Here is a 144,179-nt window from a genome sequence, read left to right on the forward strand (position 1 = left end):
TGAGAGTGTTATAAGAATAGTGGCACAATCCCCAAACTACACAGTCATCAAAGACATACGAAAACTAAGACCATTCCATGATCACAATGCACGAAACATTCACCAGTTCCAAAAAATTCAGTGATCGATATAACGATTGACAAACGAACACACGTGAGACAATGAGTAGGAACACATACCCACTCTATATTCAGTTCCGTAATGCAACTGGAAAAAAGTTCTGCATTGGAGCACATTCAGACCTCGCAACAGTTAAAGTCCCATCAAAAGTTATAGCCATCAGTGTTCCGCCACTGTCTGCCTCTCCATTGGCCGAAGATCGTCACCACCAAAAAAACATCGTTCTTATATTCTACAAACATAGTTTTGCCTCAAGCTTTCCGCACTAAAGTAATATATAAAACAATATAGAAATAAAAAATGATGAGCAAGCACAGTCAAGTTAAATAACAACAGACTGTTGTTAAATATTGTTTAAACAATTATTTATGTATGCTTGACAGAAGTGTCTTTGGTATTCTTTTCAATAGTGGTGTCAGCTAACACATGCATGTAACTACTTTTAATTTACATTGTTTTTTTCATAGTGGCTGTATTTATATTTAAATACTATATAATAATAGATAATATAACCTATTCGTTAAACAAAGTAAAGCATGGCAGGCTATGAGGTACGCGTGTATTCAGTTACCATGTTACTGTGGAGGTTACGATATTCTGAGGGACATTTACATAATGAAAAGGATATAAAACGTAATAAATCAACAAATGAAATATTAATAAATATGTAGCTTTAGTGATGTTAGCTATAGTCCAGCACTATCATCTGAGATGTCGTTTGTTGAAATCTCAAAAAACATTAAAAGCTGTTGCTTCTAAGGTAAAAAAAATTAAAAGCTGTTGCTTCTAAGGTAAAAAAAAAAAATTTGCATTCAAGACGGTTTCTAAGGTACTGTGTGAATATATTCAGTCACTGTAAATTATTATTCTCTGTATTTTTTTAAGATGTTGTTGTCATGATACTGTTTCATTGGATGCACCTCCTTTTCTAAGCTCACCGATGTATTCAGATTTGCTTTATTATGTAACAACGATTTTAATTGTTGAATTTCTAAGAGCTGTTAGTAGCCATTTCTCAGATTGTCTCACACCCTGCCATTTCTGGTGCACCGTACTTCCTTCTGCTAAGTGAGTGACCATTGTTCACATGCTTTTGGGATTTACGTGTATCCTGCCAAGCACCGTTTTCCTTTGTACCATCCCAACTCTAGATGGCCTCCTCAGTGGCCTCACGGTTCTTTCGTGAGTTTATGCGTGGCGCACACAGGACCCTGAGCTATTGCAGCCCATTCTTTCTTCCTGGGCTGTATTTTTCTCCCCTTGCCACTCCCTGTCCTCACTGCTTCCCTTTTGCCCACTGCTTCCCCTCTCTCGGTAGTCTTTCTTATGTCGACCCTCCTAGTCACATGGTGTCCTGTATGCCTTGCGGTTTTGTGCTCTTTGCCTTTTCTTGTTCATACTTTTTTTTTGGCGTTTTTGGACCCGTCTGGGGTTTGACCTTCACTTCTAAATTTCCTCTCTGCAGTGTGAGCCATTTGGGGAAAAACTCTCTACCTAGCATCTATGGTGTGGCTACCTCATCCTTCTTCCTTCTCCTCATCCTTCCCTGATGTAGCTCCCCTCCACTTAGCCCACCAATGTCCTGCTAGGTCACCAGCACTTGCAGTCAGTCTGTGTGGTGGAGCTGTTATGTAGTCATCTGGCTGAGCCCCCTGACAACACTTCTGATACCTACGACGTTGCCTCCCGGTGTATGCCTAGTAACGGCTGCTTGTCATTCTGGAGAATCAGAACTCCCAGCAACGGCCACTGTGCCAGATTGTCTTTGCAGTGGATGGGTTGGGCCCATGGGGATAGCCCCTGATTGGAGAGGGTGGCATCATGGTGGAGGCTTTGTGTATTAAATGTATCAAGCTCCAAAATACAGGCTGCTCTTTTGCAATCATCTCTTCAGTTGATAATTGATCACTGAATGCTGCTTCTTATTATGCTGAAGCCTTCCCTTCCCTGGCTACACCCTGGGAGGAGGGCCAGGCTCACCAGCTTGGGGTGAAACACTTTACCTACTACCTGGTCTGCACTAGGTCATAGGGGGCACATTCACTGCCTCACAGCCGTTATTTTTTATGGAAAATATCGAAGATAAGTTTGGCAAAGTGGAGCCTCTCAGTAAAATGCAGTCGAGTGCATTATTCATCAAAACTTCTTCTGTTGCATCAATCTGCAGCCCATCTTGCTTGTGGCCATCTTGGCGACGTCCTGGTATCCATTACTCCTCACTAATCTTTGAATATTGTTCAGGGAGTCATTTTCCATAGGGACCTCATCCTTCAAACTGATGAGAACTCTGGGTCGATGTGGGACAACAAGGCATTCATTTTATTGGGCCTGTTCAGAAAGGCTGTAAGGACAATCATACCATACCAGCACATTTATTCTGGCTTCTGAGGGAGATACCCTCTTGAAGAAGGTCGAGATTATGTGTTATAAGTATGATGTGATGTTGTACATCCCACCACCCAAGAGGTGTTTTTGGGGCTTGCAGTTTGGGCATGTCTTCCCAGTATACGACAGACCCTCTATGTGATGAATGTGGACACCCAAGCTATGATGGGAGCCACTGTGTTCTGTGGCCCATGTGTGTTAAGTATCACAACTGCCACTCTCCACACTTAACAGTTTGCCTGGCTCATAAGAAGGAAAAGGAGGTATAGGAGTATAAATACCTTGATCGTTTACCTTACATTGACGCTTATCAGAAATATGACCAACTTTATCCTGTGTCAGTGACTTCTGCCATTGCCTCTGATATGTCCTTCTCCATTCCTGCCTGTTCCTTACCCCAGCCCTGCCCCCCGTCCTCTCCCCTTTCCTGCAGTTCCCATATCCTCCTTTTCAGGTGCTGCTCCCCATCCCCAGCTAGAGAAGCATCCCCTTTCTTCAATGCCTGTCTATGATGGGGCTCCCTCCCAGGACCCGTTCCCCAGCATCTCTCAGACTAAAGGCCTGTTCCCACAACTCGGTCATGGAACACACAGTCAGTGTGTCCAAAAGTCACCCACTCTCTTTCAGTTCTGGAACTTGCAGAAACCTGCTCTCTCTGTGTGTGCTACACTCCTCAATCTCTGGAAGAGAAGAAGAAGAAGAAGAAACATGTCCTAGGACAAGGTATCCCTGGTGCCCCTGGACATGCCACCTCCCTCTCACAACCTCTTATATATGGATGTTGCCCCATCCTTGATGGTGATGAATGGTGACCCATTAGCATGATTGGCCCCAGCTTGTTCACCTCCCATTCAGATATCCACTACTGCTGTCACCTCCCGGAGCTGCAATCACTTATTACCTTTTACTTGGCAGCTTGTGTCATTCTCCAGGAATCTAGTTTTACTGATGCTCACTCACCAACCCTTCCTGGGTTTCATGCTTTCTGTCGGAACTGGATTGGCCCTCTGACGGCTCCTGGTGGCATTTGCATGTTGGTCCGTATGAATGTTGTTAGTACAGTGATCCCCCTTCCTACTGTGTGGAAATCAGTTGCTGTCTGATTTCAGTTGGACTCTAGTGTGTCAGGGTTTGCAATCTATGTCTCCACCCTAACAGGCTACTTACATCTGCTGTCATAATTGCCCTCCTTCAGCAACTCCCCCCTCCATTCTTCCTCCTTGAGGACTTTAATGCTCATCACCCTTTGTGGGGCAATGCTTTTTTGTCTAGTCAGGAGCTCCTCATTTATCAATGACTTGCAGATCACGACCTGTGCCTTCTTAATGATGGCTCCCCACCTCATCTTAGTGCCACATACGCCATTTCTCTGCCATTGACCGTTCGCTCACTTCCCTCCCCTTCTTCCATCTTCACATGGGTCACCATATGATGACCTCTGTGATAGTGACCACTTCCCATTGATTTTCTCGTTCCCTTCTCACCTCCGAATGGCCAGCTTATCCAGCTGGGCTATTCATTCTGCTGATTGGCCTCTGTATCCCTCCCAGATCTTGTTTACATCTTCTCTGTCAGGTTGTATTAATGACGTTGCACGTGATCTGTCCAATAAGATAAACTGTGCTGCAGACATTTCTGTTGCTGCCCGATCTACAGGCTCGGTTCGCCATTGGTCAGTTCCATGGTGGAGCACAGCCCTTGCCACTGACATACAGGATCGTCATTGATCCTTGCAACATTTTAAGTGGCTCTTGTCCTCTGCAGGACTTATTACCTCAAATGTCTTCATGCCAATGCCTGTTCCTAAATCAAACAGAGGTGTGTTTGGAATGCTTTTTCTCCTCTCTAGGTTCTTTTGTTCCTTTGTCACAGATGTGGGCTCCACTCAGCATCGCCGGCCAGAGTGGCCATGCGGTTCTAGGCACTACAGTCTGGAACCGAGCGACCACTACGGTCGCAGATTCGAATCCTGCCTCGGGCATGGATGTGTGTGATATCCTTACGATAGTTAGGTTTAATTAGTTCTAAGTTCTAGGCGACTGATGACCTCAGAAGTTAAGTCGCATAGTGCTCAGAGCCATTTGAACTATCCACTCGGCATCCTCCAAGGTTGTTTTTTATTGGAAATTTGTGTTAAGTTCCTATGGGACCAAACTGCCAAGGTCATCGGTCACTAGGCCAACTTAATCTAACTTAAACCAACTTACACTAACGAAAACACACATACACCCATGTCCAAGGGAGGACTCGAACCTCCAACGGGAGCAGCTGCGCAAACCGTGGCAAGGCCGACCTGCATGGTTTCCAAAGTTGTCAGTGCAGTCTTCCATTTTGGGCATTACCCTTCCAGGTGGCCTTTGTATAGACCCATCAGTTCTTGAGGAACACCTCATGGCCCATTTTGGGATGGTATTGGCGTCAGACTCCTATCTAGCACCTCTTATCAGGCAGAATCCTACAGTAAACCTTTTATAAAATGGTAGCTTTTTCTGGCCCTTTCTTCTTCCCACGATTCAGCACATGGCCCTGATTCCAGCAATACCCAGTTGCTTCAACTCCTCAAACTTCTACAACCACAACATTCCTACAGGTGTTTCACATTATTTGGCCCCAAGGCATTTTCTCCTCTCAATGGAGAGACAGTGTTTGGTTCCTGACCTTAATCCTGGCTGAGATCTGTCATCCCTTGGTAGTTACCAGCCAGTCAGCCCTACCAGTGTCCCCTACAAGTTACTAGAATGGATAGTTGCTCATAAGCTCAATTGGGTCCTTGAATCTCGCATCCTTTTATCTCTTTACTAATACAGCTTCCTGATCAATCATCTGCTTCAATTGGAAACTGAAGATTGACAGACCTTTTCTCAGTGCTGCCATCATGTTCCAGTTTTCTTCAAGCTTCTTAAGGCCTATAACATGCATTACACACTGCAGGCGTTTACAAGGTGGAATGCGAATGTGGAGAGGCATACATCGGCGAGACTGGTAGGCCAATAGCAACGCGCATTCGGGAGCACGAGCGTTATATTCGTCTAGGGCACCACAACAAATCCGCAGTGGCAGAACATCACCATGACTGCGGAAAAGAAATAAAATTCGGTGAAGCCTGTATGTTGGCCAAGCAGCCAATTATGACGAAACGCAAAATCAGAGAGGCCATCGAATTACTTAAACACCCTAACAACATGAACAGGGAGGATGGACTCAGGCTTGTACCACCTTGGCTGCCAGCTATCAGAGCTCAACAGACCGCACTGTCAACACGAGGCACGAGCTCAACCGGCGAGTAACTGCTGCCGCGCGGCCGATGTCCAGCAGTTGGTAAACAGCAGCAAACTTCTCATTCGACGGTGGCCACCAATCATGGCCTTCATTTTCTCATCGCTATTAGTGGACTTGTGGCCTCTGCCAGACCGTTAGTCACCTATGGTCTGTTTGTTGATGACGTTTGTGTTTGGGCTTGGTTCTACGCGGAGGACTCATGGCCTTTTTCGAACAACAACTACAGGGTGTCATCTGGCGTGCTTCCACTTAGACATTGTCGCATAGTTTTCAATTTTCTTCCCTTAAGTCGAGGATGTTGTATTTCTGTCTCCATACTATGGTCCATCCTGATGCAGAGCTCTACCTCGACGCCAAGCACTTGACTGTGGTCACCCAGTTCCATTTCTCGAGGCTTCTTTTTGACAGCAAACATATCTGGTTGCCCCATATCCCTCATAGGCTGTTGGCTGTTTGCATAAACTCAACATTCTTCGCTTCTTTGCCCATACCTCGTGGGGCATGGGTCGTTCAAGCTCTCTCCACCTTTACTGGGCATTAGTTCTGCCTCGTCTGGACTATGTTGTTAAGTTTATGGCTTAGCTGTGCCTACCATGCTGCTCCTTTTGGATCCTGTTCACCATCATATCCGTTTAGCCACTGGTGCCTTTCGCACTAGCCCTGTCAATAGACTGCTGCTTGACACTTGGATCCCCCCCTCCCTTTTGGTTCATCGGTCCCAGCTCCTGGTTTCCTATGCCTTCTCTATCCGCTCTTCCCCTGCTCACCCTTCCTATTCTATTCTTTTCGCAGCTTCAGGCTGTCGCCCGCCCAATGCCCGCCATAGGGTGGGCTTACCGATTGGGCTCTGCCTCACTTTTCTCTACTGTGATTTCCATCTGCCGTCTTAGTCCTTTTGACCACATTCTCTCTTGATCACCGTCTCCCCCACCATCGGATATTTCCTCAGCCTCAGATTTGGATGGCTTCTGGGTTCTGAAAGCCTACATCACTCCAGTGGTGTTCCACTGTTTGTTCGGAATGCTCTTATGGAAGCTTCAGGATGCCACTGTCACTCTCAATCCACTGATTACATGGGTTATGCCTTCACGTCTTCTGTTGGCGTAGAACACCATCTCTTGTCTGCCACTTGTGGGATGTTTATAGCAGTGGAATTGGTTGACACCTATTGGACCATCTGCTTTATTAAACGATCCTTCCTCACCTAAGTTGTATTATGTATGGACTAAATGAGTGGCCTTCAAACTATTGCTTGCTATTTTTCCTGCATGCCTTGGTCTGAGCCATCCACGACCTTCACGCCAATCTTAGCAATGCTGCTTGTTGAGTTGATTTACTTTGGGTTCCCTGCACATAGTTATCCAAGGTAATGAACTTGCTGATCTTCTGGCTGGGGGGGGGGGCACCTATCCCCCATTCCCCTTGACACTTCTGGGGCAGATTTGCGGTTTTACATGAAATCCCTTTTTTATCATTAATGTGCCGACTCTTGGGAGGCTACACCCCTGTCTAATAAACTTTGTGCAGTCAAGTGAACTCCCACCACATGGTGTTCTTCCCTCCACCTCTCCTGGTGAAACTCTGTCATCCTCTGCCATCTTTGTACAGCCACACCAGATTGACCCATGGCTTTTTACCCCACAAATAGCTGCCCCCTCACAGTGATCCATATTTTGCTAGACTGCCCCTGCCTTTTGGATAGTCGCACTAAATATGACCTCCGACCTTCCTCTCCTGGGTGTTAGCAGCTCACCCTTGCATGGTTATGTTTGTCTTATGTTTTCTCTCTGAACATGGTTCGTTCTCTCAGGTTTAAATCCTTGAATTTTCTTTGAGAATTGGAGTCTCTCATCGTTGACCTTGCTCCCAGGGTCATTGGGTTCTCCCTCCCCTTTCTCTCCTACATTTTGCCTGCTTTTTTTGTAGTATTTTGTTTCACATTTTCGTGTGTCTTCATCCCCTGGTGTTGTCCCTGTTGTGCCAGGACCACGGTATGGTGTGGGATCAGAATGGGTCGGTGGCACTGCTGGTGCCCCAATGCATGTAGCGTTTCTGGGGCGCCCCTGGTCTCACTGTTCCCTCCCCAGCCCCTCCCCATTCTTTCCTCTTCCTGCTGCCCATCATTCCTTTTACCTCTTTGTCTGCCCATTTTCCCTTCACCTTGACTAGACTGTGCTGCTTGTATTGTTTCTCCCTTGGTTTCTGCCACCGATGACCTTGCTGTTTGGTCTTTTCCTCCCCAATCAATCAACCAACCAGCCAATTCTAGACAGTCGAATTGGAATTGCTCACCCACATTGTGTAATTATATGACTACCTTCTAGGTACATTCTTCTCCTTCTTCTTCTTCTTCTTCTTCTTCTTCTACTCTCCCTCTCTCTCTCTCACTCTCTCTCTCTCTCTCTCTCTCTCTCTCTCTCTCTCTCTCTCTCTCTCTCTCTCTCTGTGTGTGTGTGTGTGTGTGTGTGTGTGTGTGTGTGTGAGAGTGAGTGAGTGAGTCAATGAAAGCTGCTGTTACGTCACTCTGGAGCCTACTTGACATAATAATTGAAAAGCGCTAGTTTGCTTTCGGCTAACAAGACAACCGACTGGCAGAACGTGATTAGTGTTGGATATCTTCAGCTGTTTGACGACGGTTACCCCCCTTTTGGTATCAGAGGAAGTGACTAACTAACCTGTGGTAAGCTTCCAGAGACGTCAAAGAAGCATCTCTAAAGGTTAACTGGAGAGTGTAAGATGACTGCTTGAAAAAAATTGATAACCATGCAAAGGTACTTTCATGATCAATTTAATTAATTGGTCAATATATCTGATATCACGGATGTGCTGCCAGGCTGGTAGAAGCATGGGCGAGAGTAACACAGATATGATTCGCGAGTTGGAGCTGTAATCAGGCGTTTTTTCGTTGTTGCGAGATCTTTATATCAAATTTCAACCTCCTACCTACAAAGGACAGTTGACCACCATAATAAAACCAGCTATTTTACCGAATTTATAAAGCAATGCATAGTCTTAATCTGATATTTCCAATTCCTCTGCGCTGCTTCCTTAAGAGACTTAGTAGATGATTAGGCATTTAGCTATTTTAAGAGAGTTCGAAAGTGAGGAGGCATCCTGTGATAGAAGCACAACATACTCTTAGCACTCCACCATGACCCAAACCTGAGTTTAATATTCTAGTCCTGTGATCTAGTGAGCGAATACTTAGAGGAATATCGCCTATCCTATCGACAAGAACATCCCCATTTCGGGTTGGATAAATTGGCTTTTCTAAACTGGGGAGTGTACGTCGAGGGCGGAAACCAAGTCACACCTGTTTTGTGTCACAGTGTGCTGCGGTCAGCAGCAGGAGAGGGCACGAGGCTTTGGCTGACCAGAAAATGTGGCTTAGCCTCATGTGACCACCAGACACAATGAATGCTCTGACCTGTTGTCGGCTCCTGTCTGCAGCTGTAGGGACAAGTGATGGTGGCACCCTCTGGATGGGTGAATAGCAAAGTAACCAGTATGCTGATTGAGTGGCAACAGAAGCAGACGTATGTGTTGTGTGACAAGATTCAATGCAGTTTCCCAAGAGGGGGGCAAAAGACTCTGAACTAGACAGGGGGCGACAAGAAAGTGTGCCTTTTCCCAGAGGGTTGGGACAGGGAGGAGGGGAAGGGGAGGTGTGGAGGTCTCTCAAAAGGATGGAGTATCCGCAGGAAGTCATAAATCAATCTCAGGGAGTCATAAATCAAGTAATATAACAGTAGGTTAAGCAGACAGAGTATGCTTTCCCCTCAATGTATGCAACCCACACAAACAAAATGGTCAGGATCGGCATTGTTCCAATACTATTACAACATGAGACAGTATATGGCTGTGTCATGTGGTGTTCACCTGCTTGTCAACTGATGTTGCTTTGTACACCCTGCCTACACTGCTCAGTTGATACTGGCACGAAATGCCTTTGGTGTTACTTGATTTCGATCTGGTCCATTGTACTGTATGGCGCTGTTGTAGTGTAGTGTCACCAAAAGTACTACGTACATTCAATCTGTTGGTAGTCCATAGACTGCAGGTGCTGTGTACAGTACAATGGTGTACTCAAAAGGTGAATACACAGATATACAAGTCAATGGCGCAGCAGTATGTAATGCATGAGCAAGAAGAAGGTATATGGAAATGTTTCCAAATAGAAGAGTACCAAACCATCAGACTTTCACATCTGTGGACAGGCGTTTAAGGGAATACTGTATTTGTGCTGCACTACGGTAAGGCCATCCTCAACTGGATGGAGGGAGTGTTGAGGATATCCTGGAAATTGTACATGATGATCCGATTATAAATAACTGTCACATAACTGCCACAGTACAGGTTCTTCAATCAACCGTATGGCACCTGCTTCAGAGAAAGTAATTACACCCATTTCACCTGCAGAAGGTGCAGGAATTGACATTTGTCAACTGCTCTAGACATTGGAATTTCTGTCAGTGGTTTATCGAGCGCCATGCTACTGATCCACTGATCAGTTATTGAATTCTGTTTGTGGATGACAGCTGCTTTACCCATGCAGGTATCATGAACGCTCATAACATGCATGTTTGGGTGCATGAGAATCTCGTATAACTACAGTAGAGGGACATCAGCATCGTTCTACAGTGAACATTAGGTATTGTAACCCAACAGTAAAGTAATTATAATATTCACATTTAGTGTAACCTCCCAACAGAAAATATCTCGTTTAAGTTCCCAATAAACAATTTCTTTCCAATAATAAAATTTCAAGTTTTAATGTGACCTTCCATTAAAGATTGAATGCATATCGAGATTAATAAGTTTTGACTTCAGCAGCGCTGCGTCATGGCCCAGTGAAATCATCCTGAATAAATTGAAAAATTCTTACCTCACAATGATGTCGCCGGATAACGCTATCTATATATCTGCTCCTATAAGAAATTTTTGGCACAGTCCAGTGCAATGCTGGTCACTAGATTTTGATTTGTAGGAAAACAACTGATTTTCTTTTGCTTAATCAACATGAGTATGCACAGGAAAAATTCGTAAAATCTTTAAACTCAGATAAATGACTGGCAAAAGTTTTCTACAGAACAAAAGCTATTATTGAAACATTTCTGCAAGGAATTACACGGGACTTTAACATTACAATTGTGGTTAAATTAGTTGTGGCAATTAACATATGCGCGCTGCAAAATAGAACAATAATACTTTTTTTAACCTTATACTACATCGCTCAAGCACGGCCATCGTTCTGCACGACCGGCCCAACACAAGTCAACCACTGGACTGCTCTGTCAGAACTCCAGGCCTCAAGTGCTCTGTGCGAGCTGCAAAACACGACTGCTCTCTGCGAGCTACTACACTTGACTTACTGCCAACACTGCTCTGACGTGCGATTCTATTGTAGCAAATATATTCCTTATAGCAGGCAGCGCGTGAGCAATCCATCGAAATTACATCGGCTCAAGTGCGCTAGCGAAAAGTAATGAACCTCTTACAGTATGGTATAGTGAACAGTCAGTTACTCGGACCAAAGCGTCTGTCTGGCAGAGTGTATCAACAGTTTTTGGAACATGACTTGGGTGACCTGCTTCATGATGTCTCACTCGCTATACGAATCAACTTATGGTATATGCACGATAATGCCCCTGCACATATCAGTTGGGAGGCAAGGGTATCTGAATGTTGCTTATCCTGGTAAGTGGTTAGGTCGTGCAGGACCATTTGCTTGGTCCATCACGTCTCCAGATCTTGACTCCCTGGTCTTCTACCTTTGGAACGATCTTAAGGAGGTCGTGCATGGTGCTGCAACTGAGAATGTAGCGCAAATACAGTAACGAACTGAAAAGGGCTGTGCAACAGTACAGAATGAGTTGAACGGAGCCTGCAACATTCCGAGAGCAGTAAGATGTCAAGCACCATACTGTCTTCATCTACATGGACATAATTTTGAACATGTTCTGGGGTAAATATACAGTACATAGTTGTGTTGAATTTCGGGATCCTTCGTGTCATTGCTCTCTGAGAAGAATTAATTTTGTGTTCTTTGTGTTGCACTTGTGATCCTTACTCTACCACATAGCTCTGAACTAAAGCAGTTTCAGAGAACACTTTTTGTAACTTCTACGCTTATTTTAATGCATACACTACACTCACGAATTGTGTACAGTTACTTCTCAGTCACCCTGTATATGATCATACCTACACTGCCTGACTTAAAAAGTGAAACACCCAGAAGAAATGGTTGGATGTCAATGTAACTTCGGTCACGTACACACCATTGGCGGTTGCAATTTTCTGTGACAGGTGAAACGGCCACCAGAGTACCTCAGTGTTGTTCGTGTTCAGTGCTGTTGCCAGATCTGGCAGGGTAGATAAAGGGCGTGAACGGCGTCATATGTTAAGTGACCACTGTGAAGGACACAGAGATGCAGCATACTCATATGAGACAATGTTATCAGCATCTAACATAATTTCAAAGGTACTTCATTGTGGATGTCCATTTGGTCGGCTAGTGGAATTGTGCAATAGCCAGATTTGTGCGGTATTCAGATGTGACAATGGCCTTATTTTTTACTGCAAGGGAACTTGAGGCCTGGCATACCAAATGGTTCAAATGGCTCTGAGCACTATGGGACTTAACTTATTTGGTCATTAGTCCCCTAGAACTTAGAACTACTTAAACCTAACTAACCTAAGGACATCATACACATCCATGCCCGAGTCAGGATTCGATCCTGCGACCGTAGCGGTCTCGCGATTCCAGACTGTAGTGCCTAGAAACGCCCGGCCACTCCATGTCTGATCATCGTAAGGGAACCCCTTCACATCCGCGCCTGCCACTGGAGAACAAGTAATGGACTGCCTATAGTAAGTACTCTGTGTCACCCTGCGCTTTGGTCGGAGACTGCGAACATCCGGACTATGGAACTACCGTTCCGTGCGTAGGCTGCCGTTAACACCGTTACGCAAACGGTTGCGTTTGCTTTGGTGATAGAATACGGAAGAGTCGCCTGTAAACCGATGCATCACAGTTCTGCACTAACCTGATTGACCATCGTCGCCGAGCGTGGCGGTGACATGAGAGGAGGTTCCATTCTTCCAATCTTTTGTAGACGTACAAGTGTGTTACATCTGACGGCAAGATGAGAGTAGGCGTCGGGTATGACTTTAAATCATGACTGTTAGTGACAGGGATCTCCGATGCCAGAACGGTACGTTTCGGACATCCTTCGACCCCATGCGTTACCTCTCACGCGAGGGTACTGAGCTGCCATTTTTCAGTAGGACAAGGCTCGTCACTAACTGACACGTGTCCCTATGAACTAAAATGGTTCAAATGGCTCTGAGCACTATGGGACTTAACATTGGAGGTCATCAGTCCCCTCCCTATGAACTGTCTGCGAGATGTTGAGATACTCACTCTGCAGCGGAGTGTGCGCTGATATGAAACTTCCCGGCAGATTAAAACTGTGTGCCCGACTGAGACTCATTCTGGAAACATCCCCCAGGCTGTGGCTAAGCCATGTCTCCGCTGTATCCTTCCTTTCAGGAGTGCTAGTTCTGCAAGGTTCGCAGGAGAGCTTCTGCAAAGTTTGGAAGGTAAGAGATGAGATACTGGCAAAAGTAAAAGCTGTGAGTATCGGGCGTGAGCCGTGCTTCGGTAGCTCAGCTCGTAGAGCACTTGCCCGCGAAAGACAAAGGTCCCGAGTTCGAGTCTAGGTCGGGCACACAGTTTTAATCTGCCAGGAAGTTTCAGTTGACGCCTTGTTTTTTTACGCAAATAAGCCATTACTTACAGTTATTCCACTTTTTGGCTGGCACCCGTCTTTCCTCTCATGTAGTCACATGCTGAAGGTCACATGGTAACTTCACTTATGAAACATAAGCATATTTTCATGTTACATACTTTTTTCTTCAAAATTTTCAAGTTCTTTGCACTAATTTCTGTGGTGCGCTATTAGTCTTATGTCACTAGGTGTAGATACTTTACTGAAAAATGTAATTTAAAGTCGTAACTACTGTGTGTTCGCTTTATGTCTCTTCCTATTTGGTTAGTTTACGTACGTGTTGCCAACTTAACGAAGTGTACGCCGAAAACTAACGTCTGTTCATTTCTATTCTTTTTGTCTCTCTCTCTCTCTCTCTCTCTCTCTCTCTCTCTCTCTCTGTGTGTGTGTGTGTGTGTGTGTGTGTGTGTGTGTGTCTATTGAATATGAATGAAATAGCTGTCAGAGAGAGGTTGAAAATTTTGGTGCTCAGCTCATTTTGGTTTAGGTTTAAATGTTCTGCGAGGCGTTTATGGACGAGTGAATAGAAAGGGGTTAGCTGTATTATTACGATAACAATCCTTTGTTGGCGTGTTTTCTATTATTTTATCTATTAATATAGACAGTGACTTGTTTGTTATGCCTGCTTGATCATTCAGCAGGGTTTCCTCTCCTGCTTTGGTTTTTTGCATGTGATCATTTTCTTACAGTGGTAGGAGGGGCTTTTTATTGTTGATTCTAATTATTTGCATGTATTCTTCTCTACAGGTGGTTTGTGATTGTATTGTCATTGGTGTTCGTAAAAGTGAAGTGGTTTGTCCCATAGTTCCGGGTTGTATCTGACAATTTTAGTTACTATATCTACAACTAGTGACACAAGACTAATAGTGCTTCTCAGCAATTAGAGCAAAGAACATGAAAACTGAGAAGAAAAAGTCCGTAGCTTGAAAATGTGCTTATGTTTCATAAGTGAAATTATACTACCGCGACCTAAAGCATGTGACCAGATTAGAGGAAAAGTACATGCCAGACAAAAACTCGAATAACTTCAAGTAATCACTTATTAACGTAAAAAAAAGAGGTGAACTGTTTTATAACCTACAAATATCGCATATCCAAACAAAACTGTACCATTCTAGTTTCCACTGAAGATACCCCAAAGTAAAAGGCTTAACACGTCTTGAACAAATAAAATACGCTGCAGCAAGAAAAAGGCAGTTTTTATTTACCAACCGAATATTTCTGTGCTTGCTGAGGATGATGGCCACACAAAGAGACTTGTTAAACTTACGTTGATAAATTTCAGGTTACGTCTGTCTGTGTGGAACTGAATAAAAGCAATTTTATTTTACCATACGCGTTTCGCCTTTACTTACTGAAAGGCGTCTTCAGTGATAAGGTTTGTAGATGCGCTTTGCATGTGTGCTTATCTTGCTGGTATAGCAGTATCTGCAAGCCTTGCCACTGATAATGCCTTTCAATAATGAAATGCGAAACATGTATGGCATAATAAAAACGGTTTTATTCAGTTGCATGTAGAAAGACATAACTTGACAGTTATCAACGTTGTATTACGCGCAACTGAGCAAGGCAGGACAACTTAATTAGAGTGAAAGTAAAGTCTAAATAACTTTCTAGCGGCAACCACTCATCTCAAGCAGGACCCAAGCAGTTTTAACATCGAAAGTTCTCGCCCATTTTTAGGGACCATGAAGAACATTTACAGATGCCACTGGCAGATCGGAAGATCTTGCTGCACCTAAGCAGAAGAGCTCTCACGATGACGATGCTTCTGAAACCCATCTTGAGTAGATGGTCGATTATGCGTGAAAAACATCCTCGACGTTAGCACTCAGGACCTTAATGACCTGTACGACAGACGGTGTGTCGTTAAGGTGTGATATTCGGCTTATAACAGAATTTTAGACTTCGATGTGGTAGGAGTAGAATCTCTGGAACCCCTCAGAGATTTGAAAGTGTGGTACCCTAACCTTATCTAGGTCACGCTGAGTAAGTTCTACGTGCGGTTGCCGATAACGACGATTCTTCGCTCTCGCCCAAAGGCTCAAATGGTTCAAATGGCTCTGAGCACTATGGGACTTAACATCTGTGGTCATCAGTCCCCTAGAACTTAGAACTACTTAAACCTAACTAACCTAAGGACATCACACACATCCATGCCCGAAGCAGGATTCGAACCTGCGACCGTAGCAGTCGCGCGGTTCCGGACTGAGCGCCTAGAACCGCTAGACCACCGCGGCCGGCCGCCCAAAGGCGAGAAAGAAAAGTTTAGAGTTTAACGTACTGCCGACGACCGTGTCATCAGAGACGAAACAGAAGCTCGGATTGAGTTACAACGAAGAAGGAAATGGGCTGTACCCTTTTCAACGCAACTGTCTTGACATTTATCCTTAAACAATTTAAATAAACCGTGGGAAACCCAATTCTGAATCGCCGGAAGGGGAACTTAATCCTAGCTCTCCCGAATGCGAGTCCGGTGCCGTATCATTGCGACATCTCGCTCGGTGTCCAGGAATCACTGCTGGATGTCGTGGCCTCTTGTACGAGAAACACGTTGCCTTGTCAGGTGCGGGATAGCCAATCAGGTTACAGTCGTTAGAGCCGACTGACGCTGTAAACAACCGGCACTTAATTGAACCGTGTCCACACCTTCGAGTTCCTCATACAACCCTGAGCCCACTACGAAAATGGCATGGTCATCGATCTCGATTTCAGTCTTCAGATCTTCACCACTCGTCTCATCCAAAACGATGATGCGGTTAAACCACTTCTGAATGTTTTGAACCACCCGAGACACCGTGTTTTGAGCACGTTTACTGCAAGCTTCGACAAGAATTCGATGCGATTCTGCAGCAATTTACTTCAAACGATTACAAAAAACCAATGCTGTCCGCAAATTTAAGTTCGTAAGTCACATGGTTTTAAACAGTTACCGATGTATGGAACTTGGGTTACTGTGTGTTGACATTCGTCATCAGTCCCTACAGGAAGCAGATGGCGCTGCAGACGCGGTCTCACGACCCCTGCTATGACGGCTACCATCAGCTATAGGAAAATTCCGGTTTCATACTTCTACACCTGGTATTTACTCGTTCTGGATGCATATGGGGTGGCTTGTCTTAGGTACTCCATCCTGTGTAGCAGAATTGACATTTATTCAAGGTGTGACCAGAATTAATTAATGACAACAGTTTCTCTTCGCTAAGTATAACTCGATCAGTTTCTCATCCTTGAAGACTAACGATGAAAAGGGTCACATTTACGGAACATGACATATGAATAGATTGTAATCAACCACATTTCTTTTTAAACCAACAAACAAAAGACTGTTGACATCATTCTTTCATAACACGCCAGTCTTACTCATATGTGTCTAGGTTCTGCAAGGTCAGGTACGTATTGGCGGGAATCCAGAAATGGCTATAGATGATAGTACGGCGCTACGTCGTGTAAACAGGCTGGAACACATTATGGCCATTGTCTTACAAATAGTCGGAATAACGATGTTTTTCGAGTCGCGCACAGTTCTTGCTACAAACAAGCACTGTCTTGAATGCTTCCGCTTTTGCATCGCAGGTCATCCGAAGCTCAAGAAATACTGAACACATTTTAACAGTGCGGCTAGTTTATTGGAACTTTTTCCGTTGTAGACTACTTAATATCAAACATTTATAGTTCTATATGAAGTCAAACGAAGTTATGAACGGGGTCTTTCTGTTTACAGTTTTCTCACAAAAATGTGAATAAGACATAAACATGCCTGTAGAAAATTAAATTTTTGATATCCTTACCCGTGAAATAACTACGACTGCATACCTGTACATGCTGTGAATGGGCAAATAGTCAATTGAAAAAAATGGAGGAGGCAGGTATATTATAGAAATTTAATTTCATAAGTCGGTTTAGTGATTCTTATCCATGTCCCAGTGAAATAAATTCAGCAATTAAAAAAAGCTGTGTTTGGTTACGAGTGTTAATGTGACAGGAACATGCAATCTCTACTCGACCCACGTATGTAATGGTAAAAAATATCACTTCGCATTTAAAAATTAAAAAAAGTGTTTTGTCAGTAACGAGGGTTGAAGTAATTCTGTAGCCATTACTGAAAAAAATATAAAAGTAAAAGATTTCCACTGCGCTGGCAGACGAGCGCAGTGTACGTTGTAGTTGGTTTGTTTAACCAAACAAGAAATAATTTTCATCTGGCAAACGATTTATGAATGTGGCGTATTTGCTATTCATCACAAATGCGAAAGACATTTCATGCTGCTGGCAAGTGTTTGCCTTAGCCCTAACATACCTATGTGCACTATACAGACTTCATTGTATGTTTTCCGTGTCTGTTGCAAAGGTTGTTGGAAAATTAACAAGACAGGCAGTTGTATGAGCAATTTCTTGATCAGTGCATTACTAATTCCATTTAGTTCGTGATAAACTGCGGGTTGGGTAAGCCGCCTTCGAGCCAAGCTCAGATAATCCGAAATTGTTTTATCTGCTGTTACTCGGAAAACAGTTTTTTGGAGGATTGGGCCTTAGTTTATTGTAGATAAAAGCACTGCAAACATGGAAATCATCCACTTTGCCGGAATCTGAGGACTTTTTACTGTGGTGCGTGATTAAGGTTGACGTATAGTCACCAAAGATTAACACATAAAAGCGGCAATTGAGAACGCATGAAGCAGTTAACTTGCGGCTACTATCCTTTTTACACTGAAGCGTCAGAGACACTGGTACAGGCATGCGTATTCAAATACAGACATATGTAAACAGGCAGAAGACGGCGCTGTAGTCGGCAACGCCTATATAAGACAAGATGTGTCTGCCGCAGTCGTTAGATCGATCACTGCTGCTATAATGGCAGCTTATCAAGATTTAAGTGAGATTGAAAATGGTGTTATAGTCGGCGCACGAGCGATGGGACACAGCATCTCGGAGGTAGCGATGAAGTGGGGATTTTCCCGGACGACCATTTCCGTAGTGTACCGTGAATATCAGGAATCCGGTGAAACATCAAATCTCCGACATCGCCGCGGCCGGAGAAAGATCCTGCAAGAACGGAACCAACGACGACTTATGAGAAGTTCAACACGACAAAAGTACAGCGCATCCGCAAATTGCTGCAGATTTCAATGCTGGGCCATCAACAAGTGTCTGCGTGCGAACAATTCAATGAAGCATCATCGATATGGGCTTTCGGAGCCGAAGGCCCACTCGTATACCCTTGATGACTGCACGACACGAAACTTTACGCCTAGCTTGGGCCCGTCAACACCTACTTTCGACTGTTAATGACTGGAAACGTGTTGCCTGGTCGGACGAGCCTCGTTTCAAATGGTATCGAGTGGGTCGACGTGTGCTGGTCGAATCCATGGACCCTGGATGTCAGCAGGGGAGTGTTCAAGCTGGTGGAGGCTCTGTAATGGTGTGGAGCGAAGTTGGAGTGGTATGGGGACCCTTGATACGTCTAGATACGGCTCTGAAAGGCGACACGTAACGTAAGCATCGCTTATCGTGTCTGATCACCTGCATCCATTCGTGTCCATTGTTCAAGCCGACAGACTTGGGCAATCCCAGCAGAACAATGCGACACCCCACACGTCCAGAATTGCTAGAGAGTAGCTCCAGGAACACTCTTCCGAGTTTAAACATTCCCGCCTGCCACCAAACTCCCCAAACATGAACATTATTGAGCATATGTGGGATGCCTTGCAACGTGCTCTTCAGAAGAGCTCTCCATCCCTCGTACTCTTACGGATTTATGGAGAGCCCTGCAGGATTCATGGTGTCAATTCCCTCCAGCACTACTTCAGACATTAGTTGATTCCATGTCATGCCGTGTTGCGGCACTTCTGCGTGCTCCCGGGGGCGCTACACGATATTAGGCAGGTGCACCAGTTTCTTTGGCTGTTCGGTGTATATAGCCATCATACACCGTATGGCTTAGAATATTTGATCCTATGTCTGCCCCGCGATTCCATTCGTGTATACAAGGAAGGAAACGTGAATGCCAATATGCCTCCAAACACGTGTCCATCTCTAACATGGGACTTACGAGAATCGTGCGACAGAGGAATAGGAACTGTTGCACTTTTTTGGTCTGAATATCTAAATATAAGCGACAGAGCTTCGCGGGAGAAATTTCTTCTTTTTGCCGAAGCTCCCCATTTAAGTTTTCTGATCATATCTACTACATATCTGTGTGGGATGTACCACCCTATTCCAATCTCAGCAACGCGTTTCCGACTTCTTTCGACGTCTTCCGTCAGGCCCACTTCATGGGGACACCGAACGCTAGACTTTACTGTAGAATAGGTTGCAATAGAGCACTATATGCGTTTCGTTTAGCAGATACGGAATAAATCTGTGTTTTATTCGCCGTTCCTATCACTGATTTCATGTGATTGTTCAATTTAAAAATGTTTTGTACTGTTGCTTCAAAACAAGAAACCTTTGAGAACCACGTCGCTGCTGCTACAATATTACTGTTGTATTATTGCGTTTGTATACTAGCACTGTCTTACATTTAACGACATTTGAAAAGAACTGAAAGTGGAAATACTTTGTAAGTTGTTCTTTTCTTTCTCGTACCATAGAGCGACATTACTTTCCTGTTGACAACACCATCCTCAGAATATAATATGAAAGGGCTGCTCATCCAATCTATTAACTTGTCTCCGTACATATGTTTTGAGGGCATTATCAGTTACGTTACATTTCCTTGGGCCACACCTGAAGTTACTTATGCCTTCGTAGAACATTAGCCGTTTATTATAAGGCACTGATTTTATTAGTGAAAACGTTTTTATTTTACGCGCTGTGAAATCGAACGTCTTTCGCAAATCTAGGAAGATGAGCACTTCCCAGGTTTTAGATAGTTACAGACTCTAATGGTGTACTGATGAAGAAGGCGAACACGTTGAACATAAAAGGAAATGGAGTAAATGTGAAACCATGCAAGAAAGTTGAATGATTTTTTTAACATATAATTTTGCTAGGAAAAAAGGAATTGCCTGAGACTGCAAGTAAATGGTCTTCATTTTACTAAAGCATAACCGATTTGCAGATTATTAGCATCATCACATATACTTGATACATAAACATCGATGGACGTGCGGCATGTTCACTTTAGGATCAAGTCTCACTGACATCAACTGACCTTCACTAAAGTGCACTGTTATGCTGGGGACTCACAGCACCACTCATAAAGCGTCACCCCAAGCGGCTTGTGTGAGACTGGAATAGGCACCAGTGTGATTCAGCAGCCAGCCAACTGGCATCTGGAAGAAATGGTCCTAAAATGAACATACTGAACATCGATGTATCAGGTACATCTGATGCTGATGCTGCGTTGAAGTTGATCATGGTATAGTAAAATGAAGTCAATTTATTCGCAGTCTGCGACAACATCTACTTTCCCAATTTGTCGTACGAACTGCGTTACTCATAGCCCCAATATAATTTATTATTTTACAAATTTCTGCATCACAAAATAAGACTGTATTAAGCAAAATTTTTACGTAGTGCCTCCTTGTCTATGAAGAAAATGACGGCTTTCTTTTCTCTCGCGCTCACGCACGTAGCCGGTTCGCACGGATTCCAGCTGCGCCGTCCTTCGGCGGCAGGGACGAGGCAGCTGTGACGTCAGCGCAGAAGACACTGCCTCCGGCTCCAGTTGGCCACTGCGCCGTGAGATGTCGCCGCGGTCAGCAGCGGCTGCGTGGATGACCTGCCAACTTTTCCGGGTGTCCACACGCACCGTAGCGGCGAAGTGGTCTAGATCGTAGTGCTCTCTACACCAGCTGCATCATGACGAAGTACTTTGCAGCGACATTCAACTTGCGTCAGCTGTTGATGGTGTCGGTGCTGTTGCCCCTGCTTGCCGCTGGAGCCACGATTCCTGCTAGCAGTGAGTATTCCCTCATTCAACGACTGATTCACCTTTTTTTTTCGCTCGCTGCCTTTATGTCGCTTCATTGGCGGATGTCTAGAACGTATATTCGGGAATAACCGTACTGATGACAATCTTGTTCTGTTAAGAGTTATATGGCCGTTGTACACCTGTCTTACTGAGAAAGGCCGGTTGCTTGTAGCTGATGCCGAGGCGAAATGCTGCTTCAATAAGCGGCGAGCAAACGAGATTTGATCTTGGGAAATATTGTCCTACGAAATATTTTCCTGTGTAGCTACAAAGATGCTGGTATCTGATCAAAGTGGCCTCGTGCCACCAAAAGTCAGCGATTCATGACAATTTTTACCTGTCATTAAAACAAAATATTTAAAATGAGATTGAATTTCTGGGAAAATTTACAGTTACACATGTATTTTAAACGCTGACGATTGTGCAGTTTGCAACTTGAAGACACAAATTGTACCTTGACTGCTGATTATTAGCTACCTTCATTGTGGTGTCTGTGATATGAAGTGACGTCCGGTACAAAAGAAATTCCCAAGCCAAGTCGCCAAAATTTAGTCTCAAGACTTTTCTTCCTCTGGTGCTACTACTTCATTCTCACCGTTGCCTTGACCTAGCAGAACTCGGATGAAAATGCAATCATCTGGTATCATATTTATTTTTCATTTACTTCACCGGAAATGTTGGTCCCCAGGTCCTAACCTACGACTAACAAAAGTTTTCTTACGTCATACAAATGTAAACAAAGGTTTTTTTAATGTGTTCAGTAACTGTAAAGTATTTTGGACTTCATACTACTGGCATTAACAATACTACATTCACGCCATTGATTGCAATAAACACAAGAACAGTCACTTTGTAGCTTTGCAAGTGTCACGCCTGTAAAAAGCTGTACGCTAATATACGGACCACCTCTGTAAAGCTTCATTTGTTTTAAAAAACTTGAACTATTATGAGATGAATTGTCATTAAGCTCTACAGACATTATTGTATTTCCTGGCTTTAGAGCGACAAAAGATCATACACAAACAAGGTAAATCTACTTTTTGTGTTATCAGGACAGCTTAGTTAATATCTCGCATAAAACTGTACTTTTACGAAGTTCAAATAATCTAACTACAAAGTCAGCATCTCATGTTAAAATTCATATTGTCAGGTCCTCGTTCAGTGTTACAGTAGGACTGAAATCCGACCGTTGCATGCGATACGTGTATTGTATCACGTAAACAGGAACTAAACCCATCTCTAGTCCTCCGTAGGCATGTACTGGTTTATCAGTAGTACGTCCCTCTTAGGAAAGTCTGAAACGGATAGAAATAATGTCCATGACTTCGTTCGTTGCACGTCAGCAATGAGATACACCTACACGTCGAACGGAGACACGACGACAGATTTGGCACAGTAGCACATAAAGGTGACAGAAATAGTGAAGAATATGGTAATAAAAAGTTTCCGTGGAAATGTCATTAACGATTTCAAACATATTAAAGACTTGAAAGCATCAGACCACTACGCGAAACGAGAACTTTCGTCGGGGACGTAAAATTTAACTGTGGAATTCGCATTGTGTTGAAATAAATTGACAAATTTTTTAGCTTAAACTCAAAACCAAACTATCACCTTTAATCTAACCTAATCTCACCTCGGATTATGCTACAGGTAAGTAATTCACGAAAAAGGTCTTTGCAAATATACGTGTTGACGAAACTTCAGTGCACCTTAAATCACCCATGTGGCAGGAGACACGTTCGAACTCCTGTCTGAGCCATGGGCGTCCGCAGAAATTCTTCAAAGAGGGAGAATAACACGAAAATGGTTAATTTCGACTTAACTGGATCGATGTGTTTGAAAACCTTTTGCTCCAATAATTGCATTTGACAAGAAGTACACAGAACTTTTAATACAATGCTTTAAACGACTAATAGTTACCCACTTATATTAGAAAGGTAGTTTACATTGATCCTGACCGGTAAACATATTTAGGTAGTGTATGTTTTTACGTTACTAATATGAATGTGGATGCTAGATTTTAGATTCCACTATCTGAAATTACATACTCATACGATTACATTCAGGATCCAACGTGTTATGAAATTAAGATACAAAATATTCACAACTTTGTTAAAATTCCGATAATATCCGGCAGAAACTGGAAAAATAAAAACCTGCAGTAAAAAAAAGCACAACTGAGTAAATCCCGTTTGATGTCAACAAATAATGGCAAATCAGTACTCTCCGAAGTGGAGTAACAAGGAATACGCTTTGTAACAGGCTTAGTCGACATTTCAGGCATATGACAGATGTTTGCATACAAAACTTCATACTTGATCATGTTAATAGATTTGTTCTCTTATTTTTGTGCTTAATATCAGCGCTGACTGGCGTAGCTAGAGTTGAATAAAAGGTTTTGAAAGCTTTTTAAGTTGGTCAGGCAAAGTATGCGACTAGATCAGAGCAACCAAGACTTCGGCTCGCGGGTCGCGACAAGGAATCAGTGCCAAAGGCTCAGCCTTGTTGCATATTTCCCCTACCGCCACGACATGCTGTCGGAGAACGAGGAGAGGGAAGAGGGGAAAACTGCGAACGCGCCGCATTTAAATGGCACAGCCCTTCATACGGCTTCGTTTTATATTTCACATTTGCCAACAACGTAGAACACAAACCAAACAATTTTTCAGCATAACTTTTGTGTGTTACGAACTTTCGGCATATGGACAGATGCTAACAATTTCAGTTTTGCAATGAAGTTTCCACGTAATTGTGACTGACTTTGTTTCATAATCGCAAAAAGGTCTTTCAAACAAATGTCAATCGAAATATTGCAGTACTTCTGGAACCTCATTATAAAGACTTAAAAACTACGCCTGTGTGAAGCAATTTAGATGCCCTGGACAGTTTTAACGTAAAGACATGTCATTATAACTGGAATTACCTTGCAGGTCAGTCATCTACGTCTGCACGTAGACAGGGATGTCTTCAACTGAAACGGCAAACGGCCTCCTAAAACGGCTCGAAAAACAGATGTAAGGTTGACCGTGTCCTCAAAAGTTTTATAAAACCGTTGTCGTCAAGGCCACAATGAATTCTCAAACCTCAAGTTTTCTGTAACGCCGGTGAGCTTAGGGAGCTGGACCTTCACCCTCAGAATGTGTCCCGTCTAGGCCACGATTTTCTTTTTAAATTCATCCTCATCTAATTGGAAAAAAGTTACCTTGCAATGTGTTACTGTGGGCAGTCTGTATTGAGGTCCACTTAAAATGCAAAGTCTGCAATCCGTTCGGAATGTACTAATTTTCGTTCCTGCACTCCTTTTGCCTTCACGAATTTAAGTCAGTTTAAAATAAAATAAAATCATTTCAGGCATGTCCCCCTTGACTTGCAGTAATACATGAAATCTCCATACCCTTACTTCAGTTCCATTGAAAACTGTTATAATAACGATGAAAAAATGAGCAACTTGCGAAATTTTACTGTGCATACCACCATTTTCTTCACGTGATCCTTGCCTACAAATTTAGCAGTGTTCCTTGATGTACAAAACAATGAAACGAGTCTGTCAATCGCTAACATTTTTTGTTCTTTCGTTGTCACTTAAATCTTCAAATTCTTTCTGCATGGTACAGTACTGTCGTTCCATAGCAAATATGCAGTACCAAGCCGGTTATGCGAATTTACGGTTCTCCTCTGTGTGCGTACTGTGATGCGGGAAATCTAGAAGTGATCAGATATAAAAACTTGATTCACATTCAAACGCTACATTTCCGACCATATTTTCCTTATACTGGTAAGTCCATTCTACGACCCCGAGAAGCCTGTAATAGGAATTGAAACTCTATACACATTCATTCAACTACTGTTGTGCCTGACAATTTTTCAAGTAATTGGTGTTCGGTAGTAAGTGCTTCCCCCCATGAACCACAGATCTTGCCGTTGGTGGAGAGGCTTGCGTGCCTCAGCGATACAGATGGCCGTACCGTAGGTGCAACCACAACGGAGGGGTATCTGTTAAGAAGCCAGACAAACTTGTGATTCCTGAAGAGGGGCAGCAGCCTTTTCAGTAGTTGCAGGGGCAACAGTCTGGATGATTGACTGATGTGGCCTTGTAACATAACCAAAACGGCCTTGCTGTGCTGGTACTGCGAACGGCTGAAAGCAAGGGGAAACAACGGCCGTAATTTTTCCCGAGGGCATGCAGCTTTACTCTATGGTTAAATGATGGCGTCCTCTTGGGTAAAATATTCCGGAGGTAAAATAGTCCCCCATTCGGATCTCCGGGCGGGGACTACTCAGGAGGACGTCGTTATCAGGAGAAAGAAAACTGGCGTTCTTCGGATCGGAGCGTGGAATGTCAGATCCCTTAATCGGGCAGGTAAGAAAATTTAAAGGGAAATGGATAGGTTAAAGTTGGATATAGTAGGAATTAGTGAAGTTCGGTGGCAGGAAGAAAAACACTTTTGGTCAGGTGAATACAGGGTTATAAATACAAAATAGGAGTAATGCAGGAGCAGGTTTAATAATGAATTAAAAAAATAGGAGTACGGGTAAGCTACTACAAACAGCATAGTGAACGCATTATTGTGGCCAAGATAGACACGAATCCCACGCCTACTACGGTAATAAAAGTTTATATGCCAACTAGCTCTGCAGATGACGAAGAAATTGATGAAATGTATGAGATACAAGAAATTACTGAGGTAGTGAAGGGAAACGAAAATTTAAGTCGTGGGTGACTGGAATTCGGTAGTAGGAAAAGGGAGAGAAGGAAACGTAGTAGGTGAATATGGATTTGGGGGGGGGGGGGGGGGGGGGGGGGAAGAAATGAGAGGAAGTCGCCTGGTAGAATTTTGCTCAGAGCACAACTCAATCATAGCTAACACTTGGTTCAAGAATCATAAAAGAAGGTTGTATACATCGAAGAACCCTGGAGATACTAAAAGGTATCAGATTATATAATGGTGAGAAAGAGATTTAGGAACCAGGTTTTAAATTGTAAGACATTTCCAGGGTCAGATGTGGACTCTGACCACAATCTATTAGTGATGATCCGTAGATAAAACTGAAGAAACTGCAAAAAGGTGGGAATTTAAGGAGATCGGACCTGGATAAACTGAAAGAACCAGAAGTTGTACAGAGTTTCAAGGAGACTATAAGGGAACATTTAACAGGAATGGGGGAAAGAAATACAGTAGAAAAAGAATGGGTAGCTTTGAGGGATGAAGTAGTTAAGGTAGCAGAGGATAAAGTAGGTAAAAAGACGAGGGCTGGTAGAAATCCTTAAGTAACAGAAGAAATACTGAACCTAATTGATGAAAGGGGAAAATATAAAAATGCAGGAAATGAAGCAGGCAAAAAGGAATACAAACGTCTCAAAAATTAGATCGACGGGAAGTGCAAAATGGCTAATCAGGGATGGGTAGAGGACAAATGTAAGGATGTAGAGGCTTATCTCACTAGGGGAAAGTTAAATACTCCCTACAGGAAATTTAAAGAGACCTTTGGAGATAAGAGAACCACTTGTATGAATATCAAGAGCTCAGATGGAAACCCAGTTATAAGCAAAGAAGGGAAAGCAGAAATGTGGAAGGAGTATATAGAGGGTCTATACAAGGGCGATATACTTGAGGACAATATTATGGAAATGGAAGAGGATGTAGATGAAAAGGAAGGTACGATACTGCGAGAAGAGTTCCACAGAACACTGAAAGACCTGAGTCGAAGTAAGGCCCCAGGAGTAGACAACATTCCATTAGAACTACTAACGGCCTTGGGAGAGCGAGTCCTGGCAAAACTCTACCAGCTGATGAGCAAGATGTATGAGACAAGCGAAATATTCTGAGTTCAAGAAGAATATAATAATTCCAATCCCAAAGAAAGCAGGTGTTGACAGATGTGAAAATTACCTAACGATCAGTTTAATAAGTCACAGCTGCAAAATACTAACGCGAATTCTTTAGAGACGATTGGAAAAACTAGTAGAAGCCGACCTTGGGAAGATCAGTTTGGATTCCGTAGAAATATTGGAACACGTGAGGCAATACTGACCCTACGAGTTATCTTAGAAGCTAGATTAAGGAAAAGCAAACCTACGTTTCTAGCATTTGTAGACTTGCAGAAAGCTTTTGATAACGTTGACTGGAATACTCTTTCAGATGCTGAAGGTGGCAGGGGTAAAATAGGGAGAGCGAAAGGCTATTTACAATTTGTACAGAAACCAGATAGCAGTTAAGAGTCTAGGGACACAAAACGGAAGTAGTGGTTGGCGCAGCCTCTCCCCGATGTTGTTCAATCTGTATATCGAGCAAGCAGTGATGGAAACAAAAGAAAAATTCGGAGTAGGTATTAAAACCCATGGAGAAGAAATAAAAACTTTGAGGTTTGTAGAGACGATATAAAATGTAGACGGGCAAATGCAAGGAAAGAGTTTCTGAAGAAGAGAAATTTGGTAACATAGAGCATAAATTTAAGTGTCAGGAAGTAGTTTCTGAAAGTATTTGTATGGAGTGTAGCAATGTATGAAAGTGAAGCATGGACAATAAATAGTTTAGACAAGAAGAGAATAGAAGCTTTCGAAATGTGATGCTACAGAAGAATGACGAAGATTAGATGGGTAGATCACATAACTAATGAGGAGGTATTGAATAGCATTGGGGAGAAGAGAAGTCTGTGGCACAACTTGACTAGAAGAAGGGATCGGTTGGTAGGACACGTTCTCAGACATCAAGGGATCACCAGTTTCGTATTGGAGCTCAGCGTGGAGGGTAAATCTCGTACAGGGAGACAAAGAGATGAATACATTAAGCAGATTCAGAAGGATGTAGGCTGCAGTAGGTACTGGGGGATGAAGTAGCTTGCATAGGATAGATTAGCATGGAGAGATGCATCAAACCAGTCTCAAGACTGAAGACCAGAACATGATATAGATTTTTTCTAGTTATCGATTTTCTTTGATGTATCGTTGATTTACTGTGTAACGACTTCGCCGTGCCGACACTTGTCGCCGTATCTTTATGGGTATCTATATTCTTCGCGGTATCTATTTTTTCGTGGTACCGATTTTTCCGAAGTATACATTTTTTCGAGGTATATATTTTTTGACGTTTGTTTTTTGTGTTATTGATTTTGTCGATGTATCGTTTTTATGGATGTATCGTTATTACATGAGGCATCGATATTTTATGAAGCATCGAAATTTTTTTAGGTATCTATAGTTTTCGATACATGGTATTTTTCAAGCCGATTTCCGAATGTCTATTTTTTTCCGAATGTCTATTTTTTTCCGAATGTCTATTTTTTTCCGAATGTCTATTTTTTTCCGAATGTCTATTTTTTTCCGAATGTCTATTTTTTTCCGAATGTCTATTTTTTTCCGAATGTCTATTTTTTTCCGAATGTCTATTTTTTTCCGAATGTCTATTTTTTTCCGAATGTCTATTTTTTTCCGAATGTCTATTTTTTTCCGAATGTCTATTTTTTTCCGAATGTCTATTTTTTTCCGAATGTCTATTTTTTTCCGAATGTCTATTTTTTTCCGAATGTCTATTTTTTTCCGAATGTCTATTTTTTTCCGAATGTCTATTTTTTTCCGAATGTCTATTTTTTTCCGAATGTCTATTTTTTTCCGAATGTCTATTTTTTTCCGAATGTCTATTTTTTTCCGAATGTCTATTTTTTTCCGAATGTCTATTTTTTTCCGAATGTCTATTTTTTTCCGAATGTCTATTTTTTTCCGAATGTCTATTTTTTTCCGAATGTCTATTTTTTCCGAATGTCTATTTTTTTCCGCGTCGGTTTTTTTTTTCCGCTGTCTCAATTTTCTTCGATAGAAAGTGGGTTGTGTGTCATTTTGGCTCAGTAGGAAAAGCGGTGCCTCTCGATTTAAAGACATAGATTGCCATAAAATCGTATTTACCCCTTATTTCAAAAACATTTATTCAGGAGCTGCTTTCAAACCAAAAACTTTAGTACGGCAAACTCTATAATCCAGGCGGAGGCAAGTGCTCCCTCTTAGTGCCATCCATCCTTCAGTCACTTACACTACTAGTTTTCAGTTTTTCATAAGAACCATGAACCAAGCACAAATGAACGCTTTCCAAAAAAGAACGATCAGCAGTGAACTAGTTCCCAAAGATGAACGAGATTTCCCATCTCAAGATATCGATATTACTCGATGTCGATTTTTTCGAGATATATATTTTTTCGTGATTTCGAAAATTTTATGGTCATATGGTCTTGCTTCAATGCCAGAAACTTCTGCCAAAATGCAAGAGGAGGATCGACACTTAGTATTAAAGGATTGACAGTTCACCTTGTAGCTGTGAGGTAACGGGTGAGTTGTGGCGCCCTGGAAATACTCTATGTTCGGAGTTGGCATGGCCGCAATGGGGTCTCTTAGCAGCCACATGTTGCCGAACGTTAGCTGGAATAGATCGGCTGCATGGCTGGGAATTCCATGGTGACGCTGTGTCGACGGAGACAGGTCGGGAGTGCCAAAGGCGGCGGACTTGGTGAATCCTTAATGGCAGACATTTCACAGTTCGTATACAAATTAAAAATGCAATCAGCACATGAAAATAACCGAAAGAGAGGTCCATTGGAAGAATACTCAGAAGTGCAGTCCACTCAAGAAGGGGAGAGGTTACAAAAACAGTGTTCGACTGATATATTAATAATATTGCTCGTCAGTCTGGAACCCTTAGCAGATAGTGTTAATGGATGATATAGAGAAGATCCGAAGAACAACGCGATTCGTCACAGGTTCGTTTAATAAACGCGAAAGCTTCATGTAATGTGCATCCAGCTCCAGAGGCAGGCGCTACAAGAGACGTTCATCACATTGTGGTTTACCATAAAAATTACGAAAGAATAAGTTTCTAGATCAACAAACCAATGTATGGCCACCTCCTACTTCCATTTTTCTAACACAATGAACATAAAATTAGAGACATTCGTGGGCACAGGGGGCATACCGGCAGTAATTATTTCTACATCTACATTTATACTCCGCAAGCCACCCAACGGTGTGTGGCCGTCGAAACTCTCATGTGTCTACTTCCTCACGTACAGTGTTTCTAAGGGGTGAAAATGACGAGATATGATTGTCTTCTCAAAAATCAAAGTTCAACTGTCAGTTTTTTGTTCTGAGCAGTGGTTAACATTTAAACAAATATCTATACTACAATATAGACAAGTCGTTGCTCAACGTTGCTATCGAAACTGTCGAAATGTTCTTGTCCTATTTACTTCAAATACTTGCGCGATGCTCTAATATTCGATCAGACGAATTGTTGTTGTGGTCTTCAGTCCTGAGACTGGTTTGATGCAGCTCTCCATGCTATTCTATCCTGTGCGAGCTTCATCTCCCAGTACCTACTGCAGCCTACATCCTTCTGAATCTGCTTAGTGTAGTCATCTCTCGGTCTCCCTCTACAATTTTTACCCTCCACGCGGCCTTCCAATTCTAAATTGGTGATCCCTCGATGTCTCAGAATATGTCCTACCAACCGATCCCTTCTTCTAGTCACGTTGTGCCACAAATTTCTCATTTCTCCGATTCTATTCAATATCTCCTCACATTAGTTATGTGATCTACCCATCTAATCTTCAGCATTCTTCTGTAGCCAACACATTTCTAAAGCTTCTATTCTCTTGTTATCTAAATTATTTATCGTCCACGTTCCACTTCCACGCATGGCTACACTCCATACAAATACTTCCAGAAATGACTTCCTGACATTTAAATCTATACTCGATGTTAACAAATTCCCACCTTTTTGGAGTTTCTTCAGTTTAAATCTACAGTTCATAACCAATAGATTCTGGTCAGTCCACATCTGCCCCTGGAAATGTCTTACAATTTAAAACCTGGTTCCTAAATCTCTGTCTTAACATTATATAATCTGATACCTTTTAGTATCTCCAGGGTTCTACCATGTATACAACCTCCTTTCATGATTCTGAAACCAAGTGTTAAGTATGATTAAGTTATGCTCTGCGCAAAATTCTACCAGGCTGCTTCCTCTTTCATTTCTTACCCAATCCATATTCACCTACTATGTTTCCTTCTCTCCCTTTTCCTACTCTCGAATCCCAGTCACCCATGACTAATTAAATTTTCTTCTCCCTTCACTACCTGAATAATTTCTTTTATCTCTTACATTTCATCGTCATCTGCAGAGCTAGTTGGCATATAAACTTGTACTACTGTAGTAGGCGTGGGCTTCGTGTCTATCTTGGCCACAATAATGCGGTCACTATGCTGTTTGTAGTAGCTTACCCGTACTCCTATTTTTTAATTCATTATTAAACCTACTCCTGCATTACTCCTATTTTATTTTGTATTTATAGCCCTGTATTCACCTGACAAAAAGTCTTGTTCCTCCTGCCACCGAACTTCACTAATTCCCACTATATCTAACTTTAACCATCCATTTCCCTTTTTAAATTTTCTAACCTACTTGCCCGATTAAGATATGACATTCCACGCTCCGATCCGTAGAACGCCAGTTTTCTTTCTCCTGATAACGACATCCTCTTGAGTAGTCCCCACCCGGAGATCCGAATGGGGAACTATTTTACCTCCGGAATATTTTACCCAAGAGGACGCGATCATTATTTAACCATACAGTAAAGCTGCATGCCCTCGGGAAAAATTACGGCTGTAGTTCCCCTTTGCGTGCAGCCGTTCGCAGTACCAGAACAAGAAGGCCATTTTGGTTACTGTTACAAGGCCAGATCAGTCAATCATCCAAACTGTTGCCCCTGCAACTACTGAAAACGCTGCTGCCCCTCTTCAGGAATCAAACGTTCGTCTGGCCTCTTAAGATACGCCTCCGTTGTGGTTGCACCTACAGTACGGCTATCTGTATCGTTGAGGCACGCAAGCCTCCCCACTAATGACAAGGTCCATGGTTCAGACGGATATGTATATGAAAATGTGCTTTTCATGAAGTCCGTCAATTTCTAACTAAAATTGGGAGTCATTTAAGCCATCTGACAAATTGTTTCTCCCATACAAGTTCTTTTTCCTGACATATAATTTAAGCAAAAATTGTATACACAGCTGTGTGTTCATCCTCGCAGACTGTTTTCACAAAAAACAGGAAAGTTTTATTTATGGCTTATCGGCTTACGATTAGAATCCTACTAAGGAATCTGAATCGTCCGGAGCTGTATAATCCTACCCACTTGCAGATTTAAAACTATGCGAAATACTGTCAATTAAGTTACTGTCACAGATCCAGCCCTAAGAGAGAGGTCGCTCATATCCTGTATATCAATAACCCCTACAGATTTCTACATCCATTTTATGCGATGTAAATTACCAACCATAGATATGTTGGCAATAATAACAAAGCTAAAAGTTAGAGGAAGGAATGTATGGACAGGCAGCAAGGTGAAAGAGATCAGGACGCATTCCCAACTCCTTACATATTTAGAAATTGCTAAGCATTGTTGCGTTCGCTAGTTGAGTACGCAAACGTGATATTTATGGATTTTGTAATGCAGTTGTTGGAGCTGCTTGTGAAAAACTCCGTAAAATCCGTTAACTACAGATGACAATATTACAGAATTCTTTTATTTCTGAACCTGGTGATGGCCCTTCTAATCCTTAGCCTCTTCCAAAAGCTTTTAGCCATTTCAAAACTGATATTAATAATTTGTTTGCGCGACTCAACATTATGCAGAAAGTTAAATCGCCTATTCTTTGTGTAAGCGGTAACGTTGCCAGCAAGCATATCGACAGATTAAGCAAGTGAAAACATAAACATCCTACTAAATGGAGATAGCCTTTTTAGAACATATCCTGATACCTGTGATTTCATTGTTTTGAGAATCATTTACCTTTAAATGTATGCAGTTTTGCATACGCTCCAACCAGTTCTGCAAGCATGTTTCCCCGCTTCTATGTTACTACCTAAGTAACATGGATGAAGGAGGGCTCAGGAGCTTCTTCAGATGATAATAGCTATCCTGGCATGTTCTGTTTCACTCGAGGAACTTCGGATTCATATGCGAATTAAATATCCGTCGCGACGTTGTACAGGCCTAAGCATTTGATATTTCCTCGGTCGAATTATATGAGCTTTTCCTTACGCCAGTCGACAAGTCTGCTTTTCTTAACACAAACTGTGAGCAATCTACAGGGAACGAGCGTTTAATCGCAGCTAAATATTTACGCAAAACCTATGTACTGCAGTCTGAATATTACTAATGAGCTTTCCATCTCACGGCGAGTCACAAGTCAGTCATCGACCTTCCCTGGAAAAACCAGATTTTGGTCGAACCCACGAAATTCATAGCTGGCGGAAGCACGACCATGACTAATTCTGCGAAGTATCAATCGTTACTGAAGGCGCTAAATTTCCAAAAGTGTACTTTTACACACACTGTTGTTGAAATATCGTTCATGACAATGTCATTCCATAGAAATTTATTACACATTTATTCTTTAAACAGGTTTATCGGCTACCATTGTTTAAAGAACAACAACAAATGACAAATTTTCAAACAGTGAATCTCAAAAGTGCCATTTAGTAGTTAATAAAAACTTGTAAGATGACCCTCGCATCAGTACTGTCCTATCGTCAGAAAATGCAGCAACCTGAGGTACGTTCATACGGGCCATAAAAATGGCGTATTGCCGAGAATACGTCCCGACAGTGTTCCCAAACATTGTGGCCATACGAATTGCAGCCACAAGTCCGGCAACATTGCCTGCCACTACAGTTCGTCAGTGTTAGCAGCAATATATGTCCAGAGTCAAAAGTTGTACGAGCTACAATATGGGTGCGAAATAGACGAAACCGAGGAGATAATGGAAATGTGTACGGCTCTCCTACATTTGCATGACACAAGAAAAAATTTTAGCAAGAAAAAGAGAAGGTTGTTTTTATGAAGCGAAATACTTCCGAAACTTCAGGTTGTGAAGTGATACTGCATACATTTTCCAGGACGTCGCTTAACGGTTTAAAAACATCGTTTAAAAGCACTTAAATAATTTTCAACAAATGACTGCTCACCAGTTGCAACCAGATAAAGAAGTCTTCAGTTCTGGCTAGCGATGAATCGTACATGAGTTTGATGCATGTCTTGAAAGTACACTTCTTACTGATATTCCCCTTCGTTCAAAGGAGGCTTGCAAAGCATTTGTAGAAGGAATCAGTACTTATCAGCTCGATATAACATTCAATTCAATTTCATAAATCAGTTATATCTACGACCAGAATTACAGGACGTGAACAATAATTACACGAATGACGTAATAAAAAAAAGACCTTTGGCAAGTTCTTGCCCTCTGAACAGTGCAGCTTCAAATTAGTTCAAATCTCCTAGAACCTATGTAGAGTGAAATTATCGCTCATTACTGGATATCATCAGTTACGATACCGGCAGCAAAAAAGTTGTTCTATTTTTGATATTTGTCAATGTTCTGTGTGTTCGATTATTCGGGTCGATGTACACGTCTCATTTATGGAATTCACGGTATTCTTGTTGTTTCACTCCTACCTTCGTGTAGACACAAACCAATGGTGCCTCAACGTTCGCGCACCATATTACACACTTAAGCTAAATAAAAAGGGGCAGAAAGGTTCATTGTTTGGTTGTGCGAGTGAGGGGTGGGTGGGAGAGAGGAGGAGAAAGTTTATACACACGAGGACACTGACAGGTAAGGACCGACCACACTAAGTATTCTCCAACTTTGGTTGGCAACACCAACACCTCTTCACCTACAAGCAACAGCCTGGTCTATCATCATCAGTACTGACTGACCCTACCCCAATAGAGCCATGTACAGCTGCCACTTTGGAGTATTGTTGCCACACATTACCGTAAAATAAGGCCTGTGTAAACCAACCTCCACAGAATCACCACGGATTTTTAAAGGAATTGTAACTGTAAGCATCGTTGAGTGCATGCTCGTGGAGAGCTTCTGTATAATCCCATGAACACTATCATATGATTCGTCTGTCTTCCTGTTGTTTACTCCTCACTTTACCAAAACGCGTTTGAAAGCGTTAACAAAGAATGTGCTCTTTCACACTGATTGTTGTAATGCAAGTACGACAAAACAATAGTGAATGGACTGTTACTTAGTGAGTGCGCGCCAGTACATAGTCATGTATCCATAAGTGTCGACCCATAGTTGTAAAATTGGTTAGTCGGAGTAAAGCTAAGGCGGTAATGCAGTTAAGTGATTTTTCCACCGAGCTACAACCGGGCTGCATTGCACGGAGTAGCGTTGGTAGCGTGCGCACCTCCGCATTATCTCACAAATTTTTCACTTACCACTAAACAGTTGCCAGATTAAAATTTGCTTGTAAGCGCCTGTGCATGGCATAAGAAAAATGGGCACCGCAGATAGAGCTCAGCTGAAGAATCTGAACAGAAATTTTGGTACTTACATCGTGTAATATATTATAGGGAGAAATAAATCACCTTGTCAACAGGCCAACACAAGATGTTCGGGCGTATCAGGCAGATGGAGCCAAAATTCAGAAATTCAGAGAGACTGAGTTTACAGTATCACTCAGAACACTAACGCCGGTATTACACTATCAAATTTCTTTGTCAAAGATTTGATCAAAGATGTGATCAAATATTCCTCAAATATATTTGACAAAGATCTTTGACGTGACTCTTAAAAGGGGTATTACACTGTCGTCTTATTTTTCGTCGATGTTCAAGATGGCGGACATCTTGTTATTAATCGCAGCAGTTGCATGTGCCACAATTGCTATGTGCACATGCGGAAGAGAAGCGGGGGAAAAAAGGAAACGTAACTGAAGGAAGCCGTGGGTTTTACGACGACACGATAAAAGCATTCAAAACTTGTTACGATAGAGGAAGACGTAAAGTCGTACATGAATTACTTCAGAATGGATGAGCATACATTTCTGTATGTGCTCAGTGAAGTGTATCCTCATATCACAAAGCAAAATACTCATTGCAGAAGACAGTCTCACTTAACACTCAGATTCTTTGCTACAGGAAAGAGGTTATGTTTGTTGTGTCAGGTCAGGTCTCCAATCTTCTTAATCTATTTTTGTATTCAGGGTGCCTCCCGTTGTAAAGCGCCTCATCAGCTTCATACATCTCTTTATTTTGTAGTTGTCGGTAGACACCAATTGTATTTACTGGAAACGTTTATAAAAACAAGACGACAGAACGCTGCAGCGAGGCCCTAGAGTTGATCAAATATTTGACGACATTTGACAAAGTTCCCTATTACACCATCAAATTTCTTTGACAAATATATTGGACAGACATTCGATAACTCTCAACCTATACAAAGGCGAAACTTGTTTTTTCCCGTATACAGTGTGGTGCAGAAGCGTCTGAAACATATTATTGTCACCTCCGCAGTTGTCACCCGTACGAAGGAAACTAAGAAGTGGCAGCAGGTTTTTCTTACACGACCTCTAACAAACCTTCGGCATATCAAATTCTTAATATTAACCCTCTTTGGAGTTAAGTTCTTACAGAGCGTAAATAACTGTTTATAACGTGCGGTATAGAGGAAATAAGTGACGAATAATTTAATGTGACACGCTTCTTCTCTGTAAAACGCGAAACAACTTCAAATTGGCTTACAAAAGCCGCCTACGCTGCGACGCATGTGCACCAATCGAGATTTTGAATAACCTCCGGCGCTCCCACGTCACTGTCTGTCTTCATAACTTCATTTTTTTTATTTTGTTAACATCAGTAAGCTATGTTCACTGGGGAGGATAATAAGACTTTCCAAAATGTTACGCAAATACTAATAATTTTCACAATTATATCTAGACTTAACACTTAATAAGCACATAGTGTAATAGTAATAATTCAAGAGAATATGATTTACTTGCTAATTTTGAGATAAAATTTACGCAAACGTCAGTTTTACAATGTTTGTGCAAGATCAGGGTAGATAAAACATTCTTGGACGATTTTAATGCAAAATCGAATTAAGCTTCACAAGACTGACGACGTGAGTGCGCGGAGGTACTCACAATCTCGTGTGGCTTTTTCTGGTCACTTTGAGGTGGTTTGTAAGGCTCAATAGAAAACGTGTTGTACAGCCAGGCCCATTAGTAGTCGCTTCCCACAGCTTGGTACACCCAGGCGTCAGCTACTGTTGTTGTTGTTGAGGTCTTCAGTCGTAAGACTGGTTTGATGCAACTCTCCATGCTACTCTATCCTGTGCACTGTATTCATCTCTTGGTCTCCCTCTAAGATTTTTTACCATCCACGCTGACCTCCAGTGCTAAACTGGTCACCCCTTGATGCCTCAGAACATGTCCTACCAACCGATCCCTTCTTCTAGTCAAATTGTGCGACAAACTCCTCCCCAATTCTATTCAATACCTCCTCATTAGTTATGTGATATACACATCTAATCTTTAGCATTCTTCTGTAGCACCACATTTCGAAAGCTTCTATTCTCTTGTCCAAACTAGTTATCGTCCATGTTTCACTATGGACACTCCACACAAATACTTTCAGAAACGACTTCCTGACACTTAAATCGATACCCGATGTTAACAAATTTCTCTTCTTCAGAAACGCTTTCCTTGCCATTGCCAGTCTACATGTTATATCCTCTCTACTTCGACCATCATCAGTTACTTTGCTCCCCAAATAGCAAAACTCCTTTACTACATTAAGTATGTTATTTCCTAATCTAATTCCCTCAGCATCACCCGACTTTATAATACTACATTCCACTGTCCTCGTTTTGCTTTTGTTGATGTTCATCTTACACCCTCCTTTCAAGACACTATCCATTCCGTTCAACTGCTCTTCCAAGTCCTTTGCTGTCTCTGACAAAATTAGAATGTCATCGGCGAACCTCAAAGTTTTTAATTCTTCTCCATGGATATTAATACCTACTCCGAATTTTTCTTTTGTTTCCTTTACTGCTTGCTCAATATACAGATTGAATAACATCGGGGACAGGCTACAACCTTGTCTCACTCCCTTCCCAACCACTGCTTCCCTTTCATGCCCCTCGACTCTTATAACTTCCATCTGGTTTCTGTACAAATTGTAAATAGCCTTTCGCTCCCTGTATTTTACCCCTGCCACCTTCAGAATTTGAAATAGAGTATTCCACTCAACATTGTCAAAAGCTTTATCTAAGTCTGCAAATGCTAGAAACGTAGCTTTACCTTTCCTTAATCTTTCTTCTAACATCAGTCGTAGGGTCAGTATTGCTTCACGTGTTCCAACATTTCTACGGAATCCAAACTGATCTTCCCCGAGGTCGGCTTCTACCAGTTTTTCCATTCTTCTCTAAAGAATTCGCGTTAGTATTTTATAATCTTAGACGCGTCGCCACTCCCAGCTTGGCGCTCCAAGCAGCGGACTGTGTCGCTTTGGCCTTAAACCAGCCCTACACCACTGTGGTACGCTGCAAACTATTACCATTCACACCCTGTATCGTAGCTGGACGTACAGACCGGGCCGAGAAAATGTTTGCGGACTTTGAGCAACGGTCACGCAACGGTTCAGAACATCTTCCCTTAGCTTTCACTGCTGCGCTCTCCAGAAATAGCGCCAATGAAACGTCATCTGACGTTCACATCTTGTGCATTGGGAGAAGCATGAGAAGTCTCAGAAATGAAAACAAGCAGTCGATTAACTTTGAAAAGTCTATTGCCATCACACTCAAGTTAACTTCTCTCACAAACAATAGTGAAAAGAACCTACAGTGTCTTAGTACGCAGAATCAGTTTTTTTGTTCGAACATACGGATTTTTTTTATTAGTATCTAAGCACAGCAATTGCTGTTTTTTGCTTTCACATATTCTATGTGCCCTTAGTTCTTAGAGAACCTATTCCCCTTCCAAATTATTATTTCAGTTCGTCAGCACACACTGCGTACCATGTCTCCATTCTAGGTTATAAACACTGCTCAATTTGACAATCATCTGCATTCACTACAGCCTGGAACCTGGCTACAGATAAAATTACACAATCGTCCAAGCACTTTACGAACGTGGACCACGGCATGCTTAGCTGCCCTGACACAGCTTTTTCACTTGATGAAAATTGCACATTGCCTCCAGTATTCTCAAGAATGCCAACAGCATGAGCACTATTGCTGTTGTTTTGATGCCCGCATATTGTGGTCGTGCGATAGCGTTCTCGCTTCCCACGCCCGGGTTCGATTCCCGGCGGAGTCAGGGATTTTCTCTGCCTCGTGATGGCTGGGTGTTGTGTGATGTCCTTAGGTTAGTTAGGTTTAAGTAGTTCTAAGTTCTAGGAGACTGATGACCATAGATGTTAAGTCCCATAGTTCTCAGAGCCAATTTTGTTGTTGTTTTGATAAATCAGCTTTACGAGTCAAGCCTTGCTGACCTTGTCAGGACCACGTTGACTGTGTGAATCCGTAATACACGCTGACCCTTTTTTCAACACTGTCGCCGTAACCTTATCGGTCCCTAACAGCAAGTATGACACCCTACAACAATGCAAATAGTGCAGTGCACAGTCTGAAACTCATTCCTATAGAGATGGGTACCTGTACGGTAAGTTGTTTCCCGTTTACGCTGGCTCAAGTAGTAAAAGTTTAATTACAACCATCAAGTTCGTTGTTTTCCTTGGGAAGAGTTTCCATAGCGCCATAATGAGGTTGCAATATTCCAAGCAACACATCTGCTTGCAAGGCTTTTCGATTGTGAAACTAAATAACTCAGGGTTTCGTGGCAATCTGAGTGACGCAAATCTGCAAAACTGTCCACATCCCTCTGTATGCTGACGGTTTGTGCCAGATGAAATTTGTCTCCATTGCGCCAAAAATAATTGAATAGGCCTACTAAAAAAAATCTGGTTTGTTTGCGATCTATGTTTCCGAAAAATATGAACTATGAAAAGATTCCACATCCGGAGCTTTAGCAGTTTTGCCCTCAACCCCTCACTTCCTGCCATACGGCGTGGCACAGAGCGGGAAGTGTGCACTCTGGGAAGAGCAACTGGCAAAAGTGCCTGCGCACTGCACGTGAGTACAGTTCTTGGTTATCCCAGAGTTACAGGGTGAGTGGCAGAGGTTTCACATAAAAAACCTAATGGATGTATTCCCAGAGATTTGAAAGTGAATTAACATCGAGGGAATTTGGCGTTGGAAGTACTTGGAAATCTTCATCCTGCACTGCCAACCACATTCGTAGGCTTTCAGCTGTATGCCAAGGTGCATTTCTTTTTCTTTTCTTTTCTGTGGATCCTATTTGCTAAATTCGCTATGATGCGAAATGTCAGGCAGTTTACAGTAAGATATGCTTTCTCCATTAAAACATTACCACATGCTCGACACTGACGTAATTGAACTTTTACTTACATTATCTACAATAAAACTTCAAGAATATAACATAACCATATCGTAAACATTATCTACTCAGAAATTCGTCTGTGGAGTAAACGTCGTTACGAAGCAAGAAAGATTTCAGTTTTTTAAAACTATTTATTGTGTGCGGGAACCATCGATTCACGAGGCAGATCTTAAGTTTTCTGGTTTTACGTCTATACTGTATTTTCCTCCTCTCAGTGAAAGAGTAAGGTCAAGCTGCAGGTCAAGGAGCTTATTTTTGTTGGTCGCGTTAAGTTTGGCACTCTTATTTACCAATTTTGACTTAATTCTTCGCAACCACCTTTTGTAACCCCCCCTGCGGTTCGGGGGTAAGAATAGGCCCGCGGTATTCTTGCCTGTCGTAAGAGGCGACTAAAAGGTGTCTCACACTTTTCGGCCTTATGTGATGGTCCCCTGTTGGGTTTGACCTCCATCTCTCAAAATTTTCCTAAGAGCGAGCCGATTGGGGAAGGGCGCCTTACTTGGTGCATTGTGTCCATCTTGCGATCAGACCTTTCGCCAGCTTATACACCGTTGAAGGCGACGATAGACCACACGTTGCCTAACATCCAGCACAGTAGCCAGTCCGTTGTGGTGTGGCCCCATGTACCCTGTTGGTTGTAGCCCCCGGACAACACTGGGATCGCTCTACTGATGCCTGCGCCGTTAACTCCCCACGTATGCCAAGGAGTAGATGCCTATCCTCCTGGGGTTTCGGGACTCAGGGCAACGGCCATCCTGCCAGGTGGCTCTTGCAGTGGCTGGGTGGCGCCCGTGGGGAGGGCCCTTGGTCGGAGTAGGTGGCATCAGGACGGATGACCCGCAATGAAGCGTGGTACATCGTCTCTCGCTGCTGGCCAGCCGCCAGCAGTCTCTAAGCGTTCTCGGGATCAGTTTAACGCTCAGAAGTACGATCCGAAAACGTTCCCCTCCCTGGCCACACCGTGGGAGGAACGTAAGTCTCATTATGGCAATAGCAGTTATTCGCCCCGATTCTTAGTTTGTACGAGGGCTGATGGGGAGTCTTTTTTTCTCCACAAAGCCTCAGTTTTTCGTCGAGCATTTAGAGGACAAGTTTGGGGAGGTGGAGGGCTTGTCAAAAATGCGCTCTGGGTCAGTCCTGATACAAACGTCATCCTCCGCCCAGTCACGACGGTTACTCGCTTGTGACAAGTTGGGGGATGTTGCCGTTACGATCACACCCCATAAGAGTTCAAATATGGTCCAGGGAGTTATTTACCATAGGGATCTTCTTTTGCAATCTGATGAAGAGCTGCGCGCCAATTTAGAGCGCCGAGGTGTACATTTGGTCCGGCACGTTCATCAGGGTCCGAAGGAAAATAAGATTGCTACCGGTGCCTTCATCTTGGCCTTCGAAGGGGATACATTACCGGAAAAGATCAAGATGATGGTCTACCGATGTGACGTTAAGCCCTATATCCCTCCCCCGATGTGGTGCTTTAAGTGCTGGAAGTTGGGCCATATGTCTTCTAGCTGCACTTCCAGCCTCACATGTCGAGATTGCGGACGCCCATCACATCCCAATACTCCATGTGCCCCGCCTCCCATCTGTGTCAACTGCGGGGAGCACCATTCACCTTGCTCGCCAGACTGCCGAATTTTCCAGAAAGAGCGTAAAATCATGGAATACAAGACCCTGGACCGACTGACCTATACTGAGGCCAAAAGGAAATACGACCGACTCCATTCTGTGAGAATGACATCTTCCTACGCTGCTGCTACAACACCTGTGCTAGCCCAGTCTGTTCCTCCAATTGTGGCCGGATCGACGAGTAGTACAACTCCTCCTGCCCCCTCGCCAGTGGGGGCCTGGGCCTCTACCCACTGGGCTGCTCCTGCGCCACCTACCTCAGGAGCAACACCATCCCACCCATCGGGGACGTCTGTCCCCACTTCTAAGCTGGAGAAGTGTCCAACTTCTTCGGCTTCTCACGCTCGCGAGGGGTCCATTGGGTCCCTACCTTCCCAGGTTTCCGCCAGCGCGAAGGCTGACGACCGACAGTGGCGTAAGTGCCCGCAATCAACTGGTCGTAGAGCTTCACGATCCTCCTCCGTCCCAGAGACTGAATCGGTGAAGCCCTCCCAGCCAGTGCGACCAAAGGAACTGCGTGAGAAACCCAAGAAGAAGAGCTCTCAGCCTGAGGAACTCGCGGTGCAGCCATCCCACCGCAACCTTCCCGCTCTGCGTCTGAGGATGAGGTGGAGATTCTGGCGTGCGCTGAGGACTTCGATCTCGCCGGTCCCTCAGATGCCATGGAAAGCACTATCCCCGGTGCCCAATCGGAGGCAGCAGGTGACCCAGCGGCGTAATCTTCCTTCCCAGTCCCGTCACGCCTTGCTCAGCCATGGTCAATACCATCCTCCAGTGGAACTGCAGCCGTTTCTTCCACCATCTAGCTGAGCTCCGCCAACTTAACAGCCTTTCACCCTTTCCTCTGCATTGCTCTGCAAGAAACTTGGTTTCCGGCAATGCGAGCCCCTGCCCTCCGTGGCTATCGGGGTTATTTTAAGAACCGGGCAGCTTATGAAAGGGTGTCTGGTGGCGTCTGCATAAATGTCGCGAACTCTCTTCACAGCGAGTCTGTTCCTTTCCAAACACCTTTAGAGGCTGTCACTGTTCGGGTGTGGATGCCACAGGCTGTTAGCGTCTGCAGTCTTTACCTTCCACCGGATGGTGATGTTGCACAGAATGCCCTGGCTGCTGTGAGAGCACAATTGCCGCCACCTTTCTTGTTACTGGGCGACTTTAACGCCCATAACCATCTGTGGGGTGAGTCAGTGGCAGCAGGTCGAGGCGACATCGTTGAGCATTTATTGGCGCAGCTCGATCTCTCGATATTAAATGATGCCTTCACACACTTCAGTGTGGCACATGGCACATACTCCGCCATTGATCTTTCGATCTGTAGCCCTAGCCTCTTACTGTCTGTTCAATGGAGAGTGCATGACGACCTTTGTGGTAGTGACCACTTTCCGATCTTTCTGTCACTGCCACAGCGTCAATCTTCTGGGCGCCCTAGCAGATGGGCTCTGAATAAGGCTGACTGGGACTTGTTCTCCTCCACTACCGCTATTGAGCCTCGCTCTACCGATGACATTGATGCAGTGGTTCAATCGGTCACCACCAGCATCGTTACTGCTGCCGAATCTGCCATTCCCCGTTCTTCTAGGTCCCCTCGGCGGTGGACTGTGCCTTGGTGGTCGCCTGAGATCGCTGAAGCGATTAAAGCTCGCCGGCGGGCGCTCCAGCGTTACAAGCGACATCCCTCAATCGAACACCTTATCGCCTTCAAACAGCTACGTGCGCGAGCCCGCCGCATTATCCGCCAACGCAAGCAGGAGTGCTGGGAGCGGTATGTGTCCACAATTGGCCTCCATGTCACTCCATCGCAGGTCTGGGCCAAGATTCGCCGCCTCTATGGCTATCGGACCCCTGTCAGCGTCCCTGCGCTCTCACTGAGTGGAGCAGTTTGTACTGACTCTGACGTCATTGCAAACCGCTTGGAAGAGCACTTTGCTCTGAATTCCGCTTCTGCCAACAACCCCTTGGGCTTCTGCTCCATTAAAGAGCGGATAGAACGTCGGAGATTTTCGCACCCACCAACCTGAATTGTACAATGTTCCATTCAGTGAGTGGGAATTTCGCAGTGCCCTCGCCGCTTGTCCTGATACCGCTCCTGGGCCAGATAGCATCCACTCTCAGATGCTGAAACACCTTTCAGTGGACTGCCAGCGACGCCTCCTCGACATTTACAACCGCATTTGGGTCGAGGGTGAGTTTCCCGTTCTGAAACCAGGGAAGAACCCTTTGGAGGTGGACAGCTACCGTCCCATTAGCCTCACCAACGTTCTTTGCATGTTGCTTGAACGGATGGTGAGCTGGCGCTTGAATTGGGTACTGGAGTCTCGGGGCCTTCTGGCTCCGTCTCAGGGTGGGTTCCGTAAAGGCCGCTCCGCCGCCGACAATCTGCTGAGCCTGGAGTCGGCCATCCGTACTGCCTTTGCCTGCCGTCAGCATCTGGTCGCTGTCTTTTTCGACATGCGGAAGGCATACAATACGACATGGCGTCATGACATCCTTTCTACGCTTCATGGATGGGGTCTTCGGGGCCCTCTGCCGATCTATATCCGCAATTTTCTGTCGTATTGTACCTTCCGCGTGCACTTCACGGCCTCATATAGTTCCTCCCAAGTCAAGGAGAGCGGTGTGCCACAGGGTTCTGTTCTTTGTCTGTCTGTTTTTAATAGCCATTAACGGGCTCGCTGCGGCCGTGGAAAATTCTGTCTCCGCTTCCTTGTATGCTGACGACTTCTGCCTTTACTACAGCTCTTTTGGCATTACAGCTGCTGCACGTCAGCTACAGGGCGCAATCCGCAAGGCGCACTCTTGGGCTGTAGTGCATGGTTTTCAGTTTTCGGCAGCCAAGACCTGCGTTATGCATTTCTGCCGTCGACGCACTGTTCACCCGGAGCCGCGGCTTTATCTTGACGGCGAGCATCTTACAGTGGTGGAGTTACATAGGTTTTTGTGGGTGGTTTTTGATGCCCGGTTGACTTGGCTGCCTCATATTTGGCAGCTTAAACAGGAGTGTTGGCGGCATCTAAATGCTCTACGATGCCTGAGCCACACCAGGTGGGGCGCCGACCGATCTACTTTCCTACAGCTTTACCAGGCGTTAATCCAGTCTGGACTATGGGAGTCTGGCTTATGGCTCAGCATCCCGATCTGCGTTGTGCGGCTGCTGGACCCACTCCTCCACAGCGGGATACGCCTTGCCACTGGTGCCTTCTGGACCAGCCCTGTGGACAGCATACTTGTGGAGGCAGGTGTCCCTCCACTGCGGTTACGACGCCAACAATTACTGGCTGCTTATGCTGCCCATGCTTTTAGCTTGCCCGGGCATCCAAATTATCGTGTCCTGTTCCCGCAGTCAGTCGTCCATCTGCCAGAACGTCAGCCCTGGTCGGGTTGTCCGATCGCCGTACGTGTCAAACAGCTTCTCTATGGGCTTTGGTGTTTCCCTGTACCACCTCCTTTCCGGGCCCCTCTGTTACACCCCCATGGTGTGAGCCTCGCCCATGCCTTCGGCTCGACTTGGTACGGGGCCCGAAGGACTCAATCCCTCCGGAGGCCTTCCGACGCCGCTTTAATTCAATCCTGGCCAGGTATCAGGGCTCTGGCGTTGTCTACACCGACGATTCGATGGTTGCTGGTCGTGTCGGTTATGCACTAACTCTAGGGGACCATTCTGAACAACGTTCATTACCGGCTGGCTGCAGTGTTTACACTGCTGAGCTGGTCGCCATCGTTCGTGCCCTAGAGTATATCCGCTCCTGCTCAGGTGAGTCCTTCGTTATCTGTAGCGATTCCCTGAGCGGTTTACGAGCTCTCGACCAGTGTTTCCCTCGTTCTCGTCTGGTGATAGCTATCCAGGAGTCCCTGCATACTCTTGCCCGTTGCGGCATATCTGTGGTCTTTGTTTGGACCCCGGGCCATGTTGGGATACCCGGAAATAAAACTGTTGACCGCCTGGCGAAAGAGGTCACCAGTGCACCATCTCTGGAGATTAGCCTCCTGGCGACTGATTTGCGGGCACTATTACGCCGCAAAGTTTTCGATTTATGGAACACTGATTGGCGCAACCCGCACATGCCAAACAAACTCCGCCGTATCAAGGAGTAGACTACTGTGTGGCGGTCATCCATGCGAGCCAACCGCAGGGAATCAGTCGTCCTTTGTCGGCTCCGCATTGGCCACACCCGACTCACGCACAGTTATTTACTGTGTCGTGAGGATCCGCCTCTTCGTCGTTGTGGGGCGTCCTTGACGGTGGTCCATATTCTGTTGGAGTGCGCCCTTTTAACTGTGCTCAGGCAGACTTTTGCGCTGCCTGCTACGTTCTCTGCGATTTTATCTGACGACTCTTCCATAGCGGACATAGTTCTGCGTTTTATTCGGGCAGGGGGATTTTTCACTTAATGTGTGTTTTTGTGTTGATTCTGGCCTATGGCCTACGGTTTGTCTGATTTTTTTTTCGTGTGTTTCTTGGTGGTTGGCTTTTCCCTTCGTTTGTATGGTCGGCCAACCACCGTCACACTCTGTGTGATTTTAGTTCGTGTTGTCTGGTCTTTGTCTCCGTTTCTCTTGTTCTGTGTCGTCTGTCTTATCGTCTATTGATCGTTTTTATTCTCTGTGGTTCTTTTTAGTATTTGGAAAAAGGGACCGATGCCGTAGCAGTCTAGTCCCTTTAACCCCCACAAACCAACCTTTTGTAACGTCCCCTTAGAAAAATTATGAACTATGTTATCTGATTTTCAAATAGCTGAGCAAACCTGAACGTACTCGGACATTTCTCTCTTTACTTATTCTGACCGAGCGACGTGGCGCAGTGGTTAGACTACTAGACTCGCATTCGGGAGGACGACGGTTCAATCCCGCGTCCGGCCATCCTGATCTAGGTTTTCTGTGATTTCCCTAAAACGTTCCAGGCAAATGCCGGGATGGTTCCTTTCAAAGGACACGGCCGACTTCCTTCCCTAATCCGATGAGACCGATGACCTCGTTGTCTGGTCTCCTCCCCGTAAACAACCCCAACTTATTGTGATCATCACAAAACTGACACACTATTTTTAGCGCAACGCAATCTGAATTTCAATAATCCCTACAAAATAATGGCCCCTGACTAACAGTAACCTATACCTTTCATGAATCACTTACCTGCGCAACGCTACGCGCTGTTGACATCCACCAGTCCAACACTACACAAGCGAATGTTCCAACAATGCCAACCAGCCACAGACTGTACACAGCACAATCAGTGATTTTCATACAGAGCGCTACGTGGCGTTACCAACATAAAAACCTAAACAGCCTACTTACACTTTTCTTATGAAGTGTATAATGACGCCGTTAGTAAGCCAGATTTTTTTAATAGATGTGTACAAGAGATTAGACAGTGGACATAACATGTTATACTTGCAGCACACTTCTGCGTAAGGCATACTTCAGTAAGGGTGTGAAAAGCGACTCAAATTTAGATAATTGCTTCACCAAAATCGACAGATACACATATTGCTTAGCTTAAGCGTTAAATATCTAAAATTATTTTGATAATTCAATCCTCGAAAGGACAATAGTCCCCTTCGATGTGGGGCTGGGTCTATTAAAGCCTTCCACACAGATTAATGGTGTTAAATAATACCATAAAAGCATTCTCCGATGCGGATGCCGCCATACCGCTAAATTTTTTTTCCAAGTAACGGGTTCAAAGTATTTGTTTCCTAATTTTTATCGCTGTGCGCGCACACTTTCGTCTTAGAAATTAGCCTGTCAACAGCAGTCAACTTCAGTTATTATTCACTCCGTTCAGACGCTGCACTGTCGTTAGCACATGTATTTATATCCTCCACTAGCGCTGTAGTATGACACACTGTTCAACAGTATGGTGGGATGAGATATTATAGTACACATGCATCCTGTCCCACCACCACCACCACCTCCACCACGAATTGTAAATTACTTTAGAGGACTACTGGAAGAGTCTGACTATAATTTCAATGTCTTGTTATGTTTGGTCCCCCCCCCCCCCCCTCCCAGCACGGTTAGACTGCTGTGCGTGTGCGTGTGCGTGTGCGCGTTTTACTTTCACTTCCAGTTAAATTCTGAAAACAGAAGCTATTCATAGTCTTCCACCTTGAAATTTTGGGCCGTAATGAATAGGAGTTTGTTTTGGGCAACAGTGTGTATTGTCTGTGTGTTGCTGAAACAAAACAGCACTCATTTACTAGTTTTCTGACAGCGAAAATTTTCAAAATACTCTTTTATCGAAGCTTGTTAATACCTAAAACAGTTTATTGCTCCCCACTTGCTAACCTGTTGGTTACCTCGTGACTGGCACCTGTTCAGAAATTCCACTGTACCTGTAACAATTAGCGTGCAAGAAGGCACAAATAATTGATCTATATTATTGCTCTATTGCTGGAAATCAGTCAGCATGTACGTAACTATTTTGTTCGAAAAGCAACAGAAATAAAGTAAATATTAAGCTACAGTTAAGAGAGAGATTGCAACTGTTTAGTTTGTCTGCGGAGGCAGCAGCTTTTCACTTTCCGTAGCATCGTTCTTCCTAATTTACTTTGAGTGTAGTTTCCTTCAGTATTAGTACGATTAAGCACTGTAACGATATTCTGTTGTTAATAAAGTATACAGATTAAATTACTACGATTTGTCTTTTCTTAGTTAATACGTTTACTATGAATGAATGAATGGGGTGCTTCCACTCGTAGCAGCGGAAATTTCACGCCTGGAATTTAGATGTACAAGAATGCACATTCGTAACGTTCGTAACGATATTGTCACAGTACTACAAAATAACTGACTTTGTAAAGCCACAGAAATACACTTCAGTTTACCCCTTGCAGCTTTTCTTTAAATTTCACTCCGCTCACCTATTCCGTCGGACAACAGAATATCGTTTATATGAGAAACACACATTCTGTACATTGCTGAACCATAAAACGTATGGCTGTATACTATCCAGCTAACAACGCAAGACTTACACCAGAGCCGGCCGGAGTGGCTGAACGTTTCTAGGCGTTACAGTCTGGAACCGCGCGACCGCTACGGTCGCAGGTTCGAATCCTGCCTCGGGCATGGATGTGTGTGATGTCCTTAGGTTAGTTAGGTTTAAGTAGTTCTAAGTTCTAGGGTAGTAATGACCTCAGAAGTTTAAGTCCCATAGTGCTCACAGCCATCTGAACTTGCACCAGAGATTACTTTCCCAGGTAACAATGCGAGAAACAGACGTATGCAACGAGAGGCAGGGAAAGGCGGTTGCTGGCGTTACCTCCTCCCTCCCTGCCCTCAGGGAAAGAAAGGTCTTCGCCAAACAAACTCGCACCCTGCGCCACCATACAGACAGAAGAATCAGTTCTGCTTCACTCTGAAGAAAACCAGAACACGGATAATGAATTGCAGCAACTGTACCCAGACCCAAATGCCGTAAACTCTCAAATATTTCACTGCTCGCCGCCATTCTGAAAATGACAGATTGCCTTAGGTTCTGAAAGCTTCCTCTTCGTTATCCTTTCTCTAATGTTACCAGCCAATGTCAAACATTTCTAAAAAAAAAAAGTGAATTCAGGAAGTATTTCCTTGTAACTAAATTTTACCTGTCTGAGAGGAAATAAATGTGTAATTTTCACACTAATTAATCTTTCAGTTCACAGCTTACTACGTAGTAGGTATCTATTATGAACTGCAAATATTTGTATGTTTGTTGATTAATAAACAAATTTCTCAAAATTTGATTTTGTAAGAAATACTGCTTTGTTTCCAGAACCTAATGATAAATGCAACCCCTCCCATACAAATCCTCCTGGTTCAGATCCTGGATACGCAATTTATGAATAAACTTTCAGTTAAGATAGCAATTGTTGCACATCTGCTTTTGGCTTCCATAAAATGTGGTGTCTTTGAATGACGAGGTGACTTCGAACAATTATTTAGCACCTGTAACTCATTGCATGAAATGTATTCGCAGCTGCAAATATGAACAAGCTCCAGCTGTATAATGGAATGACATCGAAAACTGGTGCTGGACTGGGACTCGAACCCAGATCTCCCGCTTGTCGCGAGCGATCGCCTTAATGACTACGGCTCTAAGAGGACGCATCAGTCAGACCCTGACTTCCATATGTCGTCGTTCAGGTGTCTACAACCTGGAATCGTATATTCATTGTTTGTCTTTTCCCGTAGAGGGGAAACATTGTAACTGATCGGCGGATATCGTCCTCTATCATTGTAGTAACGAATAGCACTAGCTTCTAAAATAGCAAATAATTATTTCCTTCAAACTATGTAAGTCTCAAAATGTGATGTACTACGACGTCGTGATTATATAAACACGAAAGAGTTCTTCCCCCAAAACAATTTTTTCTAGGTGTGAAAATGTTTACGTACTGTATGAAACAGTTCATAAAAATATCGTAAACGAGCCTTTATTGGCAAAGTGCAGTTCTGAATTAATTGTACTGAAAGACTAAGTATGTTGTTTGTTCCTTAATGTCGTAATTAAATAAAATTTGGTGGTTTGTCTCCTGCGAGGTGTCTGAACACTGGCATCCTTGCTGATATCTGTGCTCTGACAGATAAGCTGACCAGTTACAATATTTTCTCAGCCGTTGTGTGCAGTGTGAAAGATCCCCTCGCTTCTAAACTGATAATGTTATTACTCAGCTTAGTCGCGAGTCCGTAGAGGGTGGTATATGTGACGTACAGTATAACTGGTCAGCATTTCCACCCGGAATTTGCGAGTGTAAGTCGGACCTTCCTTGATCCGCCTTGGTGGGTCGTGTCGTCGGATTCCCTCCTACCTGTGCGCGGTGCAGCTCTCGTAAATGTCGTCCCGTGAAGATTCTTCATTGGCGCATTGGATGTCTCTGTCGGTGGAAGTTAATAATCTGAAATTGCTGTCGATCAACTTTGGGGTATCTATTTACTCGAAATTAACATTCAGAATGCCGTAATGTCACTTGTATTCCTATTGGATCAATAATGAAACACTCGTGTCACAAATTACTCGTAACAGAGAGCATAGCTACCATCGAACAAAACAGGCGCCGACTGCCGACGTCGGCACGCAGTCCGTATCTCTTACTAGATTCGTCACAGTTCGTGGATTTCCGATCAAGTTCGTACTTACGAAGATATGCATTTGTTAATGAACGGGTGTGAATTTCTAGGCAAAATTATGATAAATAGTTTTAAACATCCAGAGGCTCCTCTTAGTATTCGTGTTGTCATAAATGACTTTAACTATTAAATATAAACAAACAAATCGGTGACTTTGGCGCCAAGATGGCGGTACTTCCCGTCATGACCGAGCGAGGTGGCGCAGTGGTTACACACTGGACTCGCATTCGGGAGGACGACGGTTCAATCCCGCGTCCGGCCATCCTGATTTAGGTTTTCCGTGATTTCCCTAAATCACTCCAGGCAAATGCCGGGATGGTTCCTCTGAATGGGCACGGCCGACTCCCTTCCCCATTCTTCCCTAATCCGATGAGACTGATGACCACGCTGTCTGGTCTCCTTCCCCAAACCAACCAACTTCCCGTCATGTATATTTCCCAGGCTGACGCTTGTTGCTTGAGTCCAGCGCCGAGCCCCACCCCGCTACGCGCGTCATATGGTCGTTTCGTCACTTAGCCAGCCAGCGTGGGAAATGCTCTCCGACTCATGGCCGGATACGGACTACAGCACTTCCTAACTATCGTGAATACATTAATAAGAGACAATGTATTAAAACTGGAAAAAATGTCTTCCTCACGTAAGAGGCACCTTACAAGTGCCATTTTTGATTTCATTGTTCAACTACGTTCAATTAAACTTGTTTACCTATTCATTAGCTTGTATGTAGTCATGTTCAATATCAATATCTTATTATTAATTAGTTATTCTTTCCATTTCTGTGGATAAGGTGAGAGAAAACAGTAGCCCCCCTGTCTTCTGGTGTTGCATTTGATGGTTATGATCTCTTATATCATTCTTTCCTGCAAGGGTTTACAACTGTTACTTTGTATATAATATTTGATACCTTTCGCTGTACGAGCTTCAGTAAGATTAGTGAAGTCGGTTCATAATGTCGTGATTTGAAATTTTTGTATTTAACAATCTAACACATTTTCCATAGTAACATGATGAAATCGTAAAGGTGTAAATATTTTATGCTATCGAAGGAAATAATAAACAGTGTTGTGTATCTGCACTGGCGTGACAAACCGTTCTCTTGACACAGAAGTGTTTGTTGTCACGGTGTATGGACGACTGGGAAACTGGGAGCTGAAATCAGGAAGGGAGAGAGCTCGACGTGCGGGTCAAACTACGGGGAGCAGAGAATCTGGACACCACGGAGACTAGCACGGCGAGAGCCCAAGCGCGATTGATGCAAACTAGCGCGATGAACCATGAGCGCAGCGCGATGCGAAAGGAGAGTCCGCGTTTGCCGATCTCAGCATAAGAAGTAGCCCGACCTATTGCCGCCGGCAAGTACGAATAAACACCTGGGTCAGTGGGTCTGCGCGTATTACGCTCCGCGCGCCACCCGTGGAAGGTTTCCGTGTTACTCGGCCGCGAGACAAGGCAGCTCATCTGTGTGCATATGTATGCCGCTGGAGGGGATACGGAATACTCCCCAGTATAAGTAAAGTTACAGTAAAAGCTGCTCTCATGCCCAACAAAATAGGCTCTTGCCTATAAGTGTGTCGTGAAACAACAGATGCTAGGACCTGAAGAGAATAGGAAAATAATTTCATGTTCACAGGGACCACAAACAGTGTGTGACTTTGAATACTGAAAAAAATAAAAATAAAGATATAAAAATACTTTGATTTGTATGATCTGTGACACTAACTTACAAAAAAGTTTATAAATTAATGACGTAGTTTTGGTGTAATTTTAAGAAAGTGTTAAGTCCTCCTTTCTTAAAATGTATACCGTATTATCCGTTATAACATTGTTCTTCATTCTCGATTTGACTTAAGTCTCTGTACGATCATTTCTGAAATCTTTTTCTTATTCTTCGTAGAGCCTAGAAATAGGTTACACAAGAATCCACTGACGTAACTTTATGAAAGTGCTTCTGTTTCTATTCAAATACGATAATCTGACATGAAGTTTTGAATTGACGCTAATAATCTACTTGTAGATATTACATTTTCTACAAATCGGGCGAGGGAAATGTATCTGCGACACACACACACACACACACACACACACACACACACACAATATGCGAACCGAACTATCTAACCCAAGAGATATCCCCCCAGGGGGCTCGCGGTCCTTTCGTGAGTACGTGCGTGGCGAGCACGGGGCCCCGAGCTATTGCAGCCTTCCTTCTTTTTCCGGGCTGCATTTCCTTTCCCTTCCCCTCCTTTCCTGTCCTTCATCCTTCCCTCCGACCTCTCATCTCCCTCTCTTGGTGTCCCTACTTATGGTGTCCTTCCTTATGTTGGCCCTGCTATTCTCCTGGTTCTGTTGACCTTGCAATTCGGCCTTGTTCTGTAATTCCATCATTCTTTTGGTATTCTCTGGTCCCCTCTGGGGTTTGACCTCCATCACTAAATTTTCTTCCGTAGTGTGAGCCATTTGGGGAAGAGCACCTTACCTAGTGTCTCCGGCGTGTGCCATCATCATTGATTCCATCGTTTCCTTTACGTCGTTGTTTGACGCTAGGGTCCATAGCCAGCACGGTAGCCAGCCCGTGTGGTGGGGTCGCTATGTACCCTTTTGGTTGAGCCCCCTGAAAACACAGGGATCACACGTCTGATACCTGAGCTGTGACCTCCTCATGTAAGCCTAGGAGTGGTTGCTTGTCGTCCTGGAGCATCGGAACTCCCAGCAATGGCCGCCGTGCCAGACGGCCCTTGCTGTGGCTGGGTGGCGCCCATGAGGAGAGCCCCTGATCGGAGTGGGTGGTATCAGGGCGGACACTATGCTCATGAAACGCATAAGAGTCCACAACTCTGGCCGTTCTCCGGCCGTCTCTTTGACTGGAAAAGATTCTTCACGTGCTGCTTCCTCTGCCCCTTCCGCCTTCCCTTCCGTGGCTACCCCCTGGGAGGAGGGCCAGGCTCGTCGGCTGGGGGCGAAACCTTTCCCTCGCTATCTGGTTTGCGCCAGAACTGATGGGGATACTTTTACTCATACGAAACCTATGTTTTTTGTTGAACACATCGAAGACAAGTTTGGCGAGGTGGACTCTATCAGCAAGATGCGGTCTGGGTCGCTGTTGATTAAAACCGCTTCAGCTACCCAGTCTGCAGCTCTTCGTGCCTGTACCCATCTTGGTACGATTCCTGTGTCAATTACCCCACACCAGTCCTTGAACATGGTGCAAGGTGTAATTTTCCATAGAGACCTCCTCCTTCAATCTGATGAGGAACTTCGGGACAATCTAAGCCGGCGGGGGGTTCACTTTGTTCGGCGGGTTCAGAGGGGTCCGAAGGACAACCGCGTTGACACTGGTGCCTTTATCTTGGCCTTTGAAGGGGACACCCTACCTGAGAAGGTCAAGATTATGGTCTATCGGTGTGACGTGAAGCCATACATCCCACCACCTATGCGATGTTTCAAGTGTTTGCGTTTTGGCCACATGTCTTCGCGCTGTTCGCAGGCCCCCCTCTGTGGTGACTGTGGACATCCGTTCCATGAGGGAAGTTCCTGTGTTCCCCCTCCTGTGTGCGTAAATTGTCGTGGAAAACATTCTTCACGGTCACTGGATTGCCCAGTGTATCAGAAAGAGAAAAAGATACAGGAGTATAAGACTCTTGATCGTCTCACCTATACCGAGGCCCGTAAAAAGTATACACGCCTTCATCCAGTGACCCTGACAACTAGTTATGCTTCAGCAGTATCTTCACCCCCTCCTCCTCATTCCTTATCCCAGTCCCGAACCCCTTTCCTCCCCCCTCCCCCTGCGGTTCCCACACCATCCCCCCCGGGCACCGCTTCCTCTCCCCGGCTGGAGAAGTGTCCTGCTTCTTCGGCGTCTGCCGGTCATGGGCGCCCTCGCGGGATTCCCCTTCCCGGCACCTTCCAGGCCAAAGGTCTGCTGCCACGCGGCCACCACGAGAACCACGGTCTGCGGGCCCTCAGATCGCCCGCTCTCTTTCTGTTCCCGATCTTGCTGTGGCTGGCTCCATTTTGTTGCACAGCCCTCCACGATCCCAAACAGAAAGAAAGAAGAAGCACAAGTCCCGGGACAAGGAGTCTCTGGTATCGCCAGAGGTCTCGTCCCCATCTTCACAACCTAACTCTGACCTGTTATTCATGGATGTCGCCCCCTCCTTGTCGGTGACGGGTGGTGACCCACCGGCATGACTGACATTAGCCTGTTCACCCCCCAATTGACTCATCGTTCTTTGGCTATCCAATGGAACTGTAATGGCTATTACCGTCACCTACCGGAGTTGCAATCCCTTCTTTCATTTTACTCTGCGGCTTGTATGGTTCTACAAGAAACTCATTTTACTGGTGGTCACTCACCAACCCTCCGTGGCTTCCGTGCTTTCTGTCGAAATCGGGTCGGCCCCCTACGGGCGTCTGGCGGAGTTTGCACGTTGGTCCGAACGGACATTGCCAGCACGTGGATTCCTCTCCAAACTACATTGGAAGCAGTTGCTGTTAGGATCCACCTGGACTCTGGAGTCACAATTTGCAATCTGTATCTCCCTCCTGACAGAACTCCTACACCTGCCTCCTTAAGTGCCCTCCTTCAGCAACTTCCTCCTCCCTTCCTTATACTTGGCGATTTTAATGCACATCATCCCTTGTGGGGCAGTGCATTTCCATCTAGTCGGGGTCATCTCATTGACCAGTTTATTACCGACCACGACTTGTGCCTTCTTAACGATGGCTCCCCTACCCATTTCAGTGCCGGTCATGGTAGCTTTTCTGCCATTGATCTTTCTCTCTCTCCTCCCTCCCTCCTCCCTCCCTCCTCCCTTCCCTAAAATGGTCACCGCACGACGACCTTTGCGATAGTGACCACTTCCCGTTGATTCTCTCGCTCCCTTCCCGCTCCCCCATGGACAGATCACCTCGTTGGTCCTTCCAACGTGCCAATTGGCCTCTGTATACTGCACAGGTCGTTTTTTCTCCCTCATTGTCGGATGGTATTGATGATGTCATACGTGACATGTCTGACGCGATTGTTCACGCTGCTAGCCTTGCTATCCCGCGCTCATCTGGACCATTTCGCCGCCGGCAGGTCCCTTGGTGGAGTTCGGACATTGCCGTTGCCATCCGTGATCGCCGTCGAGCTTTGCAACACCTTAAGAGGCATCCATCCGTTGCCAATCTTATTACCTTTAAACGCCTTCGCGCAAGGGCCCGTTACTTAATCAAACGGAGCAAACGGATGTGTTGGGAACGCTTTGTTTCTTCCCTCGGTTCTGCTGTCCCTCTGTCGCGGGTATGGGCTACACTTCGCTCTCTCCAAGGTTGCCATCGGCAGTCTACCCTCCCGGGTCTTCACCTCCCGGATGGCCTTTGCACGGACCCATTGATTCTCGCGGAACACCTTGCGACCCATTTTGCAACAGCGTCGGCATCAGCCTCCTATCCGGCAGCTTTCCTTCCCCAGAAACAGCGGGCCGAAGCTTCCGCCTTATGTTTTACCCCCAGCCAGTCAGAATCATACAACGACGCTTTTACTGAATGGGAACTTCTTTCCGCACTCTCCTCTTCTCATGATACGGCCCCTGGCCCAGACTTCATTCATAACCAACTGCTTCAACATCTCAGTGCTCCACAACAGCGACATCTTCTCCGGGTATTTAACCGTATTTGGCTCCAGGGTGACTTCCCTTCTCAATGGAGGGATAGCATCGTGGTTCCCGTCATTAAGCCCGGTAAGAACCCCCTGTTCGTCGACAGCTATCGGCCAATTAGTCTGACGAACGTTGTTTGTAAGTTACTTGAACGGATGGTAGCCCGTCGGCTCACTTGGGTCCTCGAATCTCGGCGTCTGTTGTCCCCTTACCAGTGTGGCTTCCGAGAGGGACGGTCTCCGATCGATCATTTACTTCGCTTGGAATCCGCAGTTCGGCAGGCCTTTTCCCAGCGCCGCCATTTGGTTGCTGTATTTTTCGACCTTCGCAAGGCCTATGATACGGCTTGGCGCCATCGTATCTTACTTACACTTCATGAGTGGGGTCTTCGGGGCCCACTCCCGATTTTTATCCGCCAGTTCTTGTTTCATCGTTCGTTTAGGGTTAGGGTTGGTACAGTTTTAAGTTCTCCGCGAACCCAGGAGAATGGCATCCCTCAGGGTTCCGTATTGAGTGTACTTCTGTTCCTCATTGCTATAGATGGACTTGTGGCCTCCGTCGGTCCTTTGGTCACTCCTGCTCTGTATGTGGATGATTTCTGCATTTGGGTTAGTTCCTCTTCGATGGCCGCTGCAGAGCGTCAGCTCCAGGGTGCTATACGGCGTGCCTCTGCATGGACCATCTCACACGGATTTCAGTTTTCTCCTTTAAAATCGCGAGTGGTCCACTTTTGTCGCCGTGTGACAGTACACCCCAATCCAGAGCTCTATCTCAATGCACAACGATTACCTGTGGTCCCACAGTTTCGTTTCCTTGGCCTTCTTTTCGACAACAAGCTCACTTGGCTGCCTCATATCAGACGCCTGAAGATAGGATGTTTCCGTAAACTAAACGTCCTTCGCTTCCTTGCCCACACCTCTTGGGGTGCTGACCGTTCCACTCTCCTCCACCTTTATCGGGCCTTAGTGTTGTCTCGCTTGGACTATGGTTGTCAAGTTTACGGTTCAGCTGCCCCTTCTACATTGCACCTCTTGGATCCGGTCCACCATCGTGGTATCCGTTTGGCCATCGGTGCCTTCCCGACTAGCCCTGTAGATAGTCTCCTGGTTGAGGCTGGGATCCCCCCCCTTTCCGTTCGGCGCTCCCAGCTTCTGGTTTCGTATGCAATCGCTGTCCGTTCCTCTCCCACTCATCCTTCCTATTCTATCCTGTTCCCTGCCCAAGGAAGTCGCCCACCTGACTCCCGCCCTCGGGCGGGTTTACCGGTTGGGCTCCGCCTAGCGTCTCTTCGCAGTGATTTTCAGCTTCCTTCCTTTTCCTGTATCCCACGTTCCCTCCCCAACACACCTCCTTGGTTAGTTCCTCGGCCCCGAGTTCGGATGGATCTCTGCCGAGGTCCGAAAGATTCCGTTCCCCCGATGGTGTTCCGTTGTTTTTTCCGCCGCATTTTATGAGTTTCGGGATGCTGTTGTTTTTTACACTGATGGCTCTAAATCTGCTGATCGTGTGGGCTATGCTTTCACCTCCTCTGTAGGCATGGAAAATCATCTCCTGCCAAATGCATGTGGGGTGTTCACTGCGGAATTGATGGCGGTCTCCCGGGCCCTGGCCTTTATTAAACAGTCCAAGCTCAATCGCGTTTTGTTATGTACAGACTCAATGAGTGGCCTTCAGGCACTTGACCAGTGTTTCTCCCATCATCCCTTGGTCTCCTCCATCCATGACCATCTCGCTGATCTCCACCATGCTGCTTGTTCTGTTAGCTTCCTTTGGGTCCCTGGCCATGTGGGCATCCAAGGAAATGAGCTTGCTGATCGTTTGGCTGGGGGAGCAGTCACTTACCCCCCATTCCCTGTCACCCCTCCTGTGGCGGATTTACGGCTTCATCTCAAATCCCACTTTGCGCAATCATGGGCCACATCCTGGGAGGCTACCTCCTTGTCTAATAAACTTCGTGCGATTAAGGTGACACCTGTCCCATGGCGTTCTTCCTTACGCCTCTCGCGAAAGGACTCAACCACCCTCTGTCGTCTTCGCATCGGCCATACCAGGCTGACCCATGGTTTTCTTTTGCGTGGTGAGCCACCCCCACTTTGTGGTTGTGGAGCTTTCCAGTCAGTGGCCCACATTTTGGTGGAATGCCCCCTTCTTTTAGCTCTGCGTACTAAGTACAGACTTCCCTGCACTTTACCCTTAATATTAGCAGACGATTCCCGGATGGTTGAACTGGTTCTCAGTTTCCTCCGTGAAAGTGGTTTTTATTCTCAGTTTTAAGGATTTTCATCTCCCTCTGGAGTAGGGGCAGGGCGGTGAGGGTTGGGATGTCTCCCACTGTAGGCTGTGCTTGGAGATTCCTGACTCCCCTCCCTGGCCATGTTCCTTCTTTTTTCCCTTTTACTGTTTTTATCGCCTTTTAGGTTTGTTTAATCCCTTTTACAATCCGCCCTTTTACACTCTGGCGGTTGAACGCTTTTAAATAGCATGTGGTCTTGCTTGTACTGCTTCACAGGTGGGATATTTCCTCTCTTGAGTTTGCCCATTTACTGACTTCCATCCTTGTGTTTTTATCATTGACGACACAACTGCACATTTTTTTAGCCTTTTACCTTTTACCTTTATCGTTTTTGACTCTTCTGAGCTGTCCCTCTGTCGGAACTGACCGTCTTTGTAACAAGGGACTGATGACCTTGCTGTTTGGTCCCTTCAACCCAACCAACCAACCCAAGAGATATAAAAAGTTGTACTATGTACCTTATCATTTTATCCTTATTTCGGATATTGATACCTTATTCCATTAGTACTGCCCTAAGAACGGCATGTTTTCCTTCCACTTACTGAGAGGTCACTTCGGCTCCAGCTAGCTCTGAGCTCGCCAGCGCTTTTCCTTTTTCACGCAGTCGTTCGCAATAACACCGGTCGCAGATGGCACTCGTAGCAGGCACTTAAATTTCTCACGCACTCTTTCCTTATTTGTTCGTCGCGTGTAGATACTGTATCCTCGTGTACGAAAGCTTACGCTAGACATGGGGAGAGGAGATGACTCACCTGTGCTTATGTTTTTCGTCCTTCCACAGTTCAAAGTACCACAACTGTCATGTATAATATTGTATTTTGTGAACTGCTTATGAAGAAGTGTCCTTCGTCACAGTTCCAGTAACTGTTCCTTCGATTAAAGTATAAATGTTACGAGCTGTTCTGTGTCACTAATCCTTCCAGCCCATCTACATCCATATTCCGCAAGCCACCTGACGGTGTGTGGCGGAGGGTACTTTGAGTACCTCTCTCGGTTCTCCCTTCTATTCCAGTCTCGTATTGTTGTTGGAAAGAAAGATGCCTCTGTGTGGGCTCTAATCTCTCTGATTTTATCCTCATGGCCTCTTCGCGAGACATACGTAGGAGGGAGTAATATACTGCTTGACTCCTCGGTGAAGGTATAGTCTCGAAACTTCAACAAAAGCCTGTACCGAGCTACTGAGCGTCTCTCCTGCAGAGTCTTCCACTAAGTTTATCATCTCCGTAACGCTTTTGGGATTACTAAATGATCGTGTAACGAAGTGCACTGCTCTCCGTTGGATCTTCTCTCTCTCTCTTCTATCAACCCTATCTGGTACGGATCCTACACCGTTGAGCAGTATTAAAGCAGTGGGCGGACAAGAGTACTGTAACCTGCTTCCTTTTGTTTTCGGATTGCATTTCCTTATGATACTTCCAATGAATCTGTCTGGCATCTGCTTTTCTGACGATTAATTTTATATGGTCATTCCATTTTAAATCACTCCTAATGCCTACTCCCAGATAACTGATTGAATTAACTTCTTCCAGTTGCTGACCTGCTATATTGTAGCTAAATGATAAAGGATCTTTCTTTCTATGTATTCGCAGCACATTACACTTGCCTACATTGAGATTCAGTTGACATTCCGTGCACCATGCGTCAGTACAATTTTCCATTGTTACAACCTCTCGATATACTACAGCATCCTCCGCAAAAAGCCTCAGTGAATCCAACGACGGAATGGATCGCACAACGTAATCGTAACAGTTGTGTAATAGTGCATTCGCTGATTCACCTACATTGAGTCGTACACGATTCATATTCTTACTCCTACAAAACTTGTGCTTTGATACATCATAAATCTTTGGAAAACCAGCAACCTGCAGAAAGAATAGACAGAATCAAACTAAAGAAGATGGCATCATTAAACAATTAAATTTCGGAAGATACGTAGAGCAGTGTACCATCAAATGTGATATTCGAAACGGATGGCACGCATGTAGGTCCAGCACTCGCTCGTTGAGCGTCTGGAAAGATGCCAGTCAAGCTCAATTAGCCAAGAGCAAGCAAATGAAGTAGTCGAACGAATGTCGATTGATGGTAACTCGCGTCCACGTCCAGACCTCCAACATAGGCATTGAAGGTGTTCGTACAGTGTAGTACGAAAGATCTGACCTCGAGAACAGAAATTGCAATATAAATAAAGTAATAACCTTCGAAGTTATAATTAAAAGAATAACCCTTTAGCAATTTCGACCAGTTCAACACACGTCAGTGATGAGTGTCTGTGGAACATTGGAATAGGTTTATGAGTAGTGACGGGCAGCTGCTTGAAAAGTGTAATAACAAAACACAGGATGGTTGCCATCTTGACCTCATGGCCGTAATGGATCGTACAGCTTTGCTTCCACTGTCCCAAAATCACAACCACCCGTTACAGAAACTAGCACCAGAACTTCTCGAGGGTGGGTGCCTCCCAATATCTCCTCCTAGCTCCAAATTTGTCACCTGGGATCTCTTTGCGGCATACCTTAATGTCTGACCGACCCAAGCAGTCTCTACAAATCCGGAAATTGACATCGCTGTGGCAACGTTGACAGCTAAAATCCAACAGGCAACAAGATGTGCAGCGACTGATGTTTCGTCATCAGCATAAATTTGAAACATTGCCTCCTCATCTCACCGACATTAAGCATTGCCTGAATAATCAGAAAACGATGGCAACGATATAGGAATCCAGAAGATAGATGGCTACGCCGCCGAGCTGAAGAATGGGAAACAAAGATTGACGAAATGTTTCTGCAGACTAGGGAAGAGTGACAAATTGTCAGAGCATTACGCCAACCGAGACCACCAAAGAGAGCAATACGAGGCCCAATGACCTCTTACACGACTCTCTTGGCCAAGCTGAATTGTAAGCCGATGTAAATGACCGCTCCGTCCCCATAGGATGCAGAGTATGCAAGGGAAGAGGACCGCATCAGACAGCGAATAGCCAACTATCGCCAGCTTTCGCCAGCTCCCCACACAAGAGGCCTGTTTTTAGTACCCCCGCTGAAATGAGAAAACTCATCAGGAAGACGAACAACTCGGCGCCCGGCCAGGACTCTGTGACCAACGTCGATCTCAAGCATCTACCGAGAAAGACCATGGTTCTCTTAACAAGAATTATCAACAGCTGCTTACTCAACGTCTACTTCCCTGCAGACTGGAAGACAGTAAGACGATACCTATTCCCAAAAGAGGAAAAAAACCCAACGTTGCCGAACAGCTACCACCCGATTAGTCTGTTGCCCACACTGTGCAAAATACTGGAACGGGTGCTACTACAGCGTCTCCGACTATACGGAAGCTTCAGATGCTTCGGATCACAGTCCATACAACTCAACCAGAATAGACGGAACTCCACTGTTGAAGTTCACCTAGATATCGAATAGGCATATGATCGGGTGTGGCATGACAAGCTTATAGTCACACTAGTCGATCAAACCGTCGCCCCGACTGGTATATAAAGCTGATTGATAGCTTTCTGGAGGACAGGTGGGAAGAAATCATTACTGAAAGCTCTTACCTGGCATCCCACAGGGAGCGGTGATATCCCTATCTACATCTATATCTACATACATACTCCGCAATCCACCATACGGTGCGTGGCGGAGGGTACCTCTTACCACAATAGCATCTTCTCTTCCCGTTCCACTCCCAAACAGAATGAGTGAAAAAGACTGCATATATGCCTCTGTACTAGCCCTAATCTCTTATCTTTGTGGTCTTTCCGCGAAATGTAAGTTGGCGGCAGTAAAATTGTACTGCAGTCAGCCTCAAATGCTGGCTCTCTAAATTTCCTCAGCGATTCACTAAAAGAACGCCTCCTTTCCTCTAGAGACTACCACCCGAGTTCCTGAAGCATTTCCGTAACACTCGCGTGATGATCAAACCTACCAGTAACAAATCTAGCAGCCCGCCTCTGAATTGCTTCTATGTCCTCCGACCTGATAGGGGTCCCAAACGCTCGAGCAGTACTCAAGAATAGGTTGTATTAGTGTTTTATAAGCGGTCTCCTTTACAGATGATCCACATCTTCCCAAAATTCTACTAATGAACCGAAGACGGCTATCCGCCTTCCCCACAACTGCCATTGCATGCCTGTCCCACTTCATATCGCTGTGCAATGTTACGCCCAAATATTTAATCGACGTGACTGTGCCAAGCGCTACACTACGAGTGGAGTATTCAAACATTACAGGATTCTTTTTCCTATTCATCTGTTTAATTTCCCCATTCCCACCATTCAGCACGTCACCGCCAGTCTGTACGCCAGTGACACGGCCTTAATAATATCTGGGAGGAACATCGAACAACTTATCAACAGGATGCAGCGACAACTCGTCACCGAACAATGGGCAAAGAGCAATAAAATCACCCTAAACCTTACGAAAACTGCAGCAATACTGTTTACGAAGACACGACTGGAACTAAGGACGCGAGTTACCATCAATGGACAGCAAATATCCTGGAATTGGACGACGAAATACCTGGGAGTGATACTGGCTAAAGGGATGACTTTTACCCCACTCATACAGGATAGAAAACTGAATACCATGAAGATGATCCGGGCACTCACACCGTTTTTCACGATAAGGAATCTAAACCCGTAAACTAAATTAAAACTTACAGAGCAACGGTACAACCCTCTCTGCCGTACGGCTTGACGCCTTGGGGAGCAACATGTTACTCTAACATACGTTGTTTGCAACCATTACAAAACATGTTTGAAGTGGAGTCTAGGCGCCCCACGGTGGGGCAGCACGAGATACAGGAGCTGACTGGAGAAAAATACGTCGCTGAGAAGATAAAACCAGGCAACTCGTCGTTTCACAAATTGGACGAGTAACGGGGAAATGTCTGCCAACTTGCGAATGTAGGCCAGACCCTACCACAATGTTGGCGCAAATACAAAATGCCTTGAGCCATTATTGCACCCGCACAGGACCGTCAATGATGATGCAATCTTCAGTTACTCGTGGCAGTTACTGTCCATCACACGCACGAGCACCCTCAGAGGGCTCAAGGACCCACAGAGAGCCCAAGCCCCTTTGCAAGCGAATACACAGTAAAGTGAAACCAATACTCACACCATGGCACTCCAGAAAAAAAATCTCCAAAGACGATCACTCTTTGGACACAACAAAAAAAAAGCCCTGTACAGAAGCAGTAACACCAGAGTTGGCATGTCAGGAGAGCTCAGTGACTTCGAACGTGGACTAGTCATTGGACGTCACCTCAACAACGAATCCATAAGACATTTCAGCACTTCCATAGCTTACACAGACGACAGCTGGTAGTGCGGTTGTGAAGTAGAAAGGCCAAGGAACAGCAGCAGCTAAACCCAGAGCAGGCGGATTTCATGTAGTGACAGTCGGCGACCGTCGAGCTTGCGAATAGTGGTTAAAAAAAAAAATCCTCCCGAAGCGCTACCAGCAGTGAGCAGTGCAGCTAGCACAATGACTGTGAGTAGGGAGTTAGTGGGGATACACGGATAGAGCAGCTTTTCATAAGCCGCACATTTCCGTAATCAGCGTAAAGTGACGTTTGGGGTGGCTTAGAGCGACGCCACTGTGCAATGTATGCATGAGAAAGTGTGATTCGGACTTATAAACCACGCTATGCCCTGTGAGAGGCGGATGAAAGGATTTGGGTTGGGCGAAAGCCTGCAGAAAGTTACCTGCCATCATGTGTGGAGCCACAGTGAAATACGAAAGAGGTGATGTTACAGCAGGGGGTGTTTCTCGTTGTTCTTATGTGGTCCGCTTACTGCGCTTTAAAATTTCCTGACTGCGAAAGGATATGAGCACATTTTACAGCAGTTGAGGAACAGTTCAGAGACGATGATCGTTCATCTCAGCAAGGCGATGTGCCCTGCAATAAAGCAGCAACTGTGAGGCAGTAATTGGACAATAACATCACTGAAATTGGCTGACCTCCCCAGAGTTCCGACCTGAACCCAACGGAACACCCTTGGATGAGTTACAACGTCGGCTTCACTCTGGACTTCAGCGTCCAATATCACTACTTCCTCAGGGTTCGATTACTGAGGAGGAAGAATGGCCTGCCCATTCCTCCAGACATAAACTCATAGATTATATTCACAACAGAATTAAAGCCGTTGAAAGAGTACATAGACCCCATATTAATATCAACAAACGAACTACCATATTACCCGCGGTCTGGGGTTAGTGTCTTTTATTATTAAGCAAAAGTCCACGGTCCAGGGTTCTAACCCGCCGATCGCTTAAATTCTGGATAAAAATCACGAGCTCTGGCGGCCGAGGACTTCCGGCATAGGGAGTCACATTCTGCCAATGGCATTGTCAAAGAGCGTGAAGGAACTACTGACATTGGGAGCACTCTTGCCCTTGGGATGGGGAACAGCCCCCGAAGGCTGAAGAACCAGCAATGCTCAACCACATGAGGATATTGAAGGCAATGCAAACCACTCAATTAAAAACACAGTGTGTGTATATCCCCTGGACACGTGGCCTGTAACTGACAAAATGTCATGATGCTGTCTCCATCGGCAAAAGATTCTGGAACAGTACCGAATTGGATCTGCGGGAAGGGACTGCCAAGGAGGACGTGACCATGAGAAAACGAATGAATACCGAGCTAAAGAATGACGTTCTAAGAGTCGGGCGGTGGAATGGGAAAAGCTTGAACGTGCTAGGAAAGCATAAAAATCCGAAAAGGGACATGGTAAGGCTCGATTTAGACATACTGGGCGTTTCAGTGAAGTGGAATGGAAAGTGTTTTTGGTCAGATGAATACATCGTAGTATCAACAGAAGCAGAAATTGGTATAACGAGAGAACAACTCGTTACGAATAGGAAGGCAGGGCAGAGTGTTACTGCGAACAGTTCAGTGATGGGGTTGTTGTCATTAGAATCGACAGCAAACCAACACCGACAACGATAGTTCAGGTATGCATATCGACGTTTCAAGCTGAAGAGCTAAAGTATATGAGGATACTGAATACGTAATTCAGCACTTAGAGGGAGATGATATAATACTGGTGGTGGTGGTGGTGGTGGTGGTTGCAGTAGTAGTAGTAGTAGCTTTATTCATCCGTAGATCTCTTTTTACAAGGATATAGGACATGTCAAAGTATTTACAACTTAATACAAATTTAAAATAAGCTAATTCGTATGCACATTTACAGACTTCCAGTTAGAGACAATCATTGGATTTAATCCTGGTATACAATACTTTCTTTTTTTTAAAAAAAATTATTTAATAATGTAATGCCACACTGTTCACTCAAATCTCACTGCACACCTCTATACACACATTGTTTCATAACACTTCGCTCCACTCGCTTGTAGGCCGTAAATTATTGTTGTTCTTGTTATACACAAATTACATCTTATGTCTTCTAATGGAATGAAGTTGTTTGGCAGCGTAAGATATTGAACATCTGCGTATTTTAGATCTACAACTTTGTTTCCACCGTTTTTCTCAAAGTTCGACGATTTATTGAGAAGAACTTAAAAAAAAATTACGATTTGCTTTCGGATAGCATACGAAAATCACGGCGGCGGAAGATCCACGAATCGATCAAATTTTTCACTTGTTCATATGACAGGAAATTCTGGCCAACTAGGCTGTGTGCCTTTGATCGAAAAAGGCAGTAGTCAGAGTGAGTGAGCTATGTCTGGACAACACGGCGGGTAAGTTAGGACTTGTCATTTCAACGTATCCAAGTACGGTCTGACGATTTTTGCGACATGGGGTCGAACACTGTCATGCTTGCAAAATCACCTTCTAATGTCTATCGGTGGACTGTAGCCGTTTGTCTTCCAGTGCTCGGCCCAGACTCAAGAGTTCCTTTGATAACGATCTCCTGTGATTGGTTCCATCGGTTTCAGTAGCTTTAGAAACTTTCTCTTTCACTGCCATGCCTGTCGTAGATACGAAGATCGCCGTTCTTGAAGCGCTGAAACCATTCTCTGCACGTTCCTTCACTAACAGGTTCCTCACCTCAGGTCTTACACAGCAATTTATGAGCCTCAGCGAAGATCATGTTAAAGCAGAAAATTAAAGCTTCCCGCAAATGATGAGAATGGGGCTCGTACGTTGACGCACCTGCATCACCACTTTACGCTACTGCCATCTATTGGAAAACGGCGGAAGCAAAGATTCAGGTCTAATTTACACACAGATTAAAAGAAATTGGAAACCCCTGGAGACGGTACACTTAGGTATAACATTGGGTATCTGACTAAAGGTCCCGTTCTACACCAAGTAAAGTGTTTCGTACGCCGTTGGGTTTCTTCCGTCGGTATTGACAGCATAACAACGTACAAAGGGAGTAGCGCGTGACAGAGGAAACAAGCCCAGTTGTTGGCAGGATGTGGTCCCAAACAGCGGATGTGGTGACAATGATTGCAATGAAGAAACAGACAGCGTTCACAGAAAACGAGGAACGTTTCAGACATATTTAATCAAGCAGCTATAAAGCTGTAGACGTACGCGCAGGTTTCGGTGACGGCTAGTCAGGCTAAAAATAGAAAGGTCCACATTCTAGTCGTCAGTCGACCCTAGGATTTCTTCGTTCATCTATCACTTCATTTTATCTATAGTAATAATTTGTTCGCAATACCAAGGGGGAAGGAGGGGTGGGGGTGAAGGCTTATGAAAAAGTTTTTCTGTGCAAGAAGTCGCTAGAAAGGCCTACACGTTATTGAAATTGCGTTTATATTGCTATGAGCGTGCTAAGAGGTATTTTCAGGTTCCGGACCATACTTACACATCAGTAACTTTCTCAGCAAAAAAAAAATGGTATTCAACAACAGTTAACGAATTTTCTTTTTCTGGTCGACACAGACAACCCCCCCTCCCCCGGTAATGCGCGTTATACAGGGTGTTACAAAAAGGTACGGCCAAACTTACAGGAAACATTCCTCACACACAAAGAAAGAAAATACGTTATGTGGACACGAGTCCAGAAACGCTTACTTTCCATGTTAGAGCTCAGTTTATTTCTTCTCTTCAAATCACATTAATCGTGAAATGGAAACGTGCAGCAACAGAACGCACCAGCGTGACTTCAAAAACTTTGTTACAGGAAATGTTCAAAATGTCCTCCGTTAGCGAGGATACATGCATCCACCCCCCGTCGCATAGAATCCCTGATGCGCTGATGCAGCCCTGGAGAATGGCGTATTATATCACAGCCGTCCACAATACGAGCACGAAGAGTCCCTACATCTGGTACCGGGGTTGCGTAGACAAGAGCTTTCAAATGCCCCCATAAATGGGTCAAGAGGGTTGAGGTCAGGAGAGCGTGGAGGTCACGGAATACATCCTCCTCTACCAATCCATCGGTCACCGAATCTGTTGTTGAGAAGCGTACGAACACTTCGACTGAAATGTGCAGGAGCTCCATCGCGCATGAATCACATGTTGTCGTACTTGAAAATTCACATGTTCTAGCAGCACAGGCAGAGTATCCCGCATGAAGTCATGGTAACGTGCTCCATTGAGCGTAGGTGGACGAAAGTAAAATGAGCTCTAACATGGAAATTAAGCGTTTTCGGACACATGTCCACATAACATGTTTTGTGTGTGAGGAACGTTTCCTGAAAGTTTGGCCGTACCTTTTTGTAACACCCTGTAGATACTGCCTTGGTATTGCAAGGGTTAATGTGAAATTTCTCATTTTGAGAAGACCAGGAAAGAGCGTTCTGCTTTACTTATTAAAGACAGTCAAAATCGCGTAAGTATTTATTTAGAGCCGCCGCCAAACTTTAGGTCCATCTACAAATGATTGGGTAAAACAGCAGAAAAGTGAGGTGAATACAGTGGCATGCCACCTCCCCCCCCCACCCCCCTTAGCAATAGGACTACATCCAACAGAGCACGGTCGTGCTAAAGCTAACTTCCGGGTAAGTGAAAGTGTAACACCCCATCCGAAATGGCAGTCTCATATGAATCCTCTTCTCCAATTCCAACCCTGCTTTACCCTTCGGTAAACTGTTCGGACCATTGACTCTACTTGCTGAATATAATTCTATTGATTTTTAAAGGTACTTTAAAAATTGGCCAGATCTGGCGATGAAGCGGACAATGACGACCGAAAGTTTCAAATGGCTACATATTTATTCTATAGTTTATTACATGACCATCTATAACCAAAAAGTCTGAAAAAAACCGGTGTGCCATGACGGCCTTCAAATTCTTTCACACTGATAATTAAACTGAAAAAAATGAAGCAAAAGCTCTCGCCCGAATCATAAATATCGAGCATCCGAACTAAACAGTAATTTTCACGTTGTACCATGAGACATACTCCACAATTTCAACATCTCATGAATGCTGTGACTCAAATCGTGCGCCCAGCGCGAACAACGATAAGCAAGTCGGGTCTTGACATCATGAGATTCCTGGGTGGTTACGTATTAACAGCTCGGCTTGCTTAGCTAGTGTGAGCTCAAAAATCAATATGCGAAATCTTTATAGCATATGAGGATGTCTCCAGCATTAGAAGTCGAAGCGTTAGGCAAAGAAACATGCCGTGGACTACGGCCCAGTGTCCATACAACCGTAAATGATCTAAATACCAGTCGTTACTGATATCTTATCTTCCTGTCTCTTTACACTAATCCATACACTCCCCTTACTTAAACAGATACTCTGCTGAATGTTGAACTTTCATCTGTTAGAATTTCCTTGCACTTCGTCTAAACACACAAATCCTCGTTCTACTTTATGTACGTAAACAGTGGGCGATAATATTGTATACACTACTGTGCAGTCTCATCTCTTGGCCATCAAATTTTTGTGGCGTAATATTAAGCAAGCATAAGGCAATATTTCGTTGTAAAATATATCTTCATGAAAGCTATAAGAAAATTTGTCATTTAATGACTAAGGCTCGTGTCATGAGCACTAGCCAGTTACCGAAATAATTTGTGTATTATATATTACACTGTTGTTTCTGGGACAGATCCATACATTATTCACACCTACGTTAAGCTCTCTCTATCCTGGGGCAGCAAATACCTTTTCTGACGACGAGGGGTAAGGCTGTATTTACCACAAACGTTGATTCAACCCTGTACTCCCTTCCCCAACCTCGGAACTTTGTCGACAATGAGAGAGGGGGATCTATAGTAATGTAGTCTCCGAAAACTGGTGCAAATTCCTATTTCGCACATCCACATAGTGTTCTGTACACGGTCCCCTTCACAGATGAGCTACGTCACAATAAAACGAAATAGACCTTGTAAAAAATGTTGAATGCTTGGTGCTCAGCAGCTTTCAGATATTTATCAAGACACCTTCTATACCCCATGAGCTCCACTAGAAATATTTGCCAAAACAGGTTTTCGGGTTTGTAATCAATCAGTGGCATCTGAAACAGAGGAAAAAACACTGACTACGCTACAATGCATACCTACTCAGTCCAAATTCACATTCACGCCTAAGCCCACTTGGTATTCCCCCTAAACTAACAATTGTAGAGTCCCTCCAAGTGGATTTGAATAGCACCTCATCATCGAACTAAATGGGAATCCCGCCTGAAACGCAGGCATTTTTTTTTCTTTAGTCATCAGTCTTCTGACTGGATTGATGTGGCCGGCCACGAATTCCTGTCATGTGCCACCTCTTCTTCTCAGAGTAGCACCTGCAACCTACGTCCTCAACGATTTTCTGGATGTATTCGTCTGTCTTCCTCTACAGTTTTTGCCTTCTACAGCTCCTTCTAGTACCTTGGAAGTTACTCCTTGATGTCTTTGATCTCCTATCATCCTGCCTCCTTCTCAGTGTTCCTCACACATTCCTTTTCTCTCAGATCCTCGCAAAACTGGCTCATTCCTTAACCTATCAGTCCACCCAATTTTCAACATTCGTCCGTAGCTGCACACCTCAAATGCTTAGATTCTCCTTTGTTTCTGTTTTTCCACAGTCTATATTTTACTACCATACAATGCTGTGCTCCAAACGTACATTCTCAGAAATGTCTTCCAAGAAAAAATACTACGCCTTCCACATCGCTGGCATCGGGTTCTACACAACGCTGGTGACTACTTTAAAGGACAGTTAACAGGTGCAAACATAAAACTCTTTGTATCGGCTGTGAATAAATAGTTGCCACTATTTAAGTTCCAACCCTCGTAAAAGCTTCTAGTACAGCTCATAAGGTGTAGAAGACATTTAAGAAACAGACCATTCGCCTTTCTTACGTACGACCGTGGTTGCTCGTTGGGTTTCATGTCTCTTTGGAACGTTATGCCTACTTACTTCAAAGTCATCCTGTATCATCGTACGGTCAATCAAGGATGACACTTTCCTATACACTACACAGTGAACAGTGACAGATTGCTTAAAGGAAGTTACATGATTCAGATGCTTACACTCCTTCAGAAAAGTAGTTCTCGCGCACGGCAGATGCTGATTATGCCCATTTTGATAAGTACTTTCCACCGCCAGGTACCAATGTGACTCGCCCGACGTTCGACTCGTGCTACGGGTGCATTTGTGAGGCCTCTTCGCGGTGCAACCCGAAGCTTGGCTGCAACAAGGGCGTGTGCGGCCTCTTCCAGATCACCAAGCCGTACTGGCTCGACGCTGGCTCACCCACTGTTCCGGGGACCTCGCCGGATGCCGAAGATGGTGAGTTAGCTCATATTTTTTACTTCTGGTACGTGAAGTTCAGGACTCAAAAATCATTCTTGAAGCAGGCCCATTCGGCTCTGAAAATTCTCGAGAAAAGTGTTTCCAGTCATTAATTACCCAAAGCAAGTTTCTGTTTTCGATATTGTGTGTGGTTCTGCCGCAGAAAGTTCGCCTGACAAGTAAACTGCCTGGATGCAATTCCTGACTGTGGTAAATTTTTAACTTTAATAAATATATTAAATTATTTTTAATTAAATATTCTACGACCCTTGTCTTGGTGCATCGTGGCACAGCTATCCACTGAACGTGACTGCATTCGTTAGCAGTGCATGGCTACCGCAATTCTTGCTCTGATGTACAGGGTGGAAGCACTAGGGATCGTTCATACCATTCGGAGAAATTGGAACGTGATTCGAAGAGCAAACGTTGCTTACGCCTTTTCAGCCTTGCGCCCTTCTGTGGAGTTACCATGGGATGATGGTACATTGACACTTGTGTGAATAAAGGATCACTCTAAGACTATCCCGTTTAGCAACCCACCCTACTTTGTTGGGCGCTTTAAAAATCACCCTGTACGGAGACAAGTCATGGCGGAGTGCTAGGCGCCTACAAGCACGCAATCCCTGACACCTCCAATTCCACCAGCCCACCATCCCACTAGCGGCAAGCAGGCACCTGGAACTCCGTAGTGGCTTATCACTGTAAAGGCCGATTTTTAAAGTGCTCAACAAAGGAGGGCGGTTAGCACCGACGAAGTTGCCGAACTGCATTTTCTCAGAAGAACCCTTTGTCCTTTTATTCACTTGTTTGTCAATGTCGCATCCCTCCGTGGTCGGGCTACAGGACGGCGCAAAACAGGAGGCTGAAAAAGCATTACCACCCTTTGCCGCTTTGGATCACATTCAAATTTCGTCGAATGGTTTTGAATGGTCTTCACTGGTTCCACCTTGAACATCAGAGCAAAAACTACAGTCTCACTGCAATCCAAGGGGATGCGATGATGACCAGTGGAGTCGCTGACCCATAATGTCAACAGAGAAGTGTTGAATCTTCCGGCGGGTGTAAGCAACACCGACTCAAAGGAAGGCCTCGGCGCTCGTTCGTGACGTCACGTCAGCTAGGCACGGCGAACGCCAGGTGTTGCAGACAGAAACGCCTGAGCGTGCTTATCACTAAAAATCCCTTATTTTTGGACAGAATGGATTCTGCAGTTTTATTTAGATGAAAGATTTTCTTACTACAGTAAAGCTACAAATGATCAAAGTTCTGTATTACTGAATCCTGTCAAAACAAACGTAGATAAATATGAGAAGATGCTTTGCCCCATTGCAAGCTTCGAAAATTTTACATTCAAATAACTATATTTACTTGATCCATTTTGTTATCGAAACTTACCCCCACCCCCATAAAATTAACTAGTTCCTTTTATTTATTTATTTTAGTTTGACATCTTCACTGGAAATGTGAACTAATTTACATGTGTAAATGTCCAACTGTTGCCAGTTATTAGATTAGTCGTTTTCAACGAAAGGAATTCTAAACAGGAAACATAATAGCTTCATACATCGAAAATACTGCTGAGCTTAAACTTTTTTAAACATGCACATTAGAAAAGATAAATATTCCCCTCTTGCAACTGAAGAAGAAACTTTATTAGATAAAAAAATTTTATTTGATAAAACAAGTATCACTTTTGCCGCCTCTTCTGTCCGTCGCACCCCCTCCCTAAGGCGTACAATCGCAAGATATTTCATTAACATTCAGTGTTCCTCACCTCAGTCAACCAAGATACCTAAAGAAAAGCACCAATATTTTCAGTTTCTTGTAAAAGCAACCGAGTACAAACGTAACTTCCTCAGATTTACGACTAAGGTAAAGAAACACGAATTCTGTTGCTGCTGTACCATGAAGTTTTCGTATGTCAATCCTTAAAACAGGCGGAAATTTAAGTTCAGGAGTACATTATTTGTTAAGAAGTGTAATGAATTTCACAATTAATTGATAGCAGAAATCTCTCAGAACAATGTGTTGGTCAACTACCGCCAATAGTTACACATTTTCCTATGTCAGAGAGGGAGACACCACCATTATGAGTGTGCCTGCAGCAGACCTGGCGTTCGCCGCGCCTAGCTGACGTGACGTCAGCAACAAGCGCCGAGGTCTTCCTTTAAGTCGGTGTTGGTGTAAGCAGTGTCAAATGCAGAGAAAGTCGTCCTCTTGCTTATCGCGCTGAGAGCTATCGTTCACGACTGCAAGATGTGTGGGAATCAATGCCCCAAGGAACGGGATGGTTTCAATGACACCCTTCATGTCACCCCGTGACCCTTCTCCGCCTCAGATCTGAGCGGTGGTGTGTCTGAAATGTTTTCCTCGGCCAGCCATAAGAAAACAGCTTGCTTTCAACGCTGTGCGTGGCGGCTCTGATCTCCATCGCAGGCGCGCCAAAAGAAGTGGTGAAATTTGCATAAGAAGGGGTGTGACGATCTCTCCCATCGTGCGACAGGTCCGCGGTGACGTTGGGCGAAATTTTGGTGAAGCTTGGTGCCAACGTGACATGATTCATTCTCCTTCGACCTCACGTGTACTTCTGAGCTCCAGCCTCTCCCCCCCCCCTCCCCCCCGCATGTGTGGACACCTTCCTGTTAAAGCGTCGCCAAGTTAGGTGAGGTCGCGGTGCGCCACGCTTTTGCACCAGCCGCAGAGTAAGATTGTAGGCACCTTTGAACCTAAGTTTAAACTTTGACGTAGCATTAGGGGACGAATTACGGGTTTCCAAAGACGTAATCCTTTGTGTTGCACAGTAGACATTGATCGGTGCAGAAGAAAGTCCTCTTTTATCAAGATAGTTCACCTGCCCACACGGGGCTTTGGCTTGGCTATGGGGAAAAACCTACACCATGTCCAGCAGGTTTATCACTGTGCGACTGCCCCTATCCTACCTTCTTAAGAAATCATGTGTGGTAAATGTGGAGACCACAGAAGAGGATTATCGCACTACTAGAATCGAATATACTCACTGGAAAACGTTACACAAAATGTGTCTAACCAAACGATACTAAGAATATATACATGACAACTCTGCAATTCACACTTAAGTGCTTGGCAGAGGGTTCATAGAGCAATTTTCAGAGCGTTTCGATTGCAACACTTGGAATAAATCTGTTCGTGCAAGCTCTGATTTCTCTGATTATATTTCAATTACTATTTAGATGGGATTTAAAAAAATTCATTCGGAGGAGAAAGCTGATTACGGAAATTTCGTGATAAGATGTCGCTGCAAAGAAAAAAAGGCCATTGTTTTAATGATTTCCACCTCAGCTAGCGTATCATGTCCGTAACACTATCTCCCCGATTTCGCGATAGTACAAAGCGTGGTGCTATTTCGAGCTTTTAGATGTCCTTCGTCAATCCTATCTGGTAAGGGTCCCATATTGCGCAACAATCCTCAGAAGTGAACGGCCGAGCGTAGTATAGGCAGTTTCTTTAGTAGATACGTAGTCTCTAAGTTCTCTGCCTGTAATAGTCTTTGGTTCTCCTTCCCCACATTTTCTATGTGGTGCTTTAAATTTAAATTGTTTGTAATTGTAATTCCCAGACATTTAGTTGACTCTACAATCCTCATGTATGTGTAATTTACCGTGCAACCTAAGTTTAATGGAATTTTTTAATGTTTTCCTCGCTCTGTGTAGTTCGGGTATAATAGCCACCATACAGATGTTATGTCTAAATCGTTTTGCAAATTAGTTGTGATCTTCTAATGACTTTATTAGACAGTAAAGGACAGCAGTCATTTGCAAACAGACTGCAGTCTGCTCAGATTGTCTCCTAGCCCATTTATACAGATGGAGTGCAAAAAGTGCTTATAAAGCTTTCTTGGAAAGCCAGAAATCGACTCTGGCCGGGTCGATGACTCCATCAGTTACTACTAACTGGGATCTTTCTGACAAGATATCACGAACGCAGACGCACAACTGAGACGATACTCAATAGCCGTGCTATTTTATTACAAACCACTTGGCAATGTACAGTTTCGAAACCATTACTGAAATATAGAAATTGGGAGTCAGTTTGAGATTCCTTGTCGATAGCTCTCATAAAGAGCCAAAGAACGATATTTTTTGAACACGTGCTGGCTATGTATCAAGAGTTTTCTTCTAGGTGTTCCACGATAATAGAACGCTGTGTGCTCCAAAATCATATTGCAAATGTCAGTGACATGGGTCTGTAACTCAGGTGATTACTCCTATTTCCTTTCTAGTATGCTGATGTGGCCCGGGCTACAATGAAGTCTGCGTTAAATTTAGAGCTTCTGTAAAACATCGGCGATCTTGGAGACTCTGTATTTTTTGTTTAAACAGGGCGTCCCTTTTTTTCTGTGGTATTGTTCTGACGTGTTTCGTGTACCATGGGGAATCTGTTCCGCTTCTTAGTAATATATTGGCATGAAACTCACATTTTCTGTCAATTTTATTTCTTTGAATTTAATCCACGTCTGATTTACGCCTACATAGTATGGAAGAAACAGAGACTGGATGTTGGGAAGGCGTACAGCATATTTTCATCAGATTGCTTATGTAGTTGTATTCGCAGTTATTGTGGGTGATGTGAATGTTACGGTATTAGGTCTAGCTAGAATCACCATGTTGTCACCAATCTCCGCACCCATCAGGACGCTCTCTATTTCATCAGGATTGCTTGTTGTTAAAAGGTAGAGGCTGTTACGGCAACAACTTAAACGTCGTGTGGGGTGCTCAAAATCTATTTGGAGAAAGTACTTGGTACAATTTCGGACGATTTTTCATGCCTGCCACCTGTTTTAAACATGTAGTTCCGTTAAATATCGAAAGTAGATAGGTTTCACAACAAACTAAAGCTGTATCGTTTGACTCTGTACCTATTCGAAATGACTCAAATTTTCCTTGAAACATTCAGCATCTGTACCATCTGAGTCGGAGTGGTAGTAAAAAAACTTATTTTTAATCTGTTCTTGTTGTCGGTTATAACCTCTGCCCACCATACTAAGTCTCGTTTGACTTGCACGCTTAGCGACTGAACACCTGTTTCTAAAGTTCCGAGGAGCTTCAAGCTAAAAGTCAACAAATACATCAATTTTCGACCTAGAAACTGTCTTTCTGTATCAGTTATATTTTCACCTTTCCTTCCATACTGTTCAACAACTCACGTGCATGTGCAATGTTTATTACAAATTTCCTGTGAACAAAGTCATACGTTAACGAGATGCTGACTGCTTCGGTGATAACTCACTGCTGACGAAGAAATCCACATCTATAGATAGTAAATCAGAAGTACAACTGTTGTTTCAATAGCTGTACCTTCTTGTTAACTGAAAGAAAACCGTTGTAGAAAAACGTGAATCGTTGCAGATCCTTGACCTATTTTCATTTCAACCGAGATTCGGTGTTCTACCACATCTGCTATGGAAAAGAAAAAATTGACAGATGACGCAGTGGTAAACAACCAGAACACGCGTTCAATGCGTATGGGGTTCACATTTCCTTCCAGTTATCGACGTTAAAGTTACCCGAAACTTCACTTACTTCCTCTGGACGGACCTCCGGCGTGGTTCCTTGGAAATGACAGCTTATTCCTTATTCAATTCGCCTCAAGCTAAGCTGATGCTCTGCCTCCGAAGAAGAGACGTTAAACTTCATACACACGAAATATAATTTCTAATACATTTCTAGAACAAGTGGAAAGCAGTATCCTACGCAAGATAAAGTTAGTGATTTCTTTCTATAAACATTTGTAGCTTATGGGGTACCCAGTTAAGATTTTCTGAGGGAAGTACTTTGTCTTTAACTTCACATTACAAATTAAAATCGAGGCATTTATCACAGTGATTAGGTTGATCGCTACTGTGCTAACCAGGTATGATACAGATGGTAGTGTTATGTCATTACTGTCGTAAGACATGTGAACCAACTTAACAGAAAATCCTTCTGATAACGACGGCTTCATATGGAAGCTGAAGCACACTGCAGCTTTATAGTGCATTTGTACTACTACGACTAGATTATGGATGCACGGCATGGAGAATATAACCTATTACACTTGGCATGAGACACACAGGAGACTGCATTTCTGTGTATATTTACAATTAAGTGAATTATAAATGTACTGAAAAACCAAGAGCTCATGTGGTGTTGGAGTCTACAACAGAATTTTGGAGTGGTGTTCTAATTTAATAAGTGGAGTCCATAGCGATATATGTAATGCTTCGCTGGCACAGGGAATTTTTCCAGACATATTGAAATACGCAGTTGTAAACCTCTTCATAAGAAAGGGGCAAGAGTGATTTAAATAATTATGGGTCAGTCTCATTGCTGACTTCATTTCCTAAAATAAAATGGTATGTATTAAAGAGTAGTCTTAAATTTAAGTGAAAATAATTTACTCAGCATGTCACAGTTCGGATGCCGGAAGGGTTACTCGACTGAGACAGTTATCTACACATTTACCCATCAAATAGTACAAGCCCTAAATAACAAATTATCGCCAGTTGGCATTTTTATGATCTGTCAAAGGCATTTGAATGTGTGGATCATGACACACTCTTAGAAAACTCAGGTTTTATGGAATTTAAGGACACACACACACACACACACACACATACACACACACACACACACACATACACACACACACACACACACACACACACACACACACATACACACACATACACACACACATATACATACACATACACATACATACACATACACATACACATACATACACATACATACACATACACATACACATACATACACATACACATACATACACATACACATACACATACATACACATACACATACACATACACATACACATACATACACATACACATACACATACACATACACATACACATACACACACACACACACACACACACACACACACACACACACACACCTAGTTTGAATTATACTTAATGAACAGAGAGCAAATAGTTGTGCTGAATAGCACAAATAATGTTGGGAGGGTGGTAAATTCTAGTGAGTGGGAGTTATAACAAGAGTCCCACAGGGTTCAATTTTAGGTCCCCTGCTGTTCCTTATTCATGTGAATGACCTCTCACTTAACGTTCAGCAAGTGGAACTAGAACTTTTTACAGATGACACGAGTGTTAGCCCATTCCAGAAAAAGCAGCTGAAGGTATTATTAACGATGTCTTTCAAAGAATTATTAAGTGGTTTTCAGAAAATGGACTCTCCCTTAGTTTTGAAAAAAATCATTATATCCAGTTCTGTACAGTGAAGTCATACCGACAATTCATGTAACATATGAACAGGGCTCAGTTAACATGGTAGATTTCTCCAAATTTTTGGGTGTTTACGTTGATAACTTGAACTGGAAGATGCATATTACTGAGCTTCACAATCAATTAAGTTCAGCTTCTTTTGCTCTTCGTATAATTGCTAGTCTCGGTAATAAACAGATCAGACTCCTAACATACTTTGCATATTTCCACTCAATGACTTATGGAATAGTTTTCTGGGATAACTCACTGCTTAGACATATAGTATTGATTGTACAAAAGAGAGCAGTGAGAATAATTAGTGGTGTTCACCCAAGGATGTCATGTAGGCACCTTTCCAAGGAGTTAGGTATTTTAACTGCACCATCAGAGTACATATAATCGCCAATGAAATTCATTACAAATAATCCATCTCAATTTGTGAAGAACAATGGTGTTCATACGTACAACACTAGAGGGAAAAATGACCTTTCCTATCCATTATTGAAGCTGTCAGTTGCTAAAAAAAGTACTACATTATTCAGTAACAAATCTTTTATCATTTGCCCAACAACATAGTGTCTGGCAGGTAGCAGATCAAGTTTTAAATCTAGCTTAAAATCATTTCTTTTGGACAACTCCTTTTATTCCATGGGCGAGTTTCTGTTTCAGATCTGGTAAAAAAAAAAAAAAAAAAAAAAAAAAAAAAATTGTACCTCTGAATGTAGTTGCACGTGTAGAAGTAAAAATATCAGTAATATTAATATAATCTCTTGTAATATGACTTCTTCAATATCATATCGATAAAATAGTCGGGAAAATGTTCTACGGAACGTGACATAACTAAAACTAATGAAATTTTTCATGAACATAACTATATGGCTATACTTACAGATGGGTTTAGCAGAGGGACTAACTTCGCTGTTCAGTGGTTTCCCCTGTGTTTACCCTACAGATTCGTTTGAGAAACGAATTTATCATACTTTCTGCGGAATCGTTTGCAATCAAGAGATTATTAAACTACGTTGATTGTATTCTAAATTTCTTGAAGGGATCTGGCAGAAAAAGTAATATAAAGGTTCTCTTAGCTATCTATAATTTAGCATCATTCGTAAATTTGTAAACTTCAGTTGCTCAAGATGGCAAGACCATTATAAATATTCACACAACAAGCGAAAGTAAAAAAGTATATCTGTCGTGGGTTAAACTGATTGTCAGCTCACGATGCACAGTCACATTAACTAACATTTCCCCATGTACAGTCAGAAACAGTAAAAGAAACCAATGAGGCTGATTAAAAATAATAATACTGAAGACTTTAAAGAAAGCTTAAAAAGTGGTCGCTAAGGTGGAGTTCACAATGAGCCTGTTGCTGTCTCTAAGTTACACATTTCTTAACGAGTTTTTACCAGTTTTTGAAAGTAATTTCCCTAAGAAGAATATTAAATGTGATAACGGGAATTCATTAAGGAAACCATGGGTCACTATTGGTATCACTGCTCACAACGAGAAAAAAGCTTGCACAAAAAGCCCACAAATACTTGCTTATTGCAAACAGTACTATAACATCTCAAGATATTGTTCCAGGTCCTGTAGCATGCACGTCTTGTTGGAAACTGATTGATCACCAATAAAATCAAATGTTTATAAAAGATTGTCAAGAGAGGGACAGAAAAAGAAGCCATAGAATATTAAATTATTTCTGTTAATGCTGATGGGAGCACTATAATCATTTCATGTTTACAATAATATTAACATTACTTCTAAAAAATAGCTGCAAATAGTTCAGAACAGATATCAGAACATTAAACTGAAGCAATAAAGAAATTTAGTGAAATAAAAATTAATCTCACATCCCCACCTGAAATAAGGAAGATCATCATGTCTCTAAAAAGTAAATTGTCCTTTACTCGTACATGATATATCTTCGCTGTTGAGATATGCTTAGATAAGAGTGGATGGAAGTGACAGACAGTAAGTTGCGGTTAAATCACCATGGACCATATCCGGCCACTGGGACGAGATGTACTGCACTCGCCTTGGAAGAGGGCACACAGCACAATGACCAATGGCTCCTTCCTTTGGCAGAAGGCCCCTCAAAAGTGTGGCACTACTGGCATACAGATTTCATTTCGCCACAGTTCACCTAAATGTGTGTTGTATTCATAGGAGGAGGGCAGAGATTAGTTTCGGTTGGTATCCCTCTATTTCAGCAGACAATAAGAAAATGTAGTAAGACTTAAGATACTGTGTGAGCTCTAACTTGTTCGATGAACTATTACGAAAGGTGGTAGAGGAGGTACTGGCAGAAGTAAAGTTGTGATGGTGGGTTGTGAGTCGTACTTAGATAGGTCAGTCGACAGTACACTTGCCCACGAAAGGCAAAGATCCCAGGGCTAGATCCGGTCTGGTATATAGTTCTAATCTACCAGAAAGTTTTACATCAGGGAGGTGGTTATAATGTACTGTCAGGAAGGCTGATTAATTGTGATATTTTGTAAGTGATGATCCAGACACTTCAGTGAGCTTTTATTTTCTTTTTTAGCCTTTATTCTACACTCCCAGGTGGGAGTTGTGACGTACTACTGTAATTCAATCCACTGGGAGAGCGTTGGGTGAGAGATATTTGTATATTAACTACATATTTGGCCGTTTCGTGGGCTCCTCAGAAACGTCTGGTGATATCATCGTGCTCTGCAGAAACAGACAGCCGTGCAGAGCATTTGATGAGGGACATACCAGATACCAAAATCTGTTTTTTAAACAAAAATTTTGCGTCCATTTGTTGGGCTGCACTCGGCGTCATTGTTGCAGATCACTTACATCAATACAGGTAACTCAATAGTTGTTAAAGAGAACTATTGTTGATGGAGACGATATTGTATGCTGCTCATAGCTCATACTTCGCGTTTTTGAAAATAGTCACTTCTCTAAGAGATCCGTTGAAATCACATTTTTACTTTTGTTATTGATAAGCGACGTGTAATAAGTGTGCTTCGTGTTCCGACGTGTAATAAGTGTGCTTCGTGTTCCGACGTGTAATAAGTGTGCTTCGTGTTCCAGCTTTCGAGCGCTGCACCACACACACCTTCTGCGCCCTAGAGACAGTGCAGCTCTACATGGCGCGGTACGGCAAGGTACATCGCGCTATTATCAAAATAAAAGAAAATGCAGCGTGTGTGTGTGTGTGTGTGTGTGTGTGTGTGTGTGTGTGTGTGTGTGTGTGTGTGTGTGTGTGTGTGTGTGTTTTCTTTTTTAATAAAGAGGCTTTAGCTGTACACTGTTGCACGTTAGAAATTACGAAACTTAGTCGACGAGTCGTAACCGAGTAAGACTACCAAAGGACATGAAAGAGCTATTTCGTCAAGTAATAAAAACGTCGTTTTGCGTTGTTAACCGACGCAGTAACCCTTAGTTTTCTAAAATACACCACAAGATAGTAACTCATGAGGCGGCGGCATCGCGCAATTTTTTTTATTCATTTTGTGTGTACCAATAGTTAGTTTGAGAATGTAACAAAACGGTATCCTGCAGATGAAAGTGACTAATTTTTAGAGTAAAAAAGAAGTAATTCCTCGGCTTCGATGATAGATGAGACAGCCTCGACTCAATTAGACATTGTCAGCGAGCAGGCACTGATGGAAATAACCGGGGAAAGTTGAAAATTTCTGCCGGACCGGGAGATACGGGTTCGAACCCTGGTCCGGGACAAATTTTCAACTTCCCCATTTCTCCCCAGGGGGCCCACATTTCATTTTGTGGGTACGTGTTCGGCATGCACAGCGCCACGAGCTATTGCAATCTCATTCCTTTTTCCAGACTGCATTACCATCCCTGTTCCCCTCCATCCTTTTCCTTGTTCCTTTCTCCCTGCCCCCTCCTTTCCCTCTTCGTGGACTTCTTTATATCGACCGGGCATTGTTTCGATATGTGCTATTGTTTAGTTTGCTTTTTTCCATCTCCTTTTCGGCGTTTCTGGTCACCTTGGGGTGTTAGCTGTTCAGTGTGATCCATTTGGGGGACGAACTCCCAACCCAGTTTCCATGGTGCAGGATCCTCTACCCCTCCCCTCCCCTCCCTCCCTTTTCCCCTTGCACCCTGGCCCTCTTCCTGCTACGTCACCAGCACGGTAGCCATTCTGTGTGGTAGGGCTGTTAAGTACCCACTTGGCTGACCCCCCTGACAACACAGGGATCACACTGCTAGTACCTGAGCTGTTAGCACTTCGTGTATGCCAAAGAGCTGGTGCTGATCAATTTGGGGCATCAGAACATCCTGGCCATTCTGTGACCGTCTCTAAGAGTGGTAGAAGATACGACACTCATCCTTCTGATCCTTCGGCTTTCCCCTCTCTGGCCACCCCCTGGGAAGAGGTTCAAGCTCGCCTGCTTGGGTTGAAACCTTTCCCTCGGTACCTGGTTTGTACCAGGTCAGATGGCGAAAGTTTTGCCATGATCAAGCCTTTGTTTTTCGTAGAGACGATTGAAGATAAGTATGGCGAAGTGGAAGCAATGAGTAAAATGTGGTCCAGTTCTTTTTCATAAAGACATCTTCTGCTGCCCAATCTGTAGCCCTGCATGCTTGTGACCATCTCTGTGACATACCAGCCTCCGTCGCACCCTGTCTTTGAACTCGGTACAGGGCATCATTTTCCACTGGGATCTTAGTCTCCAAACTGAGGAGGAGCTCCATGCAGACCTCAAGCAGTGAGGAGTCCGATTTATCCGCTGTGTACAGTGAGGCCCTAAAAGCAATTGGACAGATAAAGGTGCCTTCGAGGGGGATACCCTCCAAGAGAAGGTAAAGGCGAAGGTGATATAAAATCTTACTTACCACCACTGATGTGATGCTTTAAATGCTTATGGTTTGGACACACGTCTTCCCACTGCACCAATGATCCCCTCTGCGGTAACTGTGGGCGCCCCCTACATGGGGAGAGTACCTGTGCTCCCCTGCCAGTGTGCGTAAATTGTAATGTGCAACATCCTTCATGCTTGCCAGGATGCCCGGTGTCTGTGACAGAAAGACAAATTCAAGAGTACAAGACCTTCGATCGACTTCACTACACAGAGGCTTGTCGAAAGTATGATAGTCTCCGTCCTGTGCCTATAACTTCCACTTTTGCTTCAGTTACGTCCATTCCTGCTCCTACCTCCTCTTCCCAGCCTCGCCCCATTTGCCCCATATCTTCTGCCTCAACCTCACTCTCTCTCCCACTCCCCCTCCCCATCAGTACCCACACCCACCCCTTTGGGTGCTGCTCCCTCTCCCTCTTCGTTGCTGGAGGAGTGCTCCCCTTGTTCGACAGCCACCAGTACTGGAGCTCCCTCCTGGGACTCCTATTCCCAGCATGCCCCTGAAAGGCTATCTGCAGCCCCACATTGGCCGCACTATCTGCAGCTGGTGGGCGCCAAGATTGCCAGGTGTAATTCTGTGCCCCACCTTGCTGCTGTCTGCCCTTTTCTTCCTTCACAAGGGAAGAAGCAGAAACACAAGGGCAAGGCCCATCCTGTACCCCCTCAGGTGTCGCCTCCCCCCCCCCCCTCCGCCCCTCTAGCCAATGAACCAGCAGTGTCTGACCCCACCTATATGGACATTACGCCATCCTTATCGGTGATGGATAGTGACTCAACAACGTGATTAGCTCCAGTCCGTTCACTTCCCATTTGGACCTCAGCTTGAGAATCCTCCAGTGGAATTGTAAGGGCTACTTGTCACCTCCCAGAGTTGCAGACCTCTTCTTTCCTCCTCCTCTGCTGTTTGCATTGCTCTCCAGGAGACCCATTTTTTTTATTCTTACTCAACCATTCTTCGTGGGTTCCACACTTTGTCGAAACTGAATTGGCCCCTTGTGGGCTTTTGGTGGTGATCGCACCTTGGTCTGCAAGGACATTATTAGTAAAAGGGTTCACCTCCATACCACTCTGGAAGCAATTGCTGTCAGGGTCCATCTGGCCACTCCAATCAAAATCTGTAATGTCTACCTCCCACCTGACAGGCTGCCCACATCCCTTGCCCTAACCACCTTTCAACAATGCCCTTTCCCCTTCCTGCTTCTAATGCCCACAACGCTCTTTGGGATAGTCACATGACTAATGACTACTGCCCTGGGCAGGACAATTTAAGCTCTTGTGACTGGGCTTCACCTGTCTCTCCTAACCACCGGCGCTCCCACACACTTTAGTGTGGCACATGGCACTTTCTATGCCATTGTCCTCCCCATCTGCAATCCCAGCCTTCTTCCCTCCATTCAGTGGTGTCCACAATGACTTACATGATAGCGATCATTACCTTATTGATTTGACCTTCCTTCAGTATATCTCGCTCAGTCACCCTCCCAGGTGGACCCTCGATAAAGCTGATTGGGGTGCCTTCTCCTCTGCTACCATTACCACTATACTACCATATAGTAGTGCTGATGAGTCTACACAGACTTCGACTGCCGCCATTCTTTCTGCAGCTGTTTCAGCCGTCCCTTCATCAGATCCCCCAACCCCCCATCGGAAGATGGTGCCTTAGTGACTTCCTTCGGCCATAAAAGACCACCAATGTGCTCTTCACTGCCTCAAGTGGCACCTTCTACTGCTCTCCTTCTCTCCTTCTGTTCTTCAAACGATTCTGTGCCTGGGCCCTGTTACCTAATCAAATTTCAGAGACAGATTTGCTGGGAATGGTATGTGGCTGCCATAGGACCGCACACCCTCTATTCACAAGTCTGGACGAAACTCAGTTGAATTTTTGGCCATCATCCTTCCACTGGCATTGCAGGAATCTCTGTGCATAGTGTTGTCCTTACCTATCTGGACTTTGTCGCAGACCATTTCATTGAACGCTTTGCCCAAGCCTCTGCATTGACTCCGTATCTGCCCACGTTCCTCCTCCTGAAACAGCGTTCGGAATGACTGCTTTTTTCTGTCATTTCTCGCTGCTTCGAGCCTTATAATGCCCCATGTAGCGACTGGGAGTTCGCCACTGCCACTGCCACTGCCACTGCCACTGCCAGCACCCTCGCCCTTTCTCCTGACATGGCTCCTGGACCAGATTGGATACATAACCAAATGCTGCAACACTTATCAGTGGCTGGCCACCATCGTATGCTGACCCTTTCCAACTGTCTGTGGAGTGAGGGGGCTGGAAGGCATTTTTATTCTGGTGTTGAAGCCTGGGAAGCCACCTCTTCAGTTGGATAGCTACTGTCCAGTTACCCTTACCCACACCCTCTGCAAGTTCCTTGAAAACTGATTAGTTGGAGGCTGTTTTTGATCCTTGAATCCCATGGCCTTCTGTCATTAACTCAAGGTGGTTTTGATTGTAGCCACTCTATCATGGATAACTTGTTCCACCTGGCCTGTAGTGTGCTATCTGGTCAGCTTTTACCCATCGGCAACACCTCATTGCAGTCTTCTTTGAACTGCATAAAGCCTACATCACCACCTGGCGCCACCACATCCTCACCACCCTTTAAGAATGGGGCCTTCATCGCGCTCTGTTTTTATCCGTAACTTTCTTTCTTGTCGCTCTTTCTGGGTCCAAGTTGGTTCCTCTTACAGCACTTCCCATTGGCAAGAAAATGTGGTTCCACAGGGTTCTGTGCTCAGTGTCCCTCTTTCTCGTCGCCATTAATGTACTGGTGGCAGCTGCTGGGCTGACAGTGTCCCTCTTTGTATGCTGACGATTTTTTTTATCTACATTGCTTCCTCCATCATGGGCGCTGCAGAACGCCATCTACAGGGGTAATCTACCAGGCACAATCTTGGGCTCTCTCCCATGGCTTTATTTTCAGTGGCCAAGTCGTGTGTCATGCATTTCTGCTATCGCTGTACAGTCCATCCCCATCTGGATGGCCAATCCCTCGAGGTGGTGGACACCCAACGTCAATACGTTCTTCCAGCTCCTCACAGGCCCACAATGCGGCCCCGTTCAAATAGCGGACACTGTTCAAAACGAGAACGAACTCGTCGATGGGACATCGTTGTATCCTAGAATGAATGCTGCAGACACTGTTCACCTCTAAACTCAGCACAGCTACTGCCTGCAAAATCAGAGGACGCACAGACAGGCATCCTGAGCGCCATGACCATGGTAAATCAATTGGTAACATTACAACCTCCTCATAATGACGTTTCGTACCATGGTGCAACTGATCAGTCCTTTTAGGGTATTGTTTTCCAACAGTATATATTAAAATTTCTGCAGTGTAAGAGCACATATTATAAAGAATCTGTTTCTTATCAGCCAATATGCTGTTTTTTTTTTCCGCACAAATACAGCATTTTCTAAGCAGACAGCAGGCCTAATTTAGTCATTTAGTTTTGGCGCCCTGGGCATCCGACAGCGTAGTCAGCAACTGAAAGCAACTAACGTAATCTAGAACTACTGCCGATGAAAGAAACCAGAACCGTCTCCTACAAAACATACAAACATTTACATTATCAACACAGGTCCAGAAACTCGAGGAACAGCTCCATTGGGATATGAGCGTAACATAGCGCTAAAATCCCAACACCAGTTTCGTGATATACTGGAAGGCAGAAATACAGTAGATCTTCATGCTCTCTGTTCATGTTGTTTACTTTAGCATCGGTAAAAGAATCATGATGTAAGTCGAATTCACGGCGATGATTTCTCCATTCGATTTGCGCACCACTTTCTGTTGACTGCATTTGGATCGATGTAAGTTATAAAAAACGTAACTATTATGAATTTCCTAATTTTTAAGGACAATTCCAGATTGTTCCACTATTGATGGTAAAAATTGTAATGAACTTGACTTCATGGCGCTAGTTTGCCCGATAAATGAAGACTCAAACAGTTGGTGGTTAAAATCAACATGGAAGACGCAAATCGTCAAGGTGGTTTGTGGAAATAGACAATTATTCCTTTATGCGTGAATAAAGTATTTTGTACTGTGATAATACATTAGAAATGCCTATACAATAACATTTCCTTGTATCTACTATTGTTCCACGACTATTCAGCGTTGGAGTACAATTTGTTTTTGTAAAATAAGAACGAATATAAAAGCCACGATGTTACTACCAAACAGTTATCACAGGATTATTGTATTGGTTGGCCCACAGATATAGTTGAAGTTACTCATTTAGTGGGTATTTAATGCAATAATTCAGGATGTATGTTAGTGGCTAAGTGCTGGATTTCCAGTCCAAAGACGTTAAGCTCAGCCTTCGGACAGTTACATTCTTTTTACCGGTGACCACTTCTTTCATACCTGGCAGTGATTAGTTAACGTGTCAAATCTGATTCTTATCTTGAGATATGTCTGCAGTAATTCTTACAATTTACAGATCGCATATTTTTAATTAACAGGCTGTTTGACATTAACTGGGTAAATTGCTGCTTACGAAAAATGAAGGAAAGGCGTACAGCTCTGACAGCGGGTATTTCGCTAGTGTATGTAACGTGAATTAGTTAGGCATTGTTATTGCTGTGTCAGTGTAGAAACTATAACTGTTCCATTTTCAAAAGCCATCTAATGCAAAACTTCTTTCCCATTTATAGAAAGTGATTAAGTCCACAATGACTAACTGAAAATACATATTGTAGGGACGAATAAAGGCTATTCAGCAAATAAAAAAACTTCGTATACTCCAAATTAAATTTATAGGCATGTAAGAATGGAATTAGCTTCAGCCATGTAGCAAATAACACGCTGCTAATGCTGCTTTGATGTCGTATGGCCTACCTCCCAAGTTTTTACATAGCTTGTGGCGGGTTATTAGGGGTACCTTTTCATTGATACGCATAGTAACTACATTCACTTCAAGTGCAATGGCATAGGATTTGAGATTGGAATCATTGTCAATCAAATAAGAAAAATCTACTTCCCCTTTGCCTTTCTGGGCCCTATCACTACCCTTAATTCAAAGTGCTACGGTTAAGATTTTCCGAATGTAGCTATGTTGCTCACATTAGTTTGTTTACAAGTAAATATTATGGCACTCAGGGCATCGTTGTTCCAGGACTGCAACAATAACAACCACGTGGACTGCCATGACTTCGCTTTGATCCACTACCTGGGTCCTGCCTGTGACGGCAAGCCCAGCCAGGAGTACATCGACGAGTTCGAGAACTGCCGTTTCAACTTCGAAGTGCTCAACCAGCCTTAGAAGGGCTGTTCACGTGGCCTGTGGTCTCTGCCATATGGAGGCTCATTTCTTTGGTCGGTACCGTTCTACGTCCAGCAATTAGTCTCCTGGACGAGTGCATCTCAGATACACTTGCGTAGATTATGGCTGTTAAGAAACACCTACTCATAAATAAGTCAGTAAAATTGTATCTAAACTCAGTTAGAAAGCTCAGAGGCACAGTTTCTGCCTGACATATGTTAAGTTTAGATAAAAGATTTTTTACGTATTTAACGTCCAAATGTTTCCCACAGATCACTTTTTCATGGAGATTCGACATGCCTTGGTGTATGATTTAAAGAATAAAAAAGCAGTTTCCATATATGTGTTAATGTAACTTACTTACGGTTCTAGTTTGACTAACATTAGAAAGTTCACCACCTGTGGCCGTACAGAAGCTACCATCACCACATTTTCCAGAAATAATTTAATGAAAAAACAAAAAATGTAGTTCAGGATGGCGTGGTGGAGATTTCATCCTGCTGAATAAAAGATCAGTGCAATTTAAGTAATACAGCCTCATTCAGTTTTGCTTACATATTATTGCAGAAAACATTACCTAAAAATGTAAAAAAGTTATTGCTACACTGTACATTAATTTCACAGTACTGATAACTGTACACATTACACACACTATTTTATAATGCACAGTATTCACACTATAACGAGCATGACAGTGGATGTTTTCCATTTTGTGTACCACAACTTCCTTTGACCAAGAGCTAAATAAACTAAGCAGATTCAGAAGGATGTAGGTTGCAGCAGGTACTGGGAGATGAAGAAGCTTGCACAGGATAGAGCAGCATCGAGAGCTGCATCAAACCAGCCTCAGGACTGAAGACTACTACTACTACTACTACTACTACTACTACTACTACTACTTCCTATTTACGTGTCTGAAAAATTGAGTCAGTATCCCTCAAGAATTAGCGACATGATGAGCTCAGAAAGAGGAGACGATGTTAGTAATATGCACTGGAGAGCTTTGGTTTAAGATTTTCCACAAAAGAAAAATAAATTGTGGAAAATTTTCTGATGAATTAAGACATGTTTTATTGTTATTTACTTGTGTTAAATTTTCATCAAAATAAACCCTTCACTGTATAGAGCATATTGCTTAACAGATACTTTGTAAATGCTATTTTTGATAACTTTGTTACCTCTTTATCTCCTTCTGCCAATTTATTTTGTAATTTTATTCTAGGTAGAAAGTGCTGTTTCAAATTCTGTTTTTATTGTCGCCAAATGTAAGTTTAGACTAGATATCTTTCTGTGGCCATGGATAAGTATGTTTCTACAGTAATTATCTAGACTACTTTTCACTTGTATAACTGATTGAAAAATATATCTACATAGTATAGTTAAAATCCCAAATATTATGAACAGATTTTTACAGTCAGCTTTATTCCTATTTTTGGTTACTATTCTTGCAGCCTTCTTCTGAAGTTCATCGTTTAACTTTGCACTCTTGTTCCCACGAAAAAAATTTCAGTGATAAAAATTGAGTGCATATAAATAATATGTAACTAAAAATATCTGGCTATTACACACCGATGATACGATTCTGATGGCACAAAAAGATGACGACATTCTGATTTATTAGAATTTGGCTGTGCAGCCATAAACTACCTTTTTCTTTATCTGATATTTTGGCCATATCTTCGGAATGAGCAACTGGACTGAAGCTAAAGGACTCCTCTATCCTTTTCAACACAAGGACCATGCCATTGTCCTTGCACCGTAGATAAAAAAAATGACCAAATTAGAAGTCCCAAAAATCCATAAGTAAGGGACTTCTATGGGACCAATAGTGAGTAACATTCACTCTCCACTTAGGACAGTGGCAAAAACATATCCTCGTTTTAAAGACTGGTTGTCAGAAAGTATGCTCATCATATACATAATTATGCAGGCTTTTTTCCAAACTTCAACTGCACATACTGAAAAATTCTGATTCATTAGTAAGTTTTGATGTGGTTTCCTTATTGATTATGGCTCCCCCATTTAAATTCATTCTGTCTCTGTCTCTGTGTGTCTCTGGTCGCACTCGCGCACTCACAGCTTTGTTTAAACATATTGTGATGAAGACTTATTTTTATTTAATAAGTATTTCTTAACAGTGATGGTGTGGCCTTTGACAGAGCCTTGTCACCCTTGATCAGTTTGTTTACAAGTGACTCTGAGCAAAAGGTGCTGGACTCTGCTAATTTGTAGATAAGTTAAGGACATCTAGTGTGCCCCTATGGTGAGGAGGAATAACATGAATTTTTTAAACCATATATACTGTGTGATCAAAAGTATCTGAACAGCTAGCTGAAAATGACTTAAAAGTTTGTGGCACCCTCCATCGGTAATGCTAGAATTCAATATGGTGTTGGCCTACCCTTAGCCTTGATGACAGTATAAACTCTCACAGGCATTCGTTCAAGCAGGTGCTGGAAGATTTTTTGGGAAATGGCTTCTCATTCTTCACGGAGTGCTGAACTGAGTAGAGGTATCATTGTCAGTTGGTGAGGCGTGGCAAGAAGTCAGTGTTCCAAAATATCCCAAAGGTGTTCCATAGGATTCAGGTTAGGGCTCTGTGCAGGCAAGTCCATTACAGGGATGTTAGTGTCTTGTAACCACCCCGCCACAGGCCATGCATTATGAACAGGTGTTCATTCATGTTGAACGATGCAATCACCATCCCTGAATTGCTCTTAAACAGTGAGAAGCAAGAAGATGCATACAAAATCAATGTAGGCTTGTGCTGTTAGTGCCATGAAAAACAAGGGGTGCAAGCCCACTCCATGAAAACCACGACCACACCATAACATCACCACCTCCGAATTTCACTGTTGGCACTCCACTCACTGGCAGATGTTGTTCACCGGGCATTCGCCTACCCACACCCTGCCATCGGATCGCCACATTGTGCACCGTGATTCATCACTCCACAACGCTTTTTCATTGTTCAATCGTCCAATGTTTATGATCCTTACACAAAGCAAGGCATTGTTTGGCATTTGCTTGCTTGATGGGTGGCTTATGAGCAGCCTCTCGACCATGAAATCAAAAGTTTCTTACCTCCCACCTAACTGTAATAGTTATTGCAGTGGATCCTGATGCAGTCTTTAATTCCTGTGTGATGGTCTGTATATATGTCTGCCTATTACACATTACGGCACTCTAAAACTGTCGGCAGTCTCTCAGTCAACAGACAAGATCGGCCTGTACGCTTTTGTGCTGTACGTGTCCCTTCACGTTTCCACTTCACTATCACTTCGGAAACAGTGGACCTAGGGATGCTTAGGAGTGCGGAAATCTCATGTACAAACATATGGCTCAAGTGACAACCAATCACCAGACCGCGTTCAAAATCGGTGAGTTCTGCGGAGTGCCCCATTCTGCTCTCTCACGATGCCTACTGAGTAATGAGGTCGCTGATATGGAGTACCTGGCAGTAGGTGACAGCACAATGAACCTAATATGAAGCTGGCCAGGGTGGCCGTGTGGTTCTAGGCGCTACAGTCTGGAACCGCGTGACTGCTACGATCACAGGTTCGAATCCTGCATGGATGTGTGTGATGTCCTTAGGTTCATTAGGTTTAAGTAGTTCTAAGTTCTAGGGGACTGACGACCTGAGAAGTTAAGTCCCATAGTGCTCAGAGCCATTTTGAACCTAATATGAAAAACATATGTATTTGGGGGTGTATGGATACTTTTGATCACATACCGTAAATTTCACCCACAAAACATTAAATTTGCAGTGTAAATTGACAAGGAGAGCGGTTTTACTTTCCTGAACAGGGTTATTCACCACAATGACTATGCCACTGTGGGACATAGTTTATCAGAAGTAGTCTTATATGGACTTTTATTTACATTCAGATAATTGCCACTATCTTTTAGCTTTCAGTATCCTGTCAACAATGTCATTAGAGATGGAGCACAATCTCGGATTAGGAAATGATTAGCAAGGAAATAGGCTTTGCCCTTTCAAAGGAGTCATCGTGGTATTTGCCTGCAGTGATTAAGTGAAATTACACAAATCCTAAATCTGGATCACCACAACCTTTCTCAGAGAACAAGTGTTCTCAGAATGTTGGCTCACAGAGCACATAACATTGCTGATTAGTAATCTGTAGGATGAGCATTCACACTTGAAAGGAGTTTCTGAAATGAATGATTACTATCATCAGATATGCAAGGTACTAAGATTTTAGGAACGAGTTGACATATTTAAATTCATGTGTTCCCTGCCACACACGGGACATGGGCAAGATTAGGTCATAGCCTCACAAAGTGCAAAGTAAAAGCCTTCCACTAGACACCTCCTTCGGTTTCCATTAAGGATAACTTGTTTACAAAATACCTTGCAAATGCAAAACTCATAAAGATGAAAGATTTACATAACACTCAAAGTAAATTTGGCTTACAGCCAAATTAATGGGTTGTTGCAGAGCACTGTATAGACTGGTCACACTATACTGTGTAATGATGTCCAAATTCTATAGTTGAATTAATGTTAATGGAACTTGGTGCTAAAGGAAACAGTGGAAATTTGTTAGGCAAAGAATTTAATAAAGTGAGATAGTAGTTTGTTTAGACAAAATATGGATCAGGTGTTTTTCTTACTCAACCAGAAGAGAGGTCTCCACAGTGCAGTTCCTAATAATGCATCTACTTACCAGCATGAACCAATCCAATATATACACAGTTTATTAATATCCAACATCTCTAGCCTTTGTGTAGGCCTACCTGGGGCCACGTGCTCAGTGGCACAGTCTGTGGATATAAGAAAGGGGGATGCGAGTACTGTAGGTATACAGCTGAATATATGAGGTGACGAAATATTCTGCTGTTCTATGCCCATTCTTTGTGCTACAGAACCGTGACATTGTTTGCAATTAGCAGTGTATTCACACTTCTTTAACTGATAACCAGTATGCACTGTAAGAGATTTTGTTGCAAATGCGGTGAAGTGTTTCTTCCCTTCAAACTGAAATTCATGGCTTTTATTTGTTTTATTTAGCTTTGATGCATACGGACAGGTTGTAAACTTCCTTGATAGTTTGCTTTCCCTGCAAGGATTTCTCTTGTTTATTCAGTGACTGCAACACATATATAATCGGGAACAGTGTTGGTCCAAATACCTCACCATGTGGTACTCCCATGTAACTGTTTTGCCATAAGTCACACCTGAAGTTTTAATCTATCTATTTGTACCCTTTCTCCTAGTGTGATCTGAAACAAATCATTAACTACGTCTCTCAGTTCTAATGATTTTCACTTTAGTGGAATCCTATGGACAAATGTATCAGAAGGCCTTAGATAGATGTAAGAATATGCTTGCTACATACTAACCCTTGTCAAGAGCGTAAAAGTTTTTAAATTCTGTTTTGGTTAATTCTTATGGCTGCTGGAGTAATACTGGTTGAAGTAACACACAAGGACAAAATGCTAATAAGATAGGAGTGCACTAAGGAGTGACCATCTTGGGAGCTGTCTGTAGCCAGCTTCAGGCTCACATGACTTCACTACTTCACCAGTAGTGTGGACTGTAGATGAATGTAAAATGTGACGTTAGAGCCATGGCACGAGAAATGTTACATTCTGGATACGTGGAAAAAAGAAAGGACACACATCTTTAATGCCAAAGTGTCTAGTGTTAAATGGTCTCAATGAGGATGAACGTTTGAAGGTACTTCATCAATAGTTTATACCGGGAAAGCCTAGTCACCAAAACCTAACCCATCACCAAGTACTGCTAAAAAGGTGACAAAAATCCATGTCTTTCATATGCCCCCATGCAATAAGTTCATGTATACTCCAAATAAATGACCTTAGCAGTTAAGTCCCGTAAAATTTCACACACTATCTGTTCATGAGTGACTGACAACACACATTTCTTCTGTGCATAGTATTCTAAGGAGAAAGTACTTTTTGCACTTACTTACAGTTTCTACGAGAATGAGAATATAACTGTATTGTTGTATTATCAAGTGGAACAAATTGTCATTGATGTTGCCATTGGTTATATATAATCTTCTTTCCTCCAGTTTTAGTTTCCTGCAGATACATTAGTTGTAAACCTGTTGATTCAACTAATGTATGTTCATGATTTCATTTATCATAATGCACGTTGCTTGAGCTATCTGGAGACTCACTCATACTGGCTCACACATAGGCAAAGTTGATGCTGTAACATCTTTTGGTCGTATTTAGTGATACAAATGTACTTGTTTCACATTGTCATTTGTTTGCACTTATTTGTAATTCATACAAAATCGTTTCTGTAAAATAATAAAAACTTCTAGGATTTAATAATAATTTCTGATTGGTTCTAAACTTAACGAATTTTAACTTTCAGAATCTTGATTTGACTTTCCAATTAAACACTAAAAATAAGTTACGAAATGTTAAAGTTGACTGTTTCAGGTTGTGAATTGGACTAAGTATTCTGATTTAATGAAAATTTTTGAAATAAACAGTATTTTTCTTTGAACTTTCCATTAACTGTTTGATAAAAATACTTACTTAAAAAGCTGTCTGTTTGTTAACAATAATTAACTGTAATTGCATAGATAACCAGCTAAGAATGTAGGATTACTCAGGTATTTATTTATTACAATCTTCTTCTAGTCCATCTCTTTCTACCCTGCCGCCTCCCCCCCCCCCCCCCCCCCCAAATCTCTGTCCATATATTCCTGTCCTCTTTCTGCTTAGCCATGCCCGTCTGAATGAAAACCCCTTGCAGACTTTGCAATTCAGAGATCATCTTGCCCTATAAGGGCAAGGATGCATACAAACTGCAAATGGGGGGTTACCTTTTCAGGTTGGTTCGGAGCAGAGTTTTACTATGAGCAGTGATATCTGATGCAGTCATTTTGAAATAGTAACTGCTCTTCAAAGCAAAGAGTTTAGGTGCATTTGTTTGAATACTTTTAATTTTTGTGTACACTTAATGATGGATTTTCAATGAGCTCACGGTCTGAATGCATTGTTGGTTCCAACTTAAACTATATTATACGTAACAGATGAAATTTTTGTTGTAAGTGAAGTGGAGAGATGCTCTGAACTGTGAATTATACACAATAATACGCAGTAACTAATTTTCAGGGTTGATTGTCTCCATTTTACATGTTAATAGTTGCTTTTATATAGTTAATTCTATTACTTTCACCTGCACATGTATCTTTATATAAATAATATTAAATAAATTTAACTTGTGTGAACTGACGGCAGTTCTCACAGTGAGCATTGTTTTTAAATTATTTCCAATCTACAATTTTCGAGCATTTGATTGACAGTTTCAAGATTTGCAAAGACATGGGTCACACACAGACAGAAATGGTAATAACTGCTCATACATCATTTCAGCCCGTTAGGATTCAGCTCACAGCAGCGAAAATCCAGTTGGTAGTCAGGGCAACAATCTGGTGCTCTTAAAATGCATCTGGTACCAGATTTATGCAGTTAGCACCATGGCAAAAATATGGCGTTTTTTCTCTAATTATTATCACTTGATCTAGTGCTGCTGAAAATATGATGTTGCATAAATTCTGTTGATACTGCAAGAAAATGAAAAGTGACTAATAGGCTCTTATAGAAACCTTTTTTGTAGTCCCCCTCAGGTATTCTTTGTAAAACATGTAATTTTGGCTTTATTTGACGGGATACAGCATACCTTACACATTCAGAAACTGTGATAAATAGTTTGCGATGAGGTCTTCATGTTTCTAGAAATATTTTGTTAGTGTTACTATAATTATATTGGTGTGATATGTATCATGGGGTTTAGAAGTTTGTTTTTACACTATTTGTAAATTAGAAGAGTAGAAGTTACTTTTGCAGTTTTCTCATGTTTATGCATTTGTAGAAGAGAGAGGGAACTGATAAAGATTGTTTTCTTTTAGATGGCATGCCAATCTTGGGTGGGAGGATCGTTGAAACTTTGATATGACTACACTTCGTCAGGGGAGGAGTACTGAATATAGTACAGAAACAGCCTCAAAATTCTAGAACATTGTTGTCCAGAAAGCTGTGTGAGTGAGTGAGTTCCTGAGGAAATGAGCCCCAAGAATTACTCTCGTATGTTAAATTGAGCCCACAGCTGAATCATTTAAAAGGTAGTACCACAGACACTAGTATGAAGAAAAGAGAATGGTTGGATAGTGGAGGGAAGTGAAGGAAAGCTGTTTGGCACGGTGGATAGTAGTGACACGCACTATCTGAAGAACTCAATGGAGCAAATACAGGTAATACAAGACACCTAATAAAACAATAGCAGAATAGCATACTGTGCACCTGTCCAACATGGAGTAGATTCTGTTAAATAATGTCTAGGTAGTACAGGAGCTGACTATGGAATCAGTGTAGTACATGTGAAATACCATGCACACAATAAATAACCTAGCAAGAATGCAGATACCATTAAGTGAACAGGACAGACAAATGGCTGTACGTAGGATATTGCAAGTGTTGGCTAATAACCTCAACAATGCAAGAATGGAAGTAGTGAAACTGCAAGAAGCAGTTTGGACAATTGAATCCTGCTCTGCTGCTTCCGCAGCAATTCTTAGCAGGATTGAGAGTAGGCCAGGCAAAAAGAAATTTCCTGCAGAACTGTGACGTGTGGCAGAATTAACAATGTAGCACTACACTGCTTATAGCAACAGTCAGTCAGTCAGTCAGTCAGTCAGTCAGTCAGTCAGTCATGATAGAGCACATATCTATCAGATTTCCAAAAGTGATCATGAACACAAAATACCAAGGTTCTACAGTTTACTCATATCCAATAAAGTGGTGGAACTAAAGGCAAGTGGATACAAGTACGAATTCAGGAGGTGTTAATAATCTCGGAGCAGAAGGCAGCTGAGGTTCTCATCTCACTTGGGGGTTTCGAGAATGTCTGAGTGAAAGCTTTACAATTTTTCCAGTCTGAAAAGTACAGACTAATGCTTTGACATCTGTTTTTAGGGAAAACAAGGACAGAGTGATATAGAGAAGTGTGGACCTGGAAGCACATTGGGTTGATTCAGTTTTCTCACCAAAATCGAAATAATGAACTGTTAAGATTTGAAAACCCAAAGGCATAACAAAAATAGAATTACAAGACACTGGTATAGTGATATAAGGCACGAACTATGATCAAGCGGGAGAGCAGTTACGCCTTCCACATACCATCACTAGACTAAAATCAATTTATCACACCATGTATTATGTTGGCCGGAAATACCTCTGAGAGTGTTACCAGCACAAAACCCCACTTCAAGAATGAACTCCTTGAACCCTGGTCTATGATTCATTGGTTGAACTTAAAGCATTGCAGAGAGGACAAATTTCCATGAAACAAATGGTCCACCATTTCTAACAATACTGAGAGCAACGTTATCACATGATGAATATAAGCATTACAACTACAAGTCCCCCAGGGGGTCCACAACTCTTGTGGATACGTGCATAGCGAGCACGGGACCCCGAGCTGATGTGGCCCTCCTTCCTTTCCGAGCTGCATACCTTCATTTTCTGCATCCTTCTCCATCCCCCATCTCTGCCCCCCTCCCCCTCACCTCCACCTCTTTCCTTCCCTTTCTGCCCCTCTGGGAGTATGTTTTGTGCCTACGTCCAGAGACGGACGCTCGAAAATGACACATTCTTCGCCTTCTCTGCTTGCATGTCCTCATCCTTCCTTTGTCCTTCTCTTTTCCTTACCTCTTCTCTTTACCCTTTTCTCCGCTGCGGCATTTGAGACATCTCTTCTTTCCTTTCCCTTTCTTTGTGTTTTTCCCCAAACTTTCTTTGTGTTTTTCCCCAAACTTTCTTTGTGTTTTTCCCCAAACTTTCTTTGTGTTTTTCCCCAAACTTTCTTTGTGTTTTTCCCCAAGCTTTCTTTGTGTTTTTCCCCAAACTTTCTTTGTGTTTTTCCCCAAACTTTCTTTGTGTTTTTCCCCAAACTTTCTTTGTGTTTTTCCCCAAACTTTCTTTGTGTTTTTCCCCAAACTTTCTTTGTGTTTTTCCCCAAACTTTCTTTGTGTTTTTCCCCAAACTTTCTTTGTGTTTTTCCCCAAACTTTCTTTGTGTTTTTCCCCAAACTTTCTTTGTGTTTTTCCCCAAACTTTCTTTGTGTTTTTCCCCAAACTTTCTTTGTGTTTTTCCCCAAACTTTCTTTGTGTTTTTCCCCAAACTTTCTTTGTGTTTTTCCCCAAACTTTCTTTGTGTTTTTCCCCAAACTTTCTTTGTGTTTTTCCCCAAACTTTCTTTGTGTTTTTCCCCAAACTTTCTTTGTGTTTTTCCCCAAACTTTCTTTGTGTTTTTCCCCAAACTTTCTTTGTGCTTTTCCCCAAACTTTCTTTGTGCTTTTCCCCAAACTTTCTTTGTGCTTTTCCCCAAACTTTCTTTGTGCTTTTCCCCAAACTTTCTTTGTGCTTTTCCCCAAACTTTCTTTGTGCTTTTCCCCAAACTTTCTTTGTGCTTTTCCCCAAACTTTCTTTGTGTTTTACCTCCCTGTGCATGTCTGATGGCCGACCCACGCATTCCCATGCGTAGCTGGTGACGGGGTAAACCGTAACTCTCCACCCTGGGTAGACAGGTAGGACACGTACGTACCCTCTGGCAATGACCAGGCCCATGGAGGGGTGATTATCCGAGCTGATACCTTCCAGAAGTGCCGATTGGTCCCTCCGTCCGTTTCTTGGGAGGTGTGACCTGAGGTGTGAACAATCACCTAAGGCGGGAGTGCCCTCAGAGAGGGCCCTCGCAAGGGAGGAGTGCGCCATCGGAGATGCCGGTAGTGATGGGGGATACTTCCGCTTTGGTTTCCTCAACATCTACTCTGTCTGCTCAAAAGTGTAAGTTCAATGAGTCTCAGCCACAGTCAGTTCTTCCATCGTTGCCACAGTTTCTTGTTGTTTCTCTGTCTGACGAAGGTCACTTCTTCTCCACGGTCAACCCTTTCATTATTCAGAATGTTGTCGACGCCATTACAGGTCCTGTAAAGTCTTGTTCCAGATTATGAAATGGCACATTGTTGTTAAAAACAGTCAGTGCCCTCCAGGCACAAAAATTGCTGCGTGATTCACTACTACACACCTTCCACGTCCGGGTGGAAGCGCACCGCACTTTAAATTCATAAGGGTGGTCGTTTATACACGCTCCCTCGACGGTTTGTCTGACGAGGAAATTCAAAACTACCTGTCTGAGCAGGGCGTCACGGCTGTTCATAGTCATGAAAAGGGTTGACACGAACATCGTTCCAACCCATATTGTCTTCTTGACATTTGACAGAGTTCAACTCCCATCGCACATAAAAGTGGGCTATGAGATAATTTCCATTTGCCCTTACATCCCAAACCCTACGCGTTGCTATCGGTGTCAGCAGTTCAATCGTACCAGCCAGTCCTGTTCCAATCTGGCCAAATGCATTACGTATACAAGGATGCCCATGAGGGTGCTTGTCCACCTCCATCCCCTCGTTGCATCAACTGTATGGGTGACCACGCTGCTTCCTCTAGAGATTGCCACATTTTTAAAGACGAACGGCTCATTCAGGAAATCAGAGTGAAGGAAAAGGTGTCGACCTTTGCTGCTCGAAAATTATGCGCAAGTCGAAAGCCCACTGTGCCTAAGACAGGAAAATACAGCAATGTCCTTGCCTCTCCTCGGTCAACAAAGGAGGCAACCATGCAGACTTGTGATCTCACCTTTAGTGCTACAGTCGTCAGATCGGCCAGCGCAGAGATCGCCCGTTCAACCTCCCAACTCTCACCTGCTCCATCTGTGGCTCACCCTTCATCGGGTTCTGTTAAATCTCGAGCCCCAAAATCAGACACCTGGACTTCCAAAAAAAGAGCTTACTCGTGAAGATTTTTTACGTACCCCAACTTCTCAACCATCGGTTCCTCTTTCATCTCAACGTTCTGTTTCCAAAAAGGCTAATAAGAAACAGAGTTCCTCTCCTCCTCCGCCACAGCGTGTCTCCACTACATCACCGCCTGGCGGTAGCCGCCCTCGGCCGTCTTCTGTGTCGCCGAGGGGCACTGCTGGCGGCCGATCAACCGGCCGTTCGCTGATGGCAGGAGCTGCTCCCAAACAGCCTATGGATCAGGATCTTCTGCTATTGGCTGAAGGCTGTTCCACGCTGTCGGTCGCAAGCTCTGAGCAGCTGTTCAGTTGAGGGCAACCTTGGTCACATTCGTCCATTTTCTGTCCACCCTATGTCCACTTTCCACTGGAATATCCACGGCATTCGAGGCAATCGGGATGAATTGTCGATCCCCTTACGATCCTACTCGCCGGTCATCTTCTGTCTTCAGAAAACAAAGCTGCGTCCCCACGACCCCTGTGTTTTCCCCTATTTTCAGTCAGTTCGATTTGATCTCCCCTCTGTTGAAGGCACCCCAGCACATGGAGGACTTATGATTCTTCTCCATGATACTCTCCATTATCACCCAATCACCTTAAACACTTCCTTCCAAGCTGTCGCTGCCCGTCTTTCCCTTTCTGGATACACCTTCTCTCTTTGTACTGTCTACATTCCATCATCCCCACCAATGGCACGAGCTGATCTCCTTAATCTTCTTAGTCAGCTTCGGCCCCCCTATTTGCTGGTTGGGGACTTCAATGCCCACCACCCGCTTTGGGGAACTCCACATCCTTGTCCGCGCAGCTCACTATTGATAGACGTCTTCCACCAAGCGCATCTTGTTTGCCTCAACACTGGGGGCCCTACATTTTTGTCTGCCTCCACGACAAATTTCTCTCATTTGGACCTTTCGGTTGGTACTGTTCCGCTAGCTCGGTGCTTCGAATGGTTCGCTCTTGCTGATACACACTCGAGTGACCACTTTCCACGTGTCCGATTGCAGCCACAACTGCCATATATGTGCCCGACAGGCTGTTAGTTTCCCAAAGCCGATTGGACACTTTTTTCGTCTCTAGCGACATTCGATGACCGTCACTTTCCTAGCGTCGACGATGAGGTCACTCATATTACAGAAATTATTCTTACATGTATGGAACGTTCAATACGTCACACCTCCGAATTGCCCCGGCGCCCCCCAATTCCTTGGTGGAATGAGGAATGCCGTGACGCAATGCGTGAGCGGCGACGTGCTCCTTCGTGTTTTCAGACACCATCCTTCTTTGGCCAACTGTATCCGCTATAAGCAGTTCCGTGCGCGATGCCGTCGCGTCATCCGCGATAGCAAGAAGGCAAGCTGGAACTTCTTTACTAGCTCATTTAACACCTTCACTCCCTCCTCGGAAGTTTGGAGTCGGATTCGGCGGTTATCTGGAGCGCCTAGTTTCTCCCCGGTCTTTGGGCTCACTGTCGCGCATGATAAATTAGTGGACCCCGTCGCAATTTCTAACTCATTGGGTCAACACTTTGCTGAGATTTCGAGCTCTTCAAATTACCCGCCAGCGTTTCTCCCGAAGAAACGTGCAGCGGAAGTGCAACCTCTTGCCTTCTTCTCTCAAAATCGTGAAAGCTAAAATACTGTTTTCTCCGTGTGGGAACTCCAACATCCACTCTCTTCTTCTCGCTCTTCCGCCCCAGGACTGGATGGTATCCACATACAAATGTTGCTGCATTTATCATACCATAGTCTGCGTTACCTTCTTCGCCTTTATAATCGAATTTGGACCGACAGTACTTTCCCCATATGATGGCGGTAAGCTATTGTCGTTTCTGTTCCGCAACCTGGAAAGGACAAACATCTTCCCTCTAGCTATCGCCCCATTTCTCTCACGAGTAGTGTATGTAAGGTTTTGGAGCGTATGGTGAATTGCCGTTTAGCCTGGTGGCTGGAGTCCCGAAGTCTTTTAACAATTGCCCAATGCGGTTTCCGAAAGCATCGTTCTGCAGTTGACCATCTTGTTGCTCTCTCCACTTATATCATGAACAATTTGCTCCGGAAACGCCAAACAGTAGCGATATTTTTTGTTCTGGAGAGAGCAGACGATACCTGTTGGAGGACAGGCATCGTCCGCACACTGTTCTCTTGGGGCTTTCGAGGTCGGCTGCCCCTTTTTCTTCGTGCATTTATGGCAGAGCGCACATTTAAAGTGCGGGTGAACACTACTCTTTCCCGTACCTTCTCCCAAGAAAACGGGGTACCCGAGGGCTCCGTGCTAAATGTTGTACTGTTTGCCATTGCCATAAATCCAATTATGGATTGTCTCCTTCCTAATGTCTCGGGCCCTCTCCTTGTAGACGATTTTGCGATCTCCTGCAGCTCTCAACGGACCAGCCTTCTTGAACGTCGTCTTCAAGGATGTCTCGATTGCCTCCACTCTTGGAGCATCGAAACCGGCTTCCGCTTTTCTCCCAGTAAGACCGTTTGTGTTAATTTTTGGGCGTCGTACGGAGTTTCTTCCGCCTTCCTTGCATCTAGGCCCTGTCAACCTTCCGTTCGCGGACGTCGCTAAATTCTTGGGTCTTATGTTTGACAGAAAGTTGTGCTGGTCCTCCCACGTTTCCTATCTTTCGGCTCGCTGTCTGCGAGCCCTCAACACCCTCCGTGTCCTGAATGGCACCACGTGGGGAGCGGACCGAGTGGTCCTTCTCCGCCTCTATCGCGCCTTAGTGCGCTCGAAATTGGACTATGGAAGCCTAGTTTACTCCTCTGCTCGGCGGTCTATTGTTCGGCGTCTCGACTCCATCGACTACCGTGGTTTACGTTTAGTGTCTGGAGCTTTCTACACCAGCCCTGTGGAAAGACTTTATGCTAAGACTGCTGAACCTCCGCTGTCCAATCGGCGAGCTGTCCTTCTGTCCTCCATGCCTGCAAATTCGGCCCATGACATTTTTTTCGACGCCTCCTTGGATTTAGGGTATGCTGGCCGCCCTTCCTCCCTACTACCACCGGGAGTCCGCTTCCGTCAACTGCTCCATTCTCTTTCCTTCCACTTCCCTAAAACTTTCGTGACAACCTGGTATACAGCACCGCCTAGGCTCCGGCCCCGCACGTGCCTGCTCCGTGACCTTTGTCAGTTCCCCAAGGATGGTACCCCTTATCTTGTTTATCGTCGGACATTTGCTGCTCTATGCGCACAAATAAAGGATGCCACATTTATTTACACTGATGGCTCAAAAACTTCGTTTGGTGTTGGGAGTGCCTATATCGTTGGCGACACCCCAAATCGATTTCGGCTTCTAGACCAATGTTCAGTTTATACTGTGGAGCTTTACACTGTTCTCCAGGCTGTCCAATACATCCGTCGCCATCAGCGGATACAGTATGTTATCTGCTCAGACTCTCTCAGCTCTCTCCTCATTCTCCAAGCTCTCTACCCTGTCCACCCTCTGGTCCATCAGATTCAGGACTGCCTCTACTTGCTCCACTTGAGGAGCGTCTCTGTGGCATTCCTCTGGATCCCAGGACATGTTGGTATCTGTGGAAATGTGGTGGCCGATATAGCGGCCAAGGCTGCAGTATCTCTTCTTTGGCCAGCTATTCGCATGATTCCCTTCGCCGATCTACAGAGTGTTTTATGTCGTCGTGTTGCTCTTTTATGGCACGCACATTGGTCGACACTTCCCAATAATAAATTGCGGGACGTGAAAGCTCTTGGACCTCTTCCTCCCGAACACGTCGTCGGGAGGAGGTAATTTAACTAGACTCCGGATAGGGCACTGTGTTTTAGCCATCGACATTTTTTAAGCGGCGATCCTCCCCCACTCTATGCCCACTGCTCTCAACTGTGGACGGTGAGACACCTTTTACTTGAGTGCCCCTATTTTACTCCGTTACGCGTCCGTCTACAGCTGTCGCCTGATATATCTTCCATTTTAGCAGATGAACGTGATAGGCCAATCGCGTTCTCGAGTTCAGTAGTGCCAGTGAGATGACGTCAGTAATTTGAAGCTCTTTTTGGGGACAAATACCCCTCCGTCCATAGTGGTTTTTTAAGCTTTCCTTCTGTTTTTGGTTTCCCCACTTTTTTGAGTTTTGCTCCCATTGCTACTGGTTTCCAGTTTCGTTGTTTAGGTTTTCCTAAGTCACAGACCGGGCGCTAATCACCGTAGCAGTTTTGCGCCCAAAAACCAAAACAAAAAAACTAAGTGTTGCCACTGTTCTACTAGCAGTATGTGTACTACTCCTGTAAATGTAAAACTCCAGTCTCCAATAGTTAACAGTATATACAACTGTCGAGTGGCTTACTAGTATAAATAAGGAACAAGAAGTGTGACATAAAATAATGGGTTTGTTTTAGCATCATAAGGAGTCGACGGAGACAACATAGAATTAAGAAGAAAAAGAAGGATCTTAGGAACTAACTTTCTCGGACATCTAAATAATGTGTACAGCGCATGATTATCAACGAAAAATGTATGTAACGTGTAGAGACCAGATTATATGCATCATAAAAACCTTAAAATATGCATGCAAATATGCACGAAAAATGCTTAAAAATGAATGAAAAGTGTCGAAAATACAAGATCAAATAATAAAAAAACATGGTAGTTACTACGTACATTAGTTACTTCGTGCCTTATATCTCAAAGTTGAACTTGTGTATATCAATTACTAGGGAGAGCGCCGGTCACGTGAAAATCGGTACATTCAGAATACGGATATCATATTTTGAATACTTTCTGGTGCAGGTTAGGAAGGAAGGCCTTCCTGGGATTTTCTAAAAATTTGTAAAATCTGGACGAATTTCGTGTTTCAAGAACTGTTCCCTCTTTGCTGTTGTTGTAGGCAACCAGCAGGTGCGATGCGAGGGAGTCGCAGCAAAACAGTAGATATGTGCAGGACCAATTTCGAGATATATCGCACGTAGAAGGGCACGCTCAAAAACTCCATAATTTATTCAGAAAAACATACAATCATGAACTTCTTGAACAGCATTAAATTTTAATTAATACCATTGGACCAAAGCATCGTTTACATTTTTATTTTACATTTTTCTACTATTGTAAACATAAATGACCAAGTACTGTTACAGATGTTCAGTGGCAAGATTCAAGCTGAGAGCACAAAGTGCAACTGCAGAAGAATGACCACATCGTAATGAAATTCTGACACTGCAAGGTGCCATAACAACATACAAATCAGATGCAAGGACGATTTTGAGCCTGCTGACATAGCAGAATGTGTCAAGCTGAAGAACTGAAAGCCACAATTGGGACACTACAGAAAGGTGTAGTGTGATGATGAACTTAGAGAACTGGTCGAAAATTAGCTCATCGTCACAGCTTACTAACATTATCAGCATCAGCCAGCCAGCATAAATACTAGGTCTTGCAATGAATACATTAGATCATGTTCACTTGTCAGCAGTTAGCAGTCAGTCATCAGTTAATGTGATAATCTTGTAAGTTACAGTGGATCCATGTCAAAGCTGTTGCATTATGTGCTGCCAAATATTCGCGTTGACACTTCAGCTGAGAGACACTGCCAGCCTGCTGCACAATACTGTCATGGAATGCTACCACTGATGTTAAGACCTGAGTACCTTCAACAAGCATCCCACTGGGATTAATCGAAAGCGACCTGCTAGCTGCGACTAAGTGAGATGCTGCAGTTTTCAGCACACTGGACTCACATTTGGGGAATGACGCTTCAAACCCATGTCTGGCCAACCAGATGTAAGTTTTGCATGACTGCCCTAAATTGCTCCAAGCAAATGCCAGGAAAGTTCCTGCAAAAGGGCACGGCCGATTTCCTTCTCCATTCTTGATACAATCCGAGCCTGTGCTCTTTCTCTAATGACCTTGATGTTGACAGGACATTAAACGCAATCTTCCTTCCTTCTCCCTAGCTTTCAGGCATGCACAATATCAGAGAGGTTTATTTGTGTTTACCCCCCTAGCTCTGCCTGTGAGCGACTATCAGTCTTGGACATATCTTGTTGGGAAGCCAGGGCATACTTTTGCATGGTTACCATCATCCCTTGCGGAGCTGTTGGCTACTGACCTGGATGCAAATTCAGATATCTCTGAGAGCATATTGATACAGTAACTCTCACCACTGCTGGTATCCCAGCTGAGTAGACAATGTATGCAGACCTCTGGGTTGGCATCTTGCATGACACTGCCCCTGCTGAAGGTGTGGTCTCTGACCTCAGACTGTAATAGAGGCGCCACTGAGCTGGAAGAGTCAGCAACTCCTACCATGTGTGCTGCTGCTACATGAATCTCGAAAAAGAACATATTTGCAGCCAACATTTTTATCACAGGTGCCCTCAGATGTTTCAGTGGACTCCACTAAAACTTTCAAAGTTCAGCATCCTGCGCCTTTAGAGACTACAGAGTCCTGCGTCTCTTCAGAACTTAGTCTTTCTCCGAAGTTTATGGTTACGTTTGGATGTGTGGTGTGGTCGATAGAAGTACCTGATTATGTCTATGCTCACTCTTAGATACTGAGTCTCGCCCAAACAATCTCACATGCAGCTAGTTTCTCTCGGTGGAACTGAATCCGCCTACTGCAACAGACACATGACCTTCACTTCCCATTAGCCTATCCTCTCAATCTACACACACATTTTCCCCAGAAATCTCATTATCTGTAATCTGAATATATTAGTAGCACGTAAGCTATGTGGCAAACAGCAGCGTTCATTGTAAAGATGTCTGAGAAGTAGTAACATGCTGTAAATAGGACTCAGTACTTACGGTTGCAGGTAAACATTTCCTTTGCAGTATACCATTGCAATCAAGTTAGTAGTACACCAGCAGCAAGAGCAGCTGTACAGCCTGAGATGGCTCCAGCATTTTTCAGAGCAGCAGCAGCTCTCTTTCTGATTTACCAAATTAAGTTGAGATGGCGGAAGTGTGAATAGTACTAAGCAGAAGTGATTGTTTCCTATACAGTTCACAATTGAAGTTACTTTATCTGTCGTTAACGTGTAATTTGACTCAGTCCACAAAATTAATAAATCTCCTTGTCGACAGGATCAATGGAACATGATTAACGTATGAGAACATGCACAATATTTCTTCTCTGTTACTTCAAGTGCTTAAAAATATTGCAGAATCATTAGCGCACAACTCTAAATTGCGATTGTGGACAAATGCGATGGGATTGCGCCATGATAGGGCTGTAAGTTCTGTGCTTAATTTTGTCACCAGTTACAGTGTAGCTATTATCAAAGATCCTTTAAAAGTATTTTTGAAGCAGTCCTGTTATAATAACCATTTGATGTAAAATGTAACTTGAGTAAAACTAATCTTGGGCTTATGTATTGACATGTTGTACCTGAGCGAATAATGCCTGACCTAAAAATGTTAAGCACATAGAAGACACCGCCGAACGCGTATTTAACTTCATACGTGCACATACTGTCAGTGGGTACGTAAGTGGTTACAGCTGCCATTCTCTGTGACAGGTAGAACGGCCACTAGAGTGCTATAGTGTTGGTCTTCAGCGTTGTTACCAGGCCTGGTACGATACATATGGGGGCGCGAACAGCATGAGATATTGAGTGGTCACTGAAGTACACTTGGATGCCGTGTGCTCATGTGAGACTCCGTTATCAGCATCTGACAGTGTTGTAAAGGTCTCACTGTGGATCTTCATTTGGTGGCTGGTCAAAGTGTAGTTTAACTTCTCTCCCCATTAAGTCCAGAAATTAGTATCTCGAAATAGAGCATAAACGACCGTTGCACAGGCTTTACTGATTTCCGAGAATACAAAGTTGCCTACAAGTTACGACACATCAAATAATTTCCCGAGTCACAGACAAGAGGAAAGTTAAAGTGACCAAAGAATCAAATGTACCGTTTCCATCCATGAAATTATATTTTTATATAAATGAGCTTCATAGGTACATTTCAGGATACATTATCATCTTACTTGAGATGAAATATCATAGTTAATCAAATTACATTCTGTATTCAAAATGGCAGCTTCAAATAATACCGCTAATTAAGGTTCCGCTGCGATCATACTCTCCGCAATTGCTAAACCAGAAGCAGCACATGCAATGTTTCACATCATATCTAGAGTTTTTTACATCATGATGCAGAGATTCTCTCTTTCTCTCGTAACGAGTCTTTGATCCATATAGGTAGGCTACAGTAGATCACTTGCGCAGTTACACACAAAGATTTGTACTTAAGGAGACAAAGTAACAGGAAAAAGGTGATACTACAAATACCCCTCGTGGTAGCAACAAACTTCAAATGCCAATTAAATTTGATTACTACCAATTAAAAAGCGATTGTCCAATATTATAAATTTACTGAGAATGAATAACTATGAACCACGTTCATTTGCAAATAGGCCAAAATTTGGTACCTTAACCATTTTCAAAGAATTTCTATACATTCTCTTTAGGGCAATATGGGTTGGTACAAGGTTGCCGACTTCTATGTGTGGAGAGGCTTATATCTAACTCTATCACACAACCGTGGAAGATCACAATAAATTCAGGTCTAACCATTATGGTGCTGTATTCCAGACGGAAACCGTGGAAAACTCTGGAATATACACTCCTGGAAATGGAAAAAAGAACACATTGACACCGGTGTGTCAGACCCACCATACTTGCTCCGGACACTGCGAGAGGGCTGTACAAGCAATGATCACACGCACGGCACAGCGGACACACCAGGAACCGCGGTGTTGGCCGTCGAATGGCTGCGCAGCATTTGTGCACCGCCGCCGTCAGTGTCAGCCAGTTTGCCGTGGCATACGGAGCTCCATCGCAGTCTTTAACACTGGTAGCATGCCGCGACAGCGTGGACGTGAACCGTATGTGCAGTTGACGGACTTTGAGCGAGGGCGTATAGTGGGCATGCGGGAGGCCGGGTGGACGTACCGCCGAATTGCTCAACACGTGGGGCATGAGGTCTCCACAGTACATCGATGTTGTCGCCAGTGGTCGGCGGAAGGTGCACGTGCCCGTCGACCTGGGACCGGACCGCAGCGACGCACGGATGCACGCCAAGACCGTAGGATCCTACGCAGTGCCGTAGGGGACCGCACCGCCACTTCCCAGCAAATTAGGGACACTGTTGCTCCTGGGGTATCGGCGACGACCATTCGCAACCGTCTCCATGAAGCTGGGCTACGGTCCCGCACACCGTTAGGCCGTCTTCCGCTCACGCCCCAACATCGTGCAGCCCGCCTCCAGTGGTTTAGCGACAGGCGTGAATGGAGGGACGAATGGAGACGTGTCGTCTTCAGCGATGAGAGTCGCTTATGATGGTCGTATGCGTGTTTGGCGACGTGCAGGTGAGCGCCACAATCAGGACTACATACGACCGAGGCACACAGGGCCAACACCCGGCATCATGGTGTGGGGAGCGATCTCCTACACTGGCCGTACACCTCTGGTGATCGTCGAGGGGACACTGAATAGTGCACGGTACATCCAAACCGTCATCGAACCCATCGTTCTACCATTCCTAGACTGGCAAGGGAACTTGCTGTTCCAACAGGACAATGCACGTCTGCATGTATCCCGTGTCACCGAACGTGCTCTAGAAGGTGTAAGTTAACTACCATGGCCAGCAAGATCTCCGGATCTGTCCCCCATTGAGCATGTTTGGGACTGGATGAAGCGTCGTCTCACGCGGTCTGCACGTCCAGCACGAACGCTGGTCCAACTGAGGCGCCAGGTGAAAATGGCATGGCAAGCCGTTCCACAGGACTACGTCCAGCATCTCTACGATCGTCTCCATGGGAGAATAGCAGCGTGCATTGCTGCGAAAGGTGTATATACACTGTACTAGTGCCGACATTGTGCATGCTCTGTTGCCTGTGTCTATGTGCCTGTGGTTCTGTCAGTGTGATCATGTGATGTATCTGACCCCAGGAATGTGTCAATAAAGTTTCCCCTTCCTGGGACAATGAATTCACGGTGTTCTTATTTCAATTTCCAGGAGTGTAGATCCGCATCCTTGACCTATTTGCGATATATAGACAACATGGATATTGAAATTTTGAAAATTACACACAGGAAACTGAAAACTAAAATAGCATGTACTAATTGCCTGGGGAATTTTAAAATCTTAAATAATTTCGTTTGGTAAAGAATTTGAATGTTCAGATTACTAGTTGGGCATAAAATACAAAAAATGTTCAAATGTGTGTGAAATCTTATGGGACTTAACTGCTAAGGTCATCAGTTCCTAAGCTTACACACTACTTAACCTAAATTATCCTAAGGACGAACACACACACACACACACACACACACACACACACACACACACACACACACACACACACAATTATATGCCCGAGGGAGGGCTCGAACCTCTGCCGGGACCAGCCGCACAGCCTATGACTCCAGCGCCTTCATAAACTACAGTTTGTGTGTTTACAGTTCAGTGAACAAATACAAAATAACAATCTTTTGGCTTGAATAGACGAAGTTGACGAATGTTGATGGAACTGGATGGAGTTAGTCCTCAGATGGATGGCTGGATGCTGACTGGAACTGTTAGGAGGTGATGTAGGACGATTCTTGCGGTAACCTGGAACCAGGTTGTACGAACGTGGGATGATATCGAAACTCAGTTCACCAGATAGGACCAACAGGAGACGAAATAATTTCCGACATTTGATCAGTCGGACATTTTACCTCAGACACTGCTAAAGAACGAGGTAGTAGCACATTTCTCCATCGGATTCTTCACAAATTCAATAGATTCGGAAGAGGTTGTCTTCGTCGAGTTTCTGGTCTGAACTTTGCATGTGATGGACCTGCGTAGTCTGCGCCCTACGTCGTAGCAGCAGTACTCGTTCCGTCGTGACATGAAACAGATACACACAAATTTTATACAGAGTCCTGGCCTAAGCGATCTCCAATGTAACTTCTCTCCCCATTAAAGTTAAGTTAATTATGACTCTATAATATCTTGTCACTTGAACGGAAAACTTTTGGGTGACATAAGTCGCTTCTCCAATACTTAAACACAAATATCTCCCATACTACCACGTATAAATGTAATTTCTGTTTGAATTCTCAAGTCTATAAAACAAAATGATTAGGCAGTAACATTTCGTAATCATTTTCTGGCTGCCTCTCTGTCAGTCAACAGCTGAAATGAAATTTCTGTGGCTTGGCAGAATCCCAGCGATGGACATTCCAGTGACTCTGAAAATTCTTAAAATAGACAGAGGTACAATAGTACGCCGTAGGGAAGCTGTTGCGGGTGCTATGACGTTTTCACTCTGCAGCATCAGTGTCCAGGTAGTGTATTAATTTCGACGAAGTCCAGAAATTAATCTCTCAAAATAGAGCATAAACGACCATGGTGCAGGCTTTACTGGTTTACCAGAATACAAACATCTGCCTAGTATCGTGTAGGGGCCTCGCGAGCATGCAGAAGTGCCGCAACACGAAGTGTCATCTACTCGACTAATGTCTGAAATAGTGTTGAAGAGAATGGACATGATGTATCCTGCAGGGCTGTCGATAAATCCGTAAGAATACGAGGGGGTGGAGACCTCTTCTGAACAGCACGTTGCAATCCACCCCAGATATGCTCAATAATATTCATGTCTGGGGAGTTTGGTGGTCAGCGAAAATATTTAGATTCAGTAGCGTGTTCCTGGAGCTACTCTTTAGCAATTCTGGACTTATGGGGTGTCGCATTGTCTGCTGGGATTGGTCAAGTAAGTCGGAATGCACAATGGACATGAATGAACACAGGTGGCCAGACAGGATGCTTCCATACATGTCACCTGTCAGTCGTTTCTAAATGTTTCTGAGGTCCCGTATCACTCAAACAGCACACGCCCCACACCATTACAGAGCCACCACCAGCTTGAACAGTCCCATGCTGAGATGCAGGATCCATGGATTCATAAGGTTGTCTCCCTACCCATACATGTCCAACTGCTCGATACAATTTGAAACGAGACTCGTCCAGCCAGGCAACAAGTTTCCAGTCATCAACAGTCCAATGTAGGTGTTGACAGGCCTAGGCGAGGCATAAAGCTTTGTGTTGTGCAGTCATCAAGGCTACACGAGTGAGCCTTCAGCTCCGAAAGCCCATATCAATGATGTTTCGGTGTACGGTTTGCACGCTCACACTTGCTGATGGCCCGGCATTGAAATCTTCAGCAATCTGCAGAAGAGTTGCATTTCTTTCACATTGAATGATTCTTTTCAATCATCGTTGGTCCCTTTCTTGCAGGATCTTTTTCCGGCTGCAGCAGTGTTGGAGATTTGATGTTTTACCAGATTCCTGGTATTCACGGTACACTCGTGCAGTGGTCATGTGGGAAGATCCCCACTTCATCACTACCTCAGAGATGCTGTCCAGTTGCTCGTGCAACTCTGTATTTGAATATGCATGCCTATAGCAATTTCTTTGGTGCTTCATGTGTATGTATGCACTTTGTTTACTGCTATTTTGATGGACATTTTACTTGGCAAATGTTGGTTGGTTTGAGAATGGGCGTAGCCCAAAATCATTCACTGACAACATAAACATCCATTTTAGTTGCAATTCTGGCTGCCTCTTTTTCCATCAACATGAACGGACCTCATGTCGCAAGTGCTGGGCAATGTGTAATAAGTGCCATAGGAAAGGAAACGCAGCTTTTATAGGTAACTCTTCTCCAAACATGAGTGAGGAACAAATGAACATGGATGTGAACTGTGTGTCAGCAGTGATGGTATCTCAGAGCAAGTTCTACATTGAAGAGTGTGTTTTTAAAAAAATCATTGAGAATGACATGGGTGTAGCAGCAATGTTGGTGAATTCTCAGACTTAGGTGGACTTCTTTTTTCCCCCTCTGACTCCAGTATCACTGAGGCTGGTGAGCTACAACAAACAATAGATATCCATTCTTTGACAGTTTTCTGCACCTGTAACTTCAAAGGCTGTGATTCACTCACTAACATTCCTATTTCTGTACAATGCTTACATTGAATACCTGTTTGGTTTTGTTGCTTTTAAACTGTTTTGATTGTCCATCAATGATGAAATGCATTTGGTTTTTGATAACGTTCCATACCAACAATTAGATGCTGTCTGCACTGAACAGTCCTCTCTATTTTCTCCAGGACTGGGTTTTGCAACAGAATTTCAGACTCTCATAACAATGAAACAGTCTAGCCAGCCCCGTCTTTCCTGGGTCCACCCAGTACTGGTAACCTTACAGGATTAAGTAAAAGTGGAATTAGATCATCTTCAATATCTTAATGTTATTCGAACAATTTCTTCAAGTGAATGGCCATCACCACTGGTTATAGTCAAAAAAACCTACTGGTAAATTACACCTCTGCAGTGATTTAAAAAAACACTGTTAGTGAACCACCACTCCACCACTGATACTTGTTGATTGTCTAATGACCTGTTAGCAAAATTATGGGGGATGTAGGGAGGGGGAACACATTATTTTTCAAAGACTGACTTGGCAGATTCATATTTACAGCTTCTGTTCAAGAATGAATCTAAATGCCTTCTAGTTATCAATACTCAATTGGGTTTTATCAATTCCAGTGATTGCCATTTGGTGTGATAAGCACGCCAGCTATTTATCAATGCTTTTTAGAGCAACTTATTGGATCAGTTCAAGGCTGAAAGAACTATGTAGATGATGTAATAATGCCTGGTGCCTATCAGAGGTACATTTGCAGAACCTTTGTGCTCTCTTTTCTCTTTTCTTATTTATTTGGGGATTTTGAAGTGTCATGTGCTAGTATTAAACCATTGTGCCATCATACTGTTGGTGCTCCTGTGTTGTGACACCTCATGTCTGTCAAGGACTTAAGGCATTTTTAGTCAAAATTGCATACTAGCACAAATTCATACTAAATGCTGCATATATAATAATGCACTCCATGCATTATGATATAAAGATGTTTCTTTCCACTGATCCCCAGCTAGTGACCAGGCATTTAAGTTGTCAAATCTAAGCTTTAGTTGGCACCTTCTTTAGTCACTTTACAGCCAGTCCAGCATCTGATGTCAGCAATGGACACATTTCAGTTTTGCCTTGGTGCCATCCTTGCTCATAAGTATGCAGATGGATCTTAACACCATACTGAGTATGTCTCTCACCATTATTCTCAAATAAAGAAAGAGGCTTTAGTGATTGTGTACGCTCTAAAATATTATTTTTTTCTATTTCTCTTTTTATCTTGCTTTTTGTGCATGTTCACACACCTGATAATGCATGAATGCATGCATGTTTTAAGATTTGATTTTGCTTGGAAATTTGGGCTGTACTACTTAATGGAAAAAAAGACTAAACATTTCCATATTAACATTCTTTATTTCTAACCAGAAATTGACCATTTATACAGTAATTATATAATAAACATTTATAGTTTATGAAAATTAAAGAAAAAATTGATTTCTGTTGTTGCAAATTCAATGTTGAATAATTTATATTAGTTGCACAATTTGGAATTTTTAGCAGAAAGCAAACTGAACTCAAGTCATCTGATACTCGGTTTCTTACAGGCTCTTTAATATTTTCCATTTCAGAAAGTATTGAAACACAGGCATAATTACACGAGAATATTGTCAAAATAGAAAACACCAGATTCTTTGGACAGATGTCTCTGTAATTGAATTCCACATTTACATAATGTTGACGTCAGAATTTTTGCTCAAATTGCCAGATGGTTTAATTCCTTTACTTCCAATTCTTTTCTAGTTTTGATAACTTTTTGAGTCTGTATCAGACTGAGACAAATCCTGTTTATACTAACAAGTCACATAACAAATTTTAATGTTTCTGGCAATACTTTGAACTGAGAAAATCTCAATGAAAATTCTTTGATTGAACAAATTACCAAAGAGTTAATTTTTTTGGTTTGACTTTAATGTAAATTGAAACTGCTGGTAATTTTTTTCAGATTTTGGGAAGCACTTGCAGTTTTTGGAAACAGTAATTATTAAAAAGTTACAGTTTAGTCTCAAAGCATGAATAAAATCTATCACAAGAATAACAGTTTTACTTACTTGCAAGTCTGGATGAACAGACATTCTTGATAAAAGACAGATGTCTAAAATTTCTTCCAAATAAGTTGGTTGAATACAAATAACTTTCTTTTATTAGAGACTTGTGACCCAATACACCTCACTGTTTTTGTGGTGATGGCTATTATATTATCAAAGGAAGCCTTTGCACACAAGGCTTGTCGATATATAATTAATTGGAATTCAGGAATAGGATGTCCCATGTGTACCTGGAATAAACTAATAAAGACATTGATTGGAACAAGAAGTTTACTGTTTCCGTCACTGTTTATTCATATCCACAACATGTACCACACGTTTAAATCTTCATCATCTGGTGGATTTCCATGTGTTAGTACGACGTGTGTGTGCCATGTTAAAATTTGGAGGTTATGTGTGACACTGCTTCAGTGGTGGCAGGCTCCCTTTTCTGTTATAACATGTCACATGTAAACTGTCATATTTTGTTCAGAAAATACAAGTGATTGAGTAAACTTGAAATTGGAGATACGATACTGTGTGAATAGTTTGAAAGAGCACTGAAAGACCTGAGTCAAAACAAAGCCCCAGGAGTAGACAACATTCCATTGGAACTACCGATGGCCTTGGGAGAGCCAGTCCTGACAAAACTCTACCATCTGGTGAGCAAGATGTATGAGACAGGCGGAATACCCTCAGACTTCAAGAAGAATATAATAATTCCAATCCCAAAGAAAGCAGGTGTTGACAGATGTGAAAATTACCGAACTATCAGTTTAATAAGTCATGGCTGCAAAATACCAATGCAAATTCTCTACAGACGAATGGAAAAACTGGTAGAAGCTGACCCCGTTGAAGATCAGTTAGGATTCCGCAGAAATGTTGGAACACGTGAGGCAATACTGACCCTACGACTTATCTTTAAAAAATAGATTAAGGAAAGGCAAACTTACATTTCTAGCATTTGTAAACTTAGAGAAAGCTTTTGACAATGTTGACTGGAATACTCTTTCAAATTCTGAAGGTGGCAGGGGTAAAATAGAGAGAGCGAAAGGCTATTTCCAATTTGTACAGAAACCAGATGGCAGTTATACGAGTCGAGGGGCATGAAAGGTAAGTAGCGGTTGGGAAGGGAGTGAGACAGAGCTGTAGCCTGTCCCCAATGTTATATAACCTGTATATTGAGCAAACAGTAAAGGACACAAAAGAAAAATTCGGTGTAGGTATTAAAGCCCATGGAAAAGAAATAAAAACGTTGAGGTTCGCTGATGACACTGTACTTCTGTCAGAGACAGCCAAGGACTTGGAAGAGCTGTTGAACAGAATAGACAGTGTCTTGAAATGAGGATATAAGAGAAACATCAACAAAAGCAAAACGAGGATAATGGAATGTAGTCGAATTAAGTCGGGTGATGCTGAGGGAATTAGATTAGGAAATGAGACACTTAAAGTAGTAAAGGAGTTTTGCTATTTGGGGAGCAAAATAACTGATGATGGTTGAAGTAGAGAGGATATAAAATGTAGACTGGCAATGGCAAGGAAAGCGTTTCTGAAGAAGAAAAATTTGTTAACATCGAGTATAGATTTAAATGTAACGAAGTCGTTTCTGAAAGTGTTTGTATGGAGTGTAGCCATGTATGGAAGTGAAACGTGGATGATAAATAGTTTAGACAAGAAGAGAATAGAAGCTTTCGAAATGTGGTGCTACAGAAGAATGCTGAAGATTAGATGAGTTGATCTCATAACGAATGAGGAAGTATTGAATAGGATTGGGGAGAAGAGAAGTTTGTGGCACAACTTGACTAGAAGGAGGGATCGGTTTGTTCTGAGACATCGAGGGATCACCAATTTAGTATTGGAGGGCAGCATGGAGGGTAAAAATCGTAGAGGGAGACCAAGAGATGAATACACTAAGCAGATTCAGAAGGATGTAGGTTGCAGTAAGTACTGGGAGATGAAGAAGCTGGCACAGGATAGAGTAGCATGGAGAGCTGCATCAAACCAGTCTCAGGACTGAGGGGAACAACAACAACAACAACAAGCTAATTTACTGAGATGTATGTCACCAAAATTTGCAATGACCGTAAGTAGCTGAACTCAAACGTTTCAGCAGATCCTCAGTGTGTTTTTTTCAAGTTCTACCCTTCATCAATGCATACACCTAGAAATTTTGAATGTTCTTCCTTAGCTACTGATTTCTGATTGAAGCCTATATTTATTAATGGTGTCATTATGTTTACTGTTTGGAACTGTATATACTGTGTTTTGTCAAAGTTTAATGAGATCCTATTTGCAGAGAAACACTTCATGATTTTCTGAAAAACAACATTTACAATTTCACCAGTTCATTCTTATCTGTTGGGTGTGATAGCTATACTTGTATTATCGACAAAAAGTACCAGATTTGCATCTTTGTGAATATAGAATGGTAAGAACAGCAATCTGGACCTCTTTACTGCTTCTCTTGTTTCACCATCTGCCTCCTTAAATTCATTTTATTTTCGTTTTTGACTAATTACCATTAACATACATGACTATAATCTGCATTTTCATAATAGAGAAAGTTTGGCTCTCAGTCTTAAGAAATATAGCACCAAATCTAATTTTGTGCTTAGTTTTGTGTATGTAATCAAGTTTCTAATTTATTTTGACCATTCCTAGTTAATATCTTTCATTATGGGTGAAATCAGTAACTGTTTTGTGACATACATTATATTGTTGACTTATAAATAAATACAAATTCTATACTAATTATAAACTGTTGTAAGAAGCATTATCAGTATTTATTTGACTCTATTCGAAAACATATTAGCAAAGACAGCCCTTAATTTAATTCCAAAGTAATTACCAGGTTTGTCAAAAGGATAGTTTGTATAACTATGTTAATTTCATTATTTAAACAAATGATTTGGCCTAGTCCTTGTAGTAGAAGAAACTGTTAAAAAGAAGAAATTTTTCTATATATTGAGTTACTTGAATGAGTTATGTTTTAACTATAATTTCTGTAACTTTAACATCAGACAATGTATAGTTTCAGTATCTATTATTATGAAGATATATAAAGGCCTGATTTTTCTATTTTTTCGTCCCGAGACAGTGTGCCTACAGCCAATTTTCAGATGAGAAATCCGTATTGGTTAGATCAACAACAATATCAGCTTAACCATGAAATAAGTGTAACACAAATAGACTGTGTGCTAAAATAATGACAGTGTCTGTTCAATAGTGTCACATGTACTGTATCATTCTGCAAGAACTGTGTGGTTAGGTTTCTACTGGTCATAGATGTTCAACAGTAAACTATTGTAGCAGTATGTTGACATTTGCCTGAAAACTATTAATGAGGCTTATCAAAAGTGAACCAATAATGAACTGGTCATATTAACTGTGTAATATTGGGGGTTGTGAACAGTGAAAGTAAAGAACTGTGAAACACAACTGTGCAACTGCTGGCTACATCAGTGACAGTAGTCAGTGTTGAACTTCCACTCCCTGTTTTTCAGCCAGTATAAAAACACATTATGTTGACTCTGAAGACTATCAATAAAGAAATAAAGCAGACAAATATCACACAGTGTACTTCATTCCCTTCACTTACATAAAATGTGTTCCCTATAGTCAAGGGAACCCCTACTTGGGGGCAAGCTGCACTCCCCCCCCCCCCCCTCCGAATATTCTGTTTTGACCCCTCCCCCAACCCTCTTACAAACAGTGTGTGAATGCCCTCCTTTATAACATTTAAGATGATCTAGGTCTCTGAAAGCTGGAGTGTGTCACATTCCATGTAACTCTTCGTCTGTCCCACACACAACAGTTAAGAAGAGACACAAGAAACATCACTGATACATCAGACTAAAAAAACCAGCCAAATCACCTGTTGTTGAGGACTGCCTTGAATCTTGAAATGAAATATGAGACCAGTATTGTGGTGCAAACACAAAGTTTCTGGGAAAGTATAATTAAGGAGTCTGTCAATATAAAGATGTCAGAAGACCTAATAAATAGGGAGGGAGGCTTCAGTTTAAACGAGATTTTTGGGTCCAGCACTAAGATATCAGTGGCCATTGCATTGACCAGAGTCAGAAAATGCTGAAAGAATTTGTGTTCTGCTGAATATTAGAGTGAAGTTTAAAAAAAAAAAAAAAAAAAAAGCTTTTGTTGGTGTCAGGAGTGAAGGTCTGCTATAAATAGCGATATGAGAACAGTAATAGTTCAGTCTGGTTCGAGTACAGCCAGTTAGTAGTCATAAAAGCAAAGTTTGTGGCACTGTAGGTGATAGCTGGGTTGTTTGTTGAAATATTGTGCATAAAATGGAAACAAGTACTTGGCAGAACACCAGAAACCACATCATTAATTTTAAAAATCTGTTGCCCTAAGATATTGAAATGAAGTAAAACAGTACACAGTAAATGTCACGCCACACCCAAGTATAAGTGCTTCACACACGCCCCATGGAGACTTAGAATCTCAGTTACGTTTCTTTTAAACAATTTTTGAAATGGTAATGTACACAAAACAAAAGATGCACAACTAAAAGGTAATTACAGGACAGACATTAGGTTATTTAAATGTAGGGCAGATGATCATTACACCAAAAACTCCCACAATAAATAAAGCAGTGTGATATGTTGTGAAGACTGAGTCGAGTAGAAGTTAGTAGTCTAGGAATTCAGATAATGTTAATGTAATGCTGAATGTGTTCATACTGTTGAGTCTCATTACACAAGATACTTTACTGCATTTTAGTTTAACAATGAATATGACAAAATTTAGAACACAAAACTTGCTGACCTCTGTTAAGGCAATCAAAGTCCAGTTAAGAGTCTGAAGAGTAATTACCCACAAACCAGGACCATAGTGAGAACAAAACTAATAGACCAACAGTGTGCCCTTCCATAGCATTCACACTGCAAAGGGACAAAAAAATTGCTCAAAACAGATGTGGGATGCTCAATGCAGGATTCATCGTAGGGCGTTTTTGGTGACAAGCAACATACGTATAGTAACACTATGATGGTCAGTAGTAATGTTGTGCCAGCTAATAAGTTTCTACAACAATGTTGCATGGTGAATATTCACTCCACTCCCCCTCTCCTTCCCCTCCCCCCCCCCCCTTTCACCCCTAACCCTTCCTAGTTACGACAGGAGAAAAGGATCAGGAAGTGTATGGTCTGGTGGATCTATCATGTAAAAGGTTGGCAGTTTGGTGTCCACAGACGTTGCTACAGAAGGCCAGAGTAGGAAGAGGCATGATTAATATTATATGAGTTGCAACAAGGGCAGAGGCTTTGTCAGGTGCAGAGATCAGTTGGCTGCTGACCATGATTGTGGACATCAGGATGCCCATCCAGGAAGGAGAGGCCTCAACAATGACTTGCATCAGCAAAGGGTACAGCATGTCCAAGAACGTGCGGTGAGAATGGCTATGAAGCTGCTCTGCTGGGTTGCAGTCTTCTATTGATGTGCACTTCGATCTCCAACCACCATGTATTAATTATGAAACTATTTACAATAAGATATAAAAATCAACCAACTGTTCATGGCATTCTAATTAGGATTCACAAAAAGTGTCATAAATAAGGAAACATTAAATGCTTTTCTGACAGCAGTGGTGGCCTGGATTGCAGCAAATGGCAGTGACTGATGCATTTAAAGAGTTCTTCCAGATCACAAATCTGATTGTATCTATTCACAGAAGACCAAAAAATGTTTTTCAAGCATATCATAACACAACCACAGTGTGAAAGAAAAGGTGTGGTATAATGATGATCTGAAAAAATTAAAATGTGTAGTACTGCTACTACATGATCACTACAAAACAGCAACAGATCCCAGTGCAAAGAAAATATTCTACAGCAAACGTTTACAAACAAAAAGACAGAGAAAGGATGTAGAAGAAGCCGTAAAGAAAAGCAATGGCAAGCTAGTAGAAGGAGCTCACAACCTGTACGAGGCAGCCTGAACACAGAAAGAAAACCACCTCTCCCGTAAGCTTGTTTAGGCAAGATGACTTCAATAGTTATTTTATTAATATTGTGGAAAACACTGTAAATACAGTCCCAGACCTCAATAAAATCACCAAAACTACTGTAAAAATGACAAAAGGTGCATCATGATGAACTGCAGAGAATTAAAAAAAAAGAAATAATACAGATTATCTAATTTTATAAATATTCTGATAGTCAGGATATAGATGGGATGCCTACCAATGTCCTTAAGAAAATTATTTATGAAATTGCTGAAACATTAACTATGGTCATTAATAGGTGTTTAGCTGCTGGTATATTTCCAGACTTCCTGAAACTTGCACAGATAGTGTCAGCTTTTAAAACGGGTGGCCCAGCCATGGTAGCAAGCTTTAGACTAATCTCATTAATTTCAGTCTTCACCAAAATCATTGAGATTGCAGTGAAAGACCAAATATCAAATTACTTTGGAAATAATGAACTCTTCAGATATGCACAACATAGTTTATGGAAAAGCGAATCTATAACAGCAGCAGCACTAGATTTGGTTACCAGGAGAAAGCAAAGTTTTGTAGAAACGGAACTCGTAGTACTGACACTTTGCTACCTTAGTAAGATGTTTGACTGCATTCCTCATAAGTTACTTCTAAACAATCTCTGTAAATATGGATTTGATGGCACTGTTCTGACAACCCTGAAATCTTATTTGGAAAACAGAAGGCAGATTGAATCAATCCAAAGAGCACTGTCATGTGAACAGAAGCTGAAATATGGCATGCCACAGGGATTGATAGTAGCTCCTCTCTTGTTCTGATGAATGGTACTTGCAATTCACAGATGACATAACTTTATACTCAAAAGGCATTGATGCCAGCAAGGTTAAAGAAGAAGTGGACTTTTGTTTATGCTACAAAGGAATAGTTTGTTATAAACAAAATGAAAATAAATGAAGAAAAAACCACAGAAATTAATGTGTAGCCTCAGTGACACAGGATACCTAAACAGTGCAGGAGCTGTGAAGCTTCTGTGGTTCATGGTAGATAGTAAACTCACTTGGCAAGAATATACTGCACACGTGTGTGACAAACTGTCATGAGTTGTATACCACCTGAGGAGATAGGAGTGACATCCACAATTACAACACACACAGTAAAGAAAACATAGACATCCCATCCCTGACACATGACAGGTTTTCCAACAGTAGCTATTACAGTGTTCAACCATCTAAATATTAAAATGCTGATCTTGGAATTGGTGAAATTTCAAGGAAAGATGTCGCAAAATCTATTCCAAAAACCACTGTATGGTTTAAATAAGTTCTTTGACAGTGAAATAGCAAATTGGACTCCCTAAACAATGCAATACTTCCTGAAATGAATGAACATGTACTTGTTAAAAATGTCTCGCTCTATGTGTCATTAAGTTTTATGCAATACTTGAGCAAATTTGTTCTTGTAGTATTATTCATACCGATGCAATTTTTTTTCTTTTGTTACAGTGCTTGTGTACTCTTAACCTGTAACACTGACATAGTCTACTGATTGAGATGGTGCAGTGGTTAGCACACTAGAGTAGCATTCAGGAGAACAATGGCCCAAACCCACGTCCAGCCATCCTGAATTAGATTAACTGTGATTTCCCTTTGCTTCAGGTAAATGCCAGGATGGTTCTTTTGAAAGGGCATGGCCAACTTCCTTCCCATTCTTCCCAAATCTGATGGGACTGATGACCTCCACATTTGGTTGCCTCCCTTGAATCAACCAATTGACACATCCTATCCAGTCTTGACTGGTGAACAACTTAGCTACAGTAATCAATGGTAACTAAGCAAGTGGATCCTTTTCAGTTGATATGTTTCTCTTACCACCAAAATTATTATTATTTTTTTGTCATATCTTGTGATATCTTCAATAATGCTAGTTTTGTAACATGTACACAGTACCTGAAATTCCAGATGTTGATATAGGGCTGATACAGCTTAGCTGTACTATCTGTTACTTTCTTTTGGTTAATTACAATCAATCAGTATAGTTTGTTTGCTTGCTAATTACAAACATCAGTAATTTCAGATTACATTGTCATTTTTCATATGCTAACATATACCTCATAACTAATGTTCTGATACAGAAGACAAAAGAATATAGAAATAATGGAAGTATTTCTACAACCAATGATGAAAATATGTTAGCAGCACTTGCCTTCATTTAGTTTCACAGTAATTAGCTTCCTTAATAAAAACATTGTTTCTGAAATGTGGTAGAAACTATTGTTGTTTCTAACAGTCCTGTTTAGAACAAATCTCCCTCAGAAACATAAACCTTTAATTGTAATTTATGGAAATGCAGCAAACAACAGTAGCTGAAGACAGTTCTAATTATTGTAAATTTACATAAGAAGCTTGCTGGAAACAATTTTAAGTCAGTCTGCAATGAGTTTGAAGGAGCAAGACCTATATTTGCAGCTATTGGAAATGTACCGAAGGTGATATAGAATAAATTAGATGTCAGAAAATATTCTGCAATTTAACAAAATTTGATTTTTTGGTGTGGTGTGATAGTAGTGGCACATGTGACCTGGCACATGAAAATACAAAAAGAAATTTGGAACAAAAATCTGTTGCAAACAAACAACATGGGACAGCAAAATCTATGTGGGTTTGCTCCCAAGGTTTAAAATGCTTCCAACCTGTGTGGATAGCAAAAGCTTAGTTACATGACCTCCTGAGTTAGCTTTCATCACTAAAAAATCACAATAGATTTACTGAGATAGTTCATAGATCACTTTTATATCTAATGGAAGTTGGGTTGGCAGGTTCTTTCTAAGCAATAATTCGATGCAATATGGACACAAGTGATCCCATTTTCATTGAGTAAAAACTCAAGTTTAAAGATTTGTGTAATATCAATGCAGTTACCTGTCTGCATAAATAGGAACCAGAGATACAATAATATTGCTGCACAGTAACTGTAGTTAGCATCTGTATACAGATTGTTTATTCTCAGTTAGATTCAGATTGTTATTTAATGCTTGTTTGTACTCTGATAGCTTCAGAATGATTAAGTACTGTGCTCTTCAATGTTGGAACATGTATAGCTTCCTCCTTTCTTCTTTTCAGAAAATATCAAATAATCTGTTGTAAATTAATTTATACTTAATATTTAAAATCCATAGATAATATTAGTTTTCATTTTCTGTAATATTAATTATATGTCTCTTTATCATTCTTTTAAACAGCTGTCTCCATTTAAATATTCATGAGAGCACAAATAGAGATAAAGGTTCTTAAATGCTATCCACTAAAAGAAATCCAAAGCAGCAAAATATATTTTTTTATCTTCAGAAATCCTCAGGCTAGTTTATTTTTATCACAGAATACAACATATGCCGCATTAAAAATGTAACGTTGATTGTGAAAGCAAGTGTGGCTCAAACCAAAACTGAATACAGATTGATACTGAACATTTTCATTGCATGGTGACAAGGCAGCTACAGCTGACCATTAGAAGGCTTGAAATCTGGGCCAGGACAACGTTTTCAGTTCTCATCAGAGAAGACTACATGTGCCAATTTTAGCCATGATAGTCAGAGTTTTAACCAACCAGTGTTCACAATGGGGGACAATACCTTAAATTTTCAGAAAACTGTGCACTTTTTGGGTTTATTATTTGGCTTGAAATTAACTTGGCCCCCATACCTAAGAGATCTATGAATAAAGGACTTCCAGTCATTGACTATTTTGAAATGCCTTAGTGGAAAAGCTTGGGTAGCTGACAGGTCCTGTCTCCTGCAGTTTAATAGGGCATTTGTTCAATGACATGCAGATTATGGCAGCATGGTCTGTGGATCAGTATCATTTTCATTACAAGTACACATTCATTTACTTTTTTAGTTACTAACACAATTGTCACAAAATATAATGTAGCCTCTAGCTGCTTCTCACGGTACACTGCCATCAAACTAGTGAAGATTTCATCTGGTGACATAAAGTCCTCATACCACAGAAAAGATCACAGTTAACCCACTCTTGATATCTGCACCATTCTTGGAACACAGAAATCTACAACAAACATGTTGTAGTTTTTCATATAAAATTGTTACTACATAAAAATAATTAAAGTGTATAAAAATAAATTATGAACATATCTTACCATATATTGCGGAGGAAGCAGAACTACATAGAATTACATGAACATCCAACATATCACTGCATAGCACTGGGTCAGAGAGAGAACCACTTGATGGAATAACAGTTGGAACATATGTAGACAAGGTCCACAATGTCAGAATCAGTTCTGGACAAGAACACTTGTCATTGTACCAGACTTTCAATCCAGAACATGCCCCCTGTGGCCAGTGTGCAGTAAGTGCAACATGAAGAACCAAACAGAGGCAGGAATCAAATGTGGCAATGGGCCTCCTCAGAGACCCCAACAGATTTGTCCCTGTTGAGTCAGAGCAAAAATTAGGCCTACCAGGAGTGTGTAGCCACCAGTGCTGCTCAATTTATTGAAAGAGCTAGTACAATTTACATCTGCATCTACATCTACATCTATATGGCTACTCTGCAATCACATACAGTTCATCAAACCTTCACAGTAATTCTCTACTATTCCAACCTCAAAGAGCACGTGGTAAAAACGAACATCTATATATTTCTGTGGGAGCACTGATTTCTCTTATTTTAGCATCATGATCATTTCTCCCTATGTAGGTCGGCATCAACCAAATATTTTCACATTCAGAGGAGAATGTTGGTGATTGAAATTTCTTGAGAATAATGAATAATAATAAGCGTATGGCATTGGTGGTCAGGAGACCCCTTGCGGGGCGGTTCAGCCGACGCTCCACAAGGTCTTTAATGCCACTGCAGTGACTTGCGAATGAATGAGGATGAAATGATGATGAAATACATACAACACCCAGTCATCTCAAGGCAGAGAAAATCCCTGACCCCACCGGGAATCTTTAGAAGATACCACTGCAAAGAAAAAGTGCTTTTGTTTCAATGATGTCTACACCAAATCCTGTATCATGTCAGTAACATTCTCTCCCCTATTTCTCAATAATACAAAATATGCTTCTCTTCTTTGAACTTTCTCCATGTTCTCCACTAATCATATGTGGTAAGGATCCCACACCACCCAGCACTACTCCAAAAGAGGATTGACAAGCATAATATAGGCAGTCTCTTCAATAGATCTGTTGCATCTTCTAAGTGTTCTGTCAATAAAACACAGACTTTGTTTCATCATCCCTACAATGTTTTCTATGTGTTTTTACAAATTTGTTTCTAACTCTAATTGCTAGGTATTTAGTTAAATTTGACCTTCAGATCTGACTGATTTATCATGTAACTGAAGTTTAATGGATTCCGTTTAGCACTCATGTGGATGACCTCACACTTTTCATTATTTAGGGTCAATTGCAATTATTTCACAGTACAGATATCTTTTCTAAATCATTTTGCAATTTGTTTGGCTCGTCTGATGACTTTACTAGACGATAAATGGCAGCATTATTTGCAAAATACCTAAGACGGCTGCTCAGATTGTCTCCAAAATTGTTTATGTAGATAAAGAACAGCAGAGGCCCTATAACACTATCTTGCAGAATGCTCGAAAGCACTTCTGTTCTACTTGATGGTTTTTATCAATTATTATGAACTGTGACCTCTCTGACAGGAAATCATGAATCCAGTCCCATAACTGAGATGATATTCCATAAGTAAGCACTTTGACTACAAGCTGTTTGTGAGGTACAGAGTCAAATGTCTTCTGGAAATCTAGAAATATGGAATCAATTTGAAATAACTTGTCAATAGCACTCATACTTCATGTGAGTAAAGAGATAGTTGTATTTCACAAGAACAATGTTTTCTAAATCTATGTCAACTGTGTGTTAGTACACCATTCTCTTTGATGTCATTCATAATGTCTGAACACAATATGTGTTCCAAAAGCCTGCAGCATATTGAAATTAATGATATGGGCCTGTAATTTAGTGGATTACTCCTACTACCTTTTGTGAATATTGCTGTGACCTGTACAACTTTATGGTCTTTGGGTACAGGTCTTTCATTGAGGAAGCAGTAGTATATGATTGTTAAGTATGGAGCTATTGCACCAACATACTCTGAATGAAAGGATACTAATTGGTATACATTCAGGACCACAAGATTTGCTTTTATTAAGTGATTTAAGTTGCTTCACTACTCCCAGGGTATCTACTTCTAAGGTACTCAAGTGGCAGCTGTTCTTGATTTGAATTCTGGAATATTTACTTTATCTTCTTTGGTAAAAGAATTCCAGAAGGCTGCATTTAGCAACTGTGCTTTAGAGATACTGTCATGGATATTATTTCCATTGCTATCAAGCTGAAAAAGCATTGATTGAGTCTTGCTAGTGGCATACTGTACATGTGACTAGAATCTCTTTGGATTTTGTGCCACGTTTTGTTACAAAGTTTTGTTGTGGAAACTATTATACACATCTCATATTGAAATTCATGCTATATTTTGAGCTTCTGTAAAAGATTGCTAACCTCGGAGATTTTGCCTTCATTTAAATTTGGTATGCTTGTCTTGTTATTTTTGCAATGGGATTCTGGCCAATTTTGTGCACCAATGGGGAGCAGTTACATCATTTGTTAATTTAATATTACTTAACTCAGCTGAAAAAATGTTTCTGAAAAATTTCCAAACAAAATTTTATTCTGTATCATTTCTTTTTTAAAAATCAGCTGTTGTTACCACATTAACTTGTTGTTGTTGTGGTCTTCAGTCCCAAGACTGGTTTGATGCAGCTCTCCATGCTACTCTATCCTGTGCAAGCTTCATCATCTCCCAGTACCTACTGCAACCTACATCCTTCTGAATCTGCTTAGTGTATTCATCTCTTGGTCTCCCTCTACGATTTTTACCCTCCACGCTGCCCTCCAATACTAAATTGGTGATCCCTTGATGCCTCAGAATATTTCCTACCAACCGATCCCTTCTTCTGGTCAAGTTGTGTCACAAACTTCCCTTCTCTCCAATCCTATTCAATACTGCCTCATTAGTTATGTGATCTACCCATCTAATCTTCAGCATTCTTCTGTAGCACCACATTCCGAAAGCTTCTATTCTCTTCTTGTCTAAACTATTTATCGTCCATGTTTCACTTCCATACGTGGCTACACTCCATACAAATACTTTCAGAAAAGACTTCCTGACACTTAAATCTATACTCGATGATGACAAATTTCTCTTCTTCAGAAACGCTTTCCTTGCCATTGCCAGTCTACATTTTATATCCTCTCTACTTCAACCATCATCAGTTATTTTGCTCCCCAAATAGCAAAACTCCTTTACTACTTTAAGTGTCTCATTTCCTAATCTAATTCCCTCAGCATCACCCAACTTAATTCGACTACATTCCATTATCCTCGTTTTGCTTTTGTTGATGTTTCTCTTATACTCCGAATTTTTCTTTTGTTTTCTTTACTGCTTGTTCAATATACAGATTGAATAACATAGGGGACAGGCTACAACCCTGTCTCACTCCCCTCCCAACCACTGCTTCCCTTTCATGCCCCTCGACTCTTATAACCGCCATCTGGTTTCTGTACAAATTGTAAATAGCCTTTCGCTCCCTGTATTTTACCCCTGCCACCTTTAGAATCTGAAAGAGAGTATTCCAGTCAACACTGTCAAAAGCTTTCTCTAAGTCTACAAATGCTCTAGAAATGTAAGTTTGCCTTTCCTTAATCTATTTTTTAAGATAAGTCGTAGGGTCAGTATTGCCTCACGTGTTCCAGCATTTCTGCGGAATCCAAACTGATCTTCACCGAGGTCACCTTCTACCAGTTTTTCCATTCGTCTGTAGAGAATTTGCATTGGTATTTTGCAGCCATGACTTATTAAACTGATAGTTTGGTAATTTTCACATCTGTCAACACCTGCTTTCTTTGGGATTGGAATTATTATATTCTTCTTGAAGTCTGACGGTATTTCTCCTGTTTCATACATCTTGCTCACCAGATGGTAGAGTTTTGTCAGGACTGGTTCTCCCAAGGCTGTCAGTAGTTCCAATGGAATGTTGTCTACTCCGGGGGCCTTGTTTCGACTCAGGTCTTTCAGTGCTCTGTCAAACTCTTCACGCAGTATCGTATCTCCCATTTCATCTTTATCAACATCCTCTTCCATTTCCATAGTATTATCCTCAAGTACATCACCCTTGTATAGACCCTCTATAGACTCCTTCCACCTTTCTGCTTTCCCTTCTTTGCTTAGAACTGGGTTTCCATCTGAGCTCTTGATGTTCATACAAGTGGTTCTCTTATCTCCAAAGGTCTCTTTAATTTTCCTGTAGACAGTATCTATCTTACCCCTAGTGAGATGTGCCTCTACATCCTTACATTTGTCGTCTAGCCATCCCTGCTTAGCCATTTTGCACTTCCTGTCAATCTCATTTTTGAGACGTTTGTATTCCTTTTTGCCGGCTTCATTTATTGCATTTTTATATTTTATACTTTCATCAATTAAATTCAATATTTCTTCTGTTACCAAAGGATTTCTACTAGCCCCACGTCGTTTTACCTACTTGATCCTCTGCTGCCTTCACTACTTCATCCCTCTAAGCTACCCATTCTTCTTCTACTGTATTTCTTTCCCCCATTCCTGACAATTGTTCGATTATGATCTCCCTGAAACTCTATACCACCTCTGGTTCTTTCAGTTTATCCAGGTCCCATCTCCTAAAATTCCCACCTTCTTGCAGTTTCTTCAGTTTTAATCTACAGGTCATAACCAATAGATTGTGGTCAGAGTCCACATCTGCCCCTGGAAATGTCTTACAATTTAATACCTGGTTCCTAAATCTCTGTCTTACCATTATATAATCTATATAATACCTTTTAGTATCTCCAGGGTTCTTCCATGTATACAACCTTCTTTCATGATTCTTAAACCAAGTGCTAGCTATGACTAAGTTGTGCTCTGTGCAAAATTCTACCAGGCGGCTTCCTCTTTCATTTCTTAGCCCCAGTCCATATTCACCTACTACGTTTCCTTCTCTTACTTTCCCTACACTCGAATTCCAGTCACCCAGGACTATTAAATTTTCATCTCCCTTCACTATCTGAATAATTTCTTTTATTAACTTACATTAACTTACAGCAACAAAAAATGTACATTTTGATAGCCCCATATTTGCTCTGCACAGCTGCTGCACTTGACTGCTTACTCTGACTTTATTTGACAGTTCCATCTGAGACCACTACAGCTGATAAGACAACCTGATAGCTGCACTTGTAGGGTGTGGTTCTTACATAAACAGTATGCGAAGTTGGATACACAGCCAGACAGAGCAGCATAATTGAGCACTTCTCAAAGTGCTTTGAATCAATGAAAATTTGGCTGTTAATCTCCAGATACTTGAGCTAGACAAATTTCCATTCCTAGTCCGCAGGGACTGATTACAATAACATGCCATCATTCAACTCATCTTTCAGTAAAATAGCCAACAGAAATTAATCCCAAGTGATCAAGATTTATAAGGTATTTGGTCCTCGGTTTTCAACAGTTTAGAATTAATACCTCACTTCAACCAACTTGAAAGTGATTCATATGAAGCACATTCCAAAACTTCAATCACAGGTGAAAATAAACAGGAAGCATTCAGTGCGTTATTGGGCAGTTGGTGATTAAACGCAGGCCTATATGAAATAGACTACATATAGGCATACAAGAAGAATGTTTGTTACATCATAGTAATTCCTGACATTTTATAGAAAGGAGAAAACAATATATTGTAATTTCTTAAAATTTAAGACTTTTTTTTTCAAAATTCTTTTACCTGGAAATTGAAATAAGAACACCTTTAATTCATTGTCCCAGGAAGGGAAAACTTCATTGACACATTCCTGGGGTCAGATACATCACATGATCACACTGACAGAACCACAGGCACATAGACACAGGCAACAGAGCACGCACAATGTCAGCACTAGTACAGTGTATATCCACCTTTCGCAGCAATGCAGGCTGCTATTCTCCCATGGAGACGATCGTAGAGATGCTGGATGTAGTCCTGTGGAACGGCTTGCCATGCCATTTCCACCTGTCGCCTCAGTTGGAACAGCGTTCGTGCTGGACGTGCAGACCGCGTGAGACGACGCTTCATCCAGTCCCAAACATGCTCAATGGGGGACAGATCCGGAGATCTTGCTGGCCAGGGTAGTTGACTTACACCTTCTACAGCACATTGGGTGGCACGGGATACAAGCGGACGTGCATTGTCCTGTTGGAACAGCAAGTTCCCTTGCCGGTCTAGGAATGGTAGAACGATGGGTTCGATGACGGTTTGGATGTACCGTGCACTATTCAGTGTCCCCTCGACGATCACCAGAGGTGTACGGCCAGTGTAGGAGATCGCTCCCCACACCATGATGCCGGGTGTTGGCTCTGTGTACCTCGGTCATATGCAGTCCTGATTGTGGCGCTCACCTGCACGGCGCCAAACACGCATACGACCATCATTGGCACCAAGGCAGAAGCGACTCTCATCGCTGAAGACGACTCGTCTCCATTCGTCCCTCCATTCACGCCTGTCGCGACACCACTGGAGGCGGGCTGCACGATGTTGGGGCGTGAGCGGAAGATGGCCTAACGGTGTGCGGGACCGTAGCCCAGCTTCATGGAGACGGTTGCGAATGGTCCTCGCCGATACTCCAGGAGCAACAGTGTCCCTAATTTTCTGGGAAGTGGCGGTGCGGTCCCCTACGGCACTGCATAGGATCCTACGGTCTTGGCGTGCATCCGTGCGTCGCTGCGGTCCGGTCCCAGGTCGACAGGCACGTGCACCTTCCGCCGACCACTGGCGACAACATCGATGTACTGTGGAGACCTCACGCCCCATGTGTTGAGCAATTCGGCGGTACGTCCACCCGGCCTCCCGCATGCCCACTATACGCCCTCGCTCAAAGTCCGTCAACTGCACATAAGCTGTCGCGGCATGCTACCAGTGTTAAAGACTGCGATGGAGCTCCTTATGCCACGGCAAACTGGCTGACACAGACGGCGGCGGTGTACAAATGCTGCGCAGCTAGCGCCATTCAACGGCCAACACCGCGGTTCCTGGTGTGTCTGCTGTGCCGTGCGTGTGATCATTGCTTGTACAGCCCTCTCGCAGTGTCCGGAGCAAGTTTGGTGGGTCTGACACACCGGTGTCAATGTGTTCTTTTTTCCATTTCCAGGAGTGTACATTGTACAGAAATGCACATCATCATATAGGACAGGTCATTTGGTACACATTAGGCATTTATAAGAAGAGATACATGCCTATGAATCTATAAAATGATTACATATTTGTATCACATGTGTAATGTACTTAGGTCTTATATTTATTCTGTACCAGAATTTAGCATTTATACAACTAACTTACATTCAGTTATGTTACATAAGGTCAGTAGTTTGGGATCCATTATCTGATGTTTTTGTTGAGCAGTTCCTTATAGCAGGTTGTTTTCAAGGAATTCCTGTATGCTGTAGAAGCAGTGTTTAATTAGGAGTGACCGTAGTTTTACTTTAAAATCCTTCACTTGTGTAATGTTCTTCATCGCTATTGGGAGATGATTGTAGGGTTTTATTCCCATATATTTGACACCTCTACTGTATAGTTTTGTTGAATGAGGAATTACAAAACCAGAACAAAGGAGCCTTTTTCATTCATATTCTATATGCTTTATCATAATCAGAGTTCTGTACCTTGTGCATTCTGCCACAATTCCCAGGGTTACTCCAGATTTTAAGAGTGTACAGGTGGAAGTTTTCTTAGCAAGGACACCTGAGACATCCAAAGGCCAAAAGACTAGTCCTTGCTGCCTGCATAGGTGGCAAATCTAAATTTAAGCAAGTATACTGGTTTGCTGGTGCATACACAGAAGGAAAGGTGTCCTCTAGTAACCCCATAGGTGGGGTGCAAATGGATGCATCTAAGCTTATTTGCTGGATTGTATCCTGAGAAATCTGCACTTATGTAAATTTATCACTCACTTAGCACATTTCCATAGGCTGGGGCATATTTGCATTATAACTACTACAACATACCTCGTGCACATGTCCCTTCCTCTAGTAACCCCATAGGTGGGGTGCAAATGGATGCATCTAAGCTTATTTGCTGGATTGTATCCTGAGAAATCTGCACTTATGTAAATTTATCACTCACTTAGCACATTTCCATAGGTTGGGGCATATTTGCATTATAACTACTACAACATACCTCGTGCACATGTCCCTTTCTGCCCTGCCTGTGGCATCTTGTGTGCCAACGAGGGCACATGCTGCATGCTCGGTAAAGGAAACAATTATTACTACAAGGAAAGGACATTGCCCATCTTGACTGGTGTGATTGTTTACACCAGGTCATGGAGCAGGTATTCCACTGGAAATAGTAACATCTTGCATGACTGATGCTAGAGATCTGACTGCTGCAACATCACCTTTTCTTTTGAGTCATCCATCTTCTGACTGGTTTGATGTGGCCAACCTCTTTATCTCAGAGTAACACTTGCAACCTATATCCTCAATTATTTGCTGGATGTATTCCAATCTCTCTCTTCCTCTCCAGTTTTTGCATCTAGAGTTCCCTCTAGTACCAAGGAAGTCATTCCCTGATGTCTTAACAGATGTCCTGTCCCTTCTTCTTGTCAGTGTTTTCCACATATTCCTTTCCTCTCTGATTCTGCACGGAACCTCCGCATCCCTTACCTTATCAGTCCACCTAATTTTCAACATTTGTCTGTAGCACCACATCTCAAATGCTTTGATTTTCATATGTTATGATTTTTCCATAATCCATCTTTCACTACCATACAATGCTGTGATCCAAATGTGCATTCTCAGAAATTTCATCCTCCAGTTAAGTACTATGTTTGATACTAACAGACTTCTCTTAGTCAGGAATAACCTTTTTGTCAGTGCTAGTCTGCTTTTGATGTCCTCCTTGCTCCACCCATCACTGATTACTTTGCTGCCTAGGCAGAAGAATTTCTTAAAATCACCTACTTCATGACAATCAATCCTCCTCACTTTTCTCATGTCTGCTACTTCTCATTGCATTTGTCTTTCTTTGATCTACTTTTAATTCATATTCTGTACTCATTAGACTGTTCATTCAGCTGATCATGTAATTCTTCTCCACTTTCACCCAGAACAGCAATGCCATCAGTGAATTGTATCATTAATGTTCTTTCACCTTCTATTTTAATCCGAAACCGGTACGTCCACCCGGCCTCCCGCATGCCCACTATACGCCCTCGCTCAAAGTATTTTGGTATGTAAAACATAATGTACAAATAACTGTAACTCTTCTGACAACATCGATTGCATGTTAATGTTGAAAGATGTATAAAATAAATAAATAAACCCTTTTTAATCTGAGAACTTCATTCTTGGTTGTCCACTATTGTTATTCTCTCTTGGTTCTTGTACAGAATGTAAATTACCTGTCTCTCCATATGGCTTACCACTATTTTTCTCAGAATTTCGAACATCTTGTACCATTTTACATTGCTGAACACTTTTTCCAGGTTGACAAATCCTTTGAACATGTCTTATTTTTATTTAGTCTTGCTTCCATCTTCAAATGCTATGTCAGAATTGCCTCTCTGGTGCCTTTACCTTTCCCGAAAGCAAACTGATTGTAATCTAACACATCCTTAATTTTCTTTTCCATTCTTCTGTGTATTATTCTTGTCAGCAACTTGGATGCATCAGCTGTTTGCGTGATAATGCTCACACTTGTCAGCTCTTGTAGCCTTCGGTATTGTTTGGGTGATATTTTACCAAAAGTCAGATGGTGTGTCACCAGACTCATACATAAGATTTATAGAGGGACGTTTCTTGCTGCCACAATTCTAATCTGGCTGCCATAAGATGTGTCTTGCCAGAGTTTGCAGTCATTTGTCATGAGGTGTGCTTGCTTGTGTGAATGGATAGTGTGTGTTTTTTTCTTTTCCTGATGAAGGCTGTGGCTGAAAGTTTTGTGTAAGTGTCTTTTAATTGTGCTTGTATGGTAAGTAGCAAGCTATCTTTTCCTACTGCCTTCATTTAAATATGTTCTTGCAATAAGAAAAACATTATAGACAACTCAAGCTCTACCAGGTTCGTCAATAGCTCAAATTTTTGTATTGAAGTTTGGGATTTCCTGGAAAGAACATAGATTTTTTCCCTTCTGTATTGGAGAGTTGACAAGCCAAAAAAATGTAATTGCCATCTTTGGTGGTAAAAACTGTAAATACTGGTGGTGCAGGAGATGTTCCTGCTAAGCTTCTGAATGTTAGCACAACCTATAATAGAGCTGTCATTAGCTCCTGATAATCCTGTGTAGTTTGTTTTAGTAGTTATTGCAAGTGTTCCATGGTTGAAAACCTACACTGCAGCTTAATTACAAAAATTTTCATTTGCACATATCATGAGTTGCTAAGTCGTCTTCACTTTTGTAAAGATGAATTGTACATGATCTAGTGGGACTTACATCAGTTTACTTGCAACAAGAGATCTATATACCCCGTAGAGCATTTACACCAGCTTCCCAACCATTTCCATGCAGTTGGTTTGTTTTAACTCCAGTAAAGTGTGTTTTCGGAGAACCAAAGGCGCAGCTTCTGGGCCACACCATCAACACTCATGGCACATGGCTTCCACAAGAGAGGTGGCCTTGAACTACCCACAACCAATAACAATACATCACTTATGTTGATTTTTTGGTGTCACGAACTTTTATAGGCATTTTGTTTATAACCATGCCCTATTTGAGGTACCTTTGAATGAGTACCTGCAAGGGACCCATAAACCTGGTGAAGAAGTGAAGTGGACTGATGGAATGGTAGATGCTTTTATGAAACTGAAATCTGGTATCGCAGTTGCCACACTGTTGGCTCATTCAGCTCAACAAGCACCTCTCGCCCACATGGTCAATGCCTTTGCAACAGCAGTCAGAGCCATGATGCACAACAGATGAACCAATGCTGGCAACCGTCAGCATTGGTCAGCAAGAAACTTCTGTCAGTACAACAACACTGGTACATATACGACCGGGAGCTGTAGACTGTGTACACTGCAGTTAAGAAGCTCCGTACATGGTTTAGCGGCAACAGTTCACCCTGGTTATGGACCATAAACCTCTGACATATGCATTTCAACAAAAACTCAACAAAGCCTCACCAGGCAAATTCTGCCATTTAGATTTAATTGGACAATTCATGACCAAGATTGTACACGTTGACAGTGAGGAAAATGTACCGGCTGACACATTATCGCACATTCCAGAGATCACATGTGCTGTGGGCTATGATGCCCTCAGAGCATCACAACAGCTTGATACAGAACTGTGACAGATTTTGGCAGAATCTGCCAGTCCTACTGCTTCCACTGTCAGCACCAAACATCTTTATATACTGCACTGTGTCACCATCAAGGGCACGTCCTTTTGTGACAAAGGGTTTCTGCCAGCAAGAGACTGCTTCATTGCATGAGCTGTCACACCCAGTAGTCTGCAGAATCACCAAGTTGGTCAAATGACCTTTTCTGTCACCAGGCTTCTTTACATCAATGCATCGCATGCCAGCACAATAAAATTACTTGTCATATTCATGTACCGCTTCACACATATCTGCCACCCAATCAATATTTTGAGCATATACATTTGGATGTAACAGGACCTCTCCGACCATCTGAAGAGTTAACTTAGTGTTTTATTGCAATCAATCAGTTCATATGTAGGCCACAGATTTTTCCCATGCCAGACATCACAGCAAAGACTATAGCTACCACCTTTTTCTGTGAGTGGATGAGTGGATCACCTGTTTCGGCTTTCCCCTATGCATCATGACGGATCAAGGTAGACATTTCAGCTCACATATGTTCAATGCTGCCCCTTTGCTGTTAGGAGAAAATTAGATTGGAACCACAGTGTACCTCCCAGTGACAAATGGACTTGTGGAATGACTACACTGAGAGTTAAAGGTGTCCTTCCGTTGTCATAACTGACAACACTGGACCGAGTCACTAGCTATTAGTCTATTCGGCATCTGTGCAGCTATAAAGGAGGATGTGGGAGCCACGATAGCAAAATGGTATATGGACAAATGATTCTTTCAACAGTATTTACAGTGATGTGATTTGAGGTCTTGGAATTTTTTAAGGAACTGTGGTCGCACATACAGCAACTGCACTTTGTGGCATTGACAGAATGACAGTTTCATCATTCATTTGTATTCTATGTGTTGTCAAGATGCAAACAAGTTTTCATTTGGCATGACACCATGTGCAAACCATACAGCCACCTTATGATGGATCCTACAGTAGGGGTGACAAACAATTTAAGGTGGATGTTGGCGCTAACCTGACGACGATTTCAGTTGACTGACTAAAGTCCATTTATGGCACCACCTCAACCAGCTGGGACAAGGCAACTTGACAAGCCAATACAGACACATCAGCACAGCTTCCCATCCCACACACGAGTGCAGGTGCCATGAAGCCTAGGTTAACCAAAGGTGCTAGTGATGCTGCAAGGAGTGACACAACTGCAAGCACTGCAAAGCAAGCGGTTACAAAAGAGAAAATATGTCCTGTAGAACACCACAATGTGATGGCAATCAGATCTGCCATCTGACACCACATATACCTTTCTCTAGTGCCACATCTACAATCAGATTTACATCTACCACCCTCTACCATCACATCTGCAATTACTTCTAGATCTACATAAACACTCTCCCAACCACTTTGTACTGCATGGCAGAGGGTACATTCCAGTCCACCAGTTATTAGCACTTTTCCCATTCCACTCATGAAAGTAGCAGAGGAATAATGATTGTTTAAATGCCTCTAATCAAATCTTGTCCTCGTGATACCTATGGGAGCAATATTTAGGGGGTTGTAGTATATCCCTAGAGATGGCATCTAAAGCCATTTCTTGAAACTTTGTCACTATAACCCATGTCACGGAAAATGACAATTAAATCTGCTTGCAATAATTACCATTTATTGTGATTTGAGCTGTATTATAAGTAAAAATGTAATACACAACAAAATTAACTTCAAGTACAAACTGAAATCATTATATTTGCTTGACAAATGTTCTACTCAATAGAATTTTTAAAAATGTGTATAATGTGTTTGTGGGGATGTGTTTGACTGTAGGTAAGTGTAATCATTTTACATGAAAAAGAGTTACTGGTAGAAAAGACTATCATACATGGTCAGTAAGCTGTCATATTTTCTGCTGTCAGTGGGCATTATGAGTGTAAACTAACTTGTTCAACTTTACAGTGAGAGACTGCATTACAATCCATTGAACAAGTAAATAATTAACCATCATCTGTAAATAACCCCAGGCAGTGCTGCCCAATAACATAGAAACTACTGATATCTCGACAAGTAAAAGTTATTGTCATTTTAAGGCATTTTCCAGCTGAATGAATAATTCAGTTATCATGAAATGTGATAACCGTGCAACAAGCAAGAGTGAGATTCTCACCATCTAGCTGTAACTCACTGCTAATCACTTGGAAAGAGAATTAATATTATTGTTGGCTTCCAGTGGCTAGTGGATGGGGATGCTCAGAACAGCTGAAAAAAGGCTGCCTTCCTACTTAATGTGAATTTTAGTCTTTCCAGGGATAGTTTCCATCTATCTTCAAGAGCCTCCCAGTTGTGTTCTTCCAACATCTCTGTAACATTCCCATGGGTCAAACAAACTCGTGACTATTGATGTTGCCCTTCTATCTATAGGTGCAATATATACCTGTTGGTCCCACCTGGTTGTAACCGCTCACAAATAAGCCATATTCTGGGACGGATATATATATATATATATATATATATATATATATATATATATATATATATATATATATATATATATATATATATATATATAAACCCACACCCTTTCATTTTTCCCTCCCCTTCCCTCTCCTTCCTTCCTTCCTGATGAAGCAACTGCCAGTTGCGAAAGCTTGTAATTCTGTGTGTGTGTTTGTGTGTTTTGTTCATGTGCCTGTCTGCCGGCGCTTTCCCGCTTGGTAAGTCTTGGAATCTTTATTTTTAATATATATATATATATATATATATATATATATATATATATATATATTTGTAGATTGATTGCATTTCCCTAGTATTGTATCAATAAATTGAAGCCTGCTACCTGCTACAACCATGGCAGTCTATGTGACTGTTCACTTTCGTGTCCTGCTAAGTGTTGCACCAAGGTATTTGTATGATTTTACTGATTCCAACTGTGACTTACTGATATTATATTTTGTGAAATGAATATTTTACATTTCTGAAAATTTAAAGCATGTTGCCAATCACTGAACCACTTTGAAACCTTATCAAGTTCTGACTAAATATTTGTCCATCCTCTTTCAGACTGTACTCCATTGTAGATAACTGCTTTATCTGCAAAAAGTCTGAGATTGCTTTTAATATTGTCCATGACATCATTAATGTACAAAATGAACAACAAGAGTCCCAACACACTTACCTTGAGTACACCTGAAGTTACTTCTACATTTGTTGATGACTTTGTATTGGAGATAATATGCTGCATCCTCCCTACTGGGAAATCCTCAATCCCCATCACAAATTTTGCCTGATATACCGTATGATCACACTTTATGTAGTAAGTGTAAGAGTGGTATTGAGTCAAATGCTTTTCAGAAACTGGGAAATATTACATCCATCTGACTGCCTTGATCCACGGCTTTTGGGATGTCATGTTAGGCAAATGCAAGTTGGATTTCAAATGATCTATGCTTTCAAAATCTGTGCTGAATGGCATGGAGGAGGTTGTTCTTTTCAAGATGGCTCGTTTGTTTGAGGTCAGAAAACATTCTAAGATTCTACATTAAATTGATGTCAAGATTATTGGACAGTAGTTTTGCAGATCATTTCTGCTACCCTTTTTGTAGTCATGTGTGACCCACGATTTCTTCCAGCTAATGGACAAGATTTCTTTGTTAAGGGATCTATGAATGATTATAGTTAGCAAGGGATTTACTTAGCCACAATTTGGCATACAGTCTGATAAGGATTCTGTCAGACCCTGGAGTTTTGTACAATTTTAGTTATTTCAGCTGTTTCTCTACACCACTGACAGTAATATCTATTTGCCATGTTTTCAGCAATACAAGGATTAAATTAGGGCAATAATCTTGGGTTTTCCTCTGCAGAGGAACATTCAAAAACAGAATTAAGGTTTTCTGCTTTTGCTTTGCTACTCTCAATTTCAGTTCCTGTTTGACCTGTGAGTGACTGGACACTAACTTTAGTGCCGTAAACTGCCTTTACATATGACCAGAATTTCTTTGGTTCTTGTGAGAGGTCTTTCAGCAGTATTCTCCAATTGTAGTCATTGAAATCTTCACACATTGCTCTCTGACTACCAAATGCATCTCTCTGTCTATAGCCCTATGCTCAGGGGTTGGGAGAGTCACACAGAAAAATTGTGCTCAAAACTATCTCATGGATTTATCTGTTATACAAACTGAGAAGTAATGTAAGCAAAAGCCTGCTAGTACAGTGGAATCTCACTTAACAAGCACCTCGCATAATGTGCAATTCGCATAACGAGCAAAACAAATTGTAAAAAAACTGACTCACTTAATGAGCAATGCTTTGCATAATGAATGATGACAATTTAGTGTGATGCCACCAGCCGTTTGCACACAGCAATGTAAGCACTCAACAATATGGACATCTTTCATTGTCGGCAGCAGCATATGAAAAACATCTTTAGTACATACCACAGTCTGGGTCTCGCACTCTTTCTGGTACCATCTTAGTGCAGCTAGTGATCACACATTTTTCTAAACATGTGTTTACACACAGTTTTTTTTTTTTTTTTTTTTTTAAATTTAATAACCTTCATAGAAATATCCCTGAAGATAAATCCGCAAGAAGACAACCACAAGAGAAAGAAAAGACCTTGGAAATGAAAAGTAAAATAATTGAAAACTGTGAACTTGGTGTGAGTGTTGCTTATTTAGCATGCACATGTAATTGATCTACAAAAGCTATTTGCACTATTCGCAAGGGCAAGGACAAAATTAAGCATATACAGGGTGTTTCAAAAATGACCGGTATATTTGAAACGGCAATAAAAACTAAACGAGTTGCGATAGAAATACACCGTTTGTTGCAATATGCTTGGGACAACAGTACATTTTCAGACGGACAAACTTTCAAAATTACAGTAGTTACAATTCTGAACAACAGATGGCGCTGCAAGTGATGTGAAAGGTACAGAAGACAACGCAGTCTGTGGGTGCGCCATTCTGTATGTCGTCTTTCTGCTGTAAGCGTGTGCTGTTCACAATGTGCAAGTGTGCTGTGGACAACATGGTTTATTCCTTAGAACAGAGGATTTTTCTGGTGTTGGAATTCCACCGTCTAGAACACAGTGTTGTTGCAACAAGACAAAGTTTTCAACAGAGGTTTAATGTAACCAAAGGACTGAAAAGCGATACAATAAAGGATCTGTTTGAAAGATTTCAACGGACTGGGAATGTGACGGATGAACGTGCTGGGAAGGTAGGGCTACCACGTACGGCAACCACAGAGCTCAACGCGCAGCTAGTGCAGCAGGTGATCCAACAGCGGCCTTGGGTTTCCATTCGCCATGTTGCAGCTGCGGTCCAAATGATGCCAACGTCCACATATCGTCCCATGCGCCAGAGTTTACACCTCTATCCATGCAAAATTCAAATGCGGCAACCCCTCAGCGCCGCTACCATTGCTGCACGAGAGACATTCGCTAACGATATAGTGCACAGGATTGATGACAGCTATATGCATGTGGGCAGCATTTGGTTTACTGACGAAGGGTATTTTTACCTGGATGGCTTTGTCAATAAACAGAACTGGCGCATATGGGGAACCATCGTCCCTGCATCCTCAAAAAGTACTGGTCTGGGCCGCCATTTCTTCCATAGGAATCATTGGCCCATTTTTCAGATCCTAAACGATTACTGCATCACGCTATCTGGACATTCTTCGTGAATTTGTGGTGGTACAAACTGCCTTAGACGACACTGCGAACACCTCGTGGTTTATGCAAGATGGTGCCCGGCCACATCGCACGGCCGACGTCTTTAATTTCCTGAATGAATATTTCGATGATCATGTGATTGCTTTGGGCTATCCGAAACATACAGGAGGCGGCGTGGATTGGCCTCCCTATTCGCCAGACATGAACCCCTGTGACTTCTTTCTGTGGGGACACTTGAAAGACCAGGTGTACCGCCAGAATCCAGAAACAATTGAACAGCTGAAGCAGTACATCTCATCTGCATGTGAAGCCATTCCGCCAGACACGTTGTCAAAGGTTTCGGGTAATTTCATTCAGAGACTACGCCATATTATTGCTACGCATGGTGGATATGTGGAAAATATCTTACTATAGAGTTTCCCAGACCGCAGCGCCATCTGTTGTTGACAATTGTAACTACTGTAATTTCGAAAGTTTGTCTGCCTGAAAATGTACTGTTGTCCCAAGCATATTGCAACAAACGGTGTATTTCTATCGCTGCTCGTTTAGTTTGTATTGCCGTTTCAAATATACCGGTCATTTTTGAAATGCCCTGTAGATGCTTCAAAGGGACTGACAAGAGTATCTAAACAACTTATTCTGGACAATGTCAAAGGTTGCTCCTTATAAGGAGAAGGCAAGAATGAGTTTTGCTGACCTCATTAAGATTATGCCAGGATCATCAGCAGCCAGAGAAGTGCTAAAGGGAAGGTTTGGGTGATTTGAGAAGTCTAAGAGAAGAATTGGCATGCACAATATTGTG

The 144,179-nt window shown here is 42.8% G+C and overlaps 1 protein-coding gene across 1 annotated transcript; it reads left to right on the forward strand.

The window, feature by feature from the left end:
* Positions 1 to 21,257: 21,257 nt before the first annotated feature.
* On the forward strand, positions 21,258 to 89,853 carry LOC126336684 (invertebrate-type lysozyme 6-like). The gene is made up of 4 exons (XM_050000633.1): positions 21,258 to 21,480; positions 71,934 to 72,116; positions 82,450 to 82,523; positions 89,367 to 89,853. The coding sequence occupies exons 1-4, from the start codon at positions 21,381 to 21,383 to the stop codon at positions 89,511 to 89,513; spliced, it is 504 nt and encodes a 167-aa protein (XP_049856590.1). The 5' UTR covers positions 21,258 to 21,380; the 3' UTR covers positions 89,514 to 89,853.
* Positions 89,854 to 144,179: the final 54,326 nt, after the last annotated feature.

Source organism: Schistocerca gregaria, chromosome 2 (assembly GCF_023897955.1).
Source record: "Schistocerca gregaria isolate iqSchGreg1 chromosome 2, iqSchGreg1.2, whole genome shotgun sequence".
Taxonomy (NCBI): Eukaryota; Metazoa; Arthropoda; class Insecta; order Orthoptera; family Acrididae; genus Schistocerca; species Schistocerca gregaria.

Bases quoted from the DNA above. Each gene is read 5' to 3' on its own strand.
- LOC126336684 (XM_050000633.1), top strand. From the start codon at position 21,381: ATGACGAAGTACTTTGCAGCGACATTCAACTTGCGTCAGCTGTTGATG. The intron at 21,481-71,933 runs GTGAGTATTCCC...TTCCACCGCCAG, and splicing joins AGCCACGATTCCTGCTAGCA to GTACCAATGTGACTCGCCCG. The intron at 72,117-82,449 runs GTGAGTTAGCTC...TTCGTGTTCCAG, and splicing joins CTCGCCGGATGCCGAAGATG to CTTTCGAGCGCTGCACCACA.